General features: G+C 39.5%; 2 protein-coding genes across 4 annotated transcripts; one reads left to right on the forward strand and one right to left on the reverse strand.

The window, feature by feature from the left end:
• The first annotated feature begins 3,895 nt into the window (after window positions 1-3,895).
• B3GAT2 (beta-1,3-glucuronyltransferase 2) lies at window positions 3,896-23,793 on the forward strand. Its single transcript, XM_030946580.1, is given in 5 exon segments — window positions 3,896-4,145; window positions 4,148-4,509; window positions 15,463-15,607; window positions 22,684-22,832; window positions 22,975-23,793. Coding segments are annotated over 5 exon segments (918 nt in total). The 5' UTR covers window positions 3,896-3,970; the 3' UTR covers window positions 23,062-23,793.
• SMAP1 (small ArfGAP 1) lies at window positions 23,526-114,536 on the reverse strand. Of its 3 annotated transcripts, none has more exons than XM_030946577.1 (11): window positions 114,314-114,536; window positions 87,276-87,409; window positions 86,500-86,585; window positions 83,477-83,552; window positions 71,930-72,004; window positions 67,734-67,814; window positions 45,992-46,076; window positions 36,547-36,674; window positions 27,736-27,904; window positions 26,777-27,108; window positions 23,526-24,502 (listed from the first exon to the last, which is right to left on the reverse strand). In XM_030946577.1, exons 1-11 carry the CDS (start codon window positions 114,429-114,431, stop codon window positions 24,368-24,370), a joined length of 1,419 nt encoding a protein of 472 aa, XP_030802437.1. In that variant the 5' UTR covers window positions 114,432-114,536; the 3' UTR covers window positions 23,526-24,367. The 3 variants fall into 3 exon arrangements, with proteins under 3 accessions (XP_030802437.1, XP_030802438.1, XP_030802439.1); XM_030946578.1 differs by having other exon boundaries at window positions 23,866-24,502; window positions 67,749-67,814; XM_030946579.1 differs by lacking the exon at window positions 71,930-72,004 and having other exon boundaries at window positions 23,866-24,502.
• Window positions 114,537-132,834: the final 18,298 nt, after the last annotated feature.

The following is a 132,834-nucleotide window of genomic DNA, read 5'->3' on the forward strand; positions in this document are numbered from 1 at the left end:
GAAAGGAAAATATCAAACAGCCCAAAGAAATGAACCATCCTTGGGTTTAATCTATTCAATTACAGCCATGTGAAATAGTTTCTATTTCTCTCCAGTGTTTCATCCACTAGTTAAAAATAATTGCACATTTTATATGTTTATCCAACTGATTTTGCTTCTGCTTCCCACAGGACTGTAATAGTTCTATCAGCTGCAGAACCTATGAAACAATAAATTTTAATAGCTTTATTTCAAATGCTATCGTATAAACTCAGGCCAACTTTCCAATAACTGGGGGGAAAAAAACCCAAACAACACAGTTTAAATGTACCTAGCTTTAGCAAATCCTGATGTTCAGAAACTGGGGAAATTCAAATGGATCAAGCAAAAGGCTTGGCCAGCTTGTCCCTTGCCAGGCATGCCCAGCTGAGAGGCTGGATGGGGGTTGCAGCACAAGTCCCTACCCAGAGCTGCCTGGTGGGTGGGTGACCCTGGCTCAGGAGGGGGAGAAAGGCAAAAGAATCTGAATTGTTTTAAGAATGATGGAACAGTACATCTATTGCACAGCTAAGACAACTCTCCTGCCACACCTGTTCTTTTCTACAGACATTGGAAAGACTGAAAGCAATGAAGACGGAAGGAGCCAGGGCACAACATTGCTGGCATTGCTAGCATTACACAACCCCCTGTGACTGCATCCAGCCAGCAGCTGCTGTGTGCCTCCATGGGCCTGTGGAGAGTGCTCCTAGGAACGGGATTTCTTTAGTATGGGTGTGCATATGCACACTTGCACACACAGGCTGCTCTCTAGGACTGTGTTGAGCATTCTCCTGCCAGAGGCACGTATCCTCTGCTGGTAAGAAGCACAAGAAACTGAAGTAGCTTTTTTTGAAAACAAATGAAAAATTGGATGCCAAGTCCTGACACATCTCTGAAAAAAATCTTTGGAGAATGGAGGCAGCAATCCCAACACCATAATAGATGACCCAAACCATAAACTACTGCAAACAAACAATTCTGGACCAGATCCTGAAGAGAAATGCCTGCCCACACACTCTGATAGTACCCAGAATATGCACTGTGCTGCATGCTATGTGTGAAACCATAGGAACAGCCTGAGTCACACAGTGATTGGTACCATCCATCACAAGTTAGAAACTCGTCCTTTGTTTCAGAGTTGCACCTGAGGCCTCAAATCAAATGTGACAATTTTTATAATAACCAGTGCTAAGGTGTTCTGCTGAAAAAAGTATCTCCATAGACAATTTGCCCCCACAAATGGAGTGGTAATTTGACTGGGTTCTTCCAGTTTCCAGAGGAAGAACATTCTGCCTTGCTTATCAAGAAACAACAATTTAATAAATAGCAGTTGGCCTGTATGTAGTGCCTTCGTTATCTTTTACCATTCCATCTGAAATAATCTGCAGATTAAGCAGAAGCTAACGGGGAAAGGCTGCTGCATTATTTGATATCACACCTGATGCATCTGGCTCATGACCTCTGAGCCTGTTCTATGGCACTTGAAAGTGTTATAATGGTTCTGAGGGGAAAATGAAATCGTTGTGATTTGTTATCAAATAACCAGGCGTCTTATATTGCTGTTACAGCAGCCGTGGTAGGAGTAAAGGCAGCATTTGTTAGCAAGCACAGAGAAACAGAGTTGCCAGCTTTCAGGAATACAATTAAAGAGATGGAAGATCACAGTTCATCAGGATTCCTCCCTGGTGCTCACTGTTTGTGCTCCTTCCCAAACTACTGCAATTACGTTCAGCTATTCTTATTGCTGCTTTTACTAAGGTCTTACAGCCATAAACTATTAAGTATCCTCTACAGGCTCTGAATACTACACACAAGTTAACTAAAGATAATATTTTTGGATGAAAGGTAATATAAAGGGAAAAACAGTATTTTAAAAATATTTTAATATGTTTGGATATAAAGAATGCCAGTTAAACACATTCATTTGTAACCCTTAGTTTCTAAGTTCTGTCCCAATAAGTTTTTGAGAATCCTGACATGGTATCATAGAGTATCTAGAAGTGGCAAGCTTAGAATTAACTTCACCAAATGATTGCTGACTTGCAAATGATATCCAGCAATATCTTCTTGGTATGTTGCTTTGATACACGTGTTTGCATTATTTTAACAAATTATCTCTGTAAATAGAATTGTACTGGAAATGAGAAAACAATGGTGTGCTCAGTCACTGGAAAGACACAGTTTAGGTGATCGTCCTCTAGATAAACAGCACCAGCATAAACCAGGCAACTGTAATTTTGTGTCTGAGATGTTCTTGATTTGAATATATTGAACTATTTATGCTTGCTCCATTCCTCCATATTATTTCATTAATCACATTATAACCCTTCCACTCCTCCACTAAACATGCTAACTCTAATTATCTCTTTGCTACACAGATGTTTCTTCCTTCAGATGTTCAGTGCCAGGCCAGGTGTCACCCTCACTTTCTCATGAATTTCAGCTTACATTACATCAGATCGATGTCCTCTGTGTGTGTGTCCTTTTGAATAACAAATCGATTTGGGATAGATATGAATGATAGATAGACAGAGTGTCCACGTTATCTACATTTGTTATACACATGCAAATGTGAAGGCTGAATACTAAACAGGAAAAAAGCAGTGGTGTAAGCCCAGGAGGCTGGTGTGCAGGCATCCCCCATTTCTGCAAGCCATGCTATTCCTACCAAAAATCAAAGTATCAGTGACGATTCATTCTATTTCTTATCTCAAATAGCTCAGAAGCCAGGGAGAACATCAATCGGTCTCTACGTTTTAATCAGAGAATCGTGGCGAACTCAGTAATTTGCAAACTCTACTGCTGCGCTTCTGTGTTCTTATGCAGCATGAAGTTTTAAAAGCATAATTCAAGCTGTAAGGAAGTGTTTAGTTATGACAGCAGGGAGTGTTGAAGAATGCATCGGAAACTTCCCTGCGAGGAAAGGATTTGTAAGACGTTTTAGATTGTGCACTTCATGTGTGTTGCAGCACCTGATGAATGCCTTTTCCTCAAAATAAAGACAGGCAGATTATTACGAAATTCTGATATATGTATGCTTTTTAAGAAGGAGCTCTCAATTCCGTGTGATCTCCGGGGAAGCTGCACGCCCGAACAACGGGGAGCTGCGGTCCAGGGAGCGCGGGCGGTGCGGGGCGGGGGGCGGGAGGCGACACCGACTGCCGGGCACCGAGGGGAGCTGCGGCAAACCGCCGCCTTATTTACAACTTCTTACTTCGGCCGACGTAGGAAAAAAACCCGAAACCCAAACTGAAGCAGAAACGAAGTGAGCGGCTCTCCGCCGCTCCGAGGGGTAAGTGCTCGGGCACGGACCCGTCCGCCCACCCTGCCCTGCCCGTCGGCCGGCCGGCGCTGGCCCGGGCAGGGCGTCCCGGCCACCGGCCGAAGTTGTCGCTCACCGCGGAGAGAAGCAGCACCCCGCGGCCACCCCGCCCCAAAGCTCCCCGAGCCGCCGCTCCCTGCCCGCGGCCGGCAGCCGGAGCGGGGCGGGGCGGGAGCCCCCGCCCGCGGGGACCCTCCCTCCCGCCTGCCCGCCCTCCCCTCCACGCCCCCGCGCACCGCCAGAGCCGCCCGGGGAAGCGGAGGAGAAGGAGCGTCTCCCCAGATCCCCCCCCCGCCGAGCCCCCGTCCGGCGATGCCGAGGGCGAAGCGGGAGGAGGAAGAGGAGGAGGAGGAAGGGCGGCCGCTGGCGGAATAGAGGAGCGGCGGGAACGGGGCCGGCAGCTGCCCCGCGGGGCTGCCGCAGGCACCGCGGGGCTCCCGGACCCGACCCGCCCCGCGGCGGCCCCGCGCCCGCGGGAGGGACGGGGGAAGGAGGGAGGGAGCGCCTGCCCCCCCGCCCCCGGCCGCCGCCGCCCGGGCGCCCCGCGGAGCAGCGCGGTGGGGCAGCCCCGCCGCGCCCGTCTATGGGCGGCGCTGAGCGGCGGCGCGGCGGGAGGGCGCCGGGGGCAGCATGAAGTCCCTGCTCTTCAGCCGCTTCCTCTTGCTGCTGCCCTGGGTGCTCATCGTCATCATCGTGCTGGACATCGACAGCAGCCGGGCGCCGCTGCCCGCGCTGTCCCCCGCGGCGGGGCCGAGGGCGGTAGCGGCGGGGCGCGGCCGCCCGCCCCGCGGCGGCGGACCGAGGCCGCGCTGCCCACCATCTATGCCATCACGCCCACCTACAGCCGCCCGGTGCAGAAGGCCGAGCTCACCCGCCTGGCCAACACCTTCCGGCAGGTGTCGCGGCTCCACTGGATCCTGGTGGAGGACGCGGCGGCGCGCAGCGAGCTGGTGACCCGCTTCGTGGCGGGCGCCGGGCTGCCCTGCACGCACCTGCACGTCCCCACGCCGCGCCGCTACAAGCGCCCGGGGCTGCCCCGCGCCACCGAGCAGCGCAACGCCGGCCTGGCCTGGCTGCGGCAGCGGCACCAGCACCTGCCGCCCCCGCAGCCCGGGGTGCTCTTCTTCGCCGACGACGACAACACCTACAGCCTGGAGCTGTTCCAGGAGGTGCGTGCGGGACAGGGGGGCGCGCTCGGCCGCCACGCTCCGCCGCGCCCCCATCCCAGCTTCCCACCGCTCCCGCCTCCCCTCTGGCTCCTGCCGTTCCCCCTCCACAGGCTCCCGCGCCGGGCTGCTCCCTATCCCCGCTGTGCGGCGAACTCGGTTTCCCTTATCCAAAAAAACCCTCCGGGCACGGGGGAGTCGAGCCCGCCCCCCGCCCAGAGACCTCGCGGTGCCCGTCCCTCCCCCGGGCTCCCCGGGGCTGCCTCTGTGTGACCGCCGCGCTCTTGGTTGAGTTTCTTGTCCCTCTCCTCTATAATCCTCCAACTTTTTGCTGCTGTTTTCTCACTTTGCTGCCGAGCGAGGCAAGTTTAAGGTTTATAAAAGGGATCCTGTGTGTTTTGTCAAAACTGTGTTGAAAAGTGCTCCTTGGTTGGTTATTTTCAGGCTGCATCCCTCTCCCTGTAGGGCAAACTCGCATCAGGAGTCGCCATCCTTCACAGTTTTTTCCTTGGCGCTAATGAATTAAGCCAGAACAGGCTTCTTCACGTGGAGTTGCCTTTCTGAAGCTTTTCGCTCTTAAAAGCAGCAAATCGTTTGTGTAACGACTGAACGCCCTTTCAGGAGTCTCTTTTGTGAAGGGACCTGGTTTTGTCTTCATTGCCTCCCCTTGGTGAAGGGCTTTGTTTCATTTTGGTGGGAACTGGCAAGCGCTCGGGGCAGAGGATATCCAGCTTTCTTTCTGGGCTCTCCCTGGCAGGAAGGAGGGTGTTTAATAAGTGGACATAAAACAGCAGAAGGAGGATCGTGTACATCTTCTGTGACAGCTGGGAGAGTAACCTTGGCAGGGAAATGAGGGAGGGAAGCAGCAAAGTAAGTTGGCGGCGGAGGACTTGAGGCGTGCTGTGTCTGTGTGTCCTGCCGGTGGACAGGGCTGTCGTTCGAGGTGAGCCCCCGTCCCCTGCCGCTGGCTGCGAGCTGTGCCCTTCCTCGAGTGCTGCACAGCCAGTGAGTTAAAGTGAACGTGATACGCAGAAATGTGAAGCACATGCAGCTCCTTAGGGAAAGCTGGTTTAGAAATGCTTGGTTTCGTTTGTGTTTAGGTTCGTAATGCATCCCTTTCCATTTCCAGTGTGTGGGCAGGTGCAGGCTCCCCATTCAGCAGGGATGCCCTACTTCTTTTGCCCACTTGGCTTTCAGCATTGAAGCTGCTAATTTCAGGACCTTTGCCTCGAGGCTAAACCTTTGTTGCAATTGATTTTTAAAAAATTCTCAAAGCTGTGCTCAGTGCATTATAATGCAGGGTAATTTCGCATACCCGTCTGATGTTATGGGAGTGCTCACGTGTATTTGTAGAAATAAGGTTAATTTGACTGAATCTTAGGGAGTCTGTTAAGAGGAACAGAAAATACACTTTGGCACAATGAGAAATGCAGGACAAAAGATATTTGGCAAATATCTACTGTTTTTTTGTTTGTGGGGGTTTTTTTTGTTTTGTTTTGTTTTTTGGTTTTTTTTGGTGAGTACCAACGTTAGGGACAAGCTGATGGAACAGCATTAGCTGGCATTTCTCTTGAGTGCTCCACAGCTATTGAAAAGGAGTCTGGTCACATTTATTATTTTAAAATTTCTATCATTATTCTACTAATTGCTGTGAATTGCTAGAAAGGTACAAATCACCTCTCTAATTAGCTAGAAATGCAGGAAAATGAAGGGATGAAGCTGTCTGAAGGGTTAACCTTGAGAACTGCAAGCACAACAGGCAACCTGTGTTTCCTCTTGCTAACAAGGATTGTAACCTCCAGCGTGAACCTCTGCAACCCTAAGGCTTCCCTTTCCCCTGCCCTGAGCTGCTGGGAAAGCTGTTTGTTCTGAGCCTTGTGTTCACAGGCAGGCACACATGCATGAATGAGTTTTCCTTGAGAAATGGGGAGCTGGGAGCGCTCAGTACAGGAGCAGAGAAGGAGCTTTTGCTTCAGTTGCTGCTGTGAGATGCTGTGGCTGTTTTTGGGGTCACTGAGGAGCTGTTGGCAGGGTCCCTGGGAGGCACTGGCACTGACATGGGGAATGCCTTCCCGACCTGGCAGAGTCCATTGGCAGGTTTTGCCAACGGGAGGCGCCTTTACGTGTGGGAGGTTGCATTTAGAGTGAGCCAGGAGCCTGATTTTGCAGTCGAGGCACTGCTAGAGGGCTGGTTGCTTCTTGACTCGATAAAAGAAAATCTATGTATTCATGGATTCTGGCTTGACAGCTCTGTGGTAAATCCTGATCTACCTTCAGGAATTGATTGATTTATGAACGTAAATTATACTTGTCTTCTCCAAGCCTGAAGAGAACAACTTCAGAATGCATTGTTTGCAGATGAAGTCTGGTAGTAATTCCTGTTATGAAAATGGTGGTAACCATACCTGAGAGGGAGTTTTTTTGGTTTGTTTCCCTGCCAGGAACAATTCTCCAGACCAGCAGTTGCTTTCCCTAAGGAGGTCTGATAAAATGCAGTCTGCTCACTAAGAGGGAGAAGTTTAAATGTAGGATGAGACAAGAGCTCTGAGCTCTCATCCAAGCAGCATCCTGTGTGGCTGTGTGACTTTCAGCATGTCCCTGTCACACAGAGGTGTGCAGGCCCCCAGTGCCAGCAGCACTGTGTGCAGGCAGGTGTGTGCAGTGTACATCTGCTGCTTTATGGGACACAGGTCTGTCCTTTTGTGATGGCTTGCTGCTGGGTCACAGCTGGCTCCAGGGGCAGCAGTGGGGCCTCAGGGAGATGGGAAGCAGGGCTGGTTAGGACTGTAAAGCCAGCAGGAGAGGAACATTTGTGTTAGGGAAATGTTTTGCTCAGAGGTCAAACAAGCGGGACTGTGGAGCAGAAGGCGAGCAAGGGAACTGCACATCCTCAAGGATTGGGTTTAAGAAACCTCCTTTGCTGTGGGTTTCCCTGGTGTCCTTACAGGACATGGAGCCTTTTAACAAAGCAGAGGCTTTCCTGTATAAACCATGAGGCCATGATCAAAAAGGAGCATGCTATGACATGGAATGCCATGGGATACTTCGGAGAGCTTTTCATGAAGAAATTCTAATCTCTCCAAAGTACTTCTGCTTGGTGATTATAGCAATGATTACTTTATATTTGATGTGGAGTGAGCTGGGCCCAGTAGACCTAGGCTAAGTGTGTTTCATGGAAATCAGGAAAAAACTCCAGCTTACAGTAGTCTGGAAAATGTCACCTTCTGGATGGCATGTGGGTGGACAGGTCAGTTTTTGACTGGTGAAACCATGTCCTCAAAGTCAAACTGGGCAGGGTCTAAACAGTTTTAGTTGTTCTTTCTAGAATAAGGTGGAGAGCCTGGTTTGTCTTTCTGCTGCTACAGCATTGGCTCGGTTAGCATTTTGTTAGGAAAGGTTCACCTTCCATGGAGGCTGCAGGGAAGGAACCAACCTCTTCAACGACTGTGAAATTCTTTAGAGTACTAAGAGGGATGCAGCAACGATGAAGAAATATTTGCAGGAGTAGAGGTGTGGCATTTAAGTTATTCCCAGCTCTTTCTGCTGGAGAGTGTAGTGGTGGTCAGGTGAAAAATCGTGCTTTTACTTTAATGGCTGTGGTTCTAGCATACTGTATTTTGTCATTTATTATTTTGGGATTGAAACCTCAGAAATAATTTATGTATTTTCTGTTCATTTGGCGGTGTCCTTGTGCATCTCTCCATCAAAACCAAGTCTGCTTTCTGAAAATACCTGTTATGTTATAAGTCAGCCTGCATTCATAAAAAAGCCACTGAGAGGCCTGAAATTCCAACTGTTATATTTAAGATGTTTTACAAATGTTTCTGCATGACTCACCATAGCTTCTATTTTTTACCACACGCTGTTCATTTTGGAGTGATTCTTATAGTTTCTGGCGCGTTTGTGCTTCATCTTATTCCTGAATGCAAGTTATTGTAATATTGTGACTGATGCCTAGCAACTGCTGATTTCACATTTTAAACTTCTAGAGGGAAAAAACCTTGGATGATACTGGCATTCCACCTTCACAGAGAGATTTTAAAAACAGGATTAACCTAAGCACTGGAAAGTGAAGATAGACAGCTAAGTTCCACTTCCCCTAACTCTTCACAGAATTCCTGTGTTTCTGTGTCTCAGGCATTCTCTCTGCTCTTTCCATATGTTGAGTAGCTGGCCAAAGGCCATCACTTCGATGGTCCATGTTTGGATATGTGTGCAAATTGGAGGAATTAGTGTTGGAGATCCACTCTGCTGTTGATTGTGCAGACTGCCCTGAATCCTTTGAAGGTGAGGGCTGAGCAGCATGAGGAGTACAAGAAGAGGAGTAAAAGTCTTCAGTATCTCTCTGAAAGGGAGCTTGATGCATTCAAAAACACACTGAGTTTTAGAGATTCCTGTCTAGGTTATTTCTGACACTTTTGCTTGTGTTTTGTTCAGACACCTAAACGGAGATATGTTTGAAATTAAAATGCTCATATCTAAAACCATGTTCCCCCTCCCTGCCACCCCCAAGTTTCTGGTCATCAGTGTTCAGAATTTCTTGGCAATGTTTGCTGGGTGCCTAGAGCATGCAAGTGTGGCACATTCCACTGTCTTGTCTGAGTGCAAGGAGAGGATTTGCAGTCTGGGTGCCCTTAGAGGAATCCACACTCTAAGGTGTGATGTGGATACAGCCTTGCAGTGTGGAATTCAGAGTAGATCACAGCACTAATTGTTATTTCTAAGGGGTAAAGAAACCCAACCCAAACTTCAGCAGCTTAGCAGTTAGTCCTGTTGCCCACTGAGTTGTGGGCCAGAATTCAATTTGCTGTAGCTGTTCCTGCACAAGAGTGCCCTGAATGTGATGGTAGAGTTGAAGCTGGAAAGGAGGCATGAGAGGACAGAGCTCATCCTGGTCTCCCCAAGCTGAGCTAATCTTTACAGGTAGCTCAAGATTCAAAGAGCCACAGATTCAGACTGAAAGAATCTTCTTGTGTCCCTGTCCTTCCCTCTCAAAAGGTGTGTATGAAGGTGGCAGATATTCTAATGGCTTTTAACAGCCATTTCAGTAGCCTAAAAAAAGGATTTCTTGTTATTAAAAATAGAACAGAAATACTTGCAGGCATTGCATGTCACACAGGCTTCAGTTTTCCTGTGATCATCTTTATAAAATATTTCGAGGGGAACTCAAAAAATGCATTATAGAAGAGGTAAATTTAAATTTAAAAATAAATTTACTATTTATTCCAGCTTTGACTAGGGAAGGGTTAGTGTTCCTTCAATAACACTTACATAACTGTCCTAATTTTTATACATTGTATTAAGCTAACTTCTGTGTATTTTTTAATAGATATATTTGTGCAAAAGATTTAAAAGTAGTATAAGTGAATCTCTTTACCTTTGAAAACATGAAAATCTTTTGTTGTATTTCTTGGAGCTGGTTGGAAAAATCAGATTTTTATAATAGTCTTAAAAATAACATTCAGTAGTCTAGACAGAATTAAATATTAGCTGGCAGTCATTAATTATTTTCTTCAGAATAAAAAGTGATCCAAATATGAGTTAGCAGTGCATTAAATACCTTTCTAGTATATAAATGATTTAGGAGTACATGACAGATTTTAAATGCACGCTGACATTTTTCTTCCACATAGACATGTAATACCTATGCTAAAGAGGCTGGATTAGAAAAGACTGGCAGAGAATGAAGTAGCTTAAAAATGAGAGGAAACAGTGACCAAAAAGAGGAAAAAAAAAGGCTATTTGAAACAGGTTTTTGCTTGGTTACCAAGTACTCTTTGTTTCTGCGCTGGCAGCAGCAGTTTTACCTGAGAAACTGATACTGTTGCTGGGACATTAATTACATGGGGTCAGCAGCTCTTCAGAGGTACAGTGAACACAACCCAGTAGAATGATAGGAGTAGAATGAGGCAACCAGTAAATAGAAGGGCCCAGAAGTAAAATGAGTAGCAATTGTTTTGGAAGTTGGCCCAGTCCACAGAAATTGGCTGCAAACTGCTTTAGTTAAATTTGGTACAGTTTTCTTCTGCAGGGAAGCAATATTGACATTTGTGCCCAAGGATGCTGGTATAATTTAGAAACATTAGTCATGTACCTTATATATAAAATGTTGCTGGAGAAAAGGGGGAATTAAGTTATCCTCCTTCTGGAATGTAGATTGTGTACAAATCAGCAGAGGAGGTTACAAGCAGATTCTTGGAAAGAAAGCTTTCTAGCAGGGAGGATGGTGAAGCAAATCACCTGAGAGCTGCAGAGGAGGCTGCATCAAGGAATGAAATTTTTTTATTTGTAGGTCCCTTCTACAAGTGTTCCTGTGGAGAATACTCTTCACAGTCAAATTTGCCAACAAACTTGCCTTTTGAAGTTCCTAACCCCTAAGCATCCCAGTCCCTGAACACAAAAGCCACTGGCACAGGTTTTCTATGCCTCGGTGCCTCCTTTGAAATGATAGTAAGTAGGGGCAGGAGCTCTGTCCAAAGCCTCAGTAAACAGGCACAGCATCAGGCTGAGCTGTCTGGCTGAGCCATAGGGCTCTCACATAAATTTAGTTGAAGGAGAATTTTTCTTTAAATGGCCTATGAGTGATGCAGAGAACTGTGTGAGAACTGACAGGGAGCCTGGCTGTGCTTATGCTTTAACCCAGGAATTGTAGTGAAGGAGCTCTAGATCCTGTCTTTGGTAGTAATAAATCGGAATTTGGCACAGAAATCTGCTGGAGTATCACTGGGATGGGCAGGGGTGTGGGGTAGGATGGTGAGCATGGATGTGAGCCTGTAGCCTGACCAGGACAGATCACAAATCACACAGGGGTAGGAATGACAGGGGGAAAAAGTTTACAAGGTGTGGCAGTGGGTTTGCCCTTGCAGAGGGCTGTGAATCCCAAACAGAAGCACATTGACATCATGCTGCAAAAACAGCAGGATCGTTGTTCCAGTCTGGAAGCATTTTCACTGTAGGAAGTACAACCATGTTTCCTTTTCTCTGTCATTTGCCTTCGTTCCCCTTGGGAATGAATATTTTGTTACTGGCTTGGTATCTTCCCTATCTATCAGTCCAGCACATCCCATTAAGCAGCTTTTCTTGATTGACTAATGAGATGCTAAATTTAGCAATGCTTTTATCACTGCCTTTTATTGCTCAGCTCAATTTCCTGTATTTCTCTTGCTGTTCTTCAGTGATTACTCTGTTGTTACTGTATTTACTGCTGTATGCCCATCACCTCACTGGCATTTCTTCGGTCAGTTGTTACTCATCTCTCCTGTCATTTCCTTGCCCGCTTCTTCCCAGTTCTCCTCCCCCTCCGGCTTCATTCAGGTTTGCTCTACCATCTTCCCCACTCAGTACATCACTCTCCTCCTGTGCCCGAGACCCCTTTTCAAAAACAGAGGACAAAAGCACTTCTACCCTGAGAGAGCTGTCCAAGCGGGGCAGGATGAGCCCTGCCAGTGGGCTCCCCTCTGCTCGTTAACTACACAAGTCTAACTAGGACAGAGCAGCTGCTTGACTTGCAGAGAGAAGTGTAAGATGAATGCCATTCCTGTAAGCTCCCAGGACTTTCAATGCTGAGTGTTAACACAACTTGTGCTACTGCTGTCATTACAATGACAGATAGAACAGTCATTTAGGAAGCTGTTTGTAAGTCCTAGGATTTTTGGCAGTTGTTTAACCCACGGCACTGAAGTTATTCAGATTTAACACGTTTTTGAATCACTTTTTTGTGTCCTGATGATTAGCAGCATAAAATTCCAGGTGCAAGCTGGCCTTTTAATCCAAATAATAGCTTTTTCCCCATCATACATAAATACAGCCTTCACATATCAGTATGTTAACTGCAGTAATGCTATTCTCAGAAGATTAAACAAAATATTCCTACTTTCATCTGCCTAGCATATCCCAAGGCTGTGAGGTATTTCAGAATTAGCATAAATACTGGTCTAGATGTGCTCTTTTAGCTTTTACTTAAAAGGATTGCTGTATTCTTGACACCTGCTTATTTCATTCTTCAAAAATGTAACCTGTAAGAATAAAGTCACCCAAGGACAGAAGTAGGAGCTCTGTAAGGGGTTACTTGCATCTGACATGTGATGGCTTTACTGACATAACACACAGACACTGAGACTGACCCAAGATTATTAGTTTAAAACTTCTTGGGTCATTTCATGCTGGTTTTATGAGGTCAGTGACATACACAGTGTTTTGGAAAAGCTTGTCAATGAAGAGTATCATAGAGTATTAATGTAAATCCATCTGGTTCTGCCAGCATAGATGCTGAGGCCACTATTGACCCAGTTCAGAGGTCCTGTGTAGTCTGGCTCATTTTGCAGTACAGCTGCCCAAACTTTTACTGTGCCCACAGGCAGGGCATGGGTGCACTGTGCTCTGGCCACTCTCCTGCAGTCAGAGAATGCCTGCCCTTGTCTTGTGGCATTCTGAGTTTAGGTACAGACAGTTGGCACAGGATGGCCAAAGTACTGCAATTCTGAACACTAATACTTTGTTCAGGTATCCACACCCTCCAGGAGGTGTTAATGGCACCATGTGTGTTTATCCTGTGGTATTTATTGGTGTAGCACAGTTGGGTGAATGTAGCTCGATGGTGCTGTGTAGACATGCCCAACAGGATGATTCCCTGTGTCCATGTCTGGTATGTTTGGATGTTAATATAAACATGCTGTTAGCAAAATAAGCAAAAGATATGTGTCATTAAAACCAGGGCTAAAAGATCTTCATGAGAAGGTTTGGTTGATGTCCATACCCAAATAGCTAATTGCTAACTTTGCATTTCCTACATGGAGGAGTGGGAGAGATTGGAAAGTCAAACATAAGCAGAGAGAACAGTTGCAGGTAAATACATTTATCAATAACCTTAGAAAGATTCATGGCAGCCTCTCACTGGCAATTAACCAGGCAATGGCTTGGAGAGAATCCTTATCACAAGAATTCCCTATATTGCCAGCTGAATACATACCCTGCTCTTATGCACTATGGGCTGCTGCTACTGAGTGAGGTGCTCTATCTAGCTTCCTGCAACAGTTCTTAGGGTGAAAGAGAGGAATTTTGGATAAACAAATCTGAAGATAAATGATTGGAGGGAGAGACGGTGTATGTCTCTCTTCTGTGTGTGCCTACATTTTTGTGGATTTTTAAATATGTATTTTACACTTTATGTGAAAGTTCTAAGAATCTGCTAATGTTTCTAGCTTAGAAATGTGAGCCATCACTGACGTGATGTCTTTGTTTTTTTCTGGTGTGACTCCTGTGAGTCTTGATGATATGCATGATAAATCTTTCACCTTGGCAGAGAGAGAGGGAAGTGTTTAATATTTAACCAAGGTTGTCTTTTACTTCAGCATCCATTGATAGGGGGCTGCAGTTACAAATATGTAAAACTGTGTTTGTTTTTGCTGAGAAGAGTGCTTGGAAGGGAAAAGGGATAACCTTTCCCAAAGGAATAAGTTTCAATTACAACAAAAGACGAGACTGTTTTTAGAATAGATCAAATTAAGCCCTCATTCCACTGAAATAGTTTAATACTTGTTTCAATAGAACCACATTTAGAGCACAGTAGTTAAAACAGTGGCTTTTGAACCAGTGTGGTTAAGTTGTGCAAGTTGCTGTGTTGATGCCCTCGCTTGCTTGAGTTCTCACGCCAGACTGTCTGATTTTCCCATGGGGAGCAGTGTGTCAAGGTTTGTGCCATATTATCTCCTGTTTACTGGACAAAATGGACCACTGAACCAGTTATCTGAAGTCACTGAATCAGACTCATAATCTTTACTGTTAGAAAAGACCTCCAAGATTGAGTCCAGCCTTTGTCTGAATATCACATCAATTAAACCATAGCACTAAGTGTCATATCCAGTTTATTGAACACTTCCAGGGACAGTCACTTCATCATTTCTCTGGGCAGCCCATTCCAATGCCTGACAACCCTTTCAGTGAACAATTTTTTCCTGATGCCAACCTGAACCTTCTCTTGCATAGCCTGAGGCTCTTTCCTAATGTTACCTGGGAGCAGAGGCTGACCCCCACCTGGCTCCACCCTGCTTTCAGACAGTTGTAGAGTGGTAGGGTCCCCCTGAGCCTGCTTTCCTTCAGGCTAAGCACTCCCAGCTCCCTCAGCTGCTCCTTCTAGGACTCACTTTCTACACCTTTCCCCAGTTTTGCTGCCCTTCTTGAAGTGACTCCCAGTCATGGACACTTCTTGCTACAGTCATTTTTTCATACCTATGGCTTCTTCTATGCTAGATAAGGATCAAACTTCCAGTTTTGCATTTAGTTAATTTACATCACTAGAAAAAACTGCTGCTGGTAATAATAAGCATCCTGCCTGGCCTGCTTTTTGTCCTTTTCAGAAATTTAGCAGAGCTTTTAAAGGGAAAATACAGAAGTTAAAAAAACCTTAGCAATCTTTTTTCATGAATCCTTAATAGATCTGAGCTGCATCTCAGGTCTGCTGCAGTAGGAAAGAGTTGTGTGTCATCATTTCCTTTATTCAATGCATTTTTAACAAGTCCCAAACTAATTGTACTTGTCCTAGTGAAGTGTGTATTAATCATTATTATTGTATTTTCTCTCACTGAGTTTCTACAGTATCTCAGCTATCTATAGACATAAGCCCACTGCCAGAATGCTGCAGTCTTGCAGATAAAAAAGATCTACTATGCCTTTGAAAACCCAAACAAACAAGAACAAAACCCCCTGTTTTTTCACAGCTTTAAAAACTCTTGGTATAAAAGATACCGTGAATAGGGCATTTAAAGTAGAATTGAGATGCCTATGGACTACAGAGCGGGAGATTTCATGAAAATGGGTGGGCACCCGCAGGTCTTGGGCCGCAGTGCGTGAGCAAGAATTGCCTTTGGATTCCCAATGGTGCTGAGAGCTGTGGGTGTGCACAGCCCTGGCAGGGAGCCATGGGGCGGGCAGTGACTGATGCTGTGCTGCCTCTTGCAGATGCGGACGACGCGCAAGGTGTCCGTGTGGCCCGTGGGGCTGGTGGGCGGCCGGCGCTACGAGCGCCCCGTGGTGGAGAACGGCAAAGTGGTCGGCTGGTACACGGGCTGGAGAGCTGACAGGCCCTTCGCCATCGACATGGCAGGTGAGGCTCGCTCATGGTACATCAATGCTTCCATTTCTCTATTTAAGCAGCTTCTTAAACTTCTGAAGTGCTGGCAGAGTGTGCAGCCCTTTGGCACTAACTATCCTGGAAGTCGAAGCTTGTACATCTTGTCTAATTAATTTCCTGCTTGGTGATATCTGAACTTACTTTAATTTGTTTTTATTTTTATGTGGCAACTTGGCTTTTATGTTGTATAAATTGTCTGTCTGAAACAAGTTAATTGTATATTAATTCATCCTAGCAATTCTTACAAGGAGTCCCTGCCTGTCATTTTGTCATCAATCTAAACCAGGCAGCATAAATGCAGACCTTCTTAGACCTCATATTGTAAAATGCTACTTTATCATGAAATTATTCATGTTGCATTGGTTATTTGGAATGACAGTGATAACTGTAGATGGATATAGTTTGAAACACTGGGCTTAGGGGAAAAATCACTGACAGCTGTTGCCTGGTAGAAGAAGGCAGAAAAGCTTCAAAATTAATCTAATCAATCTTCTGCAGTGAAGTTTGTACACCACACAGCTCTGTCTTGCTGACAGTCCATGCTTAGACTATCTTTTGTATACACTCACAACTGCCACATGAATCACCACAGGTCACAGGTCCAATTTCTGATACAGGAGAAGCTGGTTTCCCAGCAAATGATACGGTACTTGCACTTAGACATCTTCTGTACTCAGGAGGGAAAAGTAGGAATACAAGGGTGTGGAGGGATAGAATGTAAGAAAATAGTGCAGGAGGTAGTCTCACACCTGAGGAGTTGCAGCTGTACTAATCACCAAAGATTAGAAACAGGCCTGCCCTTAACAGGCCACAGCTGTGTCCAATAATGATGAGTGCTATAGAAGAGTGGGTTAGCTGGGTGAGGAGAGATGGAGGTTGTTGGTTGTGCTGTGCAGGAGTCAGTGCTGCGAGGAGCTGCCCATGAGGAATCACTGAGAAGGTATGGGAGATTTACACTAAGATGACAACACAAGGGTAAGAATAGGGTACAAATAGCCACTTTTTTTATCCTGATACCCCAGTGTTTTGAGAGAGGGAAAAGGACAGTGTACAGTTCTTTCTCATCTTAACAGAGTAATGTTACATTAATTGAAATTATTGATAAAAATATGTACAGTATTTACAGCCCAACTGGTTAAAAAGAGTAAATAAAGGAGCACTAATGGTTGTTATCACCTCAAAGACAAAAAGGTTATCAGGTGAATTTTTCTGCACTGTAGAGGCATTTCACATCAATGCTACGACCTGGCATAAAAATAAGTATTTGGGTGTTCATATAAAGGCATTCCTCAGGGGCAAAGCCTGAAACCATCCAGTGTGTCAGGGGCTGCAGCTGTGTAGTTGAACAGTCTCTGTAGATTTACAGATGCACACTGATACTGGACTCCAGAAGGGATTACTGATGGCATTATAAAGGTGAGAGCATGGTCCATAATTCATCAGCAGCAGGCAGAAAGCCGTTACACAACATCAGCCAAGGGACTCTAACCCAGACATGAAGATATACATGGGAAGTTCTTAAGCTGTTTACCTTGCAGATGCTGGCTAAATCACTGGCATGAGGGCAAAGCAGGTCCACTAGGAGCATTCCCTGCTTGTGCTTTGACCAAAGTCATGTAAGGGAGGGTCATATAGACAAAAAAAAAAAAAAAAACTTCTAGATTACAGGAAGTTAATGCACAACCACAAATAAAGAGTTATTATTTTGCAAGAGAACATTTATTAGCCTTCAAAAATACTGAAGAAATTGAATTTCATTTTTAATTTCAGCAAGGAGAGAAATGAATGCAGTGTAGACTGCTAAAAAAATGATGTGGAATTTGCATCTTCATTCCCCTCACGAATACAGTGTCAGGGCACAAACAGAACAGAACTGCAAATCCAGAACTCCATAGGTGTCTGAGCAGGTGCAGGATACAGGATGTGTGTCAACATGCAGTTTCCTACCCTTGCCCTTCTCTCCTGACTTCCCAACAGACCTCCAGGGACTTGCTACCAAACTTAAGTCCATGCTTAGTCCATTGCTGGCATTTTTCCCTATACAAGTAACTTAGGTTATACCGAATGCTGCACGTAAGGAAGATCAAGGATCTCTTTTAAAAATACTGCCATGCAAACAGGATGGTGCATACAGTAATACTGATATGGAGATGTATCAGCTGTCTACAGTTAATGTTCTGTACCAGTGTCCCAATGCACTGGTAAGGAGACTCCATCTGGTTTAGTGAACCATCTTTCACAGTGATTTTCACAAGAATTTGATCATGAGGCTGGGTATGGACAGAGTGATGGCTTAAAAGGTTTGGGATCACCAATTTAACTTGTGGCTGTTCAGAGGAAGCACATCCTTAACTTTAAGCACATAAAATTCTTATTCTAGACAGCAAAAGACAAGGCTAAATTCAGGTCCTGCTGATTTCATCGGGCTCAGCTCAGTGACCCTAGCTGGCCAACCTCCCCAGATTCTTTGAAACACGCTTACTCAAGGCAATCACATTAGGTCAGTTCATTAAACACTGGTTATTTATTTTGAGAAATCTGTGGCTGATACTGCTATTCTCCAATGCTAAACTGGATTCAGAAAGCAAAGTAGCCATTTCCTGTGTTGCTTCTTGCCTGGCAACCAACACACCATACAAATTAGTTCTAGTATTTCCAAAGTTCTGCTTCAGTTTTTAATTGAGGGGGGCTCTAGAGTTTGACACAGACTTGCTTACCCTTGGAGAAGAAAAGTGAGAGAGAAGGTGGAAAGCAAAAACTATGTTATTTAGTATGGATCTGAATTCAAGTCTTCTATATTAAATGTTGTTTTACTTCTGGCCTGTTCCTTACTGCTAGAATTTTGGATCACTCAAGAAAAAAGATTGTGATTCTCCTATGTGAAGGCTGTTCAAGAAGGCAGATGCTTGCTTTGCATTAGCATTCCAGGAGCTACTTCAGTCATAGATATTAATATGTGACTGTAAATCACTGGGCCAGCAGATTTTGGACTTTGGGTCCAGAGCTCATCCACTGTGCCCTAGGCACCTCTGCTAGGGCCTGAGCAACCACCTTTTTTATTGTATTTTCTTAATATTTTGCTATAGTCCTGAGATCTTCAGTACATCTCATGTTTCTTAGGGTTCCCTGAGCAAAATGCCAGTCTATTTGTGGCACTGCAAAACATGGCATATTTTGACTGAATCTGAAAGAGCCACTGCTGGAAGTCACAAACAAAAAAATTTTAAGTGGTATGGCAGCCAGCGCTCAAAACCCCCCACCAAAACAAAACACCAGCCTCCCCTCCCATCCAAGGATAAATACTGTTTTAAACATTGAGCTTATAATCAAGTGCCTCTTTCATGGTGAATTAATCAGCAGATGCCTTTGATCCTAACTACAAAACCTCCTGGTTAGACATCTCTGCCTTACTGCAAGCCAAAATGTATGCCACAGAGAGAACAAAACTTGAAAGCCACAGAGCCCAAGCCAAAGGTGGGACCTTGATCTATGTGGAAACCAGCACATCTGTTCCAACATCAGCACTGAGCATTAGCATTTATACACTCCAGAAATGATCAACACTCAAGTTTCTAGCTTGCCTTCAGCTACTGTTCTACCTAGAACATCCAGGAAGCAATGGCATTAACCATGGCAACAAAATCTTTAAACCCTGACTCAAGTTTAACTTGAATGATGAAGAAAAATAGTTCTGCCTTTTAACAGAAGCCATTGGTCTAACACAAGTCGAGGTGTGAATTAACAGAAACAGCTAACATTGAAAGAAGAACAGATGTAATATCTGCTGTCTCCCAGGTATCTTGTCCTCCAACAAATTAATTCCTATCTAGGTGGTTCTTCAGCCAATTAGATTTAATTTATAACCTTGCATTAAACACCTAAAAACCCCCGAAACACCTCTTCACACTCCAGCTATGAAATTGTCTTGTGGCATTTCATGTGAAGTTAAGCCCAGTATGACCTTGTAGGAATAATGAATAAGTAAAATAACTGTATGCATGTAAGCACTGTTCAGTTATGTTACACTGGAGACAGTAATCCCAGATAAATCCCATTTAGTGATAGAATTCAAAACAACAGTGTCTTTTCATCTATTAGCACAGGATCATTATCTACTGAGAGAAATAATTAGTGCCAGTCTGGTCAAAACTTGAGCTGTCTCTTCTATTTTTGACACCAAAATCACACATCTGATAAAGTCAACTTAAAGTTGTCATTAGAAAGTGGTTTGCTCACAAATCCATCTTACAAAATGTCATACATGTGAAAATAAAGCTGTTATAAAGCAGAGCTGAAGAACTAGAGAGCCAAGAGATAAGTCTCCTTGGATTATTTTACCTTCTAAAGTTGCTGCTTTATTGGATTCTTTTAACAAACAAAGGCTGCATGGACCCTGACCAAGGAAACAAACCTTAGGCCAGTCAGTGCACAGTAGCCCACATCCTTGCCACCTGCAACACTCAGTTTATAATTTAACTTTTACTTGATGGCACCAATAGTTTTCACTGCACCCTCAAAATGACAATTTGCAATAGCATGGTAGCAAGGGCACGTGTCACATGCAGGGGCCATGGCCCACTTGAACATGTGTATGTAGGAGAAATCCAGCCTCAGAACTCCATGCAATTTTCTCAGCAGAGGAGCAAGCCTTGCAACAAGAGAAATTATGAGAAATTAATGTATGGATAAGTATAGGCTATGGGTCCAGGAAGCCCCACTGACACTGTAAAGATAAACAGCAGAAAATCTGCATCTCTTCTGCTTAGAGTGAGGTTATTTCTGTGCACTAAAATCTAGGACACTAATTTTGGTGTTTACTTCATTTTCTTCTTTATGCATGGGTAGCTTGAATCTTAAATATATTTAAAAAGAAAGAGCAGCTCACACAGCTGAAAAGGGTTCAAAAAATGCCTTCCCATTAACTTTTTGTTTTTGAGCCCAAAATTATTAAAGCCCAGTTGCATCCAAAATTTATTGTTTGTTTTATTTGAGGAAAAAAGGCCAAAAAAACCTAACCAAACCCACTAAACTGAAGCAGACTGTTTTGTTCATCAGTACTAAGTCTCTGGTCCCATTTCAAGGTGCAGCAAGCTGGCTGTACATACTGTCTGTAGCTGAGGAAGTTTAAACTCTCACCCTCAGCTCTTCCCAATGATTACATTTGGCTACCAAGACCACTGGGATAGAGCCCACCTTGTGCTCCATCATGGCCAGGTTACAGGGAGTGAGAAGAAAGACTGCACTTCAGGGTGTGCGTAAGCCCTGTCCATGCAGACACCTATTCTCTACCCCAGGCAGGACAGGATGTATAAAGCTGCATCAAAGATATAGTGTATAAATGTTTTCTGTGTCCATCAGTGAATTGGGACCTGTTTACATCCAATCCATCAGAGTCCAAAGCCTTACTGAAAACAAAACAAACTTCCTGGTGTCACAGACATTTCTTTTATGAAAAATCCTCTCTTAGGATTTTCCTGCTGAAGCTGAGAAGTTCAGCAACCAGACACAATAAGTTATCTGCTGCTGTGGAATGTAACAGGTCTGCCTAGATCGGCCCAGTTAAGATGTTTGGAGTTGGTGACCAATCCAGAACTGAGATCTCTGACACAGTCCGAGAGAGCTGGTTTGTTATTCATTCTTTACTTTCTATTGTTAGGTAGCTAGCAGCTTCTAGAAACTCTCCTTTCTTTTTCCTTTTAGTATAGTTCTAATGTAGTATGTATATATCATAAAATAATAAATCAAGCCTTCTGATCATAGAGCCCATCTCGTCTCTTCCTTCACCCCAAAAACCCTTGTGACCACCGTCAACACCTGGTGTCTCCTTTAGCTTCCTACAAGCAAGACCATGATAAAGTGGTTTCAGTGTGCCTTTACGTGATGATGTAGTAATTACTTCCTTACATTTTCCTCTTCAAAAGGCTCCCATAAAAGTCACAGATACTTTCAAGGAAAATACAGCAGCAAGACATTTCTATTAAAAGAGGGTCAGAATTACATTAAGTTATAGAAAGTTATGCTCAATTTTAAACTGATAAAATTTTAATAGTGGCTTTAGAATTAAATGTTCTTGGAGTTTTCCAGAACTGATGTCAAAAGTGTTACTATTTGTGTCATAAAGGGACAGCTGGAACCACTCTGAACTGATGAAGAAAGGATTCTTTGGTAGGCTTAGCAGTCAGACAAAAGGAGTTAGTTACAAATACAATTTTTCTTTACAAGTCTATCAATTGAGTTTTTGAGTCATAGTTAAAGAAGCATACATATGACTGAGCATTGCTGAAGGAAATTGGGAGAGTTCTATAAAATAATGGTAAATTAGAGATTCATGGGAGCTTCTTCAGAGAGGGTGAGTTTGTTCAAAGCAGTGATTTCTCAGTTTGCAGTCTCCCTTCAAGGAACCTGATGCATGTTAGCAGAGAAAAGCACTGCAGAGAGGTGTGTACACTGAATAAATCCTTTGAGCTGTGCTGTGCCACGCTCAGACCTGCTGAGACTGCCTGGCAGACCACTGGTGCTGAAAGTCATTCCCAAGGCAGAGCATTAGTATTACTTGTCTTTCCTCAGCAAGGCTGTTAAAAATCTACAGGCTAAAGCTATCTAAATATCACAGTTGTAACATGTTTTAACCTTTTTTCTTGACTCTCACCTTGATGTGTAGAATGTTTGTACAGTATAAATTTAATACATTTTATTTTACTTATAATTGAGTTTTATTTCTTAATTAAAAGTAGAAAGGAAGAATAACCCAAGATTTTAGCAATACCTGAATTTTCAGGCAAGAAAGCATATATTACCTACATGATGGGAAACTAAGATTTAACATGTTGAAAATATGGTGCAATTAAAAATAATCTGATCGTATCTTAAGGGCAAACCAAAACAAAACAATATAATGTAGGATGTACAAACCTACCAAATATCATCTATCCACATAATCAAATTTACACATTCTAAAAAGAACATGGGAGATTTCTAGGCATAACTGCACAAAAATGTAAGGCCTAAAGGTTTTTCTCAACCTTTTTCCCTGTCTCCCTCTCTCCAAGGATTTGCTGTGAGTCTTCAAGTGATCCTGTCACATCCCAAAGCCGTATTCAAGCGTCGTGGTTCTCAACCAGGAATGCAAGAATCTGATTTTCTGAAACAGATAACAACAGTGGAGGAACTGGAGCCAAAAGCAAACAACTGCACAAAGGTACCGATTACCACACTTTGTGAAAAGCTTTCATTTCATGTCATCTCTGCAGATGACTTTACTGACACACATGGTAGTCTGTACTTTGTGGAAAGCTTCCATCTCTGTAGATGACTTTACTGACACAGAAGGTGTTTTCCAGGTTCTTGTATGGCACACCCGAACAGAGAAAGTGAATCTAGCCAACGAGCCAAAGTACCACCTGGACACAGTGAACATTGAGGTATGATGGGGGGACAGTCCCACGGCAAGAGCAGGACAATGGACGCTCCAGCGCGTGCTCCGCTTTGGACAGCTAAGGTCATCTGCTTCTGCCTGAGACCTGACAGACTTCTGTGGAAACAAAAGGAAGCTTTCAGAGACTCTAATAAGCAAATCAAGTGGGTGTGCTTTGTTCTAACTTGTCTGCATGCATTTCTGAACTCTCAGCTTAATAAACTGACACTTACCTTTGTTTTAATGCTGTTTCACATACATAAACATGGCTGCAATGGAGTATTTTCAAAATCATTATTTATGTATATACTTTTTGTATTTATCCAGCTTAATGGTGTAATTATAAACTGATTTTAACTCACAAACTATTGGTCTAAATATCTGTATAAATGGATCCTCCAAACTGAACATGTTTTACTTCATTAAAAGTAGCAGTCAAACAGGTCATACAATAATGAAATAAAAAACCCACAATAATTTACGGATTTATCCTTTTAATATAGGGAAATAACATTTTATCATTACGAGGCACCATAAAATGTAAACACAATCACTGTCATAAACCTGGATCTCTCTGCAAGACAAAATATATCTGTTCACACTGAGTTACCTTGAATGCATATTGTGCTGTCAGTTCTCTTAACACTGTGCGCCTGCCTCCTGAGCCAGGTCAGAGACTTTACCACAGGAAACTCAAATGCATCAAATGCTCATCTTTAGAAGAATAAACTATTGATTTGTAGAACTACAGTAACATCCAGGTTTATCTTTCTTTCAATAACCACATTCCCTGTTATGCACACCATAACAACATCACAGTGAAATGTATGATGAAACAAAATTTGTTTGATACACTAGAAAACATTGCTCAGTGATACATTTACATTCTATTTATATATGATTAAACATTTGTTCATACAGTACCTTCTACAGGATTACTGGGTAATTTTGGGGGGTTGGGGTTCATATTTTTGGATATTACTAACATGATAGCTACATCCCTTATATGCAAACATTTGATCTAGAATTTTGAGGGAAAAATCAGTATGTGGTTAAGCAGCTTCTTAATATGGTCTATGAAATCGTATGCATTGTATGAAAATGCTTCCAATGATGTATAAATATATTTGATCTGCTTTTCACTACATCAAATTTAAATCAATATAGACCACAACACGGTCAGTCAGTTATATCCTTAATCTGAACAGCTGGGGAAAAAGAAAAAGAATATATATGTACATGGAAGGAACAGCAAAAGTAAATGTATTTGAACAAGGAATGTTAGGTGGCTGTTCTGGGAAAGATTTCTATTGCAACTTTCATTTCCACAGTTGTGTGCTGAGAGTCTGGCCAGAGGAGCTTCCAGTCCATCCTGCGGCTGTGCTGGGGGGCTGGCCAAAGCCCATCACGTTGCTGGAACTGCTGAGGTTCATTCCAGCCATTTGCTGATTCATCTGCAAAGCACACACACACACATGAGCCTGGTTAGCAGTGGCACTGAAACACAGCATGCTGCAAGCCAAAAGCAGTCCTGCCTCCAACCAGCCACCCGGTTACAAGTACATTTCTCTAAAAATATTTCTCATTAAATAAAAATATTGACTCTAAGTGTCTAAGCATTTTCTCATACTATCAGCTTTTCTGGAGCCCTTCAGCCACCAACATACACCAGCTGATGGGCTGCAGCACTTGGTGTATGTGTCACATGAGAATTGACAGCATGTGAAGGAGGTGGCCAGTGTGGCTGTTGGTAAAAGTTTGCTTTCACAGTTTCAAAGCTAATGAACAAAATTGTAGTAACTGCAGTAAAGAAACAGCAAAGCCAGTAATATAGTCTTGTCTGCACTTGCAGTTCCAGATTTATTTTTTTTTCCAGCAACATTTCTTTGGAGATTTCATAATCTTGACTACATCAGTTTTTACAGAAATTGTCCATTTAGGTGACAATCAACAAAGAATGAGGTAGATTTATAAACTTGAGTATTATCCAACCATCCTTGCTAAAGAATCTACTCAAGATACTGTAATTCCTTAAAAAACAAGTAAAATAATCCACATGAAATTAAATTCACATGAATTTAACATCTAGTTAAAGGTGGGAAAGAATTAAAAATTCAGCACATTCACTTCAGAGCTGCTGCAAAACTATTTGTAGTCTTTACAAATATCTAGTCACTGTAATTTTAAATGCTCAATGTCAAAATGAGTTTAGGAGCAAAAGAGCATTTGGAGCAATTAATAATCAGAGCCAATGAATAGAGATGTTGGATAAGTAACATTTGATTCAAACAAAAGACAGCACTAGGTAAAAGTCAGAGTTTATTTAAACATGAGCAAACATGAAACACTGGTGAAAAATTCAAGTAAACTGCAAACTAGTATTTCAGGATAAAATTAAGTTCTGTATGCTTTCACACAGAACTGTGTATCTGCAGAAAACAAGACACCACTGAACCTGGAAATACAAAAAAGGCCGATAAAAACATGAACGCAGTGGTTCATCTCTTCTGGAGCAGAATTCTTAAGGAGCAGACTATATAAAACGTTATCTGGTAAAGCAAGCTCTCCCCCTTTCAACTCGTCAGAGTTTAGATCTGAGTTCTGCAGACTGTGGAATGTCATCATACTGACAACATCTGATGTGCAAGGGGTACAGGAACATGTGAAGAACTTGTCCAAGGAGCCAAGTTTTAACATGTAATTGATAAGAGGCAAGACTTTAATTTCAAAGCTGATATGGGTCTTTTTAAGCTAGCTACCTATGAAAAGACTGCCACCAGTATATCCATGGATTTTTTTGATCTGACATTTTGAAATTCTCACCTTTAAGAATTACTTTTCAAAGCAGAATGACAGCCTGTATTTTCAAACAGGGGCTGTTTTATCCATGTAGGCAATGCTGTTTACCTTCATAAATGTTCACACCATAAAACGGAGCAGAACAGTAAAAATTCATATCATCCAATTTAAGTCAGTCACTAAGGCTCTCTTCCTGCATTACTAAGTAAGCAGCATGGAATTATTATATTGTTATCATAATACAAACAATAGTATAAAAAAATAGTTGCTATCATCCATGCTGAACTCCAAGGGAATAATTTAAGTCTGATCCCTCTGCCTCACCCTGCCCCAATAAATGCTCAAATAGTTGATTTCAAGATGTTTCCTTGGAAAATGTACAAATACAGTACTACATGTACATTAACCCTTCTAGAGAATCTTTGAAACATGTTTAAAACATAGGATGGAAATGCTACAGATAAATAACAGATGCACCTAAGCAAATTATCTTCAGGAAAATGTTAAGAGCAGAAAGCATCCACATCCCATCAAAATTTATCCTGAAATCTGAATGAAAGTATTCATTGTTAATGGCTATCCTTGAGTAGTTAAATTCTGCTTTTAGTTATAAGGCTGTGTTCCATTTCAAAATTTTGTAACTCTACCTGAGCTAAGCTTTTTACTTGGCTAGCTCTGATGGGAGGATGATAAGAGCTATGGAAGCAGAGTACTGAGTTTGGTCTACCTTGGCAAAATTATTCTCTGCTTTCGTAGTACTTATCTTTCATTGAACTATTCACTGGTTTGTTAACGTGCCTCTGAGCAGTTTACAGTCCAGTAGTCTTTAACTTGGCCACACTTGACCTTCCTCCTACAGCCATACATTTTGTATCTGAAAAGCATCATTCTTCCTAAAGCACTCTTGTCTGGGAATTGCCAGTCTTTACCTGAGAGAGGTTCCATTGAGCTTGTTGGTTTTGTTGCAATCCATACTTATTTTGTGGTGGTGTGACCATCTGTCCCACCATTCCACCTTGAGGTCCAACGACAGTTTGAGGAAGTCCCATCACACCAGTTGGTGCAGTACCAGTAAATCCATTGGGCACTCCCACTCCTACCATCACGCCTGTGCTTTGTCCCATGACTGGCACTGATTGTCCCATCATGTTTCCCATCATCCCAGTTGCTGCTGGCACAGGAACTCCCATGGCTGGAAAGCCTTGAAAGTGAGTTGATGGTTGTGTGGTAAATGGCATAGAAGACGAGCCCATGAACATGCCTGTACCAGAGAAGGGAAGATTTCAGCAGAAGTGTCTTGTGATTTTCCACCCCCATCCCATAAGTCAGAAGTGCACCAAAATGATTGTAAGTATAACTCCATCCATCTGTATGTCAGTGCTGCTAATTTAGCTTCTGGTAAAAGCAAAAAAATTACTTTAAAACTCTCAAAGGAAAGGGACTCGCCACGAGCTAAACTGCCAAGAAAGTCTGGCATCCCTGTGGTGAACCAGAATCTTTCAGTTGCTGTATTGGAGGTCTTTGTGTTCACACAAACACAGCTAAACCAAAGCTCTGACAGTTCTGCAGGGATCCTGACAGACTGCTGCCTGCACACTGGAGACTCAGACCCTCACTGATTAATTGCATGGCAGAATCAGACTTCAAATCTTTCAGTAAATTGTACACTTGATAACTTGAACAGCTATAAATAAATTAAAATCACATATATGTTTTTCTTTAGCATCCATATTACATTTCAGTAATTTTTCTCAGTTTTATAAAAGCTGAAAATAAAAACCTTCATTTGAATATAGTTTAGCGGGTATCTAACCTTAGCTTTATACTTGTACTTTTCTAGATAACGATTAAAATAGGACTGCACAGAAACCTTCACAACATTATTTACCCGGAGCATTTTGCTGCTGCATTGTTCCTGTGCCATACAGTGATAAAATGGAGTCTTTGGAGAGTTGTTTCTTTGCTGACTCTTCGGATTTTGTTGTTTGCTCAGTAAATAGATCAAGATCCCCGGCTGCTCCAGACAAGGTGGCAGCTGCTGGTTTAGTGGAAGTGCTCTGGGAAATAAAAGACAAGACAGACTACTGAAAGAAACCAGCAAAAGATGATGTTAAATATTTGCTGTACAGCCTTTCCCCTCAACTTAATAAAACATCATTAATTTACAGAAACTAAGTGAATGGGAATTTAAAAATATGTGGTATGACTAGAGACAGAAAAAAGCAGTACAGGCAATATGGAAAGACCTTCAGACCAGATGGAGGTTACAAAACAAAGAAAACTAAATCTTCAACCAGCTTCAGGGCGTACACATACAGATTATTCATTCCTGTTGCTTCTGCATTTTTCATCAGTGAGAAGCATAAATCAAGAGCTAGAGTTAGATTATGAAAAATAATTAGGAAATCAATAAGGAGATTAAAATTCACATCTCATTAATCCTCTCATAGGCAGAATAGATTAGAGAAGAGCTAAAACAAAAGATTAAGTGCTTTGAAATGTATCTTTAGAGAAAAGGCAAAATTTTGCTTATCTACTTCAAGTAATAAAATTTCTAAAATACATTGTTTATAATTGGCTTAAGAGTTCTGTAAGCACATTTCACTTATTGAGAAAGCATAATTATCTAAAACTTACTGCAATCTACAAATGAAAAACTAAAATACAGGCAGGCTGGCAGGATTTGTACTGCTCTTGCAATAGAATGTTTTGTAAGCAAATTACATGCAGTCTCTCAGTGCTGTTATGCTGCTGTTCCTACCCATACAGTTCCATGAGGGGGCTTTCTTGGGGAACCAGGCAATACGTAAGTTCTTGTTATATTCCTTAAAATCCACAACTCATCCTGTTACCAGTGGGAACTTCTAATGCAAATCAACTGCATGTACAATTAAAAAGAGCCAGGACTGCAAATCATACTTAAACTATGGCCCTATTTAGTCCAGCTAAGTGATCTCCAACTGCTTAGCATATACCTACTGCACCCACAGCTTGCATGAGTTTCAACTCTTCTCCATACTAAAGGAAAATCTTCCTTGGAATACCACTGTCAATGAACTCAACATGTAACCAGGTCTGTTTATTGAGATACCCAAGTTTAGCAGACAAAGGACACCACAAAATACACAGATACGGAACACTGCTACAATCTTCCTTAAAGCAACTATCTCCGACCTGCTGCTTTTGCTGGTGTGCTGCTGACTAAGCCCTGAAAAGTCCACTATGGTCACACTGGATTTGTTACAAACACCACAACACAAATATTCAATATGCAGCTTCAAAAAACACATTAAGTGTATGACTTCTGAAGTGCTAAAACCTTTAGCATAAGGCAGTGCCATAGATTAGGGGGAAAAAAAACCAGACCAACACAGAACAATTCTGTTACCAGCTAAATTTGCAAGAAACCAGCAAAAGAAAGAACTATTGATGGCAAAAAATTTCCAAAACTGCTGTAGAAAGGAAAGAGAAAAAAAAAAAACAAAAAAAGAGGGAACTTTCTGCAAAGTGAAAAACTTGCATTTATACTACAGCCAGTTTGGGCCAAAGTCAATAGGACTTAGTGGGCAACCAAGTGTGGGCTGACAGCACTACAGAGGGAAAGCAAACAGAAAAATACCTATGAAACCTCTCTGGCCAGTCTACAATTAAATTTTCTGGGTTTTTTTCTGTAGATACTAAAAAAACTTCTTCCTCTTCCTTCTCACTATAATTTATGATTGCAAAGCAAATTAATTTTTATTTAAGTGGGTAGTAGGAAGCCCTATTTGAGACAATTCTTTATCAGTGTGACATGACCAGTCTTTAAAAATACCAGAATCAGATTTAACAACCTATTCAGGTAAGAGCCCATCCTGAAGAGCAGTATTGCTTTCCTGTGCATACACCCAGGAAGGCCCATTACTGAATTGTTCCCTGCTGGCACAGATCTCCCATGGCACCTGCTAGGACAGCCCCTGTGCCACAGCCGTGCCCAGCAGGCTGCAGGGAGGAGCACACAGGAACACCACAAGCGGGTGAACAGAGGGAGCTTCCCCTCTGCTGCCTGCAGGCAGCAAGGAAGGGATTTGCTTTTTCTCTAGAAGGCAGAGTTGGAAGCCTGGAGGTCTGATCATGTTATGTTTACAACCTAAGATTAAATGTTCATTTAATGTCTCTTCATTCGGTTTGGTTTTGGAAGATCCTCAAAGGAGCCAAAGCACCGGACAAGCACTCCCTGAAGTGAATAAATGGAAGGTAATGCAAAATACATGGCAAGAAAACAGCAGGTGGCATCCAAGTAAAAAAACAACCAACATTGACATGATTTTTGTATCTCTAACATTGTCATGCTACCCAAGACCTCTATAAAAACACACCTGGCATTCATATAATCATTTTCCTACACACAGTGCTCTTAGTGAGTCATTATGCTAAACCTAAATGCTCATCAGGTGCTTAAGGATCATACTGATAAGCAGTTTCATGATATCAGTGCAACAGAAATTTTCCTACAAACTGAAAGAGGTGGCAATGGAGGCAATGAAAGAGTTAAGTGGGACAGTGGGGCACATCCTTCCTAGGCATCAGAGAGAGTGAAGCAACTCAACTTCCAAGATGCTTCCTCACCTATCATAGAAGAACTAATAGGATTCCACGACCACGCCTTAATGGTCACACTAGCAATTTGCAGCCTAGTCCTCTACCTCCTAACTCAAACACTCACAGGAAAACCATCATCAAGCACAGTCAACGCACAAGTAATCGAAATCGTTTGAACAATCCTCCCAGCCATAGTCTTAGTCACACTCGCCCTACCATCCCTACGAATTCTCTACATAATAGATGAAATCAACGAGCCTGACCTAACCCTAAAAGCCATCGGCCACCAATGAAGGACTGCAGGAGACAAAAAAGCACATGTGCACTTTGCTGCTATCTGCATGTCTCTGGCTCTGGCTGGTATCTAGGAAAGCAGGGATGGCCTGTGGAAAAGCCAGGCCTCCACTGTTTTCCATTTGTATGGTGATAAATAATAGCCCCACACAACATTTTCAATTTCTCCCTGCCGACTGGAAGAGCTATTTGCATAGGGAAATACAGCCTAGCACACAATTATTATTAAGTAAGCAAGGTACTAAGTACATTATTAAGGTCTTAAATTCTATATACAATTCTTACTCTTTTTATCTTTGCACTGTAAATGGACTTGATGTCTATTTCAACTCTTCCTGTTTTGATTTTGCATATTTTGTTTTTAGACATCTACCCAGTTCCATTAAAAATAATCAGCTGTTATTTCCTGTTAATAACTAATGAGGAAATGAGCACTCAGTTCACAAAGAAAAACACTAAGAAATCTCATCTAGTGTTTAGGAATTATCAGCAGTATCTGAAAAATATTAAGATTTTTATCACTTTCTCAGATCATATCCAAGAATATAATCAACCTTACAGTAAGATTAAAAATTCAACTTTTTTTTTCCTGCATGTCCAGTACTCACAACAAGCAATATGTTTCCTTTGCAATCATCCTTGTCTAGGCTTGAAAACATTTATCTTCCCTGCAGTCCCATTTCCAGCTCCTTCTTCAGATCTCCCTTCTCTAGAACTCAAAATAAATTTTTATTCCTCTAGACTCTGTCCATCTGACTCCTTCTGGTTCTGGAGTATGATGTCTGGTCTTTCACTGTGCTCCACCTAAGGCATTTAAAGCACCTAAGAGAGTATAATCATGGATTCATAAATGGTTTGGGTTGGAAGGGATCTTAAAAATCATCAAGTTCCAACCCCTTGACATGGGCAGGTCACCTTTCACCAGATCAGATTACTCAGAGTCCTGTCCAATCTGGCCTTGAACACTGCCAAGGACGGGGGCATCCACAACTTCTCTGGGCAACCTGTTTCAGAGTCTCACCACCCTAACAGTAAAGAACTTATTCCTAATATTTAATCTAAACCTACCCTTGTTCGGTTGGAAGACATTTTTCCTTGTCCTGTCACCAGACTCCCTAAAAAAGAGTCCCTCCCCATCTTTCCTGTAGTCCACCTTCAAATACTGAAAGGTCACTATAAGGTGTCTCCAAAGCCTTCTCTCTTCTGCAGGTTGAACAACCCCCACTATCTCGGCCTCACTTCACAGGACCAGTGCTCTATCCCTCTGAGCATCTTTGTGGCCCTGCTTTGCTCCAACAGGTCCATGTCTTTCCTATGTTGGGAGCCCCAAACTCCAGGCAGGGCTCTCATGAGAGTGTAGCAGTGTTAGGAATCACCTCCCTGCACCTGCTGGTCACACTTCTCCTGAGCCAGCCCAGGATACTGTTGGGTTTCCAAGCTGAAAGTGCATACTGCCAGATCTCACTCAGATCTGCACCCACCAGCCCCCCTAAATCCCTCTGTGCAGGCCTGCTCTTATTGCCCAGCCTGTAGTCACATTCGGAATTGCTCTAACTCCATTTGAAGGAACGAAACTTTTGCTTTCAGATACCTGAAAATATAGACAGGGGTAAAGCAAACATAAGCACAAGCCACAAGCATTTCAACTGATTGTACTGGAATAGGACTACATAGCTCTCCAGTCTTGCCCTGCTTAAGTAACACTCATGATAAAGCAAATTTCTGAAACAACACATTTTTACATAAAATCTGAGGACTTTGACATCACATTAACATCACTACAATTCATTAATAAGTTGAAGCTTGTTTGCTAATCTATGGCGACCATGCTAGATACACACACTGGACCTCAGGGAAAAATGAGTATTTACGAACATCTCTTTATCTAAAATACGCCACCAAAGTTTGTCAGATATGAATCATGAAAAACACACACCATCTCTATGAAAATACACTTTTATAGCCACTGAACTGATGCTCAGCTTCCAGTACAGTACAATTCAAATCAGGCCCACACACACGCGCACACACACACACACAAAATCCAAGAAAGTTTAAGTTGACTAAATTTGAGTATCCTGCTTGGAGAAAGACATATATTAAATATTTTACTGAATGAATATTTTCAAACTTAATACCTCACAGTTCTCCCCTTCTCTTCCTCCCTATAAATTTCACTGAAGAATGAAGTTCACACTTTTGCTGGAAGACATACTATACAAAATTTGAAATTAACATCTGGCTAAAACAATTTAGGAAACTGTTTTAAGTATAGGTAAAAATGATAGACCTTTGCTCAGTTCCTATACAATATTTGGCAACAAACCCTATTCTAATACCTATAATTTAGCTATGCCCACTTCACATGAAAAAAACATCATTAAACATATGAAATATTCTTCTTTCCTTTCTGTGCCCATGAATAATGCACAATTTATAGCACATGCCTTTTATCTAGTTCTACTGTAGAAGCTGCTTAAGGTAACTCTTTTTAAACCCCCCTGAGTTTGCTAATAGGCAAAATTCTATAAAAAACCAAATTACTCTGTCACATATTGTTCTTTACCAGTCCTTTACAAATTCAACAGTTTGCACAATAGCATAGAGCTATACAGAATGGTGGGAAGAAACATTTAAATATTTTTGAAAACTGTGATAAAGACACATATCTGAAAGCAGAGTCAGAGTACTCATGATCATCAATGCTCAAGTCACATCTGAAAAAGGAGAAACAAATGCCTTTGTTTTCACTTCAAAAACATGTCTTGGCTATGACAATGGACATAAATCCTAAGTTTTGCAGACATCATGATGTTTCAGTCTCATAATAAAACATTCAAACAGACATTTCTGTGCTCCACAGTGCCATAAACCAGAGTGCATTTAGCATCAAATGCTGCCTTTCAGGTAAAAATGGAGAAGAAAAGCAATCTTGTGAAAACTCAAGGGTCATACAGATCAGTTTGAGGAGCACCAATAAATTCCTTTTTTTTTTTCAGAAGAAAAGCTCTCAAATCTCACTGTGGCACCTCAGACACACCTACAGTGCAGAACATAATGGTAAATATCTCAGTGAGAAAGCAAGCCATGCTATTCCACATTTGATCCCCTTCTTCTACTTAATTTTTAAAAAATTCAATACATTCTGTTGATAGATATTCAAACAAGTTCAAGTTAGGGTTTGACCATGGACTTCTACTTTAAATTTTCCAATTTCAAGCACAGGAACTGAATGTTAGGGTTACTCAACTGCTGATCTGAGTTCATGCCCACTTCACCAGTTACAGCCTCACACAAAATAACTTCCATTATAATCACACCTCTTATTTACTTCAAGAAATTTAAATAGACCAAGTCCTTAAACCCTCCCACAATAAGGCACCTGTATTCTCCTAACTCTTTTCTGAATCCCATACAACTTTTTTCCATGTTGCAAGGTGAAAGATCTTACAAAATACTTATAGCACGGCCAAATGAGAGGCAACTTCTCCCCAGTCTCAGTTCCCAGACTAGACAGCACCACCCTGAAACAGAATGCATCCAAGGTCTTGATAATCCCAAAGAAAAACAGGATAATAATATTCAGGATAATAAAAAATTAGAATAATAATAATATTCTCTTTGCCCCACTTTAGCAAGCAACCCATGTAATCACCATCAGAAACCTGTCTTCTGCTACCTGCCTGTGTTCCTGTCTCTTATCTGTAGATTATCTGATTACATTACATTTTCTTTGAAATACTGATTAAAAATGGAAGATAACCAAGAATTAAATCTTGCAATACACCATAAGGATTGCGTGCTTCAAAAAAAAAGGCTTGCTGAAAGTTCTGTTTGTTCCTCCTGATTACAGCCCTCGGAGTAAAGAAAAATGTCACTACAAATCTGGACAGGTTTGTTCACAGCAAGTGAATATACTAATGCTTTCTAGTATATAAAGAAGGTGATACTCACCAGATATTGAGATAGTATTGTCCTTTCTACCACTTTTTAATCAATTTAGTAGTACCATACTTAGTCTAAAAACTAGCACAAATATGAACACCACGTCAAAATATTCCTCTCACAAAAGGTCCAGTGACTATATCTTTATCACAGAAATGAATTTAAAATGTTATATATACATACAATTCAGTATGCTTTAGTAGCTACTCCATTATTTAACCCACCACTAGTCATCATCACCTAGGGTATCACCCTTCACTTTGCTTTTTTTCACTCTTAAATATTTAGCCTTCTTTTGGATTTCCTGCATTCTTCAGCTAAATAATTCTTTAACCAACAGATCACATCACATGTCCAAGGAATAGAAATAAAAGAAGGCTTTTCTCTTCTTTCTCAGGTTGCTCTTTTCTCCTGGGCACACAGTAACTACATACAGCAGTCATCATTTCCAGCTTCAGAATGACTGGAAAGGGGGAAAACCAGAATTCAGTGCTGCCCATTATGTACAATACTACCATTTTGAGGCCAAGTGAAAAATTCAAAATTCTAGATTTGAATTTACTCAATCTGCATCCAAATGTAATAAATTAAAAACTAAGGGAAGCTAGAAAGGGGTTACTACTTTTCACATCTAGCTCTACAGGGATCAATTTTGACATAAAGCATTAGAATACCAGACAACAAGCACTCAAATATTGCTGTACCTGGTACTTGCTTGCTCTATCTGTAGCATTATGTTTAAAAAGAAATGTGGTTTCAGTCTCTGAAATCCTCACTAGCATGTTGCACAAAGTGAGCCCTCAGCAGCAAGCAGGGAAAGGGAGAGTAAAGGATAACAAAATGTGTTGAATAACACCCTGTGCTTTAAGGCACTCAGAATGCCTTTTCATCATTATCCCTTCCATTGTGCATACTATGAAAATAAAGGATGAAGAGAGTACAGATAACATGTCCAAAATCATAAATTCAAGAACACACACAAACCTTTCTGGTTCAGCTGAGTGAGACAGAAAGCCCTACACAAAATTAAGCTTCCAAATGACCTTAACAAAATGCCCCAGATGGCGAAGCTAGCCCAGCACTACTCTAAAACCTCCCTCTCAGAAGCCTGGGTTAAGGAAATCTGCACATGTGCATCACCAACACCCTGCTCTTTGAGTCATATGGCTACTTTAGGAGAGCTGCAGCTTCAAACAGTTTCTTTGTGTGTCCCAAAGCTGCCTTTCCAGGCTACAACAGGCAGGGTGATGGTTTGCTTCCAAACTAACATGGCTATAAGAAGGAGCAGCCCAGGCACAGGAGTTATGCTACTCTCAAGTACAAGTTCCAAGATGATACAAAAGACAGATCAGCTCAGGTAGCAATATAATTTTTTCTTGGTATCTGTTCTTGATTTTGAGTATGAAACCTCAGACCCCAAATTTTTAGCACGTCTAACAGAGAAGCATCTGCTGCAGCCTTTCCTAAATATCAGCATCACAAAGCAATAAGAGGTCTTAAAAAGGATGACTTGATGCCCAGTAATCTGAGAACATAAAATTATATTCAGCAATACCTATTTAAAAAAGAACAAGTCCAAAGAATATAAATGAAAAGAAAACATTACTACCATCACCAGGGTAAGACAGAATCCAATTTAGCTGGATAACCAGAAGGAAAGACCACACCATGTACTTCTATATCCAAGCAGTCCAGAAGCTTGAAGAGGTGAGAAAAATATCAGTATTACAGTTTTAGCATCTCTAGTCATGAGGTGCTTAAGATGTGTAGAGAATTGTGCACTCCTTCTGTGTGAACGAACAATTTCCTGAAGGAAAATCCACATGTGCATGCACATATTTACACATACATATAACTAAATACACTTAATAAATTTTACCTGAGCAGGAGGTACTGCAGCTGCTGGTAAAGGATTAGAGATCATGGGGCCAAAGATATCCAGGTCATCATTCAGTGCTGTGACAGCAGCAGTGCCTCCATTTGTAACAGATGCTTCAGCTGGACCATCTAAAAAAGCAACAGAATCACTCTTAAAGTGAAAATTATGAATATGTTAACACCATGAGAATAATTAAAGGTGTTTATTCCCTCCTGCCCTGCCCCCATCAAATATGTGCTCAATTTCTGAGATATTTTTCAGACTGCAATATTGTTCAGATTTTGTAAAGACCTCTTTCCCGAACAAGATGGCACATTACTGTCCTTCAGGAAAAAACCAAACAGAAAACAACCAATGACAAAAAACCTACTTAAACTCCCCTAAGGACAACCACACCAAGTTAGCAGTACACACTACTTATTTTTCAGGAGTCTCTGCACACCAAGATTTGTAGTAAGAATTTAAATAGATGTCTTACTGAGAAGGTCCAAATTTGGTAGCCATGTATCAGACAAAATACACTCATCTGTGCTCCTGAATTAAAATTTGCATTTTAGAATCCATGAAGTTATTCTTGATATGCTAATTTACTTAAGAGTACATAAATAAACTTTGCACTAGGGAAAAGGTCCACTCTTCCCCTTTTTCAAAAGTCCTTTGCCCAGACTTTATTCTATAGCTCCATATGAGCACACCTGCCAGGCACACTGAGCTAATAATCCATAAGAACCTATGGTTCTCACTCTGACCCTTGGTGTCTGTAAGCCACTTTAACACAGGAACACATTTACTGATCTAGGTGAAAGTGGATGCATGCATGACAAAAAAAGAATCATGCCTTAAAGAGAATTTGCAATAAAGTACTTTAAAAGATACAGGAACAAAAATATCACAAAAGTGTTTTTAAGGAACAGAGCAACTATCCTCTTTTGATTTCAAGCTGCTCAAGAAAAGGGCATAGGAATTGGCTAATAAATTTATACCTAAGCATCTAACAAGTGGGTTGCCATTACATAGAGCTTGACAAATACAAAGGTGACTCTAGATTCTGCTGAACTTTATAATGACTGAATAGTCCTAACAGCAAGTTTAAGAAAGCTTATATAGGCAATAGAAGACGTTAAGTCTAAAATTAACCAATCTCAGTGCAGAAGTTAGACTTCTCTGGTAGAACAAACTAGCTGAGTTAAGTCAAAACTTTCTCTGCAAAAGAAACACTGCCATGACTGGCACAGCTGTTATACATCACAGGAGGGTCAGTATTCCAAAAACCCTAAAGTACAGTATACTGAAAACAGTACACTAACATCATAAGACTACATTCTGAAACAATCCACTCAGAAGATCATTACCCACAGATCCTGTGCTGGTTTTGGCTGGGATAGAGTCAATGTTTCTCTCAGTAGCCAGTATAGGGCTCTGATTTGTATTTGTGCTGGAAACACTTGATAACACAGGGATGTTTTCATTATTGCCAAGCAGCGCTTGCACAGTGTCAAAGACTTTCCTGCTCCCTACCCCACCCCACCAGCAAAGGGCTGGGGGTGCACAAGGTGTTGTGAGGGGACACAGCCAGGACAGTGACACCAACTACCAAAGGAATATTCCATACCCAACACATGCCATGCTCAGTACATAAAGCAGTGGGAAGAAGGAGGAGGAGGAGGAAGACCTTTGGAGTGATGGCATTTGTCTTCCCAAGTCACTGGTACATGTGATGGAGCCCCAGTTTCCTGGGGATGTCTGAACACCTGCCTGCTCATGGAAAGTGGTGGATGAATTCCTAGTTTTGCTTTGCTTACATGCACAGCTTTTGCTTTACCCGTTAAACTATTTTTATTTCAACCAACAAGTATTCTCACTTTTACCCTCCAGATTCTCTTCCCCATCCCATGAGGGGAGTGAGCAAATGGCTGTGTGGGGCTTAGTTGCCAGCTGGGGAAAATCATGACAGATGCCTTCTCACTTCTGTCTGCCTTCCATGAAGGCAAAGTGGCCATGGGAATGAGTTAACACTAGCAGATCTTCTATACTGAGTAAAAAGTGAGCAGCTTGAGGAATGTGAAGTAGCCACCTCAGTCAGTTTTATTACTCTTCTGTGGTTTGATTTTCCTGGGGGACTGCTGTTGCACTGATTCTGAAAAGCAAAGTTACAAACTCAGCCATGATTATGATAGAGCTACTTACACCTTAATGCAAAGGTTGCCTCTTTCCCTTATTTCTGATGAATGGAAGCCAGTGGACAGCAAAATGACCATATGTATAATCTGCTGCACCATTTGATGCATATTAGTGCTTTGAGATGTGTGCATATAAATATACTTGGTCATTTAAGCATAAGCTTCTTTTGAGGTCATTCTGCAGACTGGCAGTTCCAAAAACATCTCCCCAAAGGTTCACTGTTTCAGATAAATTTAGGAATGAACTGTGCATAATTTTCAAGCAAAACAACTGTCAGGAATTAATAATTTAATGTTCTCATTTTCTCAGTCAGGCACATGTATTTTAAAAAAAATCTTTCTTGTCACATTCCAAAGTACTTCAGATTTTCTGAATGTAAAGGTGTTTAACATAGAAGACTGAAAATTTAAATGCAATCATTTACTGAAACAAGCACTTCACATATTTAGAACAGTCATGACAGAACTCATTTACAAAAATATAGTATTTTTCAAGTATTTAATATGCTGCTTATAAATTAATATTATGAAAACTCATACTTTTGCTAGATTTGTTCTGTAAGAATGCTATTTGGCAATGTACATGCCTTTCATCTCTTACTGAATAAATACCTCTCTGTCTCCACTGATGCAGAAACCAGACATTTTGAATTACTGTTTACAGCACTGTTTTAAGCCAGTATGAATAGTATTAATAGATGATCCTGTTTTACTGATTTCTCAAAAGGTAATCAAAGAGACTCGAAAAACATTCCCTACTGAAAGAAACAAGTTTCAGAATATAGAAGAAAACCTAACAGTGTTTTCACTCCAGTTTATTACTTGTAGCAATATTAGTGTTTCAATTTAAATATATTTGTATGCAGGCACACACAGGCTTGTTTTTCAACAAAATAATTCACATTATTATACAGAGGTTATGGATAGTCTCAACTTTAACACACTAGGTCATGGATTAGGATGTATTTCCTCCTTTCCCTTTCATTTTAAAATATTTCTGTAATATAAAAAAGATACTTCAGCAGAGTCCTCAGTTTTAATTTATTCTAAATATATCACTATTCCTACAACTCGTGCCACCTATCATTAAAACCCGATTAGAAGAGGTGGTGTGTATATGACAGAAGGAAACAGAGCTGCAGCCTTTCCAGGGAATAGGTAAACATCAGATGAAGTTACATGGGCCTGAGTATTTTGAGACATTTACAACTTCAGCTATCACATGATTACTTTGAAGCAATTAGCTTTTGAGAAACAGTACTTCAATCACTTTTCTGGAGAACACATCCATAGCTAGGAACGAAATGTTAGAGGTAGCAAAAACCACTGCAATGAGAGCAGATGCAAAGCAGGGCTTCCATGCTCAGTCAGAGAAGGGAATGTGAAGAGTCTATAGATGCTGTTCCTCACCCTTGCTCTTAGGTGTGGTTCCAAAACTTCTCACAGTTTATGACAATTTTACACATAATATATGACTGCTGTCTGCCGCACTGTAACAGCAGATGATGCTTCTGACTTCAGATTAGGAAATCTTGTTTCAGTTTGATAGCAGAAACAGGAGCTGTTTACCAGGATGTACTCAACAATACAGTGAAGGGTTCCAGTGAAGTTTACCTTTACAGTTCTTTTTCTTATAGACTTTATTAAACCCTGACATGATGATTTCCAATTCCGGGCTGCCTTCTGTTATTCATATGCATCATAGCTTTCATATACATCATCAATCCTTGGTATATTTTTCTGCACCAATAGTGAGAAAGACCAGCAGAAGGGCTTCAAAGGGACAGCAGGAGAGGGAACAGCAAAAAAGCAGATCTGGTCTTAAACTCTAGATTTCTGAAACTCATTTTTATGGGCCAAACTGTTTACGAGAACTTTGTTACTAAGCAGTTATGTATTTTTATATATACAATCATTTATGACAGCCATACCACGACTTTCAGTAAAGAGAATATGCACATTATTTTTTACACTAAATTACTAGAAAGGCAGAACTGAGAGAAATGGGTCAATAGTTCCAATGAAAATCTGGGGCAAAAATTCAAATAAGGTCTGTCTGGCCAAAATTACTGCAGAATAATTTAATGCATTATTAAAATTTTATTTACTGCTAAAACCTTTACAGAAAGGAAAAAGCATTCACAGGGAAGCAATTTCTATATAATACTTCTGAAAATAAAATGTGGAAAGCCAGAAGGCTAGTAATGCCTCAAGTGGTTGTAAATGTTTTCCTTTTGGGTAGATATATTGCTTACCTAAGCATAATCTGAACATTGCAGCAAAACTACAAATGTTAACGTATTTACAAGCTCAAGAAGTGGGGCCATGCAAACCTCATGAGGTTCAACCAGCCCAAATGCAAGGTCCTGCACCAGGTCTGGGCAATCCATGCTATAAATACAGGCTTGAGGATGAATGGATTGAGAACAGCCCTGCAGAGCAGGACCTATGGATCCTGGAGGATGAACATCTGGACATGAGCAGGCAATGTGCACTTGCAGCCCAGAAACTCAACTGTATTCTGGGCTGCATCCAAAGCAGCATGGGCAGCAGGTTGAGGGAAGGGATTCTACTTCTCTTCTCCACTCTGGTGAGACCCCACCTGGAGTGCTGCATCCAGCTCAGGGGTCCCAGCACAGGAGAGACATGGACCTGTTGCAGCAGGTCCAGAGAAAGGCCATGAGGGTGATCAGAGGAATTTCTCCTGTAAGGAAAGTCTGAGATAGTTGGGGCTGTTCAGCCTGGATAAGAGAAGGCTCCAGGGAGACCTTATTGCAGCCTTCCAGTACCTAAAGACCTACAGGAAAGATGGGGACAGACTTTTTATTAGGGTCTGTAGTGATACAACAAGGGGGAATGGTTCTAAACTAAAACAGGATACATTCAGACTAGATATAAGAAAGAAATTTTTCAGTGAGGATCGTGAAAGGTTGCCCTTTCATGGGGCAACCCTCTCAGGAAGAGGTGGTATCCTCTTCCCTGCAAACATTCAAGGCCAGGTTGGACAGGGTTCTGAGTAACCTGATCTAGTTGAAGATGTCCCTACTTATGGCAGGGGGCTGGACTAGATGACCTTTAAAGGTCCCTTCCAACCCAAACTATTCTAGGAATCTATGATCTATATGTGCATATATGGTATTTATATATTTAAAAATCTATCTTCACTATTTCTTAAATGCAACTTTCTGACTTAGGGCCAACCATGCTGCTTTTGGTACTAACCCAACAGTCCTGACATTTCTCAGTTATGCAACATTCAGCTATGTTTCATATCACTATTAACCTCTCAAAACTTCAGAGAACTCTTTCAGAGAATATTTCCCATGCAGAAGCAGATAAGCAGCTTTTAGTATATCGTATTTTACCTCCAACCATGCCAGATGAATGCCCCGCACATCAAATTCAGTAAATACCACAATAAATCTGTTTTCTTCTAGTTATTCGTTGCAACTACAGTGGTTAATCCAGAATATGAAATTGTGTATTTTTTGAAAGGTACATCTAAACATGGTAAATGATGCAGAATATGTAAAATGCACTTTTCTTCTTTCTGGTAATTCTGTAAGGTAATATAATTTAAAATCACTATTTTATCCTTTTTTTCCTCTCTATGTCAAAGTAATTTCTAAGTGGTATACCTTGGCAAACACAAAGATCACAAACTGCCTGTGTAACATTCCAATATTCCACAGACATTTGTACATAGCTATCATACAATTTTCTAGAAAATATTAAGAAATAATTTACATCAACCTGGCATAAGTGGAGACACCTACTTTGTAAGTAAAAAAAAACAAAAAACAAAAAAGAGCACAGAGCAAAAGGTTAACACTAGAGAGATGAAAACACAGCACCACCAATCATGTAAGTGCTGAGGAACTGTGGTTTACACACTGCGACTTTCAAACCAAAGAGTGTTTCCTATAATTATCCTATTAAAAATTCATTTTATAACATCCTGTATTATTGATTTTAGTGTCAATTTTAGATCTCCACATTTTCAACAGGGCATTCTTCCAGCATGGGTAACATCCAAATAATTGTAGAGATGACTAAAAAAGCAGCTTCAGGCTTGGCCTACAGAAACAGGCTGTTATTTCCCACTGCTTGGGAAGAAAGGGAAGGAATCTGGGGTTGCACAGCAAGAACACTGACATTGCTGCCTGTAGAGAGCATAACAATATTTAGTTTATTCATGTCCATTTCTCCACCTTCCTGTATGAGGAGTTCTGAAAAAAAATCTATTCTGAATCAGAAAGCCAAAACCTTGGCTTGTTGCATTATCAAAAAGTAAGTACCTAATGTTGTTGCATTATCAAAAAGTAAGTACCTAAACAGCATCTCAATAACAACCCCCTGAAGAGGAAATCAAGGGAAGCACACAAATCTATTTAAAAGGGCTCAGAACAATCACAAAAGTGATAGTAGGGTCACTGAGGATATTATGCCTCTTCTCCTATTACAAGATTTAAAGGTACAATTCCCCAAGCCATATTTTCTTGAAAATTTTGCAATTTCTAAAGAAAAGTGAAAGAGAGTTTCCTTTTAGAAAATTGCCCAGCTATAATTTTCATAGGATAAGTCCTATCTAAGGAAGTTTACCTTCTGATTAGGTCACTACTGCAAAACCAACTGAGACAAAAACAACAATGACCCAGAGACTAACACCATACCCAAAGCTAGCAGTGAGGGTTACTCAAGAAAATACTTTGCCAAGAAGCTGGGCTGTTCTGAAAGCCAAAATTATTCTAGCATGAATTCTGATCCATTAAAATTACTTAACCTGCTATCACAAGTGATTTTGAGCTGCCCTACTAAAAGCTAGTAGTATTCTCCACTTGCAGAAATGAAGTCCTAAGAGAATGAATCCTCAATAGAAAAATGTCTACTCAGTAAGAATGAGCTAAGCAATCACATCAATTTTAATATTATTTGATATGACATATCAAACATTTTAATCAGCAGCACATCACTGCAGCAAAAGAGGTGAGTGAAATTCTGGGATGTATCCACAGGGGTGTTACTTGCTGAGGCAAAGATGTGATCATCCCACTCAACTCAGCACTTCCCAGGCTCCACCTGGAGTCTGTGTCCAGTTCTGGCTCCCACAATTCAGGACAGACACAGATTGGAGATGGTCCAAAGCAGAGGCATGAAGATGGCCAAAGGGCTGCAGGACCTGCTTTGTGAGGAAAGACTGAAGGAGGTCAGTCTTTTCTCCTTGGAGAAGGGAAGGCTCAGGAAGACTTCATCCCGGCATGCCAGTACTTAAAGGGCAGCTATGAAGAGGACGCAGCCTCTCTCTGCACAACACACGGAGCCACACTGGGAAGACAGGGGGCAGCAGGTACAAGTTTGTCAACATAAGAAAGAAATTTTTTACTGTGAGATCAATTACTGGAACAACTCCACATGTGGCAGTGGTCCCATCACTGGAGGTTTGCAGGCTGTGTACCCAGATAGGATGCTAGATAGATAGGATGCTAGATAATCCCTCTACTCCCCTTCCCATGGACTCCTTGGACCAGAAGGTCATTTGAAGTCCCTTCCAACCTGGACTGCTCTATGGCTCTATGATATACCGGGTTGATGTGACCTCTCTTTTAATAGTATCTGAAGTCTTCTGTTGCAGGTTCTAATTAAAAGACAACTCTTCAAATGAAATATGCAGGTCTGCTCTCATTAACAAATATCTCATCTGCAGCTCAGTGGATTCCAAGTGCTACTGGCTTATTACACTGCTTTTCAATTTGTTATTTAAAAGATCTTTAAGCATTCCCTCCTCTAAAATTATGGGGTTTTAACATACATATTATAAACTTTGTCCTTTTTATATCTCACTGAAGAAGCAGAGCTGTTGAGCACCAATTATAATACTATTTTCATTGCACATTACATCTCAAGTTAGCCAATGTAATCTGAGTTCATTATTGTATCACAAAACAGTGTTACCAAGATACTTTTCAAATCACGACCAACAGAATACAGAAGCCTAGCAATCTCAAAACCACATATTGATTAAATTTTACGTTTTAATTAGGTTGTTGGTCTGCTAAAGGAAAATAAAGGAGAATCAGCTTTCCATCAGGCCTAAATTACTTTTTTTTTTAAAATAGGCTCATTCTACATTTGTTCTACGGTGTTAATTAAGATTTGCACGCCTATAGTAGCAATTACTTGGAATGAGATATGGACAACATACACATAACCCATGCAAAAATAGTACTTTGCAGTTAGCTCTACATCAGAGGGAAAAAAAACTGATGTGAATGTGAATTTTAAAACAGAGAAAACATTTACTGTTTTGTCACATTATTAATACTTTGAAACAAAAAATTTAAAAAACCTCAAAATACTCTTCTACAAAGTGAAGTTTTTAGAATTGCATTTAAGAGATTTATTAGCCTCCTCCAATATAATGTAGAAATCATGTAGAAAATTAAGAGTAACCATTACATGGATAGAAAGTGAATACTCTTAATATCCATTCACTTGTTATCCATTGATATCTTATTCACATTCAACTTATAGATGATTTTCCTAACACAGAATTTCAAAAGGAAACAAAAATACTGCAATATTTTATTTTTCCATTTACATTTTAAGATTCAATCAAATGGAAAAAATGCACTTAGAGCAACACTAGATAAATGAAAGACATATTTTATGAGAATGGCCTATACACAAGAGTATAGGCAGACAGTGTCAATTAAACTATTTTACTAGAAACTGCTTATTTACAGGACAAACCCACAGTTACCTGCCAGTCAGAAAGCAAAAAGGTGGATTAGATAAAAATGAATGATAGTTGCAGTCAGTACAGAACACCGAAATGCCGACTATATTAAATTTTACAAGGTATTAGTCAGCTGCAGTCTGACAGTTTACCATTCTTTTAACTAATGTAGGAAATGTATGATATAATGTCTTTTACAGATACATGATTCAGATGACCTCAGCATTTTCATTAAAAAGTACACTTGTATCATAAACAGTGAAATACTACAATCCACAGGGCCTTTGAAGATCACTTTGATAACTCCCCCTTTCCACAGGATCTCATTACTCTCCCTAACAAAACCTAAGTACTCATATACCCACACCCCAATGGCATTTTCCATTATAGTTTTAAATTCACACGTGCAATCTTATGCTTTTCATATTAATCTTTCAGTAATCACAGAAAAAAATAAAAATATATCTGTTAAAATATAAAATTACATATCTATGTTTGATTTAAAACCAAGCAATTATGTATTGCTTACCAAGTCCTAAAAGGTCGATAGTGGGTTCTGATGATTTTTTTGGACTTGCTTTAGCTTCTGATTGCTGATCCTCTTTCTTCTGTGGCTTGTAAGGGAAAAAAATAAACACAAGTAACGTCTGAAAAGATTCAGTGCTTAAAAAATTTTCATTAAAGACGCTGCTTCAGTGTCAGAAGTAAAAGTTCTTTTCCATATTTGTTTATTATAATGAATTTGATTTGTAATGAAGTATGTGGCAGTTTTGGTCAAAAGGGACATGGCACATGACTGTAAAAAATTATTGTTCACCGGTATGTACTAAATTTTAAAATAAATTTAAGTTTGAGGACAGTTTAAAATAAATTGATGCCTTAAATTGAACCACTGCATATCATGCAATAGGCAAAAAGCTGTCTATAATTTATCAACTCATTTCAGCAACCAAACTATACAGTTCTGCAGCATAAAGAGTAAAAAAATAAAGTTTTTAAAAGCTTAAATTTACAAACTAGAAGCATACTAATGACATCAATTCGCCTTTCGGCAAAGAACATCTGCAGAACGTTCAGAATTTTGATATGCTGAGCACTGATGCACACAACCTGAGTTCATGACCTTTTCCTTTATAAACCTGAATGCTAATAACAGCATTCTTTTCCTTCTGAAAAGGGAATTCCTAGTCTTCTCTTGCCCAAAGACTTCAAAATGTATGATGGTATTGATGTGAAATTTGATTATGAAAATTACACCATAAATCTGTTTATAGTTCTTGTACCAGTATCAGACTGATCCTCTGCATCCATCAAAATATCAGTTTCTAAAATGAAGATGAACTGGTTAATAGTAGTGACATGACAAACGCATTTCTTCATGTGCATTTAATGTGCCTTTCTCCATACTTATCACAAAAACCTGAAGTGGACTGGTTGATCAATGAGTACAGCCTTTACCTAGAAGAGATTACCCAATAACAGGGGCAGGACACTGTCAGGCTGGGCACTGGACAGACACTGACAGAACCTGCTTCACTCACACCTTTAATCACCAACATAACGTGGCTTTCACAGGGTCACTGAGGCTCCTGAGGTTGCAGAAGTAGTATTTTCATACTTTTAAGTTTAACACAATCGTATAAAGATCTGTTTTAGGTACTCCGTTACTTTCTTCCTCTCCTGCCAAAGGGGGATAAAGAGCAAGGAGCTTGGTGTTTGCAAAGAGCAGTGAGGAAACTCAGGGGTATTCAAAGGCAGCCCAAGTGAACAGAAGCCCATTACACTACAGACACTCCTCTTGCATGAGCAAATCCCCACTGAAAACCTTCAGCAAAGAGCCCCAATTAACCAAACTCCATTCCTGCAGGTACTTCAAACAGATACATATAATCTGACCCCTGATAATCTCTCAGAGAAATACTTGCTTCCTCTTGCCAAAAATCCTTAGTTTGACTTTACACATCTTTCTCAAGATCCAGCTGTTTGGGAAATAGCCTGATGAAAAAACAGTCCACGAATTCCCTGATTCTATTGTGTATTGTAACTTTCAATACCGTGTTTACAATCTGGAGCATAGCACTCCAATTCCAAACACACAAAAAATATCATTTTTGAAAGTAAACCATGACAGCATATCAAGGATTTTTTAAAAGTGACAATTCAAAACGAAATTTTCTACAACTGACCATATCTCAGCAAATATGCCGTGAACCAATAAAATTATTATTATAAACACTAACCAGAATTAACAGTAAGTACTTCAGAACAGAATGTGCCATAAAACCTCGAACATTTGAGTTTTCTCCATCTCTGTAAGAAACACTATAGGTCACGGGAGCTGTAAAAAGAAGCATTTCTGACATGCTCCTTTATTTCATGAAACTGGCTTTTTTTCCTTTTGTTTAAATTGCTTTAAAATTACAAATATTGAATGATTTCTTTCAACAGAAAAGAAAAACCATTAGAATTATATTAAATGTGCAAATTTTCATTACACTGTATGAGATTTCTGAAAACTACCTAAAATCACAAGTTTGAAATAATTTAAAGCTTGACAGGTTAGTTTTGAATGCAAACTTGTCACAAAAGTCAAACACTTGTGCATACATTAATAAGAATTAAAGAGAAAGTTCAAATAGCAGTTTCTTTTATTTGGTACTTAGTGCTGTGGCAATTTAATCTCATTATCTAAACTAAAATTTTAAAAATATGGGAGGAATAATCTGCTTAGGTACTCTGCTTTGTCAAATAAATATTTTCAGTACATATTAAATACATATTTCTGTTTCATCACTCTCTAAATAAGAAAAGCAATGAAGATACAAGGTATAAAAATATGAATTTCTAAAAAAAATATGATCTCTTAAAATGCCCTTTTCCAATATCGTAACTATATACCTTGATTAAAAGTTTCTGTCCCATTTTGCTCCCCTTGCCAGTATGTAAACTACTAATGTAAACTACTAGATTTTAAGGTTACTTCATAGTTAATTACTTTAAGAAAAGCTGCAAAAATTATTTTCAAGGTCATCAGCATATCAAATATTTCTAGCCCTTAATACTGCATTTGTTTCCTTGGTGAAGATTTTCTCCTTAAAGCACTATTTAACATCTTTGCAGCTATACAGTTTTCACCAACATTCTAACTTTCCGTCTGAAAAATGAAAAAACACATTAGCCACCTAATATTTACCAATAATTCATCTGTATAACAGCAGACACACAAAGCAATATTCAGCAGCTATCTGGAACAAAAGATCTTCCTCTTTAATTATACCTGCAAAATTATTTTGTTCCCCCATTCTCTCACCATAACAAGCACCATTTCCTGGAATTTCCTATCCTCCTGTCTGAGATTTCAATCAATTCTGTAATTCGGTATGCCTTTATTTAAGATGCTTCATGGCACATAGGAGGGTTCCTGCGCAAATTCAGAAGACATTTGTTTGGTGCTTAAGGTCTGCCCTGATTCACAGACAGGGACTTCTCTGAAGTCACCTGCACTTAGGCATAAACTAGGTAAGGCACCAGTGGGATGAGTTAGAAAAAGAAACTTGCGCACACACAATTACTTTTAAGAATACCTAAATGACCCTCACTACCATGCTGCTTTTGAGAGTCTTGTTCTTCATTCAGTCCCATGGATTCTGCACTGTGGCCCATCTGAGGTAGATATAACAAAAAGCAATGGCTTACTTCAGTGCTCTCTAGCAGAGATCATGCCATGTTTCTGGGTTGAGGAGAGAACCTCAAGAGGTCTCTTCCAGCCCATATAATTCTGGCATAAACAAGGTATTGAAACTTTGGACAAGAACAAAAAGGAAGCCACACTGGAGTCCCTAGAAAATTTTACTACAAATTATAAAGAGAAACGTAATGTTTAATTTCTTTTTAGCAGTTTTGCCTCAGTAGGAGTCATTCATGACTAAGCTTTATGTAGAGAGTGGTCTTTCAAGATGTTAAGTACTGCACTCAGTGAGCACAGAATTGTGCAACAGGAAAAAACCTGCATAACGAGGCAGTGACATTTCTTAAACTTACTGTTTAATTTAGTGTTGTGTTCTATCTAAAAAACATCACATTTTGTAGACTTGCAACCTAGCATGACAAATGCTTGGGAGTCTTGCCTGCACTAAGATTCATCTCTGTTTCTATTACTAGTCTCCTTGAATCCCACAGCAATTATTTTTAAGTATTGACACCAGTACTAGATAACCTATTCCTTGTTATGCCCTTTGGAATAAGACCACATTAAAAATAGGAGACTAAGCAGAATTAAGTAAACTAAAAATAGCATTAAGAATCTGATATGAAAAAGGCAAGTAAAAGGAACAGGTATACAATTTTGTGCATTTATTTCCAAGTGCAGCCTTCAAGGTTACTGGGGCTACTATTTTTTTATGACATCCAAGATTGTCTTAGTAATATATGTGGGTCTAGTGAATGAAGTACATGGTTATAGCAATTTCTAGATATATTTACTTCAGATCATGTATTAACAGCTTCTCATTCAAAATCATTTTTATGCTGCTAGTACATTCTTCTGAAATACTGTCCTTGCAAACTGCAGAACATCAACACATCTTTGATATGCAGGTCTTACATGGCCATTTTTCACAGTTGTCACTAATGGCCACTACATTACCCTTCAGGGTTCTTCTCATGTTGGAGACCTACTGAAAGCAAGCAATGTCCACTGCCTTCAGTTATTCTGAGAGTATTGAAAACAGTTTGTTTGCAAATATCACTGAAAGAAAATGAAGCCAGACCAAGCTTCCAGGGAGTTCATTTTTTCACATCCTCCACATGATCAGCATGACTGGGAATTTTTTACCTAAAAAACTGGAGTCCTTGTTATGAAAAGAGACATAAAAACTAATTTAAATTACTCCTCGATCAGCAGGTATTAGATACCTTGGCCAAATTAAGAAGGCAAATAAAGAATTAACCTTGCAACCTCTTACAAGTATTTTCACCTATTAAGCACATTATTTTCAGCACAGGAGCAGGGACACACTCGTTACTCAGATCCAGTATGGGCACTATAATTTTTTGCAATCCTGTAGATGACAGGTAACTGGGATACAATAATCTTTCACTGTTTTATTTTCCAATGCAGTCCTTTTATCCTTCCACTCTTATACTCTTCTGCCAGTCCTTTCTTCAGGGGCAAGAAGCAAGACCCAGGGAACAACTGGTTGCTCAGTCTCACCTCAATACCTAGAAAGGCAATGGAACAACTAATTTGGAAACCAATTCCAGGCACATACAGTACAAGAATGTTAATGGAAGAAATCAGCCAAAACTTTTAACAGTGTCGTGACTGGCTTGGCAGACAAGGGTGGAGCATCACAGGGTGTCTTCCTTTACTTCAATAAGGTTTTTTGATGGCATCGATAATTGATAAAGGTGCCATCAAGGAAACAATTCCCTCTTCAAGCTCCTGCTGTCATTTAATTCTTAGTATCCAGTGATGAATGACTGCCTATCTTATACCCAAATCAAGCGATGCCTTAATCCTGTCTGCTGTGCATCTACAAAACAATAATGTTAAAGTATGGTGCTAATACCACATCTGTAATTAGTCCTCACACAACAAGACTGATAATCTTTCAGTATCTAAAAAGCAAATATTTAAAAATATTTGTGAACTCCTCATAACTCTACCAAAATGAACAACTGAGAAATTATGTCTACATGTAAGAAGTAGCATCTCTTTTCTATTTAATTAAAATGGAAATGCAGAAATGAGTATTTGGACCTTCACCTACCTTCCCCCACACTATCACTGTAAATCAACTGGCTTGAAATTAGTGGATAGAAATTTATATGCTGGTAATGTCCATATATCTCAACAGTGCACCTTGGTCAACTATAATGTTCTGTGCTAAGAAACCATCACAAACAAAATCCAAAAGCAGGCAACAGTAAAGAAGACCAGGTCACCTCTAACTGAGCTGATTTTAACACAACCAAGTGCACAAGCCTACTTTAATCTCACACTGAGATGATGCCTTCATTAGTGGAAACTGCACCAGGCAGTCTTCTTGTAATTCATAGAGATATTGTCTATGATTTAATTAATCTTGCTCATTTCCCTACCATTAGAGAATGGCAGGGTTAGTCACCTATCGATCTTGTTCATTTATCCAACATCAGCTCTAAGACTTTAAGGTAATTTCCAGTCTATAAGGTTTCAATGGAAAAGCTATGAAAATCTGCACCAAAGTTTGGATGTTTATTCTGCTGCAGTTCTGGCTTTGCCCTTAAATATGAAAAGAACATACTTGTCAAAAACTTCCCAATTTACACAGAATGAGAAAGTTTACCATTCCATCATGAAAGAGCATCTTTTAACTCAGCAACCTGCATTTAATGTTGCATTACTGTGCCACCCTCCTTTATTCTTTCTTTACTAATTTTGTACAACAACAAAAGTTATGAGGTTTAATTTTGTAAAAATGGGTAAGAACACCAGGTTAGGCCAGCAAAAAAAAAAAAAAAAAAAGAAGAAGAAAAAGTATGGTCTCTGCTAGGTCTCAAATTAAAAAAGAAAGCTCTATTTTACAGAAATCAATATTGGCCTTTATTGAGCTCTCACAATGTATTGCCCTCAATATACTACTAGTTACACCATTCTAGTTCAATCTAATTTATGTGAAATACTTTTCTTGAGTTAAATGAAACCAAATAAATCAGCAAGTAAGTGTTAACTACTCTCTTCACACCTTAAGTTTTAAAGTTGATTTTACAGACTTGTTTCTTTCTCTTATATGTTACTCTAAAGCAAATTATTAGTGATTAAAGATGTTTCTTTGACAAGGACAAGGGAACTGATAGGCACTTTATACTGTATGTTTTTCAAACTAATTACCTTTATGGCTCTGGCTGGGATGGAGTTCACATTCTTCACAGCAGTCAATACAATGCCATAGTTTGGATTTGTGGCTATAACACTGTTGATAACACACTGGTATTTTGGCTATTGCTGAGTGGTGATACTTTGATAACTGTATCATTTTAGTTCTGCTAGCTTTGCACAATCGTATTTCTTGTTTTGCTAATTTAAGCAAGCCAACCTCCAAGCACCTCCTTAAGTACATTCAAGGACTACAAACACACACACAGACATACACTTAAGAGTCAGCAGTTCTTTCCTGCTGGTAGATTTTCTTCACAACCACCTTCTGTTCCCTTTTTCTGGCACTCTATAGAATTTGACAAATAGATGCAAGGAGCACATGAATCAAGTGAATCAACCTATACACAAACCTCATCCAGCAAACTACAGTGAATTCCAAAATTCAGTTTTCCCACTGAAGCTCAGTATACACAAGCCTCAAAGATCTGAATCTGAGTATTATAGTTTTGCAGTTGACTCATCCAATGGTAAACTCCAAGTCCCTGAAATGGGCAGCAATGCTTTCTCACAAAAACTTGAACTGCAAGTCTGGAGGAGACGGGATTGTGAAGAAAACTGAGTAACACCTGAAGCATGTCACGTACAGTAGGAAGTCCAGTGTGTCAGTGGGGTATTTCATCAAATTTTCTTCAGCCAGCTATTTTTGGAGATAACCATTAAATGAGTGATTCATTCTGCCTCAGAAAAAAAGAAAAACGAAATGAAAGCATTGCCAAGTCAATGCTCCCCCTTCCTCTGTACAGAGATTATAGTACAGCACACAGGATGTTGCCTTACGGGGGATATGGTTATATATGGGCAAGACAAAAAGAAGGGTCAGTACCACCATGACTGACTGTCACACACCTATTAAATTCACACACATAACACAATGCTATGAGGTCTATGGCTCCTGCAACCACAGCTCCCTTACTGCAAAACAAGCTTGTCCTTTCCCAGCTTTCAGCACCGTGCCCAAACACATCTGGCTATTAGGTGAACAAGATGGGCAGGGAAAGGCAAGAGGCAAGTAGAAAGCTTTACACCTGCTTGCTTGGTTGACAAAACAGATGACATACATGAGGTCTTCTGATAAGTGTTACATTTTTAATGATACAACAGTAAGAATATTCAGATCTAGCATCAAATACATCGCTCTGCAGTCAAACCCACTGCTTTTTAAAAATTACTATTGTAGTAAAATAGGGAAATAATACAAGTTTCTTAAATAAGTAAGGACACTGGTATCCTTTCAGAACATTGTTTACTATGATCATACATTCTAGGGCCTATAGTCTAAATCTATGGGCTACTCTTCTGCACATCCCTGTTCCCCAGAATACTCTCCTCTGACAGGCAGCCGAGGGCATTTTGCACTGGAACTGAGAGTTGTGAACAAATCTTTTTGGTAAGGCCTGGTTCAGAAGTGCCAGCACACAGTGAAAATACTGTGATTATTTTTCTTTATAACCGCAAGATTCAAGTTTCCATTTTCTGCTTCTGTAACCTTATGCAAGTTATCATCATATGTACAGATTTTAAGGGTTTAACAGCTCTAAAAGATATGACATTCAGTAAAAAATGTAAACCACACCAAATACTTTAAAAACAAGCGGGATTTTGCCAAATTCACTACTGCAAGATGATAATGTAAATAATTTAGCAGATTTCAACACCAGCATTTAGGACTATCATTGACCTTATTCTCATTTACACTGTGTGAGAGCATTTAGAGGCAGAATATATAGTGCAGGACATAAGCCACATGATTAATACCTCTGAAGTAGAAAAACACTACCATCAGAGCAGTCATAAGTTACTAATCTAAAAATCTCTCCTATTCTCAAGCAAGATATCAGTCACTGTCAAAAATCTGATTCATCAGCTGTCCAGTCCACTTATCTGCTCTCATTCTCCTTCACATTTTTTCCTCAATTTTCTACTTTAATGAAAAATTCATACGGATCTAGAACTCAGTCTGTTTAAAATGCATCTGATTACCACTGTATTTCTAACACATATTCCCTACCTTAACTACAAGAAGCGTTATGAAAACTGAAGATACATCAAATAATTTTGTAAAGAGCACTTCTAACTCACTTCAAAGCAATTTCCAGTTGACTCACTAGAGCTCATATACGCCTCTACGGTTACTGAAAAAAAGCTCTCCTTTGCTCTTAATACATAGGAATTGTATGCCCTGTGCATAAAGCAATTGGATTCCTTCCCTCTTCATTACGTGCTTCCAATAAAACCTGCAGGAGAGCATAAACATTTGAGAATTGCCATATGAGAAAATAATTTTAGTCATTTACTATATCTTGCAATAGGTTTGTAGATATGGTTTTTCCTGACACTTATGCTCTAAAAAGTTTAGTCTGTATCCATTTACAGTGTTACTCATGCAGGCACATCCCAGAATTTTTAACGAATATTTTTATAGCTTTCATATCTGACCTGAAAAGAAGTAAAAATTAGTATTTTCATAATATTTTATTTAAATGGCATTAAAGATGAAATGTGTTATTTTGTGTACCCTCCTATAAAATACCAGCACTTGTTTTTTCAGACTTGCAACTAAAGATGCAGGAATTTAGAAATCAGACTAACTTTTCAGAACTGAGGATACTTTTAGCAAGTGATGAACTCCTATGTTGCCTAACTAGCAAAAAAGCCAGAAAACTGATGCACTATATTGAAACACAAGTAAAACAATGTTGGTATCATTGTGAAGTTGCATAGACTACAACTCTGCAATCAAACTCTGATGCATTTCTAATCAAGAGAAAAGCCTGCATGTCAACAACAACAACAACAAAATAAAAGCCACCATTCTTATTTATCAAACTAGAATGATCTTGAAACAAAGAGCCAAGCCAAGGGGAAAATGTAAATTGATTATTTAAGAGTCTATTGTGATTATTTCAGTTAATCACTCACAGACACTGAACTACTCACACTCACCTGGATAAGCCTATTTAAGGCATTCACACTAAGCAAACAAAAAAACCCCAAATTGCCTTTTGATGGATTCTGTACACATGAAGGTCCTTCAGTCAAAATACATACCCAAAGGAAAAATTTTTAAAGTGGTTCTTGATCTACATCTTCACTTTAAAAACTTGAGTATGTGGATTTTCATTAGATTTTCACAGTTAGAGCAAGACACTTGAGTAAGATTATGTAAAATGTATTATATATCTTTAGTAATTTGAATTAAAAACTTCATGGCAGAAATAACAGACCTTGCACCATAATCTTATTCCATTAATATGATTTCAGCTGGGTCTAGGCTAATACACTAATAATTTCTGTGAAAATGGATTAAGACTATTCCTTTGTTCTTACTTATTGAACAAGCAGTACTAACATTGTATTTTAACTGAATTTAAAATGTTAGCTCAGATCTCATTTACTTTAGTCAATATATCCCAAGAAGGCTTAAAACCTTTTATGTCTTGTACTTAGCTGAATTGGTTTAGCTCCTTTCTAATGCATCAGACAATCTTAGAGGCCCTTTTACCTTGCTCAAAACAATGCATGAACTGTGTGGAAGTACAATTTCCTACAATTAAATTGGCTTTCTTTTTATACTTACTGCTGAGACTACAGGAAAGTATCAGAGATAAATCCTTATTCTTATATTCATGCATTAAATCTATATAGTAACAACCACCTTTGAAACAATAGTTCTATGCATTCAAATATATTAGGTTCTTAAAGTAGAAAAGTTAAGAATAGGGTCTGAAAAAAAGAGAAAAAGCTCTTTTTCCTAAGTTTGATACTTGAAAAAAGCATCAAAAGACAGCAAGATGTTTCCCAGGTAATGGTCACAAGATGTAGCAACTTGAAGCTGAGCTAGGGGTGGCAAGACTGCAGAACAGGAGAGGCACACAGTCTGAGTGCAGAGGTATTCAAGTTTTCCAGAGATTCTGGGGGCAAAGACTTGAGCAGAGTTTCCTGCAGCTGTAAATCTTTGAAATTACTGCATCCGAGCCCAAAAGCAAGGAGCCGCTTACAAGGATACAAAAGGCAGAGAACAAGCTGTTTATCAGCCCTTTTCCTATTTGGTATTATCTTGTCATGAAACTTGATTTAGATAAAATGGAAGAAATGCTTTTAATCCAATAAAACCTGGGGTCTGCATTTTATAGAAGAAATCACTATGAATCAGAAAACCTCAAAAGATCCATTTTACAGCTAATCCAGTGTCCTGTTATGAGATCTATAATCTGGATTAGGGTCAAAGTGTTTTAATGCATCTCGGTTTGCAAGCTGTGAAATGCAATAAACAGTGTTTGTAAATTTGTAAGCTATTTTAAATACACCTTCAGTTTTCAAATCACATATTATGGTTATTTGAACTCAGCTTATACATTTCTACTTGATTTCCATTGTGCTCATTAGCCTCAGTGAGATTACAATAATGCAGCTATATCGATTCCAGTTCCTCATTAAACTATTTTCTTTTATAACTTTCTTTTCAAAAACCTTTTAAGTAATACATAATACAATATCATTGTACCCAATCAGAACTAAAGGGCATTTATTTGTAATTCCTGCTTCATATATTTCCAGACAAGAATGAGCTATTTCAGGCATGGTAACTGATCGAGCTCACAGTAAAAAAAAAAATCAAAGAAATGCTTTCCATCCTATTCATGAAGGCATGCTTCTCAGTATTTTTGTTAATTATAACAGAAGTGCTCTTTTTGCTGAAAAATGTTTTTTACCTGAAACTTCATTCAATATTAAGACCCTACACCCTTAATCAGCAATGAGCTCTACCTTAGAACTTTCCAGGTGCTTGTATCTTACTCACTGGTTAGTCCAGCGTGAAATGTGCTACCTGTTAGCACACATCAGGTGTGATCACAGTATGTTTGTCTCTGGCAGCTGGTGTTAGACATGCTGCCTTTGCAAAGAGTTGGCTTCTAGATAATGGTCTCTGCAGATGCTGACCCTCAAATTCCTCAGGCCTGCAGCCTCCTTCCAGTGGCCAGCACCAGCCTCTTACCCCACTTGACTGGTACCTGAACTTGAAGTTTGCAAGTGTTCACACACAGGCACAGAGAGACAATGCACTCACGCTCAGTAGCTGCAAATAGCATCTGGCAAGAATACAGAATAGCCTGGAGAGATCAAGTGAAGGCTCAGACAATCCTACTGCCCAGCAACCTGCCCAACCACCAGCACATATATGACAGCCCCTTTTTATTCACTTCTCCCCTGCTTCCTCAAGCTTGCTACACCCCAATCCACCTTGATTTCTGTATTCCCCTGGTTTGGTCTGTATCACCTAAACATCGCATAATAAGTTGTGTACAATATTCTGTCCCGTCCCCAAGCTCTTTTCTCTCTGCATCCCGCATCCTATACCCTATTATGCAATCACCCCTTACTTGCCTGGTATTCCTGGGAAAGAATCTTTTTCCTTGGCCCACCTCACTACTTTCCTTTGATGTATTAGAAGCAGATCACTGGCTCTTTTTACTGATTAGATTACTCCACCCTCTGCTGTTCATCTGATTCTTACAGTCTTTATGTTTTAGTCAGTCTTACAACATCACACAGAATAGTGTTTCATAGAAACAATCTCTGAGTTAGGACATTTTACTCAGAGTGTTGGACTCATATTCTGTGCTGGTATAATTTCTGTTATTATCACAAACAGAATCCTACAATCATTTTATGAAGTCTAAGCATACTATTTCTCTAGAGATGTATTTGAAAAAGCCTCTCAATTAGCTCTGCAGAAATTCAACCCTCTCTGTGACAGCTAACAAGACTGAAATAGCCCCACAGGTTTATTCTTCTTACTTCTGAATCAGCTTGTTGCTTTCTTGAACTACTAGAGAAGTTAGGAGAGAGCTGACGAGTACTTTATCATCCTCATGTACATATACATAATCGTGTTTCACAAATGCAGAACTTAGTGAGAGGGAGAAATGTTTAATAAATACTTATGCATCACTAGCTACATTAATTTCTTCTAGCAGTCAGGGTATTTTTCCTCAATTCTGCTCTCATTTCAAAGTTAATGACTTTGAAACAATTACTTTAAAAGCTAAGTAATCTTAACTGATCACATGCAATACCAAAATGGATTTCTCTTTACTTGGGCAAGCACCATTTTCTTTGTCTTCATTCTCCATACCATCATAATCTTTAACATGAACTATCAATAAGCACTGCAGCCTCCATCTCAACTGGAAATAAGTCAAGCTTCTTCCTGCTTCTAATTCTCCAGTTTAAATAAATGTGAACCTATATGACATTTCTACATATTCTGAAATGGCACATTTAAATCATCCTTACAAAACGTAAAAGCCTTTTACAGCTTTTATCTTCACAGCTTCAAAGATGCCCAGGTTTTTAAACTGGCCCTTCAGAGTGATATTACAAGGCCTCTGATTTGTTTGCTCCATCATCCATTTCTACATTTATGCTAAGATTCAGCCCAACCTGTTTCATTTAAACAAAAATAATCCACTTTTGAACCAAAGAGAAAGATACACTGATATCTACTTACAGTGTAAACTGAGGGTTAAAGAGGTAAGACAAAAAATCCGTATTTTCCCTTGAACAGAAGTCACCTGTATTACTACTCTGTGTAATATACACTTTCTGCCTAGCACACAAGCCTGCAGTACCTTATTCTGACATGAAGTACAATATTCTCAAATTGAGAGACAATACTTGCTGAGCAGAGAGGCAGGACAGATTTATTTTACAACAGTACAGTGGCATGCCTGGGGATAACCTCAGAACTGCCCCATTTTCTTCTAACTCCAGGTACCTATTTCATGAAAGAAAAATTTCAAGTAAAACTGAAACACAAGCTCATCCAGTTCCAATTCTTTTTTTGACAGAGCCAAGAGGCAATTCACTGCAGATGGGTTAACATTTCTGACTGATACATGTAAGCAATTTAGCATTAAAGAGCTGCCAGTTATTTGAACAACTAGGCACTGATAACTTTTCATCTGACAAAATTATCTAGCGTGAGAAACTTGTCAATTTCCTTCAAATTGTGTTGAAAGACCCCGCTTCTACCCCTACCACAGCTACAGCACTATTTTCCGACTACCTTTGAGTTAATTTTGTGAAGATATAATTATGCAACAGTATGAATGCCAGAGTCATAAAAGGTTCCAACACAACTGTTCTAGTGCCAAAAGCAACTATCAAAATGCAATAAATTCAATGGTCCAAAGAAATATTCTTTCTAGCAAAAAAGGCACACAATCAATACCTATGTCAACTACAAATTTTAAGCTGGAATACACACAAAGTTGTTGCATGGCACTGGAACATTGCTGAAACATCTTATGGCATCTTATCATCATCCATTTAAAGTTTAAGCTCATGTTGGAGATTTAATACTGCCAGTGACATCTAAAATAATTTTTTATGAAAAATATGCCAGTGTCTTTACTCTTCAGTGAGATTTGCACTTCTGACAGGATTTCCCACTACACCGTTGCCCTATCTTGATGGTCACACACTGGAGTGAGATTAAGCACGTTCTAGCTTAAGCATGGTGAAATGAAAGAGAACACACAAAAGCACTTGATTGCTTTGCCCATGCTCCAGTACTTGCATTATTTTAGGAAAACAAAGGAAGGCTATTATTCAAAACAAGATAAGATTATTATTTTGAGCGACATTATTTAAAGTCTTTTTCTTCTTATCAGCTTAATCTTATCCAATCCTTATCCTTCTTTACATTCAGTTCCATGTATCAGTACCACTTAGGTAAGTGCATCCATTTTGTTCCTGCACACTTGACTGACTGTACACAATCTCCTAACAGTATTGTAATTTTCATATAACTTTTTACATGAGATTGTGTATTTGCAGTTTTAATCATACATGGTCCTGTGGTCTCAAATGCCTCAGAACTTCCTTTTCCTAAAGACAGCATCCACCCATGAGTAAGGCTGATTTAGTACATGCTTGTTTAAGTGTGTCCATTTAATTTTGTTCAATATACAAATAAGCATATGTAATGTTGTCTTAATTGTCTCAAAGTCACCAGGAAAAATGCTTATCACAAGCTGAAAATGCCATCTGTTAATAAATATTAACAACTGAAACCCAAGGCAGCATTATGTTTTGAACCTGCATGGATCAAAAGTGTAACAGAGGATCAATTAAAACTAAGCAAACTTAAACCAGCTTTCTGGTAAAAACAGTTCAGCAAGTTAAACAAAAACAATTTAACCAAATTTTTCAAGCTTTTCTCTTTTTTTAAAAAATTGTTTTTAGATTCTTCTTGCATAGAATTTTTTAAAATTGCACTAAAATACTGTTCTGCTGCAAGACCAGAGTAGAGAGGATCAAGCTGATACAGTAAATACACACATGGCTGAAGAAAAAAAAGTGATACCCTTCCTGAACGCTGACTTGTTTTCCAACATCAGAAAGATAAAAACTTCCCTTTTTTTTCCTGACAAAAAAGGGGTTTCTTTCATTGCTTCTACCTGCAATATCTGTTTCTTAATTTCTTTGTCTACAACTGCAAATACGTAATAAGAGCCATGACAGATTAATTCCATTAAGTAAGACTATTTTTCATGGCAATCCTCAAACAGAAGAAGTCCTTTGTTACTTGCAAAAGAAATGAATAGTACCATTTTGGGAAGAATCTAATTTGATTTGCTTTCCTCCAGATTAGCATTCAAAACAACCAAAGAACCCAAAATAATCTGATCTCTTCTGGAAGACTGAGAAGGTATGATTAGAAATGTAAAACCAGGCTGGGAGAGGTCCATAGACTGTCAAATGCAGACTGAGAAGCCTTAAACTCTTCACCCATTGTGGAGGCAGGAGGCAGGGAAACAGGCTGCCCTGTGTCTTATCACATACTCCTAAATCCTGAGCTTTAATTCTTATCTGCTTAGTCTGAATTTATGAAAACAAGGACTAAGAGCATAAATAAGACTATGTATTCAATCAGAGAACAAAACAGGTTTCTATTTTTCTGTTCCCATTATATACAGGATTTTTTTTATTACAATTTAAAGTAATATTTCATTTTACATAAAAATCAGAAAGAAAAGATATTTTAAAAATAAATCACTCAGGCAAATAATGCTAAGTTGTCTAGGGAAAGGTTATTATCAACTGTTCAAGTGATTTAGCAAATTATCAACAATACAGTATCAAAACAAAGAAAACATTTAGACACATGATTCTGTATTTAAATTATCATTCAGGTCAATATTTGTGAATCCATTTATTCTTACAAGTTAAAAGTAAGCACTTAAAGAGACCACTTTCACCTAACTGGTGTTTAGGTGGACACTAATTATTCTGCAGGCTTTCATTTCTTCCAGGCATTCTTACAGTGCTACTCAGTTCTAAAGAAGTGAAGAACACTACAGCACTATTTGCTCCAACTCATTTCTCCTTGTACAAAATTATCAGGATGATAATTCGTAATATTTTGGATAAGAAAATTACATCCCAGAGAAACAAGAGGGACTAATAGTTTCTTTTGCTTCAACAGTCCAGCAGGTTGATTTTTAGGCTGTCTTTGGGGGAAAACAAACACACCATCCTAACAAGCTATGTTAAGCTCTTCCTATTTGCTTATTGAGTATTTGACATCGTTTTTCCTATACAAAGGGGAAAAGCCGCTAGTGTGACTTGCCCCCACTTCTGAGGGGTTCTCCAGTACATTTTAAAGGCAAATAAACCAATGTCTATACCTCTAATACAGGCCATCTGGTGCTGCCTGGTACCAGCTGACTGAGAGGCAGCAGCTCACTGTTACTGCCAAGTTTAATCTGCCAATTTAGTCTTCATTTTGGGGAAGAAAAACAGCATTTGATATACTACCATTGAAAAATAACCTCCAACTGACCCATTCCTGCCACTTGAAATAACTTTATACAAAAACAAGAACCAGTTTCAAATTCAAAATGCAATATAATAAAACAAACTAACTCACAGTGTCATTTTGAACTTCAGTTAATCAAGTGTAACCGCTGCAGTCCTTCAGAACCATTAATCATCCAGGTATGTTCAGCAGAATGAAAAAATCTTTAACTTTGAGTGTTGATATTAATCAAAAATCTTTGAGTGTTGAGTTTGCAAATGCACAAGTACTTAGTGAGGACAAAAAAAGTAGTTTATAGTTCTTCATATAGTCCTTTATACCCTAACCATTTAACTTTACTGTCCCAGTACAACACAATCTTGTCCTAAAGGGGTTTACTTCCATACCTTAGATGGTCCCCAACAAGCAGTATTTTAGAGAGAAAACATCACAATATTTTCATGACAGTACTCAACTCCTGTGAAAACTCTAAACTGAACAGCAGAGAAAGCTACACAGCGCTGAACCCAAACTCTTCCAAAGCATTCAGTGTCATGGACTTCGCTGAACTTTCTAATTTTGGATATTAGAAATACTTACCAAGTTTTCCATGGATAGCTTTCCAAATAACTTCTGGCTTAATTCTGGGTTGTTAGCACTGTTGCACACCACGTTTATCTTTATTTAAAAATTAGACTTCATAAAAAGTTGAACCCTACAAAAATCTGAACATATAGGCACACCAATTTTCTTCTTTACTCTGGGAGCACTCCAGAGTCTCACAGCATCATACCTAGTGATGGCTTTTTTATTTGAATTTGTACTATGAAGTACATAAACAGGTATGTCTTGGAAAACTAAACAGTCCTGGTCACTCTGAAATTCAGTAAGTCATTCATACAGCTCAGTCCAACTTCTCTATTCTAAGTAGTGCAAAGTAAATGCCTTTACTAAATGAAATATTCCTTATATTCTTTGTTTGCTTGTGAACAATACTCCTCAGTTTACTCTGCTGCTGTCTTTATCCTTGGGGCGCACAGTCTCCCCAGCTCACACACTGGCCCAGTGCATCCCTGATCGCTCAGCCTGAATGACCTAAATGCACCTCATCTGCCCGTTTTCTGTGCTTCCTTTCAGCGGAACCTCATGCCCCACTTCTCTGTGCTTCCTTTCAGTGGAACCTCATCTCTCCCCCCTTTTCAGTGCTTTCTTTCAGTGGAACCTCATCTCCCCCTTTTCTGTGCTTCCTTTCAGTGGAAAGCAGGTACAAGGCAGATGGAGTGCACACTGAGCCTGCTCCAACCTGCTGCAGGAAGAATAGCATGGAGCTTACCTAAAGTGCTCCTCTGTGCTCCAAGAAGAAACTTTACCTAAATTATCTACACAGCTTAAATTTTGTTTCAGAAAACTCGTATGAAGCTTTGAGAGCTCTCTCATGCACAAGTACAATACTTATGCTACGTATTCTATTTTAAATCATCAAACAATTCTAAATTGAACACATCCAATTACTCAAGGATGAACTAAAATTCTACTCATGCTAGAAATAAAAAAGGAGTTCAGTGGTTTACTCTGTTCCTGAACAGAGAACTTGTTCAGTCAACTTAAGCAGAAAAGAAAGGAAAAAAAAAGAAAAAGAAAATAATGGCTGATTTATGAAATTTCACTACCTTCAGCTGTGCAGAAGAGTAATTAATAAGCAGGGAAAACTCCTCAGCAGCTGATGAAAGGGCAGGCAGGATGATGAAGTTTAGAATTGGCTAGTGAAAGTCTAGCTTTTTTTTCCTGCCTACAAATTAAAGGTTTTCTTATGTAACTACCAACAAAATATGTAAGATCGGTGGCCAAACTACAGACTTTCTTCCCTTCCCCACTAATAAAATGCATTGCACTCTTGCAGCGTAAGACTTACTTTTTTAGTCAATTTAAAATCTCTTCATCTTAACTGTCTCTACAGAACATGTAAAACTTGCTATCACTACATGGCAGTCTGCCTTATGCTATTATCCTGCTGTTGGCCCATAGGAAACATTAAGAAGCATTCAATTAGCTCAGTTTGATTATTTATTCCTGCAATTCAACACATTTTTAATATTGCTAAAATTTGCACTTCTATTGTTTACATAGTAACATACATAGTAACATGAAAACTGGGGCCAGGTTATTTGAAGCTGAATGTTCACTCAAAGCCCAGCTTGTTTGCAAACATAGTAATTACATAGTAATTGTTACAGCAGTTTTCTTGCAGTATTTTCCCTGTTTATTCAAAGTAACTGTAAGGATAAGGGTTTTTTAGGCAGAAGAACTAAGGAAACTTGAGATCTGCAATTGTGGAAATAGCATAGAGAGAGAGGGGGAGGAAAGACCCTGGGTAACTTATGCAAGTTTCTTAACTTTCTTCAGTTAGACTGAAAAAACCCTTACAGCTGCCAGTAGCTTGGCAATGTCATGTATTTTATTAAGAGTTTTGCAGATTTGATGTGGAACATCTTATTGTTGGCTGCTTCTAATAAAATGCTAATCACGGGACTAGACTCAATCACTAGCTGACATAGTAAGATGTTGTTATATTACAAATTACCCAGTAATCTCAGCAAAGTGAACAGCCCACAAAAACAGAGTCAAGCAAGTATCCTAGCTACTCACTATTCTGTAGTAGATCTCTCTGATCTTGAGGAAATTCTACACTGCATCTGAACTCTCCAATGTGAGAGACAAAAAAAATATTTCCCCAGAAACCCACTTCAAGCACATGATGATTCTTTACTGAAAAGCAATTTCAGTAAGAAAACTCACTATTATTAAATAAGTTAAAAGATTATGGTCTTTGTTTATCAAAGCATGATAATCAACAAAGTTTCTTTTATGCCATAATTGACTGACACATTAATGTAATATTAGGATCATAAGCCTACTACATCAATGCTAGAATCTTTCAGTAATATTTGAAAATGCAGAAGAAATCATGCCAGACATTTAGCTTGCTAAAGGCTAAGGATTAGTGACAGGATCTAGTAAGTGACAAGAGAAAGATGCTCAAATGGATGTAGGAGCAAATTAGCTCTATGAAGCAGAGATAAGAACATGAGAATTGAATGCAAATATTTTAAATTTTTAGGATGCATATTCTTGTTTTAAGAGCTAAGAAATTTAATCTCAACAAAAGATAAAATCGAAGTCACTAGGAACTGAAGACTTACAGGAGTACATGACACTTGAGAATAGATCTGAAGTTTTCTCTAGTAAAAAGATTAATTCTTTTTACCAGTTTAAGACCTCTAATGTTTTTCATCTTTATTGATTCTTCTATAGGATAGCTAAAACACTGCTTGAATTACTTTATTCTAAAAGAACTCTCAAAATTGTGACAGAACTGCAAACTGCTCGCTCACATATTTTTAATTAACTTCCCAAGCCTGGAACAACTAGACTGGATATTAACCATGCCTGTACTAAAGGCAACCTGTGACTTTCAATATGAAGTGTGCAGACTTTTCATATTGTTTCCTCCTCCAGGAACTGAGAAAAATAACCATCTACTGCTTGATGTGTTTGCTGAAAACATGATAAATACTATGGTCAAGATGCCTGCACTCCCCTGCTGATTCAGGAGGCAATATTTAAAACATCCTACAGCCAGTCTCTACCTGGATGTGAAGTGTATCATTATTACTGAAATACTAATGTTTATCAGCTCCCTAAAGCAGAAACATATTGCAAAAGCAGCAATGTATTATTCCATGTATGAAAAGAAAATCTTTGTTTTCTACCTCATCAACACTGTCCAGCAGAAATAAACATATGCTACAGCTCTCCTTCATTTGGATTACAGAAAGCAACTAGACTTTTAAAATATATAAAATTTACAGCGTGAAAGCAGTTTATTTTGAATGAATGAGCCTTTAAAAGCCCAAGCCTGAATAGTGTCTTAAATTAAAAAGATGACACAGAGATGAGTTCCATTTGAGCAGTCAATGCTGACACATTAATAATGAAATAAAATATGCTGCAGTACTTCAAACATTTTGCAGCTGTTACAACAGCACGATTATCTAATACGGATATATTTACCAAATTCCACATTTTGTAGTACAAGCATTTAAAATCAAAATACTTCTTTTTATTTGTCTAATAATTAACTGATAATCTAATGATTTTTCAAATATAAATCTAATCAGTGGCATTAGAATGGGTTTTTTTTTATTTCAAGTGGTAGGATAATCCCTCAGCTGTAACTATGCTCTGTTGTCACTTCCCCTCACTTAACCAAATATTTCCAGCCACATAACAAAGTTCACACATCCTTACAAAGTGACCAAAATAAACATTCAACTTGGCTGGACACGCTCATAAAGCTTCAGTAATCAACAATTCTATTATTTTTATTCCCAGCCATAAACTTACTTTAACCTCGTACCATATCAATAACAATAGCTCAGTGAAGCTTCAGGAATTGTCGTAAGAAAATTTGCTTCTGCACTAAATCATTCCAAACTTGCTTTCTAATTTAAGAAAAATGATATTTCTATTGGAGAGCAGCTTCTCCCCCCACCAAGTATGCATATATTTTTTTTTGTATCTTGTTTTATTATGTAAAATGAAAAAATACTCTGTTTGAAAACTGAATTAGAAATACATCTGCAATCATAGTCTGTGAACACACAACATTTTTCATAATTGTAACACAGCAATATGGGGGAATAAACTGACAGATGGAGACTCCAATGGATTCTTCAGACTACACTACAGACCTCAACATATTAATGGATTCACAAGATCAGAAAGACAACATCTCTATTAAAACAAATTAATATATTTAATACTAAAATTACCAATTTCATTTTTGTTTAATATTAACTCTCTGCAGAAGTGCACATGAAATTTTAATTGTACCTACATTGCTAAAGCTGCTCATTATGCTTTAACATAGCTGTGGAAATAAGCACCTGAAGTTGTTTGCTCGTCATGTTTTGTGACATGATCTTAGTGGCAAATTTTAAAGTTACTTAAAATTACTAATTAAATTCTACAGATTTTACATTTGTGTTTAAAATGTATTCATTTATCAAAGACAGTATTAGATAACAATACAGGACTCAATAAAACTGACAATTTTCTGTGCAAGAATAGCAGTGGTCCATGACCCTGAGGTTTTAGCTCAGCTGGTCAGAGCATGGTGCCACCAACACCAAGGTTTGGGGTTCAATCCCCATACAGGCTGTCCTTTTAATAGCTGGACTTGATGATCCTTGTGGGTTCCTCCTAACTCAGGACTATACTGTGATCTTAAAAACCTTAATTAGATTTATGGTCTGAGCCTAAACTTTAACAAAGCTTAACCCATTTCCCTCTTCTCCTGAACACATTCCTCATCATATGGCAAACCAACTTTTGTATGCAAGCAACAGCACAAGCAAACAATTCATGTGGATTAACCAGATCACAACTCATATACACATACACATCAATTTTTCCCCAAATCTCTGAACATGTCTAATACTATGTACCATTTTTAAATAAGTGGGAAAAAGAAACTCTTATTACCTTTTCGGCTGTTACCTGTTTTGATGGTTTTTCTGATTCTTTCTCTCTCTTTTTCTCTTCTTTCTTTTTTTCTTTTTCCTTCTGCAAAAAGAAAAAGCATTTTGCTAGTACCCAATTTGCAAACATATTGAATGTCTACAGTAATACAGACTATAAACAGAGATCTTCAGTTACTCCCTTTTAAATCATAGTTTATGCTTTTATCTGCTTTCCTTACAGAAGTGACTAATTTTGCTCAAATACTAATATTAAAAATACTGTGACTTTTAGGTTAAATTCAAGAAATTCACTTTTTTACTTCTTCATCTGCTGTTCTGCTTAATAAGCAGAAGGAAAAAAGAACCAGTATTGATTCTCCTAAGCTAACAGAGCTGAAGAGAAAAAATAATCTACAAGTATAAGTACCTCTGTTAATTCTGATAGCCTCTGTCATTGAGGGTGGATGTCAGATGCTTTGACCAAAGAACTAGACTAAGGTAAACTGCATTTTGTTTTCTGCAGAAAGGTACTAATTTTTAAAAGGTGATCTAGTAGTCCTAAAAAATACTCCTGAATGTAAAAAACTTGCCTTGGGCCATATGACAGGCCAGCTGAGTCATGAGACATTATGTTGTTTCAGAAAGTGAAAATATAAAGATCCCTTTACTTTGAATGCATCATAATGACATCACAGACATTTCTTCACTTTAGTTTTTAATGAATGAATGTGCCAAAATTACTGACCCATCTGACTGAAGCAAAGCATAAAATATGCCTTAAGGAATACCATGAAGAAGATTCAGACTTGCTAGGTTAGCAATTGCTTTGACAAAGTGTTAGTCTGCCTGCATTTACCTGGTACACCTACAGAGTAGTACTAGTGAGTATATTTGAACACTAAATGGATTAAACTGTAGCTCCTAAATGTTCTTTTGGCCATTAGACTTGCAACCCTGTTTGTTCAAAGCTTCAAAACAGCCTTGTTTCAGAAAATACTACTGTTTACAAGTTTCCCAATATTAGGCAGAAGGTTGAGAGGCTAGATCTGTCTATGCAGCTCCAGTATTAAAAATAAAACAGTTAATAGTTTGTGTCAGTAAGGAATATTTGTGAGTTTTTTCCTCTTTATTTTTTTAACATCCAGTATATACAATTTGAAAATTTTTATAGCATGCTATTTACTTAATATAGTTCTAACATTCAGATGAAGGCTTTGGTTTTTTATTGTTTTGGGGGTTTTGTTTGTTTGTGGTTTTGTTTGTTTGGGGTTATTTTTTGGAGGTGACTGGACACAGGGGGATCCAAGTAACACATTCTTCAAAACTTCCAGTAGTCCATTTTCAAACCTTTCACCATATTTACCAGAAGGATTGGGGCTACTCAAGTCCCAACTAACCCATGCGAATTATTTCACCAGGGATTAACCTGAACACTCAGTTCCTGGCAAATCAGACTATCACACCAAGCACCTGCTTACAAGCAACAGAAAGCAATGCCCACAGTCATGAAACCCCAATAGGGAAATTTGGAACACCTGTTTCAATGAAAAGAAACAGAGAGCAACTTAGATTTCACTGAATAAAAGAACCCAAAAGCGAACACAGTGGTCCAAATGAGAGGCCTTGCCAATGCTGTATCTCACCTGTGGTAATGCAAGGTGTTCATGAAATGTCTGTATGACTGGGACAAACATAGAGCAGTATTTTATTTTGAGGTCACATAATAACCTGAGACTTGCAGTCTTATTGAACTAGGATTACAAATGCATAGCCATGCCTTTCAATGAAGCTCAGCCTTTCTTCCACTACTGTTTCACTGACCCTAGTACCAACCTGATTTCTAGTATACACACAAGTTACACTGCCAGAGCAAGAACTTTTTCAAGTCTTTCATTTTTTGTTCCCACATCCCACTCTGAACTTCTCAAGTTGGATAATTTAAATAAACATAAATCTCTTCTCCCATGGAAATTTAAGACAACAGCATCAAAGGAAGTGTGACCAGCAGAGCAGGTCAAGGGACATGATTCTCCTCCTCTGCTCTGCTCTCACATACCCTTCCTCTGCAGCTGGGGCCCCCAACATCAGAGGGACATGGACCCACTGCAGTGCTGGAGCACCTCTCTCTGAAGACAGGCTGAGAAAATTGGGGTTGTCTGAGTCTGGAGAAGAAAGAGGACTCTGGGACACTTCATAGGAGTCTTCCTATAGTAGTGCCTCAAGGGAGCTTCAGGAACAATGGGTAAGTACTCCAGCAGGACAGTGACAGGAGAAGGGGGAATGGCTTTAAACTGAAAGAGAGTAGGTTTAGATTACACACTAGGAAGAAATTTTTTACTGTGAGGATGGTGAGGCACTGGAACAGATTGCCCAGGGAGGCTGTGGATCCCCTATCCCTGGAAGTGTTCAAAGCCAGGTTGGATGGGGTTTTGAGCAACCTATGCATAGCAGGGGCTGGAACTAGATGATCTTTAAGGGCCCTTCCTACTCAAACCATTCTATGACTCTACAATTCTATGATTTGATTCCTCTCCTCCCAGGAAAGGTTGTTTGAAGTGTCATGTAAGTACTCTCACTTTTCAATCACAGTACCTAAATTTCCTTAAATATGTTTCAGGGAAAGCAGAGTTAAAGTTTTTGCATTTTTTCAGTATGTTCTGATTTCCAGTTTGACTTCAATATATTTTTAAAGTATGTTTTGTCAAAGAAACCTCACTTCTGGACTAAAAAGTATCTGGAAACATTTATTTTTCAAGGATTCAAGAACAAGGAGGGTTTTGCAGCTAGTTTCAAATGGCAAACACTCTGCAAAGGTGACCAAATATAAATATATGCCTCTTGTTGCTCTTAACAAATATCTGAAAACTTAATAGTGAATATATTAAGCCTTAAAATAAACTGTTCTCCTGTGTTTCTACCTCCACACCCCTCAGAGTCTACAGAAACAGTCTTAATTCCCAGCAACTTTATTTTCATTCATTTAATTTTCACTGTGGACTTGAAAAGCCACAAGTCCTTCATCTTCACACTTCCTGATTTCAATATTCAAGCTTTCTGCCTTAGCTCCATTAGATAAAAATGAATTCAGACTAAATAAAAACATTTCTCAGATGTTGCATTCATGCCAGAGCTTCAACTCAAGTGCTTCATTACTTGCAAAAGCAGTCAAAAAGCACTATGAAGATAATAAAATTAAATTGACTTTATACTGGTCTTAAATTCTAAGCAAAGATTATTAATTTTTTTCCAAGTTTCATTTCTAATAACATGGCATACTAGTTACACAGAAGAACTTTCAGATGTGAATGCACCAAGAGAGGTAGATAAGAAAGTAAAGGTAAGTTTCATTCCTAGTGGCTGCTCGTACAACTGGTACAACTTAAAACACATGACAAATTCAACAAGGCTTGTGATCTTAGTCCATGACACTGACACTTAAATTTTAATTAATGTTTAAATGTAGTTGAACTAAAATAATTTATAACTTCTGTCCAATTTTTTTGTATTTAGAAGGAAAAAGCTTGATTTATGTTCACATCATACATTATTTCATATATTGTATAGTCTCAATTTAGAGTGAAGCATCTAAAAGAAGCTAACACTGGATATTCACATTCTAAATATGCATTTTATTATTGTTGCAAATTATGACATTTACTGAAAGTTGATATAAATGATGCCTCATCTTGCTTGTGTGTTATGCTTTTCAAAGACTCATCTAAACAGTAAATGTGTTGGCACATACACATATCCCAGCCAGAAAGATATTAAAACCAGTATAAGTCAAATTAATTCTGTATTTTTCTCCAAGGAGAATGAACTAAATGGCTGGAACAGTACTGATAATTTAGAACCTGGAACAAGCAAGTAATACCACAAAAGATACAAGAAATTATTTCTGATGAGACAGGACAGTATCACTCATACCCATTAGCTGGGAATTAAGTGGGTTTTCCACAATTTTGTGACACTAAATCAGAAGAGAACCAGAATTTTGACATATAAACACCAAGAAGTGAAAACCACACACATACTTTGCAGTTGTGCGGGGTCTTTTCATTTAGCTAGCCCAAGAAAAAAGGAGAGATGTATTTCAAATGTGTGAAGGATTAACAGCAATTCAAACTCTCAAGTTACCTCAGTGAATTTACCCTATAGAGATGTAAACATTTGTGCAAAGCAGTAACCTGATAAGAGTTACACCCAAAACCAATATACCTCTGCTTTGCTCTTCTCAGCAGCAGCTTGCAGAGAAGGAGAAGATGCCAAAGGCTGAGCAGCATCAGATGATATCTGTACAAAACAGAGGAAAGAAATGAGAAAGAAAATAAGCAAGAACAGCTGGGAAGGGAGGCAGTAGAGGCCACTAAGAGACATGATTTTCACTCTTTTTTTTTTCAATAATATTGATGGTAGTGGCTACATGACATAGAAGAAACATAAAGAGGAGATAAAGTTGGGGTTTTTTTCCTGAGTACCATATTTAAAGGAAACATTTCAGGTAAGAAAGTGTGACTTAAAATGAAATTCACTAGGACAGAATATAAGAAAATGAATCTGGATAAGATCATATCAAAGGCCTAAGAAAAATAATTAGCTTTCATCTGTTGTTCAATTTTTATCCAGTGTAACTACTGAAATATTAATGTCCTGAAGCATGAAGGCAGACTGTCCCAGAGGAGGGGGAGAGAAGAGAATGCCTTTGTTTTGTTCAATGCAACAGAATATTTTTATTAAGAGGAATGCAAAATAACTCTGAAAATTATACATTAATTAAAGTTCTAATTAACTCTTCTCTAAGAGCACTCCAAGTACATAAAGAGTTTAGGGTTAATATATAGCCACATCTTAGCAGCAGGCTGAAGGATCTCAGACAAGTGACACTTCTTTGCTAGGAATTGGTATGTAAAATTGCTAGTAGCACCACTAGACTTCCAGAATTCTCCAAAAGGTGTAACTTAAATATGGAACAAATACAGTTCGCTCAAAAAAAAGTATTTCTCTAAAGGTATTTTCATACATCTTCCTATCCAATTTTTTTATGCATAGCTGATTACTTTAATGGAAACATTATCTTTCTATTTCCCTTATTATAAAAACAAAACTGAAATAATTTTCCAAATATGTAGAAGATCTTCAGAGCTATAAAGCTGACATTTCTGCACTATTTTGTATCACCTCTATTATCTAGAAGGAAAATTTAGAAAGAAATGAAGCTATAACAGAGTAGCTCATTATGTTGGACCAAAAGAAGCAATTTAAATGACATGTTTTTACTCAGTTTAAAAAAAGAAGCTTGCACTAAATGGAAACTGAAAGCTGATAAAAACCCCCATCATATCTCATGTCTAAATACCCAATTTCTTACAGAAAATCCTACCAGTTTCTTTACTTATACAGCTGGAATATTAATAGAATTTACATATTTAGTATTTTTACAAAAAAAACTATGTCTATGCTGGAAGGTGGTGCAGAGCTGCAGGAAAGATATTTATAAAGTTAAATTTTAAAACCAAATTTTACCTGCAGAAATATGAAAAAGAATTCTCATTTTTAAATTTACTGTTTTAAAATCCTCGGGTTATTAGCAGAGTTATTGGTACACCTGCTGCAATGATGCAGTTCCACAAACAGTAGCATTCTGTTGCTATAGGAACACTGGGATCCTGTTTATTCCGACTGCACCACATTGTAACCAAATAATGCCGGAAAAATTATCAGGTAACTACACAATACCCTGAACTATGTACTTGAACACCATGCTTCTGAGCTTTCAATTAGATAAAAATGTGTAAAATTATGATAATGAATCCTCATCTTTCAAGCTGCTAACAAGTGGGATTTTTGGTTTGGGTTTGGAGTTTTTTCAGTCTTTTGTATTACTTCAGATTTTAGGACAATTTAAGCTTGATAGCCCTCACAGGTGAACAACAGGTAACAGCAGCAAGCAGCTACTTGCCACACAGAACATGGAAGATAGAATTTCATTTGGGGGTTAGGGGGGAAACCAGTACTGTAGCTGTTTGTCAATTTCCATCCTCCCATAATAGTTTCTAATCTTCAAATCCTCTTCATATTATAAAGGATTATCTAACCTAGAAGAAGGTAATTCTATGAAGGCCTGAAGGCAATTATTATAGTTTTGCCAATCAAGTAATGGAATCACAGATCTAATGAAGAAGTGTCATGCAAGCTGTCAGACAGTGCTGTGAGACAGAGTGAAAAGCAGTTGCTGTCTAGCCTTCGATATGGAACAGGATGTACAAGTTGAGAAATGCCCAAGCATAATGTTTAAAGGCAGCCAGCATCACTACAACCACTTCAGGCAAAAAAGAGCACTTGAAAGCTCACTTCACACAAGCCACTAAGCCAGAGAACAAAAGACATATAACTGAAGCTAATCTTTAAGAGAAAACACATTACAATGTATAGAGAACAGATGAAGTTTACATAATGCAAGCAACAGTACAAGGTTGAGCTGCTGAACAGCTTAATCATCACTGCATCGTGTTGAATTTGTTATCTACCAGGCTGCACCAGATAAGGAAAGCTGAATGAAAAAATCAAATCAAACTGAGTAGCTAGACAAAGCTAAACACGTAAATACTGTCTACCTAGAACTTTGCAAAGACTTTGACATCATTTTCCAGAGCATTCTCCTGGAGGAACTTGCAGCTCATGGCTTAGACAGGAGCACTATTCTCTGGGTACACAGGGGCTGGGTGGCCAGGCCCAGAGAGCAGTGGTGAATGGAGTCACAACCAAAGAGTGGCCAGTCACTAGTGGGGTTCCCCAGGGTTTAGTACTGGGGCCAGTCCTGTTAAATATCTTTCTTTATGCAGGATCTGGATGAGGGGATGGAGTGCACCATCACTCAGTTTATAGATGTTACCAAGCTGGGCAGGAATGTTGATCTGCTGAAGGACAGGACGGCTCCACAGAGGGATCTGGACAGGCTGGATCAATGGCCCGAGGCCAACAGTACAGGGCTCAACACAGGGAGGTTCCACATCTTGCAGTTGGGACTCTTGGAGATGAGTGACTGGAAAATTTCCCGGGGGGAAAAGGATCTGGCAATGCTGGTTGACAGCTACCTAAATTTCTCTATGAAAATCCAAAAACCAATTTCCAACCCTATTCCAGAATCCAAGTGAAAAAGCACACACGGATCTACTCTGACAACATGTTTGCACTATGCTCTGAAAAGCAGTCAACTAAAGACATCTTTGATTATTGGCACCTTAAAGTGACCTCTATAACTAATCATACATACTGCCAGAAAAAGAATGAAGCTGGGTGATTGTGTGCATTACCAATGTACTGCAGAACGACAACTAGCATATGAATACATCATTTAAACTTTTAATTTAGGAGTACCTACATCTTGGATTAAGACATTCCAAATTGCCTAAAACAAAGAATGATGGCAAGGAGCTGTCTCTGAAATTTTCACATTTCTCATTTTTCCACAAAATTTTGATCACATTTTAGACCAGAAGACTTGCAGACATTTATTTTTTAGCAATTCTTGAATCTTCTTCCATTGTTTGTGATTTGTGACTCCTTTTTAGAAAAAGGTTACAGCAAAAATAACCATTTTGCACAATGAAATTCAATACTCTCTTTAAAGCATCTGGTACCTTTAGTGCTGAGCATGAAATTACACACACATGCAACAGTACTGTAAGATTTCAGTTTCACCTGTGCTCATTGAGAAACCCTTTGGTGCATAAAAAAATGTAAGATCTGAAAAGAATCTGCAGATTTACAGCATTAGTCCAGTTTCCAGCCCCTTTTACATGTAAATGTGTTACATGTCCCCATTTTCCTCCCTAAAACACTTCTGTATTATCTGTTATTACTTAGTGGTGGCACTACCCAAATACATGCTAAGTTAACAGTTTGTATAAAAGCAACAACACAAACAGTAGTTGGCCCAATGTCTTGATGTAGTCTGTTGACCAGGCTACTATTCCAAGTAAAAAAAAGTAAGCTTTAAACAAGAATGAAGTTATCAGAAAACATAACATACAAAAACTAAGAATGATTTAACTTCAGTTTAGTTTGTACTGACACATTTGTGATGCTACACAACAGTCACACAAACACTGTTGGTCATTAAGGCGTAAGTACTTCATAAAGTTTTCACCTGCTTTTATTTGTAGTTTTTCCAAAATCCAGCGTTGATGTAATACATATCATTATTCAGCCTTTTATTAAAAAGGATTCAAAGTTGAAGCTTTATAAGCCTATACTAAGCTTCCATTTAGATATGAAATGCAGGCTGCTATCACACAGAAGATCCAAGACATTAAAGAATGAGTGTGTTATCAAACCACTCAGGAAGTCTGCAGCTGAACCAAATACAAAAGTGCCCTCGAGTGGCCAGTTTATAGACACACAATATGCAGGGAATTAGCCTAAATGAAGAGGACTATTCTGCTTTCATTTGACAGGTTTTAAGTTTAGCTGCTGCATATGTTTTTCTGATTTCAGCAGACTTTTGACTTCATTACTATGTATCTCCAACAAATGTTGACAATACTAAAATCAGTAATTTATCCTAAAGCAGTAGCAATTACAGACTGCTAGTAGATGGATATAAACACACAAATCAATTGCTTGACATTTTTTAAAGAGGTCTATTCTTGAAATACCAAAACAAGAATACTATTGCACTATTAACAACACTCACCTATGAATTTTTCGAATTTCTTAAGGCTAGCTGATGTGGCGCTTTTTTTTTTAACTACTAAAATGTCTCCCTGTGCTGGTTTTGGTTGGGGTAGAATTATTTTCTTCACAGTGGCTAGTAGAGGGCTGTGTTTTGGATTTGTGTTGAACACAGGGTTGATTAATTATAGAGATGCTTTTGTTATTGCAGGGCTTACACAGAGCCAAGGTCTTTTCTGCTTTTTGTACCACCAGCCTAGTGAGGAAGCTGGGGCTGCATGGGAGGTTGGGAGGAGACACAGCCCAGACAGATGACCCAAACTGACCCAAGGGATATTCCATGCCGCATGACATCATGCTCAATACTTGATGTGTGGGGAAGAAGGAGGAAAGGGGACATTTGGAGTGATGCCATTTGTCTTCCCAAGTCACCATTACACGAGACGGCTGAACACCTACCTGTCCTTGGGAAGCAGTGAATTAATTCCTTGTTTTAATTTGCTTGTGTGCATGGCTTTTGTCTTCCCTATTAAGCTGTCCTTATCTCAACCCACAAGTTTTCTGGCTTTTACCCTTTTCAATTCTCTTCCCAAGCCTGTTGGTGGCAGAGTCAGCGAGCAGCTGTGTAGCCCTTGGCTGCTGACTGGGGTGAAACCACAACACTCCCCTATCCTATGCTGTAACACTGGACACCCATAAGAGAGATCCAGAATCCTGTGTTTCACAAAACAGAGCAGTGGTTGGCTGTGAAAGAAGCCAGTACTGCTCTTCTGTCAATACTGTGAACACACTCAGCACTCCTCCATCTCTTCAGAGTCAGCATCCTAATTACAGGAATAGATGATGCTTATGCATAAGCCAGTTGTAGTTCTGAACATGAGGAGAGCTACAGACATTTGTAACATTTACATCATACACAGACACAATTATACACTGTTCTGGGAAATACAGATATATTTAATAGACTTGAGAAAATTTTTTTTTCACAACTCTAACCCAGAACATCCACAAGTATTGTTACCCACATTTTTTTTAGGTTCTTTATTTTCTGCTTTCAATAACCACCTCGGTGAGATATTACAGAGAGTCACCATGGCTTAGTTAAATGTTGACACTGGGTAAACAAACAGATGTTTTTAATCTCTTATTGAATTGCCCTCCATTCTCCTGTCCAGTCTAACCAGTGTTTTCTGCATTTGTTCCAGGGAAAATTGTCTTTAGTGAGAATTTCCCTGCACTTCAGAACAATACCTTCTTTTCCCCTAAGTGCCTTGCTCTGCTGCAGGCAAGATCATTTACATTTTCATGATCCATATTAAACTGACAAGGTAGTCACTAGAGACTTCATCTTTGGCAAAGTTTTGTTTACTTGGACATAACAACTTGTAGCTATGTGGTCCAGCTGTGTGAAGTATTTATGGAAGTGGTGAAAACAAGACACTGCATGTGGGAGCTACTGGGAATGCAGCTGGCTTACTGAAAATCCAGTCTGGCTTCTTCAACTTCATTTACTCCACTGCTTGGCAAAGTGCTGCTGAAGGGCTGTCACTTGTGATACACCCAGGCACTGATACTGGGGCAAACACTATAGAATGTCTTCAGTAATGAGCCATGCAGTGGTGCAGAGTACAGGTTTGCAAAGAGCACAAACAGGAAGAGTGGTTAGTGTACTAACGCAGGTGCCCTGCCATTCAGAGCAGCACTGACAGGGTAGGCCAACAGGAGTCACCTGATGTCCAAAGGAAAGAGCCAAGTCTTGCACCAGTATGGTGGTGCAGTAACTCCATGCACCAGTATGGGTTCAGTATCAAGTGGATAGGAAGAAGATTTGCAGAAAAGGACCTGGAGATTCTGGCAGACAACCTGGACACAAGCTTGCCCCATGGCCAATTCTGGGCTCACAAGTACAGGAGAGACAAGGGTACACTGAAGCAAGTCCAGCAAAGACACACTAAGATGATTAAAGGACTGAAGCACCTTTCAGATAAGTACAGGCTTAGTGAGTTCAGACTGTTTAGTCTGGAGGAAAGAAAACTGGGGGGTGGGGAATGAGCAGGGAACGAAGACTAAGGCAGACAGTTGCCTGTGACACCCAGAAACCGGACCAAGAGGCACTGAACATAAACTGAAACACAGGAAACTCCATTGAAACATAAGAATTAATGTCTTTCATTCTTTTACTGTGGAGGTGGATGAATACTGCAACAGGTTGCCCAGAGAGGTCTTGGAGTCTCCAGCCCTGGTGACATTCAAAACTCAACTGTATATGAGACTCAACAACCTGTTCTAGATGACCCTTACTTGGAGCAGGATGAAGTCCAAGGGTTGCTTCCAACCCTAGCTATTCTGTGTGAAAAATGCATATTTTATGATTGGCTTTTTGCAAATATTAAAATTAATATTATATGTGTTGTGTTAGAAAGTAATGCTGTATTAATTCTCTTCAGTAGTGTGTTAAATATAGTTTTAGATTATAAGAAATGTTAAAATAGAAACTATGCTATGTAGGATACTTCTTTTAAAGAAAGGACTCAGCGAGATAGCAGCCACAGGACACCTAAATCTTTCAGAGAAAAAGAATTTATTGCCCTCTTATCAGAAGAAACTAACTTCTTCCCGCCTCGAAGACGCTCTTAGTATTCAGAGGAAGAAGTTGACCAGACAGAATCCTGTATTTGAATGGAATTTATGCATCAAGTATGAAGTGTATGAATATGCAACAGGCTATTGTTTTTAAGGGTTAATCTTTTGTTAACAGGTGGGCTTGTGCTGCCCAGAAAAAGGCACCCAGACATCCGTAACTCTTTGTCTCTATTGTCTCATACTGTCCTAATTCAAATTGTCCAAATTATTATTACTCTAATTGTATTATTATTTTTATAACCATTTTATTACTAGTAAACTGTTAAAAATTTTAAAAAACAAGTGATTGGTGTTTTTCACATTCTGCAAATCTACAATTTAATGCATTCTAACAAAATTATCTTGAAAATAATTTACCCTGCTTTCCCTACCCCTGTCTTCAAGTCATAATCCTGTAGGGTATTTCAGTGCTCCCTATTGATGCCTATCTTGAGTAGCATATTTTAAAAACACTTCCTATCAGTTGATTTCGAAGTTTTTCATAGACCACAAAATACCCCAGTAGCTTTACTGCACTTTTGGTAGGGGTAACTGGTAACCAGTCCCTCCATAATAATGTCTGACTGCTTCTGAATGCTGGCTAGTATAAACTGAAATGCTCATGTGCCCTTTCATACCCCAATTTCTATATCTTAAGATGCCTAACTAACATATTTTAGTGCAGTAAATGTATTACAGATTTCATCTCCTTTAAGATAATGTTCTGGAAAGTGTGCCATCACAATCTTTAAATGCACATCACACTTTAGCCGGTTGCCTAAGTTCATACTTCTTAAATTATACACAATGTCTTAGGAAAACATGAAAAATGTAGACCGATAATTCTTTTCCTTCAGCGAACTTAAGAGTTACATGAAACTTCTGCTCCATACATAATTCACATCCTTTCTTAAATGCAGAAACTTCGTTTCCTATTCTCTAAACATTGTCAGGATGTGATAACATATTCAAACTTCTTGTAGTAGAATAGATTGTACCAGTTCATAATTTTTGAGACTGAAAGTATTTGAAATCTACTTCAGCTGAATCATCATCCAACTTGAATAAGGTGATTCCTATATGCATTTTCCTATATACTTATTTTTATTAAAAGCCATAGAGATTGTTTATGATGATACCTACATAGCTAACCTTTATCATCCTCACTCAACACAGTGACCTCACTGCTTTTCCTCATTACTTGTAAAGCATAAGGGTCACTGTATTAGATAAAAAATAACCAATAGTTGAAGGAAGATTGTCTTTTTACAGGTTTTATTTTACATGAAATAGGAGGTGCTAATTTTTTTTAATTGAGAAAGTATGACTGCCTCAAACTTGATTCTCTGAATCTCTGTGCAACTTCTCGTTCCTGTATCTTGGATGCACCATTTATAAAGATGCCCTAATTGTTTCACTGCTATTTGAAGTGGGATTTATTGGATTCTATACTATACTTTACATCATTCACAGCTTATGTATGCCTAAAAATTGAGAATGAGGTCTAGCAGAAATTGATTCCAGGACAATAGTATTATGCTGAAGATATTTAAAACACATTTACTTGCCAACAGCTATTGCTGCTCCTAAGCTGATTATTCAAAGAACAAAACCAGTTCTTTCCAATAAACAATATCACATCCCATGTGTTATTCACAGGACAAACATACATGCATTGTTCCAGGGTATTAGCCTCTGGGGTCTTTCTGTAAATTAGCCACAAGCCTGCACTGGGTCTAAGCAAGAAAATGAAAGTAACTATTTAGTGATAACCCACTTAAAACAGCTGAGAAAATTATACCACACATTTAGTCCTGAACAGTGATACAGAACAAGCATCTCCCATTTTTCCAAAACTGCTGCATCAGAAAACTCTGAGATAATATGCATTTTAGTAGATTTAAAAGATTTTAAAGTCCAGTTGCTTTCAATCAGCATTAGATTATTCTAATGTATATTTGATTTCTACTTCAATGCACTATTCTATTTAAAATGTAACTAGCCAATAAAATCACAGATGCCTTTTTTTCCCATAGCTTTATCCTTCATCACTTTTTAGTGAACCATGAAAAAAACCTTCATATTTGCATATTTTTAGTCTGCATGGCACTATTGGCCTCTCCACTAGCTAATTTTGTTACTATACTGTGCAATTCTAAAAATCAAACTTAGTAATACAATAGTCTTGTCAGAGAACAAAAGATCTTCTATACTTAAGAATAATAAAATAGAAGATTTGCAAAAAAAGACATTTGTAACTCATTGTAACAAATGAATCCTGACAGTGAAAAACTGAACCTTGATATATACTCCTGGGCTTCAACACACAGAATACATTCACAGAGATGTACTGGAAGACAAATTTGAAAAGCTTATGAACCCACCAAAATCACACTAAGAGAAATATTGTACAGCATGTTTTAAAATAATCTGATCAAAACAACTTTTACGCTATGGAAAGCTTTTACCACGAACAACTTGCAATGGTGGATGAAATCTGGGAAAGCCCTTTAAATTTTCATATGACACCTCAGTGAAATTACCACACTAAGGAAAGTGACCCTTAGGCATTGCAACCCTCTTTCTGCACTTCTGTATCATGTGCTTATACCTGGAAGGGATTCCTTTCAAGAAAAGACAATGTATGTATGCATCTCTAACTTAAATTAGTCCTAATCCAAGGTGAAGGCATTTCCATTTCAAAGGTGGTAACAAAAAGTGTGCTAAAAAGCTCATGTGTCCCACCAAGAACACTAATTTTGATTAAAAACAGGGTACAAGATGCTCTTTGCAAATGTAAGTACAGTGAAGAAATTTTCCAGAAGAGCAGAAATGCAGAATACCACACAAGCAGAATGCTTGTCAGCTTCACCTTTTCTTCTTCTTCCTTATCAGGCCCAGACCCAGTAGAAAGACAATCACTGAACACCAGCTGCAGCACTACAGGAACACAAGAGCTGGGCCAGGGCCAGGGAGGATAACCCAGCACAAGCATCAGACAACGACTGTAGGTGTTATGCCAGTGCAGCTCATTTACTATCATGCACTTTTAGGATCTGCCACAACTGTGACTACACATTGTCCACCTCAAACCTGATGCCTTGAGGTCTTCAAGAAACACAGGTGAATCTGAATGTGTACAAGTCATCTATTGCTAAAATATTGTATGATCAGATTTTGTTCCCAGAAAGATGATGCCATTTACACTAGTCAAGGAAAGAAAAGCCCAAGTAGGAACAAAGTACTCAGCAGTAACACATATGTATCTCTTCAGCTTGTCTGGATTCTATCCTTGCTGCTATGGCAGGTAAGTGATTCATCTTACTCTGCAATATGATAAAGCTAATTACTCCCTCAAACATATTAAGGCAGGAGTGAACTTCTACATTAGACACCAAGGTTTTCTGTTTAGAAAGATGTTGAGTGTCTTAAAAACTTTTTAAGGAAGTATAATTTTAAACTCTTCTTCCTATTTTATATTTTGGAATAAAAGTAAAGAAGGGTAACTAATTTGTAATTCAAACCACAATTGTATCTTACATCTTAAGCAATTTTCCCTCATTTCAACAGTACTTACTGAAATACTCTTTTCTACTTTCCAGGTTTGCTTTTTTCACCCTTCTAAAATGAAACCATCATTCAAAGATCCATTTTCTCAAATGGGAAATGCAGCATAAACTCTCATGCTTCAACCCTACACTTGCACTTGTCCCTGTAAAAGTTCACTGCCTATTAAGGCAGAGTAGTAAAGCTATGTGCTAGGCCATGCTTAAATAAAGCAGGTACATAGCTGTGTATGTTTAAGCATAAATACAACTATATAATGAAAAATGTATGAACTAGATGATGTAACCCAGAAACAGATGTATCAAAAAACAAAGAAAGAAACCTAAGACTGTGAACTTCAATAAAGGTTCAAATTCTCCAACCTCCTTTGCCAGAGAAGCACTCCCCAATTTACAGTAGCGAACACACAGCTACAGGATTTAACAGCAGGCTCATTGTACTGCCTGTGTCTGCTACTACAGTGCACCTCACCACAAGCAACAGCCTGGAATTCAACAGAAGAAGGGCTCAAAACACCCTAGGATTTCTCATCAAGGTTTACAGAGAATGAGGGAAGACCATGTCACCATAAATAGTAATCCTATCTTACCCCTGTAACATGGAAAAAGAGAAATAAAAAAGACTCAAACTGTTAAAGAAATACCCATGAGTGAAAACCATAAAATAAAGGATCAAAAAACCTGTTGGATCATAATTCTTTGCTAATATAAATGTAATAGACAACACAGGTAAAATTTATGGAACCTTGGAATACTCTTCAAAAGATACAGAAAAAAGCACTTAGCTCTGAGTCAAAAGGTTTTCAAATGAAAAAGACATTTTAACATGCATAATGTTCACTACATTTCTCTTACATAGCTTTCAAAAACAAAGTGACAATTCTTGGTTAAAGTGTTTACTTACATTGAAGGCATTAACTGCATTTTTATCATAATACTTCTTCTTTTCATACTTATCCCTGATGAAAAATTCCACAGCTCTGGAAGTAGCTAGTTTAAGGAAAATACGCATTCATATGAATAGTACCATCAACCACTCTACACAGAACAACTGCTGCTGCAGTGCCCAACGTGAGCTTCTTTGTACTACACAAAATTAATCAGTTTAATCTCTGAAGAAAACAATATGAGAAAGATAGAGTAAAAGTAACTCAGTGTTTCACAATTAGGACATTTTCACCTGGTATTTATTTTATTATACACGGCTGTAGGACTGAAAATACTTGAACAATGGTACTCATATATGGTAAATAATTATAGTTTACCATCTTAACTTGGGGAAAAATACTTTCTCTTTATAAAAGAGGTGAAATGTATGTACCTGTTCTCTGATTTCATGTTATACCATTTATCAAATACTGATCATAAACACTTCTCTGATATGACCAAGTCCTCCATGAGAGTCTCCTGTTAAAACAAAATCCCTGTGGAAGGGGAAAAAAAGCCAAAACAAGTAATGATAAGAAGATATTGAAGCAAAGATGGAAATAGCAGCAAGCATATTGCTGTAGAAAACCAGAACTGACAACTCAGTAGCTCAAATGCAAAAGAGACAGCCAGTTGTTTTCCTCAATTACTCTCTCAGCTTCCTAAAGCAGCTCATCCAAAGCAGTGTGAATACTTTACATTTAGTAAAGCTGACTCTCTAGGATCGGAAGAATAAATTTTAACTACTTTGTCCAGCAATCTGATTATCCATTCAAAAACTGATATTGCAATTCTGGAAGCTCAGACTCATTGCCTCAAACTTCCAAAGCATTTTTCCTCAGTTGATGGAAAGATACTCTTAGTTCCACATACTGTGTCCTAAGATTAACAATGAATTCAGAGCACTCAGTCCCTTCATTCTGCGCATCAAATCATATTGTCAAAAATCATAGTTTCAAACAGTATGCAAATGTCACCTGAAGACAGTTTCATAACAGTTACAAAAATCAAAACGCTGCTTTCTACCTCTTTCCAAATATATATAAATTGCAAAGGGCATCCTGAGCACTTTGAAGGTACAGCTATCTTAGTACTAATAGTGTAAAAAAATTATTTATTGCTGTTGGAAAAAACATCTTTCAACAGGAAAAAGCTTTCATAAAAAAAAAAAAAATCACAATGATCCTAAAAGTTAGTTCCTATACTACAGCATCCCTGCCAAGTACCAGGGAAGGTAAAAAAATGCTTAGAAAGGTCACTTGTGATTAAGAAGCAGAAATGAGGAGGGATCTTTAGCAGGAAATTTTCGGCAGATCCCACAAACACATTCCTCCTGTGTCTCCACTTTACTACCTTAAAACTAGAAGTATATTATAGTACAAAACTAGAAGCATATTACAGGAAGTTAAGCACTAATATAGATGAACACATACAAAATTGATCATTACATGCAAAATATTTTCAACATTTATCCAAAAGAATGTTCAGAATATAAGAATATTCACAAGCAGAACACTGATGACATACTAAGCATTACTACTATTTTGTAGTGATACAATGGGCAAATAAAAAAGGCAAAAAACATCCGTAACACAACAGCTTGTCATGAATGCCAAGTAGGTAAGTAGATGCCAGAGTTATGCGAAAATTAAGAAATAAATCAGAAATTGTTGCAATCACCTCTCATGGCAATACAGTGTTAATAAAGAAAACACAGGCAATGAAGCATATTCAGTTGACTAAGTCCACCAGTTGGTCCACAACTACTCAAAAGGGTATGTAATTAATTCAAGGCATACAGTGTGAAAAAAAGAACTATTTTGAAAGTCTAAAAATTAGACTTTTGGTCTGATCTGACAAGAAAAGCTTAAAGCATTATTACTTATCCTGCAGTAGCACCAGTGAATTTAAGTTAGCTGCAGCAAAAAAAAAAAGTTCCATTTTTGAGTAAGTTTTAGTCAAAATATTTCAATCATATGGCTAAAATAAAGTTATAGAATATTACAGCTGGAATACTATGGTGCTATCTGATTCTTTCCTTATGAGGATGTATGTTTAATGCAAAAGCTTCTAGAATATGAAAAAAGTATCTGTTTTGCTCAAGTGCATTTTTTAACAAGTCTAACTCTTCCAAAGGAAAAAAAAATCTTCTGTTATAACATATTGAGTGTAATAAACAGAAGAACCAGAATCATCTTTGTATATAGCAAATTAAGATCAAGTTACAACTAAGTCTGTTTATCAGCTCCTGTAGCTGGGGAAAGACTCAGCTCACTTAAGAGTAGGTGTTTAGGATCTCATTATAATTAAAGAATTACAATAAGGTCAGGTGAAGCAAATCCTACTATGGAGTAACTTCAATAAATCAAGAAAAAAACCCCAGACCTAAATTAATGTCATTATATATTATCCTAGTGATTCAGTAAAGGTATTTAATGAGAAAAGTTATTTATTGCCAGCAGACCGCTTTTCTTCCAACCCCTCCTGTCCAGGTACACAGTGACAACCACACACAAACACAACTGGTGGCCCTGAGAGAGCTTGGGTTTATTTATGTGTTCTCATGCTAGTCACCTAGAGAGAAATCCATGCTTCACGGGAGTAAGATGCAATGGCTTATTTTACTGTACCATTCAGCTCATTATTTCCTGATCAAATGCCTCTAAACTTTAGATGGCAGTTACTCAAGACAAAGAAAATATTCAAGAGCTCTCCAGTATCACTCTTAACTTCCTACATACACGGAATTTATGAAGTCACCTCCTCTGAAAGCAAAAATAAATGGTGCTTGCCAAATCTCATTATGAAGTAGATTTGCTATGACTGAAGTAATTTAAATCTTTTCTGAACTGTTCTCAACTTCCACTGTCATTTCTTATACAACAATATCAATGAAATAAATAACATAAGCTGACAAATGTAGCAGTTCCTTGAAACAGTCATAACATCTCAATTGCATTAGAAGTCATTTCAATGTGAAAGCCCAAACAAAAAGGATACTGATCTGTTTGAGGTCTTCGGAAGTTCTCTGGCAGATTAGCTTCATAGAGTAGTCTTGCTTTAGTATTTCCCATTTCCTGCATGCACTAGGGAAAAGTGGTAGAAAACAGTTAGTTCATGTCTGTCAATAGTTTAAACTCTGAAACAGTCAGAATGCTGCTGTGGAGTGCTTAAATGCCATTACAAGTTTTTAACTTGGAGAGCTCCCGTTGCCAAAGGTCTTGAGACATATGAGCATGGCACAGGCGGGCTGCCTGCCCAGCCTCGATGGACAAAGCTAGCAACATGGATCCTGTTTGCAGTGTAAACCAACCATCCAGGGAAAGACAAGCTTTGATCTCTCAGGATGGCTCCTCAGACCAGGAAGACAAAGAGTAATAAAATTTGCCTGATGGCAGGAAGAGGCTTCAGACTGGAGCATATCTGGAAGACTCAGTGCTTGATACACCAAAAGAACACAACCAGGCATCACACAGATACATGAGTGACACTTACTAAAAAGGCTTACAATACTTTTTCTACAGATACAACCAAGAAGTAGTTTTCAGTGTCCCTGGAGTAAGGTAGAATACCTCTAAAATGATACAGAAATGAGAGGTAAACCAACTTCTGAAGTGAGTTTTATGAACTTAGACTCACTACAGTAGAAATATGATTCATGAAAAAGCTAATAGGATTGTAAAACATGTAAGCAGGGCATCATGATAAATACAAATCCTTTCAGAAGTACTCCTGACATACCTTCCAAACTGGAAACATATTTGAAGGTATTCTACCTGTATTTGCTCTGGTGTCCATTGATCCAAGTTGACAGACTTGACCCTTGATATATGAACCCCAAGATTTCTATGTATTCCAGCACATCTGATGCAGATAAAAACACCAGTGTTCCAGGAAGCCCATCTTGGTCCTGAAAGGAATAAGGAAATAAAGAAATTATTTTCAAAACTCCATATACTGTGAGGATTTTCTCTGGTATAATTCTATATCGACAACATGAACGAACAGGCTTGAATAAAGGCTCACGTCTGCCTCTCTAGAATACCTATCACTTTTAACAATTTCCAGTGTTAACAATTTTATTCACAGATTTCTACTTCTAAATAATGTCACAAAACATTAATTAGTCAAATTTATCTACATAGTGTATGTTGTGCCCACCTCCCCACCTCCAAAACAATACAACAGAGTTTATAAAGTTCACTTACTAGCAATAAGATTTTTGCTTGCATCTTGAATACTCTTTATGACTATGCCTCAGATGAAGCATCAACACAAGAAGTAGAAGTTGTTCCTTTTTTCCCTTTAAAAGCCTCTTAAGACATGCATCGCTACTTAAACTGAAATTAGCTGCAGGGCAATCTTATATTAATGCAACAAATGCCTCATATAGCATAGGCCCTACAACAGTAGCATACAAGCTCTTAGGAAATGCTTATACAGATATTTGCAAAACCAACTGATAAAAATATGCATCTAAGAATGGTAGAAAACTGATTATGTTCAGTATCCTTGATTTCTAAACTACCATTCACATCCAAATGGATTTTCTAACAGAATCAGGCTGATTTACTAACCACCATTGTTTCTCAACTGTGCTGGCATGCTGAGACAGTTAAAGTATGCTGGCCTGAATTATCACATTAACACTTAGGATTTTTCCCTTGAAACTACTATTCATTCTCTAATTAAACACATTTATATAATTTTATTCCAGCTCTGTACATCATCACTGTTAAAAGTACTACTTTGAAGTCCATCTAGTTCTGAGCTCTAAGGAGTTAAAAGATTAAATAATTACCATCAAAAGCAAGAAGGTATATCAAAGAGTTGGAAAACATTTCAAGCAGTTATTTTCTGCTTTTGTATGACAAATGTGCCCTTAGACCACTCCTGCAACTGCAGCTATTTGCATTTCAGTATCAATATATTGTATGAACACTTTCCTGGGACCTATAGAAGAGCTTTATGCTTTCCTCTCCTGATCTTTTGTTTAGGACTGTGTTGGTTTGACCTGGCAAACACCCACAGAGCTGCTCATTCACTCTCCTCTCCTACAGGACAGGGAGAAAAGAGCAGGAAGGTGAGAAGATTTGCAGACTGAGATAACAGTCTGCAAGTGAAGACTGCTTCACTTATAAGTGAAGCAAAAACTGCAGACAAAAGGGGGAAAAAAGAGAAGGAAGGATTTCTTCATTATTTTCCATGGCCAGGCAGCTGTCCAGCCACTTCCTAGAAAGCTGTGCTTCAGCACCCACAACACTTGTTTTGAACACCACTATAACCAAGATTGTCCTTTCTTCCTTTCCTTGAGCATTTGTTGCTTGAGCACTTTATCACACGGCATAGAATGATCAACTCCCATCAGCAGACATCTCAGCTGCGCATCCTGCCCACCCACCACTCAGCCTTTAAACTCCGGGGAACAGAACAAGAAAAGAAAAGCTCTGATAGTGTTTAAGCAATGTTCAAGCAATAGCCAAGAAAATGGGAGAAATCCTTTCAGTTAGACTCCATTCCTTAGAATCGGTATTTGAAAATCCCAAGACACATTCACAGATCCCCACATTTGCTGCAAGAAGCATTACTCTTACTAGTGGAAATACTAGCAATATTTTGGGTAATCACCTAGCTTTTAATTTCTCTAGCTCAATATCTCAAAAAGTCAGAGCACTTCATGTCCGCTGCTTGATCTTTAAGACCATAATCATTAAAATGACTGGCAGCCTTCAAAGTAAGTGCTACTATCATAAAATTAGATTTCAAGGGTCAAAAGATCTAGGAATTACTCACCTAACTAACACATCTTTTCCCATATGGCAATTTTACATTACAACTATTACTAGTCAGGTAAGAATGGCGAGACTGTTTGCAATGTGTCTTAAATACTTCAACAACTAGCAACCTATTGATCTGCCTTTTTATTTCTCCCTATAAAACACTACAGACACAAAATACTCACTCTTACATTTGGTAGGTTTATATTATGGGAAGGCCTCACTTAAAATTTATACCACTTTTAGTTTTAGTGCTCCAGGATAGAGTTTTGCAGGTCATTTGCCTCAACCTATTAATCAAGTTTCAGCTAAAATAGTGCACCAGAAGAAACTTAATTAAAAAACCTTTATAGCCATTCCACCAAGGTAGATCAAGTACCTCAGTTTATACAAAGGATTCATCTAGCCATGACGGTTTAGAAATAGATAAGATAAAGTCTTGTGTACCTAACACCTTCTCCAGTTTTCCCCTTGAAGTATAACCCATGCGTCTTCTGAAACATGGAGCCAGTTTTGATCAGGTTACTACAGGGACACAAGGGGTTTAACTGCAGTACCTGTGTGTGTCCAAGTTTCTATCCCTATCCATAGAGTGTTTACACAACCACTATGAACTTTTTACCACGGATGAGTTTGTACAACTACAGATCCCAGGAATTTCCTACTATCCAGGTACTGCCTCAGCTATGAGATCCCAGACAGGCAAATTCTACATTAATGAGACAAGAACAGAAGGAGGACTTGACATGACTGAAGTCTAAATAAATTAAGAGAGAGATTATTAATTGTAGTTGAAATATTGAAACTTCATTAAGAAAATTTTGTTTAAAAACACTCAAAAACTTTGTTAACAAAAAGTAATACAACTTTTGAAGTAGATGGCTTTCTCCTGGAAGAGAGCAGTTTTGTATTCTCCCAAAAGCTCCAATTTGATTAATTAGTACTTATTTATGAAATAAATTTTGGAAATCAAATATATTTAAGCAATGAAGGAATAAATTAAACAGTGGAATAACAGGCAAACCTGAGGCCAGACAAAAATATTCATGTGAAACCTCTGAATTTGATTCCGAGTAATGACAATATGCAATATTTAATGCTTCAAATGAAAAATGTTTTCATTAATCCAAATCAAACATAACCACAGTTAAGCACTAGGCAAGAGAAATCAGAAAATATTTTCTGTGTGTTCATCATACCAACTATGCTTGACTTAAGCAAACAGTCAACTAAAGCCTAGGCTGCAAACCTTTCTGTGTGAAAAATGTTCCACAGTAAATCGGAGTGATTCAATAAACAATTTACAGTGTTGTCAATTCTATATGAAGTCAGGATCCTTACTGCTGTACAAAGTAAATATTTTGCACTAGTAGAAATATTTACAGGTTTCTTTTTGTTGGGTCCTTAAAGATACATTTGGTTTCCATTAGAAAAATTTTCAAGAGTAATCTGGTTTAATTGCTGTATGTATTTTTGCTTGCCGCTGCTAGCCAATTAAAACGATGGCTATTTGGCTTCAGAAATGAAAACTGGACATCAAGAATCTTGGTGACTGCTATTTTATACTATTTAAAACACCTTTATATGCCATTAGTAGCACTACCTTACCCACCTAGAAGTGCGCTGTACACTGCAACTTCAGTCAGCCAGTAATAATGTGAAACACTTGTCATGTTTGATGTAAGTTTTAACAGAATTGTAATTTTGTTCTTCTGAAAGCCATTTGAATTTTTACTAGAAGTGCCAATGTGCACTTCAGCAGCTTGTTCACCACTCCAATATAAAAATAAAGTTACTTCTTCAGTCATCTAAGATATAGACAACTGCTTGAAAATATTTTTAGTCTCTTTCATCCTTTACTAAAGTTAATTTTAGGAAAAAAGCCATAGGACTGAAAATGACCAATATTTATACCAGACTATATACTAGAATACTGTGAAGTCCCTGGAACACTGCCCAGCTGAACTGGCAGTGAATAAACTTCAGCAACCCAAAGACAGATTGCTGCTTCCAAGAGAAGAATAATTTTTTTTCTTCACGCTAAACTTTCTTTGCCATATTTCTATATACATCATTTACTGGTTAGACCTAAATTCCTATTTCAGTTCTTAGCCAGTGGCTGTGAAGGTGTGCGCTGTCTTCCAGAGAAAACATGACAAGATTCTGAATGCATTAGGTCACATACAATTTAAAGAATCCTTAAAATAACAAGGTTATTTTTTTAGGTGCACAAGGTTTATTGTGTGTATTTAGTCTTACTGACAACTGCAATTCAGTTGCCTTCATAAAAAGGAATGATGAATTTTGACTGGAAATTTAAACACAGCACAAGTGCAAGTTTCTTGTACGAGCTAAACAGAAAGGTGGATTTGAGCCATCATATAGCTTCACAAAAATTAATCTGGAGTCTTGGCTATTACATGTTAAATGAAAAACACCAAGCAACATTTCCCAATACTGGGCTTGGCCGGGATGGAGTTAACTTGCTGCATTGCAGCTCCTATGGAGATATGCTTTGGATTTGTGACCAGAACAGTCCTGGTAACAGTAATGATTTGGCTACAGCTGGACAGTGCTTGCAGAGTCAAGGATTGCTTTTCCATCCCTACCCAGCATGCAGGGAGTGGGCAAGAGGCCAGGAGGGAAGAGTCAGGGATGTGAGACCCCAACTGACCAAAGGGACGTCACAAATATATATTAGAATTCAATCAGGCGCATAGAAACAGCACTAACTGTGACATATTTATGGTACTTAAGGAGTCCTTTATTAGAGACTATCTGGGACCTACTAAAAACTTAGCCATCAAAAAACAATGTAGCCTGTTATATCTTTAAGTTTTCAGAGGTTTTAGGTAACTCATGAATTTAAGAAAAATCCTGGAGAGTTTACTTCTAGTTACAGTAGACTTCCATGCCAGTATAGTTATTGTATGGAACCAACATTCTCCCTATTCACAGAAATATCTACGGCTATTAAAAAACTGTGAACATTTCAAAAACCAACTTCAGCTGTTTAAAACTTAAGCAATAAAGAGCTAGAAAGCAATTTACATAATTTTAGATAAAACTCTTCAGATAAGTTGATTTCAAGCCAATTTTTAAATTGCCAAAAAAGTTATCCAATCTCACATGCCATTCTTTCATTCTAAAGTGCACATCAAAGTGTGAATTTTGTGAAAAAGGCATCATTTCTACATATTCTCTGGTGAGGCTAAAGCTTTTCTCTCAACATATTTCAAAATCTTTCCCACTTTTCCCTCACACTTTCCTTTTTTCAGGATCCAATTTTTGATGACAAATTTCTCCTCCATATTATTTAAACTGGATTCATATCTTGCACGTGCTTAAAAAAAGCCATACATACGTTTGTGTACATACTCCCAAATAGCACTTTCTTCTCTGGCCCCATTAACTCACTGAGAAAGGACCATGTGTTCTGCTCCACTATTTTAGAATAAGATGATTGAAGAAGCCACCATCAAAATTCACACATTGCTGACAAACTCTCCTAATGCACTTCTACACAATTCAACCATCTATTTGTGAGTACAGCTGCCAAACATCTTTGGGCAAGAATAATGATGGCAATTTTAATGCTGAAACTGGTATAGTGCATTTTCAAAGGAAATAAAACACAAAGTACATTAGTGTTCATATGTCCAAGATTTAAGTTTTACTCCAACTGCTCAGGTTTTATTTTGCATAGCACATGCATAGTACTCCATCAGGTACAAAACAAGGCTTACATGATACAGTTCATTTAAAATGCTGGGGAAAAAGTACTTTTATCAGCATTACAAAAAATGTGAACTAACAGTACTGACAGTATATGAATACAAGCAGTCAATACAGTGTGAAACATTGCTTTAGCTCTCCATTTGATTAGTTAAAAAAATCTTCTAACTGTTTTAAACATCTCAGTCAACACTCTGTACTCTACTCAGCTTCCAGCTGCAGTAGGAAATTAGCAAGAAATATTACACACTATCAGTCAAGACTGGCCCAGAGTAGAACCTGCCACACAAACATGCTAGGAAAAAAAAAAGGGAAGAAAAAAAGGAAAAAGGAAATTAAAAAAAAAAGCAAGCAGTGGAGACCAGAGCAAACTAAAAAGAGGCAAGAGAAAATGAAAGGTATTTGAACATGACGTAACTGCAACACATCCACAAAAGAGCAAGGGTAAGATCACTGCAGATTTGACTGTGAAGTTGAATGATGATGGCTGCTTTCCTCATTACACCAATTCAGATTTTCCTTCCCTCCATCAGTCCCCCACCATCTGTTCAGCTTTCTGCAACTGCAGTTAATACTGCAACACTTCTTTTGCTCAATACAGGTGCTGACCCCTCTCACAAAACATCTTCAGTTATAAAGAGAACACAGAGGTCTGAACTGGGGTGAAAAAAGCAATCACGAAGCCTTTCAATTTTACACGTGTTGTTAAAGGGAAGGACAACCGTTTTATATCTCAGCAAATAATTCTGAATCCTTTACAATATGTGCATAAAACCAGCTTACCAGGAAACTAGTAAGTTTTGAGACAAAGTTTTAAATGAAAAAAGCTTGTCAAAACTAGTTTCAAATATGGTTTGCATTATAGAGGCACATAAACACAAAGCTAGTTTTCACTTTATGTTCTTACAGTTACCAGTTAGAAATTCTACAAGGAAGGAAGCCAAGAATTACACATAACAGAGTACTAACTTTGCATCTCTAATATTGTCTGTAGCAAACTTATCTTGGGACAACATCTTTAAAGACTTCTGACAGACTACAATTCCTTTTTTCTCTCAACAGCACCCTGCCTGTCCTTTACCCATTAAGTGCAGTGAAGCTACTTTAACTGCCATTTGTTTCCCCAAATCTGGCTGCTGTTTGACAGATTTGATTTCCCAAAGAACTGGCTCCATCTTGCGGAACAGAGAATTAACTACAAGAAAATGTCCACACCTGACACATCCCGAGTGGTTGTTAGTCAGTTCCCAAAAACTATCACTTTTGGCCAAAGAAAGCCTCAGGTTTTGCATCAATCCAAGCATACCCATGCAGTGCTCTCCCTCTTTGCATTACTCCCACACCAGTTCATGCCGCTCAAGTGTTCTGCTACTCGAGATTTCAATTAAGTTAGGAAAGAATATATTTAGAAAATATCTAACTTCTCCAAGGTGAGATACAAATAAAGTTGTGAACAGGAGACAAGCACCCTTTCATAGCAGGTAGAGAGAAAAGAAGGGAAACAAGTAAGCAGCACTTGTATTTTATGTAATTCAATTCAATACAGTAAGATCAGAGTCAACACGAAACAGTCCGTTCTCCAGTGGCTACTCAGGGAAGAATAAAAAAACAATGCAGAACTTACAAAGATTTCTCCAAGTTTCTCTGCTCAAAATATAACACATTAGAGACAGCAATTAAATCAAAATAATACTGAAATGCTCCAAACAAATAATTTACTATCATGCTTTTTCAGTCTAATCCTGTTGGTTCAAAGACCATCTCTTACTAATTTCATTGGCAGTTGCTTAGTTTTTCATACAAAAGGGAGATCCACCATCTCCATTTCTGATTCACAGACTCCTAGGCTCGAAGGGGTGGGGAGATTGAAACAAATCCTTCAAGAAAACAGCACCCACCCACCCCCAAGATGAAAAGCTTAATTGCAATGTTAATGTCCACTGAAAGAGAATTAAGCAAACCTTTGAAAGAATAAAAGATCCAGCACAAAGATCTTGAAGCAAAGGAAATCATGTAAGAACCACAGTATAGGAATCTTTATTCTATGAAATATTCTTCAAGGCCCTTGAAGCTTAAGTCTTTTGAGACTACTGATAAAGTACTATTTACTCATCACTTGATCCACTGAATTAGTTTCTGATCAAACAGAACAAATAGCCTGAAGCATGTTCTTACATCACATCTACTCCAACATTAAGCATAACTTCCTTTACAGTAGAAGAGGCTTCCTTGCTTTATTTCCATACCCATGACTGGGAAAACTACACAAGCTCAGTCTTTATGTGCTTTTAAGGTGTCAAAGTATGCAGCAAAATACTTTTTTATAAAAACAAAGGCAACAAAGGGCATAAATGGTAGTTGTTAGCAGTCTCTCACAACTGGCGTAGTACGCCTGTGTTCAGAGAGTCAAGACCAGAATTTGAGAACTTAAAATATACCACATTTAGAAAAGTGTGACAGGAGCTCAAACAATAACTGTTTGTAACAGGCTGTTTTCATATTTTAAATAAAGTCAAACTCAACAGCATGAAATTGCTCTGAAGACAGACAACTCAAGTACACTATTCCAGAGCCCAGCTGAATAGCAGCTAGATTCATGTGGTTCAAGGTACACTGCAGGAACAGTGGGAAGACACGCCTTAGAAGCATTACTTAGCTATTTTTAGCCAGTGTCTTGTAGGTAGTAAAGAGTTTCATGGTCAGAATTCCTCCAAGTTTGTCTTTTGGCTTGGATAACCACTTTTCATGAAAGCCATCAAAAAACCCATTAAGTGCAGACCTATTCATAACTCCAAATAGGCTCTGTAGAAGTATAATGAATTAAACTCTTCCCCTGCATAACTCTGTCCCACCTCTATAAGTCAGAGAGAGAAATACATATCAGTTTCAATTATTCCTTCAGTTCACTTATTCACTTGCTTCTGTAGCATCAAAAATTGCTAAAAGCATTTCAAAGAAATGTCAAGGGTTGTATCAAGGCCCACCTAGAAAAGTACAGTGACATGAATGTTCCTTCAATTCCATGTTTAAGCCACAAAATGAAGTGGCTGGCTTCCTAACAACTGATTCTGGAATGCATCCAAGTAATTTCAAACAGCAAAAAATTTATACAGAAAATTAAGTGTGGAATATGCAAGTGCAGTTTGGAAATCAGAGGACTGATTGGCTACATTAGCTATCAGACATACACAGGTAATGTCAGTTTATTCCTGAAACGAACAGGTCTTTTTCTTGTCTAACAGCCGTGTGGCACAAGCAATCTAGTAAGACGACAAAATGAAAGAATTTTGTTTTGCCTTATTAACAAATTCCTTTTCCAAAATAAAGTTTTATCAAATATTAGTTGATAAAAACAAAATAAAATTTTATCAAATATTAGTTGATTATAGGACATAAAAGCTAAGTTGTGAAATAAAATACAACGTTTAGAGTTCACCGTAAAGTTATACATACAAAGAAGTTGATCCCTCCACATGTAAATTATAAGAAAAAGATTATGATGCTTTTTTGGGAATTGCTCCCCAAAGACCTCATTTATCTTAGAAATCAGATGACAGGATTTAAAAAGAACACCTACCTCATTAAACACTTACTTTCAATGAAAACATCAGCATAACTGAGTGTTTTGCAATGAAACTTCCTTTAAAACCATCTCCCAGAGTTTGCATTCCTGACTTGGAAGTACTTCACACCTCACATTTCACCCATCCCCACACTAGCCAGGTAAGCAGAATCATAATCAACTTCTGAACTGTCAACAGAGCCACTCCTGACCCTTGGCTGGCAACCACGCCTGGGCAGCCTGAGCACGTGTCGGTGACTGTACAGGAGAACACATGCACAGGACACAGTCACAGCTCCTACCAGCCTGGTGGCTGCTACAGCACCCTTTGGAAAGTAAAGTCAGTACCCCAAGTATCAGAGATGACAGGGGTGCCAACCCTGATACATTCAATAACCTAACAGCTTCAGAAATAAAATTTCAATTTGGCTAAGGGGTAGCACTGCAATTTTATCCTGCCTGCTCACTCGTGAAGAGAAAAACTGCTTGTGTCAGAGTTCAGGCTGCAAGAATAAGGTGTGCAAGCTGTCATTTCCTGTTAAGCAGCATTTGGTGCTTTCTAAAAAAGACAATGTTATGTAGCATATTACAGTATTAGTAGGAAGCTTCTGGAGCAGGTCTTGACTGCAATTTTTCCCTTTTCAGCAAGGAAATGCTAAAACACTTACTGTTTTAAGTTTACAATTTATATTCCTTTTATATGCAGAAATAAAAGGAAAATGGGCAACAGTGAGCTCTTACAAAATGTTTTCATAAGCTGATAGCTAAGCATTAAATAAAAGCATCACTAAAAAGAAAAAGAAATTTATAAACCTATACTACTCTGTTAGGATGTAATAATCCCTCTGCACACCCAGGCAAAAGACAAAGATTATATAAACACCTGCTTCAAAAAAAAAAAAAACCTTCAGTCAGTAATTAAAGTTCTTCCTTTAACTATGACAAAATCCTCAGAGATAAGATTTGTTTGCCAGACAGGCTTATCATGTAGCCTGTTTGCCATAAACAAGAATGAACCTTTCTCTAACAGAGACATTATCTAGCAATTGCATTAATCAGCTTTCCTTTACTTTTTCCCCCAAACATAACTGAAGAAATCCTTAAATAAACATTCCAAAACTGTACAAGCTCTGTGCAGTCCCCAATGACTCCAGAGATGTGCTTTCTCATACATAACAAAGATGGTAAATGAACTCCCATAACCCCTCCAACAAGAGCCTAAATTTGATAAAAGATGCAGAGAAACCAGAGATGGAAGCTTCTTTATCCAAGAGCCATAGAGTCAGAGTCTTTAAGGTTGGAAAAGACATTTTAAAGTTCCACCATTAACCACACAGGGCCAAGTACCTCATCTACCTGTACTTTAATACTTCCAGGGATGATGATTCAGCACTTCAGGCAGTGGAGCTGGGCAGCCTGTTCCAATGCCTGACTAACTTTTCAGTGAAGAAATCTTCCCCAATATCTATTCTATACCTTTCCGGGCACAATTTGAGGCTACTTCCTCCTGTCCTGGCACTGGCTGCCTGGGAGAAAGGGCCAATCTTCACCTGGCTACCTCCTTTCAAAGAACTGCAGAGTGATAAGAGCTCCCCTGAGCATCCTCCTCTCCACACTAAACAAGCTGCAGCTCCCTCAGCTGCTCCTCACAGGACTTGCATTCCAGACCTTCACCAGTTCTGCTGCCCTCTCTAGACTCACTCCAGCACCTCAGTGTCCTTCTTGCAGTGAGGGGCCCAGAACTGGACACAGGATTTGAGGTGCAGCCCCACCAGTGCTAAGCAAAGAGGCACAATCCCTGCCCTGCTCCTGCTGGCCACACTGCTGCTGACAGGGGCCAGGATCCTGATAGGGGCCAGGATGCCACAGGCCTCCTTGGGCACACCCTGGCTCACGTTCAGCTGCTGCCAACCAGCACCTCCAGGTCCTCTTCCATCAGGCAACTTTTCAAGCACTCTGCCCCCAGCTTGTAGCACTGCAGGGCATTGTTGTGACCCAAGGGCAGGACCAAGCTCTTGGCCTTATTGATTCTCATACAACTGACCTCAGCCCATGGACAGAGTCTGTTGAGATTCCTCTGTGGAGCCTTTCTGCCTCCTTCCAGCAAATCAGCAGCCCCACCCAACTTGGTATCATCTGTAAACTGACTGAGGGTGCACTCAAGACACTCATCCAGATCATTGATAGAGATATTAAACAGGACTGGACCAAAGACTGAGCCCTGGGGAACCCCACGAGTGACCAGATGGATGTGACTCCATTCACCACTCTCTGGGCCTGGCCACCCAGTCAGTTTATACTGAGCAAAAAGTACATCTGCTCAAGCAGTCATGAGCAGGCAAAGTGAAGTGCCAAATTTCAGCCTCTAGACAGTAAAAATATCCTGAAATCATCTATAATGACAGCCAGATTGTTTCATGTACCAATCCTCTCTGCTATATTCGTTTGTGTGGGGATGGAGTTTATTTTCTTCATAGAAAGCCCCACGTGATGTATTCTGAATCTGAGACCAAATCAGTGTCAATAGCCCACCAATGTTTTAGCTATTGCTGAGCAGTGCTTACATTATAACATTGAGGCCCTTTTCTGCTCCTCAGACTGTCCTGCCAGTGAGGAGGCTGGGGGTGAGCAAGGGGCCAGAAGGGGACACAGCTGAGACATCTGATCCCATTTGACCAAAGGGACATGGCATATAACACTGTGCTCAGCAGTAAAAACTGGAGTAAGAAGGAGAAAGACATTTGGAGTGAGTAACTACATAACTATTACGTGTGATGGAACTGCTTTCCTGGAGAAGGCTGAACACCCATCTGCTGATGCTAAGTAGTGAATTAATTCCTTATTTTGCCTCGCTTGTGGGCACGGCTTTTGCTTTTCCTGTCTTTATATCAACCCATGAGTTTTCTCAATCTTACTCTCCTGAGTCTCTCTGCCATCCCACCAGCATCCACATCCACAAAATCCACATCCACTGCAGACATTCATCTACATTCCTCCTCTACATACTGTCTCACTTCCTCTTCAGGTTATACAGAACTGATCAAGTAGATTTTTAGGTTGCACCATTCATTGGTCTTACCTACAGAGAGCTCATTGGCCCACCCTCAAACACTAATATACCACAGTTCTCAGGCACAGGAACAGCGTACCTCGCAAATGCATCTCTGGTCTGACCCCCGAGTTTACTGTAACAATATTGTCAATCTTCAGAGCAGAACTTCCAGTGGAGCTCAGGGTACTAAATTAACAGAACACCAGGGAAAAGAATAGGCTGAAGAGGACAAGCAGAATTACACCTTTTCTCCACTTGAAGCTCCAGTGTCATAGACACAAACCCTTCCCACAAATGCCCAGGACCTGCATGTCAGGGTAGCTACACCCCAATACTGCACTCTGCCCAAGTCTCAGCAAATGGATCACAGCTTGGAGTGCTTCAATACCCCTCCCTGAATCTAGGTTTGAGCCAGTCCACACAACTGAAGGTATCTATGCTCTGCGAGGTGTATCTTTTAAAAAGCATGTGTTAACTTCTGTATTTCCTCAGTCAGTGAACAAAGGAACTGTAATCTAGGCATAAATGGACTTCCTGAGGTCACTTAGATTAACTTCATATTGCAATCAGATCTAATTAGATCATGCTGCTTAGGGCTTTGTTCAGCTGTTTTGAACAACTCTAAGGCGTATTTCACCAACTCTTTGAGGAAAAACTCAGTCCAGTATTTGAAAATTTTGTAGTTTTAAACCACAAAGTAACTTATTTATATCCAATTCAAATGCATCATGCCACACATTCAAGGCTTAAATGTGCTTTGCATTTTTCTAAGGTCATCTTCTTGCTTCCTGTAATTATGTGGGACTCCTGCGTGATGATAATAAATTAAATATAATTCAAACTAACACAGTTAAACATTCCAGCATGACAGACAATCATCAATACTCAGACATCATTATATCAGCTACATGTGACTGAGAAAGGAAAGAACAAATTTGCTTTTAAGTAGTGCTCCTCACAGCTGATTTAACTAGATTTGTGTTTCAAAACTTTGAGAGAAAGTTGGAAGGGTTTTTTTGTGCAAGTTATTTTTCCAAAGTGATCTTCTGTATTTTGTGTAGCTGTACAGTATTTTTCCTCAAAATATCATTTTCTTCAGATACCAGAAGAGAAATGGAATACAATACCAAAGCAGTAGCTGCATTCAGTCTGGAATACAGACTTGTGAGTATGAGTTCAAAGCAGGATTAAGGTTGCTTGAGAAGTTATCAATTCTCCAAATGTGCTCTCAAAACTTTGCAAGCCTCTCAGGCATGAGATCTTGGATCTGTTGTATTTTTCAAATTCTCACTTAAGACCAAACACTTGACAGAATTCTTTTGTTCCATAAACATATTTCTGGAGTAACCTTTTTAAAGCAGGGACTCCGTGAACACCCAGAAAGCTCCACAGAAATCTCAGTGAAAAAGACAAGTATCAAGGGGTATTTAGCATCCATCACTTCTTTCAGAAGTTGCTTGCTCTATGCTGCAGAACACCTAGAAAATGGAACCAAGGCTTCACAGTCTTTATTAATGAGAATGACAGTCACTTTGTACTTAGAACACACAAGAAACCCTCAGCAGCTGTACTGCGTAAACCTTGTCTGGTCATCATGTACCCACCAAAGAGGAGAAAATAAGATAAAAACCCCCATGGGGCAAGATAAAGGCAGTTTAATAAAGAAAAGCAAAGACCATATGGAGAAGCAAGAGGAAAAAGATTTATTCTCCTATCAGCAGGTGATATTCACTTCCTAGGAAGTGAGGTCTCAGTAAACAGTTGGTCGCTCTGGAAGACAAACACCCTAACAACAAAACCTCCTCATTCCCCTGTTTGCTCTTAGCTTTTACTTTGTCACTTGTTAGAGTCCATCCCATAGGTTTGTTTGGGTCAGCTGTCCTGGCTACGTCCCCTGGCAAACTTTCACCCACCTGCAGCCCAGTGGCCTCTGGGAGAGGCTGAAGAGACAGCCTTGATGCTGCACTTGCACGGCTCAGCACCAGCTGAAACACTGGTGTGACATCAACACCCCTCTAGAGCTACAAAGCACAGCACCACGAGTGCTGCTATGGAAAATTACCCCCCTCTCAGCCAACCCCAGTACAGCAGCTCAAAGCATCTAAGGTTGAGGATAACCCAGGTATCACTTGGCAATGAGAACAAAGACCAAAAAGCCTGCACTCAGTGTCTTACTGACATGCCTCTTTGGTTTCACCCCTACTGAAGTGCTCAAGCACACTTCCTCTAAAGATCTAAAGGGTGCACATAAAGTGTGGCATTTGCCATGTTTAAAGGGATATTTCTGTCATTCTACAGATCACAGGCAACTGAACAAATACCCCATATATACACACCTTAATGGGATAATCAGTCCCTATATTATCAAAGCATCATTGCTTATCAATACATTGGTTGCTTCTATAACTTGTCACGAATGACAAATTTAAACCCAAATGCCTTCAGCACACATTGCCAGGAGCTTATTTCAAATGATCATTCATTCCAGATTGTCCATCATTGCCATGTTTTGAATCCACCCACAAGTTCAGCTGCATTCAAAAATACCGGGTTACACGATGAATCACTTCCATTGTCTTTTGCACAATTTCTTATAGGACTACTACTGCCTTTAATCCTACCAATGAAGTCCTGTACTATGAAACTTTATTAATTTCCATTCAAAGGACTTCAGTAAAAATGCATTAGATTCTTGTATAGCAATCAATAGCTGAATGTGGAATATTGCATTCCTTTTCTCATCCATACAAGAGAGAAAGTTACCTACTCCATTTTTTTCCTTCTTTTTTAAACAAAAAATCATAGCCTGACACAGCTTTTAGAGAAAGAACTGCTCCTTCACCAAGCCACACCTGCAAAGTCAGTTGCTTGGCAACATTGCCTCCAGCTATTACACATGGCTGTCCACAGCTCCAGTATGGCAAGCAATGAGCTACAGTCTCTACCTCTTTTTTTCTCCATCTTCTACCAGAAACAAACACCTTTCCTGAAGAGAGGAAAGGGGAATTGACAGTTTAAGGCTACTGAGACAGGCAGAACACAAAAATCACACAGATAAGCTTCCCCCATAAAACCTGTCATGAACTTCCTAAGCTACAACATCAGCACTCTATATCCACATCTACCACAGACCTGCAGCACAAGGATGTTCTCTGTTCCTCCAAGTTCCTCCTCCTCTGCAGATCATCACCTCAGAGCAGAAAAGCATCTGGCTTCTCTGCTCAGAGGAAGACAAATCTCATCAGTATTTTGGATAAGCAGGAAACAAGGCAGGAACTCAGGTTCTCTTGATTGGGTTGTTTCATAGCACTGGGCAGGAGTTCTTTGAGGATATGTACTCAGACATACAAGTTCATCATGTAATAGAAAGCAAAAAGTGATCAAGACAAGACAGTAGAAGATAAGCAGGAGTTAGCAGTACATCATATAATCAGAGTCTACTGTAAACAAAGATGAATATATATAGCTATCCATTCAAATTTTAAATTTGCCAAGTTATCACTACGACAATAAAGCAGTTTTGTTTGAATGGATTTTTGTGAAGCCATTCAAGAGAAGAATGTTAAGGGAACTAATGTTACTCAAGCTCTCAAACATTAATCAAGAGGCCAGAATGGAAGAAAAAGAGGAATCTGTAGTATCTTTTGTAGATCTGTAAAATATTTTTTGCCCCAGTCTTCCAGAGGAAATCTCTGTTAGTCATAACATGGAGTTCAAACCAACAGTTTTAAGACCCAGGGAATTTCTGACACAGGGGACACTAGCTCTAAGCAACTTTCTACCAGCTCTACAGAGCAGTTAAAGTTGTGAAGTTATTCTTCTGGTTAGACTTAAACATTTCAGCCAAACACAATATATGAGTAACCCTTTTACCACAGCATCTAGATTTGCTTTAAATGGCTAGATTTGGTCCTTTTTGTCTCTGGATGCACAAACCACAGGAAGGTTTCTGTATTTCTTGAAAACTCAAAGCTCTACTACCGTCTGTACTTACTACTGTTTAATCACTTTCTCATAAAGGACTTCAACTTTAAACAAAGAATCTGCTTTGAATTGACCTAGACTGATATGTGCCCACTGGGGAGAAAGAGGAAAAAAATTACAGGGTATCTGCAGTGGGATTCCATATCAGCTTGAAAGTGATACAACAATTGAAACGGATCTGAAGTAGCAGACACTGGAAGGGACCCTAGAAGATCAGCTAGTCCAAGCCCTGGTGCTCAGAGAACACAGCAGGTTGCTTAGGGCTGTTCCCAGTCAGATTTTTGGGGCTTCCACATTGCATGCTCCACAGCTTCTCCAGGTAACCTGATCCTATTAAGCCTTTCCTGGAGTAAAAAACAAAACCAGAAACACACACACACACACACAAAAAACCAAAAGAAAAAACAAAAAACCCCACCCCAAACCAAAACAAAACCCAAACAATACAAAAAAACCCACCCAAACCAAAACAAAAACACAAAAACAAACAAAACAACAACAACAAAACCTTCTTATCTTTCAGCGGAACTTCCTGTATTTTCATTTGCATTCATTGCCTTTTGGTCCTATCACTAGATATCCCAGACAAGTCTGCCTCCATCATCTTTACTTTCTGTCACCAGGTATTTATTATACACATGCACAAGAACCCCCCAGCAGTCTTCTCTCCTCCAGGTTAAACAATCTCAGTGCTCTCAGCCTCTACTGGACTGTAAGGCACACTGACCTTCCCCTTCATGTCACTTTGCCAGACTTGCTTCAGTCTGTCCCTGTTTCTTTCTGGAGCCCAGGATGGGACAGCACTACAGATGCAGCCTCACCAGTGCTGAGGAAAGGATCTCCTGCCCCCACATACTGACCACTCTCTTCTGGAAATTCAGTCCAAGATGTCTTTGTGGCAAGGATGCATTACTGATTCATGACCAAGTTTTGATCCACAGCATCCCTTCTGCACTGCCAACATCCCCTCCCTAGGGACAGAGTTTTGCATTCCCCTTTGTTGAACTTCATAACATTCCTGTTGGCTCATTTCTTCCACGTGTTCACTTGCCTGCTCCCGAGTAGCAGCACATCCATCTGGTTTATCAACCACTCCTCCCAGCTTTGCATCCCATCAGGTTTGCCAAGGGAGGGGTCTATCCCGTCACACAGGTTATTAATGAAGATAATTAAACAGTGCTGGCCTCAATAACAATCCCTGAGCTACACCAAAAGGGACTGGCCTCCCATTGACCTTTAGGATGTTGATCACCACCCTGAGCCTGGCATTTTAGCCTCCAAGCTATTTTCAATCCACCTCTGTGGATTGAAATCCACCTCCACTGTGTCTTTATCCAGAAAGCATTTCACCAACTTACCAAAGAAGAAGTTACAAGACAGTTTCCAAAGCCCCATGAAAGGTCAAGGTAAGAAAACACTCATTGTTCTCATCCACCAAGCTGGTCATCTTGCTTCGTTCAGTATGGACAGCTGTTATCAGGTTGGTCACACATTACAGCCCCTTGATTAATCCATACCAAATATTGCCCATCATTTTCTTCATGTGTTTTCAGAATTATTTGGTCTGTCACTTTTCCAGGAAGGCAAAGCTGACTGGCTTGTGGTTCCCTAGCCATTCCTTCTTGGCCTCTTCAGAGACAGTAAGGACATTTACTTGAGTTCAGCCCCCAAAACCCACCCCCCAGTCACCATGACCTTAGCTAATGATAGTCACCACAAAATTACCTTGGCCACCCCGTCTTGCTCCTGGCTGCATCCTATTAGAGCCCACAGACCTGTGTACAGGGATCCCCAAACCTGATCCTTCTCTACTAACTGAGAGTACACTTCCTTGCCCAGAATTGCTGAAAACAAGTCTAACTAGTAAAGAACAAAGTGAAGAAGACATTGAATGTCTCAGTTGTTTCCACATCCCTTATGAGCAGTTCCCCTCCCCATTCAGCAGCAGGCCTACATTTTCTCCATTCTTTTTTCTGCCAATTATCTGTAAACGCCTCCCTTGCTGCCATTCACATGTACCTTGTAAGATTAAACTCCACATGAACACTGGCTTTCTGACCTAGACACATTTGCATGCCTGGATGATGTCTCCAGGCTCTCCCTGGGTCAACGTGTTTCTGCTTTCACCTGTTATATGCTTCCATTTTGTGTCTGAACTTTTTCAGAAGCTCCTCATTTGTTCAAGCAGGACCCCTTGTACCTTTGTACCGTCTCCTATTCATTGCAATATGCCACACCAGAGTTTAAAGAAGTAGTCAACCAGCTTTCCTGGCTCTCTCTGCTCAGAACCATCTTCCAAACAATTCTTCCAAGAACATCCTTGAATAGAAGAAAATCTTCCTTTCTGAAGATTATGGCTGTAATCCTACTCTTTGCTTTGCTGTCTCCAATTCAGATCCTGAACTCTTCTACCTCATGACCACTGCAGCCAAGACTACTCCTAACCTTTACATCCTCAACCTGTCACTGCTTGTTTGCAAGCACTTGCATTGAGATATGGGCATCAATGCATGCCAGAAGCTTCCTTGACTACTTACTCCCTGCTGTGCTTTCTCCCTAGAAAATAATAAGGGTGGTCCAAGCACCCTATTAGCAAGAAAGCCTGTGAACATTAGGCTTGAGTTGTCTGAGGAAATCCTCATTACTACTCCTGACCCATAAGCTCTCAACTGGCTCTCCCATCTCCAGGTAAAGCTACAGGCAGCCCCACTGCTCTCACAGCAACTCCCCTTCACCACCATCCCAGCCTGCCCTTCCTAAGCTCCTGTACTTACCCACTGCAGTCCTCCAGCTGTGAGCTATCCCACTCAACAATGCCAATAAAAATCATAGCTCAGTCCTAACTCATTTTACTCTGCCATAATATCTGAAAACAACTTGCTGACAGTACAGTGAAGACAGATTTAACCAGTCATGTGTTCATCAGCCTAACTCTTCAGAACCACCACAACAAGAAAATAAAGAGATCACTGAACAGCTTTGCCTGTTCACAAGGCAAAGTCATTATGTCTAGTAGAATTTAGCTGTGGCCACAAGAGACACTGTGAAGCACCAGAGTTCTTAAAGTAAAGCTGAATCATGCTCAAATGAACCTTATGAAGCCAGTCCAAGACAATGTGACACCTGAGCTAAATCACCTGCTGACTATTCCCTGAGTAATGTGTGATAATTGACTCTCTTAAATCCTACAGGACGCATTAAAGAGGGACATGATACAGACTACAGCACAGTTGCTCTTTCTTCTTTCTAGCATTCAGACCAAAGATGGAACAAAGCATCATTCCATTCTGCAAAAGGAAATTGAGGAACAAAGCAAAGACCAAGTGTACAAACAGCATCCAGCAGGAGCACATCACTGAAGGGTGGCAGAACTGCAGCTTCAGGACCACAGAAAACACACACCTGTAGCGCTGACCAAAAGAACTGGGGTGTTTTGCACTTTAAAAAGGCAAGAGCATGGTCTCATCAATAGCAATAATCACTTTTCAGGAACTGTCCCATCCTTATGGTCCACACAACAGAAACAGCTTGGACTGCCAATAACTTCTGATCATAGGGCAGCAAACTAAGCACGTAAGGATTTCTGCATCTGCATAATACATCTCAGAGAATCTAAAGATTTGCAACATAATAAAAAATAAAAAAAGAAGTCTCACAAATATTTCTATTAGTAGTCACAGAAATAATTAGGTTGAAAGGGATCTCTGGAGGTGACCTAGTCTGACCTATTGTCAAAGCAATGTTAAGTTCAAAGTTGTTTTGGGTCTCACACAGTCAGGTTAATTTAAGTCCTGAAGAATAGATTGCATCCACTTTGGGAAAAAAGCCTTCAAGTTTGCAAACAATCCAGTTCTATTACAAGCTAAACGTATTTCTTGTGACTTATTTGAAAATATTTTTCTGCACTGTAAGAGTCAGGAGATGGAAACAACATCCTTCCTTACAGAGGCCACTAGTGTCACCCAACACTGCAACACCCCATTCAGAAATCCTAAGCTAAGGCTGCCATACTTTTTTCCCACTAAATGAGATGTCTTAAGGGCTCTTTTCTTGGGGGAGACAATTATTCTTCTCAGGGCTGCAACAGCAACTAATTCCTAAGCTTCAGTCTCATCCAACCAGTGTCAGCAACAGGTAAGAGCACACGGAATGAGGACATTGAGGTAGTTTTGTTTTGTAGCAGGAAATTACAAAAAAATCCTGGTTGTCCAGTCCCAAGAGAGATTAAAGTTGTTCTGGTCCCTAAGGGTCTCTGAAGGCACTGTCTTTGACAAAAAGGCCAGAAAACTAGCAGCTAAGTACCAGATTATCACTGGGACTTCTAGTGATACAGTTCCTTACTATTATTAGAGCTCAAGATATATAATTTCATTTGCTAAGCTTAAGTAAGAACAACCCTGAATCAAAATGCTTTGCCTTTATTATTCCTTAAGGAAGGATATTGCAAAGCCTCACTGGAGAGCGAGAGGCCTCCAGTTGTATCTGTCAATTCATATTCCAGTCTGTTACACTCACATGATCTTTCCCAAGCTTATCTTACAGAAGCAACGTGAACCCTGCAACAGAAACACACAAAGAAACACCAGCAATTTCTTGACCCGAGTGACCTGCAATGTGATATTTGCAACAACTGGTACAGAATATCCATAGAACACAATCAACTAGCAGTAAACTAGTACTTTGTGTTTGAACCTCAATATAGGACTAGAAGTTGCACCAGAGATGATGTGTGGAGCTGACCTCCAGCATAATCCATCTGTGTTCTATTCCCCTAGTGTACTCTCAGGGGTTTCTCCACCTGAGGAGGAAGACAGGAAAGATTTTCACCTGAGGAAGTACAGCAGCCAGTGCCTTGCCCTAGTGTGAGCTCTGTCAATGAGCTGTCACAAAGCTTTCTTACACTGACAGTGAGGCAAAAGCTGATGCCTTGCACAGGCTGAGGGCAGTGAGCTGTAAGAGTTATCCATCTGCTTGAGAAAGAAGTACACTATCTATTAAAGTATACAGGCAAGATTAAGACACTTAAAAGACCAGACATCAAACAAGTAAACAGCAAGGCAGCTTCACAAAAGTGATCATACACAAATATTTAAGTTGGTCTCCCAGCCATAGAAGAGATCATATGCAAGACTTGAATGTCTACAGAAAGGAATCTGAACAGCTGTAAACATATCTGGGATACTCCAGATTTCCTTCCATAGCTAGTTTGCCCACTTACTTAAATTATATTTCTTTTCTCCCCCACTGCTAAGAGGCACCATGCTTGAGATTGGTTAGTTGTTAGGGAAGCTAAAGTTAAGTTCTAGCTACACAAACGTAAGTACCACAATCCTTCCTTTTGAGTCTCTCTCCACACTCCCAAGGGCCTGTACCTGCCACTCTTCAGACAGAAGGCCAAGTCTTCAATCACATACAGATATTCAGTGACTATATAGTACAACTATAAATACTGAAAAGTATTCTCATTAATATTATAACTAAAGTAAACCAATTTTAATCTGGTTGAACAAGCAACAGTGTCAATGTGCTTCTTTGTACTGTGATTTTGGTAACAGATCATTTAAACAGGCTTCAAGCACCATCAGGCATGAAGTAAGCAAACATTAAAAAAAAAAAAAAAAAAACCAAAAAAAACCCCCAGAACACTTCCTCTGATACAGAAATTTATTCACCTTTTCTGAAGGCCCAAAACATCTACAGTTGTTTACACTAAGGTCTGGAAGTTTCCAATTATGTTATTTTAACTTGATTACAGTTTTAAAAAAATCTAAAGCAGTTGACAGCTCAGGTAATTGCTTTCTTGACAGGGAGATGAATTTGCAGACTTCAGTAGTCAATCCATTGGTCTTAAAGACAACATCCAAATACAAGCACAGCAGACAGAAAAGGTATGTCAGAGAACATTCACATTGTTTTTTCTTAGAAGGGGACAAGATATTCAGCAGAATCAAAGGACTGTCCATCTAAGCAAGCAAGCCTGCAAACTGAAGGCCATCAGTCTTGGTCTAGTGCAACTGCCTCTGTAAATGGGGAGCATAAGACTGATTACTGTTCCTAATCGTGTTTGAAACTAATCTCTTTTTGTGCTTCATCACACACTTCAACTTCTAAGTACTTGATTCAGTATTTAATATCAGCATCCTAACAACACTAGCCTTGCTGTCAAGCAGTAAGAACACAAGTCTGGAAGACTTCTAGCATGTTATAAGCAGTTACTAACTACACAGAAATGGCAAATTATAGCCCCTATAGTCAAAGAGTCCCCAGCTGATGTTAACAGTTTGAGGTTTTTTTATTTTGGCTTCATCTGTCAGATTTCTAAGAGGTGTTATTGCTTAAGGGATTCAAATATCAGGATTGAAACAACAATTTAAAAAATGCATTACCTCCCCTCTACAATGAAAAGTAAGAAAAATTCAAATGCTTTACAATAGCTTTCAGCATAGTCTGCATACCTGATACAGCTTCTCCTACATCCTTCCAATTCCTGCCAGCTTTACTTAGTTATACAAACAAAAGGATCACAAAGGAATTTCAGTTGCCTCTCTTTGAAAACTTCAGGGTGGCCTAATCTACTGTCAACATACCCTACTATTTCCTACAAGTATCAGAAACAGTAGTGTAACTCCTTCCTAGTAACATAACACTGGGAAGACACCAGCTCCTTATGCAGACAGCTGTTCAGATAGGGATGTAAAGAACAGACAGTACACAGACAAGAACTGCCTTGTCAAATGTCATCCCAGCCTCCTCACTCTTTCAAACATCTCAGTGATTGCAAAGACAGTTCCAGAACCTTTAATTTTCAGGCTTCTTCCCCACAGAAGTATCATCTCATCTTTCTGACAGCTGCAAGATTTACAATTTGAAGGTGACATATGGCAACACCGTATGGCCTTACAACAGGTAGTTTCCAACACATTTTAGCAGCAACAGTCAGATTCACAGCAGCTATTTGAACAGGCAAAAGTCAAATACAGAATAAAAATCACTTCTAGAAACTGTTGCCAGGGTCAGCAATCCTAATTATTACTAATACTACTCTGGCAGATGTGTTCTCAGCTGTATTCTTCACCTTACAAAGCCATCCAATGTATCTGCATATCTTACACTTGAAGAAGCAGACCACAAATCAAAGGATAGGTTTGTTCTTGATACAAGACCACTGCTAATGACAGAAAGATTATTTTGAGGATGACCAAGAAACAGCTTTTTCTAAGTCTTACACAGAGCAAGCATATAATAAATACTGGAAAGGTGCATCCTTCAAACTTCTTTGCTGGCAATGCATGTGGCAGTCCTAAATGTGGGCAAGGAAAGCTAACTCAGTAACGTAGGAGTGACAGGATGGTAGTGAGATCCTGTATCACTTGTTTGATGCAAGAAGTAAAAGCCAGCATTATATTGATATGAAAGAAGCCTTATTGATATGAAGTCTTATTGATATGAAGTCTTATTGATATGAAGGAAGAGTTCAACAGTAGCATTACAGTAGATGCAATGAAAGTAATGAGTGGCAAATATGCTAATAGGACCACATATACATTGTTTAGGGTCAAAAAGATATTTGTAAGATTTTAAATTATGTCTAGCTTAAGAATTCCCACAGCCTCAAAGAATAGCAGCTAGATATACAAGTATAATCTGCAAGATTTCCACAACCTTTGGATATGACTATCTGAAAAGAAGCCCAGGGTAAATATAATACTTCAGGTTTAAGAGATACTATAATATCTAGGGTGGGAGAAAGGAATTAGTTTCAGTTAAGTGCCCATGCTGAACTAACAGCTATCTGAAAGACCATACTGAAACGATGTTTTTAAGTATGACAGAATAAGATCCAAGACAACTGCAACTCAGTTAAAACAACTGGAGTTAATCATGAAGATGTTACCCCACAATTATGTGAACACAAAAAGAAACAAAACACAGAACTTGGAACCTCCTACTGAGCAACAGAAGGGAGAAGGACAGACAAAGGAGCAAAGTTCACACAAGAGAGGAAAGTAACAGAAACTAAAGTGGACAACATTGCAAAGAAAAAAAAAGAACACATTACATTAAAAAAACTAAAGACATGCCAAACTAGGACTGACACAAGAGAAATCCTTAACATTTTGTCGTGTTAATTTCTGAGAATCCAGGATCAAGAGGCTCCCCAGTGGAACTGACCATAGGAAACTCCAGACTAATAACAAACACGACTAGAGATGAAAGGGATGCTGTTAGTGTTGCAAGAGGTGAAGGAGATCTCACAGGCTGGGGAATGCCAGACAGCTGGCAGGCTCTGGCTAGCTAACAGAGCCACGTTAATAGCTGCTGCCTCAGACAGCTCTGCATTCCAGGACTAGCAAAACTACAGCTTTGCCAGACAGCAGCAAGTCATGAGCACTCATACACCATGGATTAAACATGAAATACATGTTAGGAAAAAACAGCTGGCTGCAGCCTTTAAGCAGAGTTCAACAGTGGCACTGCATGCTCATGATAAGCTTGATTTTCAACTTAACAACTGATAATGCTTCCTTTTTTTCTGAGCTGTCTTCTGGAGGTATATGGAAATCCAGACTTGAGGGTATAGTGGAAGCATCTCAACATTGTTCACACAACCCTCCTTCCCACAAGGAAGCTTCCTAAACTTCAAGTAAGAAATCCCCACAAACTGTGTATAGATGGCCACATCTCGGTCAAGTGCCTTTAGAGGAACTGCAACTAAAGCAAGTTTATCATTCCACACTCTTCCTTCCAACTATTAAAAAACCCCAAACATACACAGTACAGGCAAAGTCAGAGAGCACTACAAAGCTAATATGATACAGGATTTAAAATCAAAATTGCTACAACAGGATGAAGCAAATACAAGTTAAACTTGGAGGGAAGAACAGAATAAATAAAAAAGGAACGGCCAAACCACAAGTCCCTCACATTGCATCATCCAGTATTTTCATGTCACCTTTCCTGGAGACAGGGTGAAGGCAAGCCATGCTTCTGGTATACAGAGACAGCAAAAGAGAAGTTCAACAAAAGAGAAAAGCAAGAAGCTTTCAAAAGTGCCATCAGATTTTAGTAGGTACCTAAGTAAAACAGTCTACTAGAAATTTGAAAACTGAATGAACATGTACTAGCAGAAGACAGCCTGGTCAAGATATTGGTAGGTCCTCCAGAACCTGAGCAGGAAAAAGAAAACCAAATTCAAGATACACCAAAGCTTGATCTTACAAAAGAAAGCACCAAAGAAAAGAACAGTGAATAAAACCACTCATTAACACAAATACAAGGAGAAGGAAGCTGAAAGTGTCAGCACTGCTGAACTGAAAGGGCAAGAGATACCGAGGGTTACAGAGATGTGCAAACATTTTAACTAAGCAAGAGTTAGAAAGAGAAAACTTGGAAGATGGGACAAGTAATTTGAGAATTCTGGACTCCCATCTTTAGCAACACAGCCCTCAGGCCGATGCTACAGAACAACTTACATGTGGAATTCCATCAGCAAGCAACACCAAGCAGTATTCAGCATGAAAATAAAAGTGCCAATAATAGATAAAATATACAAATGTGCTTTTCCCACTGGTTACAAAGAGTCATTTACATGGTAACCAGCTGTCAGGGGGCTAGAGGAGCTCTGTTAGGAAATGGTTAGGCAGAGTTATTTACAAAATATAAAGATCCATTATATTTGGTGCAATCCATATCATGTACTTCTAAGAGTTTATATTAAGACAATACAGTCTTCTCTGTGATTGTGCATGGCATGACTTGCGTGGACAGTGAAATCCAGTAGCACACATAGATGGGAAGAGAATTTACAAACACAGCACCATTTCTGGTTGCTCAAACGAAGCTCACTCACACTTCACCTCCACTTTATGTGAAGAAGGACTGAACAAGGCAGCTCTGGCATTAATCATACACTGTGAACTCCCAATTGTTATTCGGGAAGCATTAGACTTAATAATTTACTGTGCAGCCACCTTACCTAGAACAAGATCATAATACATTGACTCTAGATGAAAGAGGTATGTGCTACAAATTTCCATTTGAAAGCCACAGAATTCAAGGTAAATACAAACGCAAATATATGTCTACTTTTGTGCAGGAAAAAAAAATTAAAGCACTGTAAGATTTGCCAGTGACACAATCTTTAAAATTCCATTCATCGCCAAAGCCACGTCTGCGACACATTTAACCAGACTGAGACATCCAGATTCACAGAGCCCGGCATTCTGACTGAGTCAGCAAAGCAGGGTATATTGTTTTGGACACCCGACATTCAGCTCATCTGGCACCTACCCCTGGCATCGGCCAGTCCCTTCCCGAAGGCCACGGCCCGCTCCAGATCGATACCTGGCAGCGCAGGAAGCGGCCGCGGCCGTGAAACTTCAGGAAAGGACTGGGCCAGTCATTGCATAAAGCCCGGCTGGGGGCTCCTCGCTGGAGGACAAGGCGGCTCCAGCCCAGCCCAGGGAACAGCAGAGCGCGGCTCACACGGAAAGGTCAGGCTGTCTGTCTGTCTGCCTGCCCCGCCGCAGCCCCTGAGCCCGACCCCGCTGCCGCCGCCCCCGGGCCCGCTGTCGGGAGGTGCCGCCCGCCGGTCCCACTGCCCCTGCGGACGTGGCGCGGCCCCGAGCCGGGCCCCGCGGCCGCCCCGAGCCGGGACCCGCCGGGGCAGCGCCGCGCCCGGGCCGGGCCCCGCGCCCCCCGCACCTTTGGCCTCGCAGTCGGCGCAGTACTTGTTGTCCTCCTCCCGCAGCAGCTTGGCCAGGATGGCCTGGTGCTGCTCGTTCTGCTTCTGCGCCTTCTCCCGGCAGGAGCGGGTGGCCATGGCGGGGCTGGAGCGGGGCTGGAGCGGGGCCGGGAACGCTCCTGCCCTGGCGCGGCCACGGGAACCGGCGGCCGCGAGCGCCGACTTCCTCAACCGGAACTACTTGCGGACGCGGACGCCTCCGCCTCCCTCCCCGCCCGCTACCGGGATGGCGCGCGCGCGCACACACGCCCACCCTGGCCACCACAGTCCCTTATTCCGGGGGTGACAAATAGTCCGCCGCGTCCCCGAGGCCGCGCCGCGATGTCGCCCCTCCGCGGCGCTTCACAAGGAGCAAACCACGCCGTCCTGGCTTTGTAAGGGCACGGAACGGTGCCCGGGCATGACGGGTCAGCCGAGCACAGCAGATGATGTGTCCATCCGCCGGCGTGTGACCCCGCCCCCCAGGTGGTGCCCGGGGCAAGGGCGGGGCCCGGAGCGAGCCGCCGCACCTGAGCGCGCGCCGCCCCGCCCCGCCCCGCCCCGCCCCGGCCGTGAGGGTGCGGGTGTGCCGGAGCTCCCGGGTGTCCTGGAGCCCGGGAGGGGTGTGGGTGTGCCGGAGCTCCCGGGTGTCCTGGAGCCCGGGAGGGGTGTGGGTGTCTTCGAGCCCCCGGGTGTCTTGGAGCCCGGGAGGGGTGCGGGTGGTCCGGAGCCCGCGGCTCTCCCGTTGTGTGAGCGCCCTGGAACGCACAGCCCAGCGATCGCGCACCCCTGCCCGTGTGTTACCGACCCAGCGGTGGCAAGTACCCCCAGACACGGCCAAGGGATCTGCAGGTCCCTGAGATCGGGCCCCCTGTGTCCTTGGGACATTGTCTCTTTCTCCAGGCCGCTGCTGGGGGAGGGAAAAAAAGCTCTTAGAGCGTTGTCATTGAATGGACGCTGCCATAGCCGGAACTCGTCCTGTGAACTTTCTCCAAGAGTACGTGTTTCTGTCTGAAATAAAGCTTTACATGCAGCAGAGACCTCACAATGAGGAAACCGGTGCTTTTCCTTTCTTCTGTTGGTGGTGAGATGCTCTGGGGAAGTCAGAGTTGGATCCAAAGCACCTGTAAAAAAGCACAGCCCGGGCTGATTTCCTGGGACCAAGAGTGCACCTCTACACTTTGCCCCTCAAAGTGCCATGTCTCTGCTGTCCCCTTCCTCCATTTTGTATCAGGTCCCTTTGCTGCTGCTGAGTACTCTCTTACAGAGTCTGTTCACCAGTAACATCCTTTTTGTCAGATCATTTCTAGCTTGCTGCATTTTTTTGCCTCTAATCCAACCCTTCTGGAAAGAGCTGAAGCCTATATATAGCCTATAAAATGCTTATGTGAGGCAGATGGAAATTCAGGTCTTTTCGCTCTCAGCCACTAAATTACTGAATCATTCTCTGTATCTTCCTTTTTCTCAGAGACAACAGTGAATTAAATACCCCCTAAGTGTGGAAGAGTTGCAACAGAAAAAAATGAAAATACTAGACATTAAGTTAATTACTAGTTAAACCAGCACCTAATATGGGAAATTGTGTTTAGATCTCCCTTAAATAGAGAGTTAAGGTCTGCCTGAACACTGGGAGTCTCCTGGCCAGTGAGTTACTGGGTATGAGGTTGCAAAGTGAGGATATGGTATAAATACATAATTCCAATAGAGGGTTTAACATCCTGCTCAGAGCAGGCATTAAGGGTTAAAACCAGAAATATAGAATGGCACAGCAAAGTTGAGCTCCAGCTGCCTTGGTGCCAAAATACAATGACATGCTCCAGCGGAAGGTGTGTAACAGAAATGTTACTGTATCCTGATATTTGCCATCAGCCTTTGCCTGGAGACTTGAAGTTGTTGATTATTGAAGCACATTAAACATGACATTAAGCAGGACTGACTTCTTCTAGCTGAATACTTTATCTACAAGCATGTAAGTGTTTTCTAGCCCAAAGTGGGCTACTTACTCAATTTTTTTACTGCCTTTTTTTTTTTTACAGAAAACCAGATTCAGCTAGAAAGGGAAATTCTACTCCTCGCTGTTATCCCAGGACTCTGAGAACCAGGGTGCTTGTCAGAAAGGCAAGAGCTGTGGGCAGAGAGAGAAAAGGACATGAACTTGCTTCTCATGTGCTAGATAAGCAGCAGCATTGCCATTTTAGAAGAAAATAGTAGTTGCTTTTCTATGTGACGGACTTGACCTGTAGGTTACATAGTCTGAATCTCTCTGCCATATTGCCAGAAGGTGTCAAATGGCTTTAAGCAATTGGTTTAATGTGCATCAGTTTCTCCGATTCTAAAACAAATACAGTGATGCTTCCCATGTAAAGTGACTATTGATCCAGTTGCTGTGCTTGGAAAAACCTACACAACTGTGCAGACTGTCTTCTTTAGAATGTGCTTTTTCCCTTAGTGCCTTAGAACTAGATGATTTATCTTGACTGATGTGAGATATCATCTTCTGACTGTTGAGCATGATGATCTGCTTCTTATGTTCAGCTCTGAAAATTATCCTTCTAAGTACTTCTGCTTCTGTAATGTAGTAGAAATATGAAATCACCTGTTTCACCATGGGGTGAGATGAATAGGTTATTAATATTTTAATAGATAGTGCTTTGAAAACAGTATGCTGTAAATACATCATTAGGTGTTTCCCTCAGAGCACAAATGAATTGAAGGAGAGCAAAAATGTATCCCTTCTGTGCCTTTGCTGCTTTTTATAGATCCTAAAGAGTAGCAGAATGCTGGAGATGTGAAGTTATTGCCAAAAGCATTTTTCAGAGGGGGAAAAAAGGAAGAAAATATGTTTTTCAGGATATAGTATGATTTATGGAATGAATTCAGGTCTGCCCACACCATGCCATGACATGTAGTGCAGAGAAGCCAGAGACGTTGCTCCTTCAAAAGAAGATACCCAGTTGTCATGCTGAGCCTGTCAGCTTGGTGCCCTTTGCTTCACCTCTCATTAAGCCCTGTAGTGCACAACCTATGCAATCCAGTTTTGGAACTGTTTAAAGTACATGCCTTGTGTTCCAAGACCTTTATCTTCAGAATTGAGTGAGTTTCATGAGGCTAACTGAATTTTTCATGAAGTAACTTTAACATTGGAGTTCTGTGGTTTTCAATACTAAAGATTGTGTTGTGTTTAGTAAAAGCAGATCTACCCAGCATGAGAAAAATCTCTCCCTAATTGTCACTACTTGTCACCCTGCAGCCTATTCCACTGCTTTGCAGATACCTATTGATAGTTTGCGAACTTCATAATCTGATAGCTGAAATTCACCGAGTCTAGACACTACCTTATTCAGAAATCATCCCATAAACCAGCTTTAAATAGTATTTGCTAATCAGGACAGCATTAGCATAAATTTGACTTAATGGGAAAGAATGTATCAGGTGCAAAGTTATTAACTGGATTGAAAGCAGGTGTTAAAATAGCTGTGTTTCTCTAATGCCTCATCTTCAAATACCAAAGTCCAGAAATAAATATAAATGGGGTTCCAGTTAGAGTTGTTGAGTTGAGAATTTCTGATTCATAGGAAAGCTTGGTCTCGGGGTCGGCTGCTTGTTCTCTGCCCCCGAGGTGAGTTGGGTGGTTCAGGGAGCGACTTTAGGCTTTGAAGAATGAGATTGGACTCTCTGTTGTTCGGTCTTCAGGTTGTTTATTAAGTCTTATCTACAAAATTTTTTTTTTGGCAGACAGAGGTCTGACTAGCAAGGCAGCTATGACGCTCTCTGACCGCTCCCAAGGTTGCGTCGCCTTTTGTACTACAAATTACGTATATCATATTTACTTTTACTTTCTAATACTTATCACTCATGTTAGACAGTGCACTTCTATTTTAAACTAATTTCCAAGTGCTAACATCACAGCAGAAGATGGAGGCCAAGAAGAAGAAGGAGAAAGGCTGGACACACTTAGTTCTCTCTATCTTGCCTCTTGAACCCCCATACCAAAAAACTCAAAATCTTCTTTTCTAGCTCGTGATAATTTCACTATTATTCTACTTAAACTGTTGTGGTTTGCTGATCTTCATATAAGGTTGGTAATTTGCTCTATGGGTCATAATCAAAACCACAGGTGTCTTGGGCTCTGTGACAGGGTCTCTGAGACCCTTAGCAGGGGTCTTGGTGTCTTGGACAGCCAGAGGTGTGTCTTGGGTCCCAACAGCTTGGTGCTTCAGATATTTTCAAGCTCTTAAGAAAAAGTTTTTTATATATATATATATATATATATATACACACACACATCCATCCATCCATCCATCCATCCATCCACACACACACACACTATGTATACACTATGTATATAGCTTCCTGGAAAATGGAAATTTCAGTAATGTTTCTGAAGCTTGGCTCTTCCAAGTTGAGCCTGTCACCCTGTCTACCCCTGATGGCCAGTGGAGAGAAACACATTTGTGAAGGTTGTTTGCCATGTTCTCAGACAGGTGTCTGACTGGGGTGAGCAGAATTACCATCTGGAAGGACCTGTGTCAGAAGGAAGGGAATGACTTCCTTGATTGTTTGTGTCTCCTAACTGAGAATAAAGGGTAGAGAGGGTGACTGTCTCCTACTTGAGTGGTAGAATTCTCAGCGTTGTTTTAATTAATGAGATTTTTTCAGCAATTTATTTTGTATAGGACAATTCCTGCCCAGCTCTAGTGCTGGTATTTTAAATCAGAAAAAAAAAGGAGAAAGCCATAGTAATACCACATTACCTGAAGTAACATCTATATCAGAGACTCTACAGCTATACCAAGAGTTTCCACATATTTTTATTCTTTGTTTAAAAAGAAAAATACAGCCCTGAAAACAAATTCAATAGTATTAAAGGATTCAGTATTTTTTAACGAAAAAACCCCAACAAAACATAAAAAACCTCAGCCTTGGAGAATCAGAAAATTTAGTTTTCTAAGCCAAATTTTAAATCTACCTTGATAAACCTTTTTAATATTAATATACAAAGTACATGTATATTTGAACATGATACATTAATTTATGCCTTACAAAACATAAGCTATATAGGATAGAATATATTGATGCAATAAAAAGAATCCTTATACAATGCAAAAGTTGTTGGAGACATGACTTTTGAAACTGTAGTTGAATACACTGTGTACATAGGAGTAACAAAATCATATCTCATCATCCCCAAAATGAGTATGATGTGTTTGACAGCCTTGGAGGGTCACTACAATGGGAACTCTGATTGATAAGCACTGGGGGCTTGCCCCAGGAGTGCCATGAGTCGTGTTCTTACAGTTTGAGCCTTTACTGCCTGGCCAATGAACCAAACAGTGATAGTGTCACTCCTAAGATGGCTAAAAACTATTAAAGGACCAAGATTTATAGGTGAGGCTGCATTTTCAATGAATTCTAGTTTCTGTACAGCAACGTGACTGGAGAGATTAGATATTAGAGGCAGTAAATCTTTCCTCCAGTTTCTTGGTTCTTTCTTTACTTGTATTCAGAGACCTGGTATTAGATGAATTATTGACATTATAACATTGCAGAAAAGGCTGTCTAATTTCTATAGCTGCTGAACATTTGAAATACACAGAAACAGAAAACTTGTGATGTGACTGCAATTCTGAAAATTAAGACAAAAATTCTAATGCTTCACCAACAGTCTCGTTTTCTTGAGAATTACTAGTAAATCTGAATTTTAATTGTAAATAAATTAGTGCCTGAGGGGAAGCTGCAAATTAAATAGAAGGATGACTAAATACATTTCAATGACCTTTGCTGTCAGTCATAATTGTATAAACTCAGGAGGAAAACCCCCATACTGTAAAGCTAATATGCTCTATTATGTTGTGAACTAGTGCATGTATTAGGCCACTATATTCTCATGTGAATTATAATGCAGGATAGTGTAGGTGTAGAATATAAGGACATGTAAGCTCCATATGGTTCCAGTGGAAGCATGGAAGTGATCTTTAAAATGAAATGCTTTGCACTTTCCAAGCTCATGGTGTATTTTCAGTTATTTAAGGCTGTTTGCATGTTTCGGTCGGAGTCTTCTCATTTCGATTCATCTCATTTTTAGACTGGGTTTTCTGAACAGAGACACTGTTAGATGGAACTTTGTGAGTCATGCATTTGGCTCAGTTGGGCTTTGAGGATAAGAATACCAGCCTTAGGTATCAACAGTCATTAATATCTAGCCAAGATGAAGAGCAACCAACAAATGTAAAATCAGTTGCAAAATCATAAATTTGAAACACTAGGGAAAAATATGAAAAGAAAATACAAAGAGGGGGAAGTGAACTTCATTGTTATTACTGTTTCATGTCCTACTGTGCAAAAGGTAGTCTTTGAAGCTTAAAAATGTTTTGTTGATGGGTAAATGACTAGATAGACACTAAAGCTAGGACAGTTTTTGATCTTCACAAATCTTAATTTTAGCTCTTCAACAATAGGAACTGTGATTCATTTTTTCCCTCCAATGAAGTCAGGAACTTGCAGAGAGTGTGGGTTAAGGACTAACTGATGAATTGCAAGCTTCAGACTGTTGCAGACAAAATAGAATCTAGATATATATAGCATTTGAGATTATTTTTTTACTCTATAACATTATGCTTTTCCTTCTCTTTTCTTCAGTACTCTTTAAATACTAGTGTGAAAGAATTTGTGTTTATCTTGTCACTGCCCTTTATGATAAGGAGTAATTAATAATTGTGTGCTATATCTTACCTGTTTGGAGGTCTGCAGCAAATTCCCTGCAAATTCTACCTATTTTTGTCTTAGAATCATCCTCAGAAAAGTGGAAAAGTTGAAGACAAACATTTCAAATACTTTTTCTCCTTTGAGATAATTTCACACTGAGGGAGACTGAGGGGGTAAAGTAATAACAAATCATACTGGCTTCTGAGTGTCTCTGCAGTCCAGACATGCTTAAGGAGAATAATTTCTACTTCAAAAGCTGATATATTTAGTGATCAGTGAGTCTTTTATCAAGAAAAGAATGTCCATAGCACTCATAAGCTGAGCTTATATCTGCAGGAAAATGTTTTCCTCAGCTACTGGATACTCAAGAAATGAGAAAAGTGATCTGCTGTACAAAAGAAAGAAAAAAAAGCTCTTCCTTCAGTCCCTCTGTGATCTATCACTTGAGGAAAAACATATTTGGATGTGTTCCCAGGGCAGTAGCTACATCTGGCAGATAAAAAGATAAAAATATCTCCTGTGTTTCTGCCTCTAGAAGCATGAAGTCCATGATGGTTGATGTGATGTTTTCCTTGGATTTTGGACAAAACTTGCAGTTATACTGCACAGGAAGGGTGATGTCAGGAGAATGTGAGCTCTGACTCCAAGAATTTGCCGCTCTCAAAGAGTTGCATGGCCCTGCACAGCATGTGCAGGAGAACAGGAAATCTCTGGACAGGCATCTGACTGGGACTTCCCCCAGCTGACTAGTTTGCTTCAACTTTTTCTCCTGGCTTTAGGCTGACTCTGGAATTCTCTCCAGATCAGATCAAGTTTTCACAGAATAGCAAATATTTTGTGGAAAATCCCTCATAACTGCATTGCTTTTTAGAAACAGTTTTCTCTCCATACAAAATCCATCTGACCCTTTGCCCCTTCCCTTCCCTTCCCTTCCCTTCCCTTCCCTTCCCTTCCCTTCCCTTCCTTCCCTTCCTTCCCTTCCCTTCCCTTCCCTTCCCTTCCCTTCCCTTCCCTTCCCTTCCCTTCCCTTCCCTTCCCTTCCCTTCCCTTCCCTTCCCTTCCCTTCCCTTCCCTTCCCTTCCCTCTATGTTTGTCTTTACTGACACAGGCCCACACATACACACGTCACGTAAAAAAGAAAAATTACCATTGCAGTGTCTGTGCTTTTATTTCTACAGCATCTTTGATACCAAAGTGCTGCCCAAAATACTTACACAGAAAAGCAACAGGGATTTTCTAAATGCAGTACTATTTTGATAGTTTAAAAATAGGCTTCTATCTTTAGAAAGAATATTGAATTTTGTCTTTTATAACTTCGTGATTCGTTGTTATGACAGACTTAATCAATCTGATGAGTCCTTGTTCAGTGTTCTGGCAAATATAATCAGCCCTGGAGTGTTTTCTTACTCCCCAAAGGCACATTGTTTCTGTGTTTATTTCATTCTGATGTTTTATCTGGAAAACATATTTCTTTTTCTTGAAGTGTACTGTTCTGAAACATACATTGAAAGCCATGTGTTTAATTTACCAAGTATGAAATGATCTTTTTATTTAGGAAGTCAAAGGAGAAGGTTATTGAACAAAAAGTCTAGTAAGATAATGGGTGCAGAAGTCATAGAGAGAAAAGGGAAAGGATTGATCTTGTAAGAATCACAGGGCAAATTTAAAGACAGTTTGTAGTAATAAAAAAGACTGCTAGAGACTCCAAGACAAGTCCTATGCCTCGTTTCCAAAAATTTTCTACAAAATGTACACTTGTATTAAAGCAATATCAAGATCTACTTTCCACAACTCATTTCTTGCTTCTGAATCTTCATTTTGTGTTCTTTAATGTCACTTGTCTGCCAGATTATTCTAGGGCCTTTGAAGTGCAGAAAGATGGTCTATTTTCAGGCTTTACTCCCATGCATAGTTCCAGCATGCACTGCAAGTCTTTAGGGGTGGTATTTGTCTCCTAAAAATATGGAGCTTGTAACAGAGTACTATAAAATAATGAATAAAATAGCAGAGATATTCAAGACTAAAAAAATAAATAATTCATCATATATGTAATGTCGAGACTACTAAAGAGGACCATTTAACAAGCAAGCACTGCATTTTTTTTTAAATTTAAATTCCAGTACCTGCTTCTTTGAAGGCAGGTGTAAGTGCATGGAGCAGCAGAGCTGACCATTTCTCTTCCTCAGCAAGTGTAGAACAGAGCCTGTGGTACAGACTGGGGTGTACCTTTCCTATTGCAGGAAAGGCAAGGAAAAGCTATGCTGTGTGGTAGCAACTGCTGCTTCATACCAGTAGCTTTAGTACATTGCTACACCTGGCTCAGTTCTTGGATGTTGTGCACAAGGGGTCTTTATTAATCAGATCAGGTGCAGGAATGACCTGGAACACGCACAGTATTGAAAGAAGGCATTCTACATAACACATGAATACTTTGTGTGTCAGAGTAATTTAGACTCAGAGCTCTGTTTAAATGTTGTAACACTGCACATTTAATAACAGTCTAGTGCTAGCCAGAGCATAATTACTTGCTCTCTAAAGCACAATTTGTAATAAGCAATGTTGTCCTTACAACTCTGATGACTGAGATCATCTCTGAATCTTCAGTTGAAGCGACACACCCAAGGTTAGCCATTATCTCCATGTATTCATACTATCACAGTCTGATAGGAATTGTCTTTAATATTCATGCATACAGCATTCATGTCCATGACAGCCCTTTAATGCCTGATAAGACTTCTAGTATTGTGTTTACAAGGCAGTAAAAAGGGTTAGCCTTAGCAGGAGGCCCTTAATAAGTGAACAACAGTTAAGGTTAAAATAAAATGGTAGCATATTTTAAGTAATGTCAATTAATTTATAGTTCTAACAAACCTTAGATCTTTTTAAACTATAAAAGATCTTAAATTCTGGTAATCATGCAGCTATGTCATCCTTTTGACATACTATTCCATAGAATTCCTAATCAGAATGCTGAAATAGACAGCTGAACCCCTTCAACTCACTCAGGGGAGACTATGATGATAGTATGACTTTTAACCAATGGAAAAATGCAAACCAAATATTTGTTTATATCACATCTGATGGAAAGGTATTGTTGTGCAGGTGTCTTCCTCTGCTATTTCCATGGGAGGTGGTTTTTAGTTTGATTACACTTAGATGTTAATAAACATTTAATTTTGTTTCTAGTTTGGGGCTGTTTTCCATCTCTCAAGACCAGCAGTAAATATGGTTTTCCTGTGTCCCTGATGATTCTGAAGTCCTGACAGTCAAAAACACTGCAAGCAATTCACAACTTCCTCTGGTTCTGGCTGAATTTCACTACCTGAGCCTCAGATAACCAAACAGCAAATTTCTCTGGGTGTCATTCCAGTACTGAAATTTATCCATGTCAGTATTATACAAGTTCCTTATATTTTTGGTGACTTTTTCACTTTGCATTTCAACAGTTAAAGACAAGACTTCATGTCCTTTGAGCTGCAGCCTTCAGAGACATGACAGACTAACTAAGCTCTTTAGGTGGCTCTCTTAATTTCAGGGTGAGTTGCATGACATTGACAGTGTAATTAAAACTACAATTCTGAGCTTTTTCATATTTTCTTTTCTAGTACACATTTCCACAAGCAACTTGTATTTTATGAAAGGAAAGAATAATAATTTCCTGTGCTTTTTTTTTTTTACTGAAGATTTAACTCACCAATTGCATCACCTCTCTTCTGCACCTCACAATAATGTAACCAGGTAGATTTGTCAACACATGTAAGTCGGTTTTCTTATACTTTCCTGTGATGTAGCTGTAGTCAGAGACAGCATTTTCTGGATAAAATGGGTCTAATCCAATACAGGTAGACCCAGATCTGGTTTTGATCAAGTCATTCCACATCTAGCAGCTTTATTTCCCCATTAATATGATGGACTTAATGTACTGGTCTCCTTTTAATGTGATACCAGATTTACAGAGGTGAAGTGCTGCTAAATAACATTTTATCATCAAGTCCTGCATCCCTGGAGCTTGGATTAAGGTAAAGGTGTTTGCCTGGTGTTCATTTGTCTTTCTGAAATATCTATCTGCTTTGCATTTATTTTTAGAAGATGGCATGGATTTTGAGGTTCGAGGAAACACTTCCTGCTCTTGAAAGCAGCTGCCTCACTTTGTTGACCCTTTACAGCCTTAAGATGTCTTAGCTACAGGAGAATTTCTGACATGACTCATCCTGGAATCGAAGCTCCCAGGAATATACATCAGCACAGCAGAATTGGGAAGTAAGCAGGTTTTCCCACTTCTGACTCTATTTCTGGCTGAGGTTGAATACCCCATGTGTCTTAGATTTCATATCTCTTAAGCTGAAGGCACTCCTTAGACATTCTTGTGCCTGAGAAAACCAGGGTGAAGACTGAAGAGCCTGCAGACCTGGTCTCCAGCTGAGAGGTGCCCAGTGGGTGGGTACCAGTTGGGCTTGAAATTGCATGCATTGGGTGCTCTATGTGCTTTGCTTTAGCTGTGCTGCTTATACAGGTACAGCCTTCTGGTTTAGTCCTAAAGCTGCCATTTTTTATCTGTGGTCAAAACAAAAGAGTACTATTTTCTGCTATGGAAAAGCTCCTTTCTAGTAAACTAAAATTAGAGCGTAAATATTTCTACAGTATTTTGTTATTACAAATGTGGGTGAAGGAAAACATTTAAAAATACTTCGGATGAAATCTACATGGTTGGCAACATTTGAAGCTGTGTTATTATTGGATGATTGCTGTGAGGAGTCCTACTCTTTTCCTTTAAATTTTCAAAGATAAACTACATCCACACATAAAATTTGTTGAAATTGTACTTGTAGCATAGATGCTATGAAAAAAATACTGTTATTGCAAAAGCAAATAATTTGATAGTAAATTTAAATGAAGAAGAAATGGGATTTCTCCTCCTCCAAATAACCCGATTTTAATGTCAATGAAACCTTGACAAAAAAAAAAATCTCCTGGAAGGGTAAAAGCTATTGAGTATTACAGAAAAGAACCACTTGAAAGTGGCCAAAAGAGCCTAAGGTGACACACAAGCACTGACAACATTGCCCCTTCTGAGTTTTATTCTGGTCACACACAGATGTACTTGCTCTGGGCAAGGTGTGTAGGATCTGACAAAGTGTGCACATGCTGTAGGCAGCCCAAATGTGACAAACATGGTTTAATGTGTTAAAATCTGGGGGTTAGCTGATTTTTTCGAGAGGTCACTTGCCCAAGGACAGTACGTGTTTGTTGTTCACCTCAGTCTAAACAAGAGATGCAGCTTCTTGGTCTCCTCCCCTGTTTCTCTCACCCTCTGTGGCCTTTAGTGGAGCCCAGTTATGTACCTTTTTCTGACATAAGCCCCTATGCTGTATGAAATAGGCTGCAGATGTTGACTGGCAGGGAGTCTGAGAAGCAGACTCACAAACAGACTGACCTTCACCTGGCTGAAGAGCATTATCTCAAATTTTCTTTAGATGTGTCTGGTTCAGCAAATTGTTGTTGATGTTAGGTGTGCCGGGGTGCTTGTGTTCATCAATGATTCTCTTCAGCTATTTCAGCCTGCACTGTCTTGTATCTGCAATGAAAATAATCATTTCTTCTTACTGTGAGGGTTTAGGTGAATAATTTCTCTAAAATTCTCCTATATCTCTTTCATCTTTGAGGGACATGTTGATGTAACAATGAATACACACAAAGAGTGTCAGCAGCCTGGAGAGCAGAGTGGGACTTCAGCTCTTTGTCTTTGCTCTGGTGCTTTTTCAGGCTACACACAGTGTCCACAGTTCTCTGCCTTTAAAAATGTCTCAGATTACCATCCAAGAGTATTAATATCTGTACACTTTGGGGTAACATATGCAAATGTATCATGTTTGAGTTGATTCTTACTCAAGAAGTAAGGGGTATGCGCACAAGAATATTTCCAAAGAATTTTAAAATTACTATTGTCCTCTGCAGATCCTAATTCCTTACGCCGTGCAGTAGCTGGCATTCCTCACCATCAGCCAACTACAATAAATTGATTCACATACACGAACTTCATCCAAGTCTTGTTTTTCCAGTTCTTAAAAACACTTCAGCCACAACTGATGTGGTTTAGTTCATATGACTCAACCTCTAAGCACTGTTGATCACAGAGAACATTGATTACCTAGTATTAGGCTCCATGTATTTTCCAAATTCTTCCCATAGTTTACTGATGATGCAAAGGAAGTATTCTGTGCCAGTTCTGTGGCCATTGCAGAACAGCAACACAAGTAGTAGAGCAAACACCATGAGAAGAAGCTGCACAAGCCTGAACTGGATAAGAAGAGTAAGAAATATGGGCTATAGTTGGCCAGGAATTGGTTTTTAATGACAGGGGTACAGCAAATTGTGCATACCTGAGGAGAAACCAAGAATGACACAGTCCTCCATCCTCTTGTTTTGGTACATGCAGTTAGAAGGCAGGATACAGATCACAGAAATGAGATACTGATTGTATTAGAATTTCAGGTGAAAATAAGAGTCATAAAATTGAATAGGCAAAGGCAAGGATTCACTTCTGAGTGTAAATTTTGAAAACAGAACTAAGCAAAACACTGATATACTCAGAGAGATTTCTCCACTGAGAAATATAACTGCATCTGGCAGCATTTCAAGTTTTTTTCTCCCACTACTCAACGAGCATAAAGATGTTGTTATTACAAATGAGAAATACCCAACATGCCTTCTTGTGGCTTCAACTGAATATCTGAAATGAGGAAAAAATACATCTTTATTCACACTGGATTCAGTCTCACATACAATAAAATCACTAGAAAAGTACAGGTCTGTACAGGTCTCTACTATCTTAAATTTCCTCTCTAAATTACTTTCTTTAATTATTTTTATCTTTTTGTTGACTCTCTTTTCCCACTTAGAAACTCTACAGGTCCTCTTGACTTAATTACAGCATTAAAACAACCACTAGAAAGAGTTTCAAAGGAGCAGCTGATCAAATGATCCTTAAATGATTCCCAAAGTTAATTTAAGCCTATTGTCTAGTCTTGTCTCTAGACAATTTATTTTGTGTACAAGACATAGCACTGCTCAAGAACACAGGGTCTGAAAGAGAATTGTTTTGGAAAACTACATAGACTTAAAAGCTTAACTGTCAGACCATGGTAAGAGATAACAGTAAATTGAAATAAAAAATTGTCCCACTGATTTTCCACAAAGTCTTTTATGAGAGGACTTCTACCAAAGCACTTGGTGATACCTTTGTCAGATGAAGGATGCTGGCCTAGCTGGATTTTGGCCGTAGTTCTAGCAGACACAATCAGTTCTTTTACAGTTCAGTGTATTATCCCTCTTTATTAACCACAAAAATAGGCTTTTGCTAAACAACTTTTCAGAAGTGGAGAAGAAACATTAGTATTTACTTTTTAAACCAGTCTTGATCTGTCTGTAACTTTTTCAAGTTTTCAAAATTCTTTAGAATATTTATAAACTCCAGAAGAAACTGGAGCTGTATTAGCTGTGCTTTTACTACAAGAAACACTTTATTATCATTGTTATTTATGAAGTTTTGATGCATTGTGAAACAGTTTCATAAAGTGCCAACCTCCCACACACGGATGAAATTGGCAAATGATTCTGTATTAAGGGGGTGTGTGTACATATATATATCTGTGTGAATAAAGATATGCAAATGTATGTAGATATTAATGTTTTAGAAACAGTTACAATTTTAATTTTCAGCCCTGCGTGGGAGGCAGTTTCCTTCCATGGAGAGGAACAACACACATCTATTGAGCAGAGAGGAGAACCCCACGATTAGCACCCAGCAAGAAATGCTGAGAGTCCAGCCTGCTGCCTCTATGGTGTCTGACAGGACAATGGGAGCTTAGCAGTCTGCAGAGCCCACGTGCCCTGAGGGGACAAAGCTGGGATGCTGTTAAGCAGGCCTGTGGGTTATCCTGCATCTGCATGGGGCAGCAGCAAAGCAGGGTCACCCACACACTCTGCAGCTGCTGTGGTTTGCCCAGCCTGCAGCCAAGGAAATTAGGGAAAAGAGCTGAAAGTACCGGAGTGAGGTAATGGGAAAGGATGAATTTGTGATTGGATGCAGCATAGAGGGTGTGTGAGAGGGGTCTGTGACAGCCACATGCTGGGTGACACTGTCCATTCCTTACTGTCCACAGGGAACTCAGCTGACTGCCTTTCCACAGAACCTGCTCTTCCCTGTGCCACCAGGGAAGCACTGCAGTGTTCCCTGGACTAGGGAAAAGCCCTGCATGCCAATCAGTGCCAACAAATTACCAAGGAATCAGTGGTCAGTCTCCAGCACGCTGAACCCTTCCTAGAATCTACAGTAAATCCAGGTCTCTTGTCCTTGAGTTTAGAAAAGCAGAATATTCATGCTAAAACTGCTTCTGAGGAGGCAACTTCCTTGGAGACAGCCTAACTTTTAAAAAACAAAACTAAAAATGGGCAAGACACAGGCTTAAGGCAATGTTTGTTGTGTGTCCAGAACACTATGACATCCAATCTACTCCTGAAGTTTTATAAATATGTGTCTGGCTGTTGAAGTAATGCAGATAGAAAGGGTTCTGCAGACTACAAAGTGAAATTTGGGCTGTTATTCCCAAATTAGGCTGGATGAGAATTTCCTACAGATGAGGCAGCTCAAAATGTTAGAGAGATTTCTTGCCAAATTTCTGATCCTCACCTTAAAATTTCTCTCCCAGCAATCACAAGATGATGAAGCAAGCTTCATAATACATTAGTTTTCTCCTAAAGGCCAGAAGGAATTGTTCTTTCCTTTGCCCAGAGATAACAAACCCACACCATGTTTCCCAGTGTCACTGTGGTCTAAAGTAAAGCCAGCACCATCAAAAATCCTGCCCTGCCATCAGTCCTGTTTCAACATAATCTGAAAGGACATAACCATTTTTTTGTTACCATAAACTGAAAGAAAAAACATACTCACTTCTGTGATGGGAAAAAAATCTTGAAATCATGTCAAAGCAGAAATGGAAGAACACAAAAAAGAGCTAAGAACTGAATTTTCTATCATGGTATAAAATAAATGAATAAGTTTCCCATTTTCTGCTGATGACCAGACATGAAAGGTACGCAGCAGCATTGCAGGTCAGGGACATTCTTAGTGAGGGACAAGTATTTGCTTACCTCCACAAGCTGCCAATTCAAGGGTCCAAAACATTTTGGGTTAAAGGAGGTACATAAGGAGGAACTTGCTGATGGACATGCTGAGGGGCTTCCTTGGTCAGCTGGGGTTTTGTGAAATGCAGGAATGCCAGCCAGACCAGCACTGCAGGACTTGCTGCAACAAGGAAAAGGCTATAATAAATGATCAGTTAGATGTTACAGTGACCTTGACATACAAGGATGGAAGGAAAGATTCCAGAAACAGAGACCAGGATTCAGGTTCAGCCCAGGCCTGGTGCAGTTCATGTGGAGAAGCCTACTCCTGCCTCTCCTCCCCTCCCCTCTATAACACAGCACACTACTGGTCACCTCATTCTCCAGCCATCCTTATTTCAATAATATGGCAAAATGAAAATACTTCTTTCCTTGCATACCTGTGCTGTTTTGCTTTCTGGCTTCCTTTGAAGAACCACAGTAGCTGCAGAAATCCTGCACTAAGCATTGTTTTTCCCCCTCACACAGGGTTTGTGGAGCCCAGCAGGCCTCTGTGATACACCCAGTATTATCCACAGTTCTCTACAGTTTTATAGGAAGGACCATCTGGTGGTCAGCTGCCCAAATGCACATTTGCTGCCTCCTGCACCTGTTCAGTGTCATTCAGCCTCTCTCTGACAGTTGCTCTCCCATCAGAGGTCTTCCTGAGCGAGGGGATTAGAGGACGCAGCACATCTCCTGAAACAGCAGCAAGTACAGACACCTTTTTGAGATTTCTGTTCTTAAGGGGGAATAAATCCAATTTTCTCTTCAAAATGGAGATGACAATAGGACCAGAAGGTAACCACTTGGCTCTCTGAGCCCTTTTACTTAAATCTCTTTGCCATTTCAGAGATGGTTGTGATGCCTGCAGTCATTCACAAGTGAGCTTACAATGTACCTACCAGTCAGATGTGTACTACTTTAGCATGGTATATCTCTGTGCAAACTAAGACTTGAAACCATAAAAGCTTGTTTAGGGAATGTCATGACATACCAGAATGTCCTGACTGGACAGACTGGACCACAGGCATGTGCTCTGAAAAAAGCTGAATAATGTAACCTGACAGCTCAGTGACCTTCACAGAGGAGACCTTGAAATGAGTTTGGGTTTAAACTCCTGAAAGTATAAAGCTTTCAGGAAGACTGATGCTACTTCTTATAGACATACTTCACCCTCTTTGCATCTTTGACTTCTTACAAAAGCTAGATTTTGTCAGAATAATGAACTTAAATTTGAAACTAGAGTCAAATGCCACTGGAGAAATTCCAGTTATTTTTCTTGACTGTAGCTAAGATCTTCACATACAAAAATCCCCCATATTAGCACAAGATCTCCTTCAAAGAAAGGAAACATAAGGAGAAACCTGTAATTTGTGATTAATGTTATGATGTGCCCTGTTATTACTACAGAGAAACAAAGGGTACAAGCTATCAAAAAAAACGCTTCAAGGATGGCAAAAAGTAAAAGTGAAATTAAATAATATGCAATTTAAAAATAAGAGAGCCATAGCTGTCATTATCAGGCTGAAAAAAAAGCCAGGAGAATGAAACAATATGTCTGCTAGACTAAACAGCTACTGCAGACTTGTCTCAAGGAAATCATCTGGGAAAAATCTGTCTCAAGATCACACATACACACTGCAGAACTTGTAAGTGAAAACTCTGGCGTAAAATGTAAACCAAAAGCAGGATACTCCCTGAGCTAAGCAACACTTGCTTGTCTGTCTTTTAAGACATGGTGAAATTTTCCCCAGCTTTCAAATGATAGCTGGAAACACATCATCCTTTGTTCTTTAGCCTCTCACAAGGAAGTCACACAGACTAAAGGTTTGCTGAGCAAATATATGACTTCTTCCTAGTCTGCCAGTTTTATTTGATGCTAAGTCCCTCTCAGCAGCATGTCACATAAGATTGCTTAGTTGTTAGCCTGACACACTTCACCCTTATTAGGAAAAACATCCCACTGATTTGTAGGTTTGAGATACTTGTTGCCACCTGAGTGTAAGTTTATTGAGTGTTACCCTCCTGGCTGTATCATGCTGTAGGCATTTGCTTGGGAGGTGGATAGGCAGAAGGAATTTAAAGAACTAGCTTCAGCCTTTTCCCCCTCATTTAAGACAATGTAACTCCCTTTTACAAGGTGTCTAAGAGCTGGCCCTGGACACCCCCTTCCCTGCCACCAGTGTTTGGGAAGGGTGCAGGCAGCAAAAGCACTGCAGGTCCTGTTGCCTCACTGCAGCCCTCCCCCTCTGAGGAAATGAGTAGTTCACACTCATGTTCAGGGACACCCTGGCTTCCCTTGTCACCACCAGGGCACTGACACATCTTGCTTAGGACAGCTGTTCAGGCAGCCTTTAAAGTCAGTAGGGAGGATGCCCTTAAAACACCCCCATTCTCCACCTGTAATGACAAACTCCCCCTATACTGAGAAAAGACTACCTTTTAGAGCCATCTCCCTGAACCACAACTAGGAAGGAAGCACAGATGGCTACATAAGTCACTGAAGTTTAAACAATCAGTTAGGAGAGTATAAGTTATAGTTCAATATCTGGCTTCTAGAATTAACCTGACTACCACTGCATAGCTCACCTGACTTTTGTCAGGGGCTCACATTTGAGAATTACAGCTGTGT

The sequence above is a fragment of the Camarhynchus parvulus genome, chromosome 3, assembly GCF_901933205.1.
Source record: "Camarhynchus parvulus chromosome 3, STF_HiC, whole genome shotgun sequence".
Lineage (NCBI taxonomy): Eukaryota > Metazoa > Chordata > Aves > Passeriformes > Thraupidae > Camarhynchus > Camarhynchus parvulus.

Coding starts and splice junctions, on each gene's coding strand:
- SMAP1 (XM_030946577.1), bottom strand. CDS start 114,431: ATGGCCACCCGCTCCTGCCGGGAGAAGGCGCAGAAGCAGAACGAGCAG. Junction 36,675..45,991: donor TATCGACCTTTTAGGACTTG/GTAAGCAATACA, acceptor TTGCTTTTTTAG/ATGGTCCAGCTGAAGCATCT. Junction 27,109..27,735: donor GCAGCAGCAAAATGCTCCGG/GTAAATAATGTT, acceptor TCTCTGGTACAG/GCATGTTCATGGGCTCGTCT.